The 144,179-nt window shown below is 45.4% G+C and overlaps 5 protein-coding genes, 1 long non-coding RNA gene and 1 pseudogene across 7 annotated transcripts; 1 reads left to right on the top strand and 6 right to left on the bottom strand.

Moving 5' to 3' along the window:
- The first annotated feature begins 9,447 nt into the window (after positions 1-9,447).
- On the top strand, positions 9,448-11,738 carry LOC136505489 (cyclin-D5-2-like). Its single transcript, XM_066500648.1, has 5 exons — positions 9,448-9,935; positions 10,018-10,104; positions 10,228-10,531; positions 10,655-10,791; positions 10,935-11,738. Exons 1-5 carry the CDS (start codon positions 9,615-9,617, stop codon positions 11,148-11,150), a joined length of 1,065 nt encoding a protein of 354 aa, XP_066356745.1. The 5' UTR covers positions 9,448-9,614; the 3' UTR covers positions 11,151-11,738.
- A 22,608-nt stretch (positions 11,739-34,346) lies between these two features.
- LOC136503647 (uncharacterized) lies at positions 34,347-37,511 on the bottom strand (annotated as a pseudogene).
- Positions 37,512-45,237: 7,726 nt separating this feature from the next.
- LOC136503646 (uncharacterized) lies at positions 45,238-60,108 on the bottom strand. The gene is made up of 3 exons (XM_066498654.1): positions 59,836-60,108; positions 59,102-59,766; positions 45,238-45,372 (listed from the first exon to the last, which is right to left on the bottom strand). Exons 2-3 carry the CDS (start codon positions 59,735-59,737, stop codon positions 45,238-45,240), a joined length of 771 nt encoding a protein of 256 aa, XP_066354751.1. The 5' UTR covers positions 59,738-59,766; positions 59,836-60,108.
- A 365-nt stretch (positions 60,109-60,473) lies between these two features.
- LOC136506183 (calcium-transporting ATPase 10, plasma membrane-type-like) lies at positions 60,474-65,976 on the bottom strand. The gene is made up of 7 exons (XM_066501305.1): positions 65,523-65,976; positions 64,648-64,702; positions 62,572-64,523; positions 62,323-62,481; positions 61,950-62,121; positions 61,568-61,866; positions 60,474-61,101 (listed from the first exon to the last, which is right to left on the bottom strand). Exons 1-7 carry the CDS (start codon positions 65,697-65,699, stop codon positions 60,853-60,855), a joined length of 3,063 nt encoding a protein of 1,020 aa, XP_066357402.1. The 5' UTR covers positions 65,700-65,976; the 3' UTR covers positions 60,474-60,852.
- A 4,209-nt stretch (positions 65,977-70,185) lies between these two features.
- On the bottom strand, positions 70,186-74,464 carry LOC136504264 (uncharacterized). The gene is made up of 9 exons (XM_066499126.1): positions 73,967-74,464; positions 73,754-73,855; positions 73,637-73,682; positions 73,425-73,503; positions 72,347-72,695; positions 71,935-72,178; positions 71,245-71,487; positions 71,040-71,159; positions 70,186-70,876 (listed from the first exon to the last, which is right to left on the bottom strand). Exons 1-9 carry the CDS (start codon positions 74,300-74,302, stop codon positions 70,422-70,424), a joined length of 1,974 nt encoding a protein of 657 aa, XP_066355223.1. The 5' UTR covers positions 74,303-74,464; the 3' UTR covers positions 70,186-70,421.
- A 7,551-nt stretch (positions 74,465-82,015) lies between these two features.
- Positions 82,016-85,817, bottom strand: LOC136504194 (uncharacterized). The gene is made up of 3 exons (XR_010770806.1): positions 85,713-85,817; positions 82,361-82,433; positions 82,016-82,245 (listed from the first exon to the last, which is right to left on the bottom strand). It is a non-coding gene; the product is annotated as an uncharacterized lncRNA (long non-coding RNA).
- Positions 85,818-86,332: 515 nt separating this feature from the next.
- LOC136504443 (transcription factor HHO3-like) lies at positions 86,333-89,161 on the bottom strand. 2 transcript variants are annotated; one of them, XM_066499385.1, is made up of 6 exons: positions 88,705-89,161; positions 88,364-88,599; positions 87,461-87,634; positions 87,309-87,426; positions 87,114-87,190; positions 86,333-87,020 (listed from the first exon to the last, which is right to left on the bottom strand). In XM_066499385.1, the coding sequence occupies exons 1-6, from the start codon at positions 88,913-88,915 to the stop codon at positions 86,706-86,708; spliced, it is 1,131 nt and encodes a 376-aa protein (XP_066355482.1). In that variant the 5' UTR covers positions 88,916-89,161; the 3' UTR covers positions 86,333-86,705. The 2 variants fall into 2 exon arrangements, with proteins under 2 accessions (XP_066355482.1, XP_066355481.1); XM_066499384.1 differs by having other exon boundaries at positions 87,309-87,634; positions 88,705-89,155.
- Between the last annotated feature and the right edge of the window lie 55,018 nt (positions 89,162-144,179).

Raw genomic sequence — 144,179 nt, 5'->3', positions numbered from 1 at the left:
GCTTTCCTTAGGCCTTTGGCGCCCCTCGCTCCCTCCCTCCCGCTCGGAGCAGTTTCGTTTCGTTTGGTCGGTTCCGCCCGAGCCCGCTCACGCGCGCATGCCGGATTGGTTTGGCACCTGCTTGTCTTTTGGATATCCTAATGTATGTTTAACTATAACTATATGTATGTTTCACCACAAAGATTCTTGACCTAGTATTTTTTAGCCTGCGTGATAGGTTGTTCCTAAAGCCTAATATTTGGCTTGTATAACACCATACATTTCTAATTTATAATATGTAGCAAATATAGAACACATATTTGAGCATGATTTCATACATTCATAGAATTTATGCATAAATTGAAATTGTTTAACAATTAACATAAATAAGTGTCAATAATTCAACATATCAAAGTGGCAACATCCGTATTAGTTGAATTTACGGACCGTGTTCATCTCGACGAGCATGTTCTTTGCCGAGCGGTAACGAACGTCAAGGAGGAGCTTTGATTGTACGAGGGAGAGCGGCAACGGTCATGGAAGACCGTGTTCCCTTCCTCGTAGAATCGGAGCTCTTCCTTGGCCAAGTACGGTGCCGTCCAGTGGAGAAATACCCGCCGAGATGATCACGTAAGCAAGGTAAACTAGTACGGATGGTTATTTATTGAAACATGTTTTATTTTTTATAGATATATCTAGTGGAGTAAAAGCTAGATGGCTGCCCCGAGAGACAACATGGATGAAGAAATGATGAATATTATCATCACCGGCACTCAATTTGCCGATGGTGACCAGCAGGATGTAGATGACGGGAGTCAATACCTGGCTCTTGAAGAAAACCAAGAAAATATTGTGCAAGAAAATACTAGCGAGGTATATATATTTATATATATATTTGAATATTGTATATATATATTTGAATATCTATCATCTATTATGTGTACACATGATATTTATTTATTATTTTTTATACGTAGCCCTCTGGATCGACGACCACAATGGCGAAAAGCAAAAATATTCGAGGCCCAAAAAAGCCATTGGAGGGGCGCTACATAATATTGGAATTCAATATCGAGACAGACAAACCACTTGGTCCACATGCAAGGAAATTCGTGCAACACTGTGGGTACCTTGTAAGGGACAGACTTCCGATCAGTGCTCATGAATGAAAGCAAAAGATCAACGATAATGTTAGTTTTGTCTCAGATCTTGATAAGAATTTAATTTGGGATGATATCCTTCAATATTTCACGTTGCAAGCGGATGATTATGATGATATCAATGATAATGAATTGAATGAGCTAGTTCGAAAGTGGGCTATGAAGAAGATGGTCACACAATTCCAGACTTAGAAGAAATCCCTATACACGAAATACGTCAAGAAGAACCTAACGCTGAATTTCAATACTAGTGGTTCGCTCGCAAAGTTGAGGCCCTACTGGAATGATTTTGTACAGTACAAGACATCGGAAGAGGGTGAGGACGGGTGAGAAGGAACCAAGAGAATGCCCGACAGAAGGTATACCACCATGGCATGGGATCAGGTGGCTACACGACTACCATTCCCAAGTGGGAAAAAATGGAAGCGAACATTCTTGCCAAGAGTATCATACCAGAATCACTCAATTGGCCTAAACGCGCGAAGAATTAGTTTTTCGCTCATGGGAGAAGACTGGACCTAGAGACCGAGAAGCTGGTTCATGGCCCAAAACTCGAAAGAGCAACACAAAGATTATCTTATGCTCTACAAGCTAAAGCTATTGGTGCGTTCAGGCCCAATAGAGAGAAGGATGAACTGACGTATGCCATCGAGACTGCTGAACACAGTGGCTGAACAAGAGGTTTAGGACGGAACATTTCTTGGGAGCATGGTTTCCCTAACGACAGAGATACCTACAGAAGCCGGCAGAGAAGGAAGGATGAGGAAGCAACGCGTATTAGCAGGTTGGAGGAATATATTCGTGAGTCACGGGAGGCGTTGCTTCAAGCACAAGAGCACGAAAAAAACATGCAAGCTAGAATGCAAGACGAAATCATAAAGCAAGTGCAAATAGCAATGAGTGCCCAAAGGCAGGCATCAGATGCAGGAATCAACATTAATATTAGCCCCCTGATTAGTTGAAAAGCAGCTGCGCTTCCACGGAGTTGCCAAATCAAGATGACGCAATGCTACGTTTCCCTATGGATGACATCACTGCACCGTTTACATCATGTGAGCTACATATTCCAAAAGAGAATACCACAATCATGGTGGCTCTCGGTGTTTTTTCTCCTCCAGATCCTACCAAGACACCAAGAATCCATGGGGCAATAATACCACCTGGATATGTTAGCGTCTCAGTGGATAGAGTTAACAAATGTTTTAGTGATCTAGCTCTTGACATTCCAGGAGGTGATGGGGAGAATACTCTAGGAGAAGCAGAGAAGACATTCATACTATGGCGCAAGCGCTACATCATTATTCTCGGAGTCTCTAGTCCACCGCCGCTTCCTCAATTGCCAGACAATAGGTGCGGACAAAAGTGAACAAAAAATTTTCACTAATTTTCTATTGACATGCATGATTAAAAATAATAATTTCTTATACCTAATTATTCCTTTTTGTACTCGCACAACAGGGTCTCCGCCAACCTAAGTCCAATTATCCAATCTCCAGATCATCATAGTGCTCCGGGAAATCAGGTGGCAACGCCACCACCGCCGCCACCTCCAAGGAGGTCTCCAACGCCTCCAAGGAGGTCTCCAACACCTCCAAGGAGGTCTCCAATGCCTCCAAAGAGGTCTCCAACGCCTTTCCCGCCTCCCTTGATGACTAAGAAGAAGCCAGCTCCTAAGAGGTCCGCCCTGCAAACAAAGCCGTTGGCCCACCAGCCGGCAAAGAAGAAAGCCACATCTAATCCAGTTATTCCCCAAAAACTGTCTTATGAAAAAAGTGAAAAGGAATTAAATGCTGCAGTACAAAAAGATGTGGATAGTTTCTTCGAAAAAGTGAAAAAGCAACGAGAAGCGAGGGAGAACCCGGAGAAACCATACTTCTACCTACCTCCAGATCTTCTAAGAAAGAAGGTGGACCAGAAAAAGCGGGAATCTAAAAAGACCCTGCCAAAATCGGACTACGACCGCTCTCTCACCAAGTCATTTGAGGCGGCGCAGAAAAAGACTAGACCAGGGAAAGGTGTTGCACAACTCGGATAACAATCACAACAATCAGTCCCCCCTCTTGTCATTCGTAATGAATATGGTTCGAACTTAGACTTAGACGTCGATTTTGAGGAGCTGGCTCGGTTTTACGAGAAAACTGGTTTGGACCTTGCCCAAGTGCTCGCTGAAGGACCATCTGCTCCGAAAGTGGATCCTTAGAAAAAATTTGAACATGGAAAGAGTCTATACAACCCTGAGGCCTTAGGTTAACTGGGTACGCAAATGTACCTGCTAAACAAGTGGTATATGGCAGCGTGTGAACGGGGAGAGGCCTTTGTTCCTGTCAGAGTTAGAAACCAATATTATTTCTGTGGCGATGACGTTATATATGTCAAGTTTGTAGAATTACACCAACTATGCCACCTGAACTCTCTCGACAAAAGTCTCATTAGCTGCTATTGTCTGTAAGTGTGATTATTTTCTACTATTAAAGTATATATATATAAAGCTACATGTATATATATAAATTATATATCCTCACACTATATTTTTATATATGCAGATATGAGATGACAGAACTCAGAAAGAGAAATGATAATGATGTTGGTTTCATTGATCCAAATGTCGTATTCAAACACCCTAACCCCCCGCCTCAATGGAAAGCTGAACTCGAGAAAAATCTCATGAGGTTCTTAGTGAACCAACAAAACAAGAACATACTCTTCCCCTACAACTTCAAGTGAGTATTAAATAATTAATGTCGATCATATAGACATTTGTTCAATTATTTGTTTACTAGCTAAGCTATCTCCCATATATATATATATGTTGACTCTAGTTAATGTCGATCATATTTGTGTATAAAAACATATGCAGCAATCACTGGATATTGATGGTCATCGATATGGCCAATAGTCGGTTGAGCATCTTAGACTCGTTAAGAAAAGAGCAAACAGAGTACCAAGACATGATAGATATTATCCAAGGGTAATTTGGTCTCTCTAGCAACTATATATACCTCGATCTCTTAACTGCAACAATTATTAAAGGCCAAATTAATTTTTTATTTTATTGGGCACAGTGTTTAGAAAAGTTTCATTGAGGAACACCACATGAAACATTGCAAAGCGCCACTGGATGTAATCGCACACAAAGTAAGTACTATATATATATATATATATATATATATATATATATATATATATATATATATATATATATATATATATATATATATATATATATATATATATATAATTCAATTAACACCATGCATGCTTTCAATTCACCGGATCTTTTTTCTCGTAAAAGTGGGTTCTGAGGCAAGAACAGGGGAACAACTACTGCGGATACTATGTTTGCGAGCTCATCATGGCGTACGCAAAATGAACTCCTGAAGAGATCCTCAAAGTACGTTATATAAATATATGCATATATTCACAATTTCTTTTGTTGCTCATATATATATATATAAGTAATCACGTGACCAACACATATATATATTAATATTTTTTCTTTAACTTTTATTGAAGACTCTATGGTTGAAGAAAAAAGTCATACGACGTGACCAACTGAAAGCAATTCAAGAGACCATAGCAGAATTTCTTAATGACCAGGTCCTCAACCCCGCCGGTGAGTTCTACAATGACGTCAACGAAACATGGAAGCCAAACCAGATGGAGTGAATTTGTTATCTCAAGAATATGATAGAATATACAATGCAAGCTTTATTTGTAATATATATATATATATATATATTATATGTACATAAAACAACATACAATATATGTATATGCATGTAATATATACGTTAGTTTCATACTTTAATTTGTACAAAATGTTCGAACATTATAAACGTGTAGAATACGTATATTACTAGCAGCGTAGAATGCGTATTCGAAAACATATTTGAAAACCAAAACGAATCATCAATTGAAAATAGAAACAAAAAAAAGAAAAAAGGAAACCTTTAGTCCCGGTTGGTAATACCAACCGGGACTAAAGGGCCACCCCACGTCGCCAGGCCGACCAACCGGGACTAAAGGTGGTCCCGGGCTTCCAACCGGGACTAAAGGTGTGCACCTTTAGTCCCGGACGAGAAGCCAGGACTAAAGGAGGAGCCCTTTAGTCCTGGATTCGTGCTCTCGGTTGGGAAACCAGGACTGAAGGGGTTTCTCAACTGGGAGTAAAACCCGTTTCTGTACTAGTGTAGTGAAATAGTTGTTAGTTAAGTATTCAGTTAACAATTAGCTAGACCTGTTTGGATTCAAAGATCCATCATTAGCAGCTAACTATTAGTCCCTTCGATCAAAGAGGGCCTTACATTATGCCAGAGCAGCTCTACCTCGGGCTGGGCATTTTTTAACCGCAAACCGTAAACCGAACCGAACCGCACCGAACCGAACCGAAGTGTCGGTTTTTTCGGTTTTCGGTTTGCGGTTCGGTTTTTAGTTTTGCACTGTTCGGTGTTCGGCTTCGGCTTCGGTTTTATTCTCAAACTGAACCGATTAACCGAACAAACCGAATTCTGTAATTGTGTACTATTGTCTTGAGGCTTGTTGATTTGTGTACTGTGAGATGCCGACACTACTTTGTGTAATTATGTGCTGCTGGTTGTTGCTTTGCTTGACAGCTTAAGACTTGATATATCATATATGCTGTAATCTGTTGTTGCTTGTGTTCATTTTCTGTAATTTGGCGTTGCTGTCGCTGCTGGCAGAATATCTCGGTTAATTCGGTTAAAACCGAAAACCGAATTAAAAAAACCGAAACCGAATTCTGCGGTTTTTAGTTTTCTGCAGAACCGAACGGGTGATGTAGGCTGGAAACCGAAGTTTTTTATAACCGAATAAACCGAACCGAATTAACGGTTAAAACCGAACGCCCAGGCTGAGCTCTACCAGCAACGACGGAGAGGACAATATTTTTGAGAGATTGAGATTTAAGAGAACGTGGATTGGAAAGAAGATATGCTAGAGCTTATGCAAGAATATAGTGAAGGGGGGCTCCTTTCTTAATCCGGTGAAGTTGCTCGATTACCTTTCGATTATTTTTCAATGCATCAAATATCCGAAGGCATGCAGAGCACAAGGATGCGTTTATGATGACGCTGAGGGGTGTTTACATATCATAGTTTTGACTTTTGAGAGAAACTCTAAAAATCGTATAGAATTGAGTTTCTGAATCTTAAAAAATACTATAGTTTTAGCAATATCATGGTTCTGGAAACTATAAGATTTGTTACATCAAAACAACTCAAAGCTTTCTAAAACCACGACACTAAAACTCCAATATAATACTCTGCATCGTTGAGCACTTCTCTTCTTCCTTCTTCGAAATGGTGTCGCAAACTCAAACATGGATGCCCAATTAAGCCCTGTGGATAGTTACAAATCCTATTGGGTAATAATGCTCAGCCACGACCTTCCATCCAGACGCGGCTCCCAAGCCTGCAAAGCGGACCGGCCCCATCTCTCTAAAAAAACACCACATCGCCTTGCCCCGTCGCGGTGTCACCGCTCATCTGCTCGCCCCACACCCCACCGACGCACCCCCTTCCCCCCACCGCGCCCCGTTCCCTGCCGCGCGGTGTCCATCCCACCACCACGCCGCACCCCATCGCCGGCTGCGCCGTATCTCGTCCCCCGCGAGCGGACGACGCTGGATGACTACGACGAGCGAGCAGCGGGGCCGCGTGGATCGGCGCAAGCCTGGACCGTGAGTAGGCATGGGAGAATCGCAGGAGGAGCGACAAGCTACGCCGACGGCGTGAGCGAGCGGAGTGACGTCCCTCTGATCCGAGCTTGCTGGCTATCGCAATTCCCCACCAGGTAGGCCATGGCCGCCGGTGACGCCATGTTTCAAGTGTTTCAGGCATTTCAGACTTATATTTCAAATGTTTCAGCTGGATGTTGCAGAAGTATATTTGAGATGTTGCATATGTTGCAATGACAATAAACACATGTTGCAAGTGTACGTTTTCAAGTGTTTTGGACGTATGTTTCAAGCGTTTCATCTGGATGTTGCACATGTTGTTATGGCTATACACGCATGTGTTCAAGCGTATGTTTCAAGTGTTTCGGATGTTTCAAAATTATGTTGCAAGTGTTTCATCTGGATGTTGCAAAAGTAGATCTGGATGTTGCATATGTATTACTATGGCTATACATGCACGTTTTAAGTATTTTATTTGTTTCAGATGTATGTTGCAAATGTTTCATCTGGATGTTTCAAAAGTAAATCAGGTATTGTACATGTTTGCAATGGCGCCGGTGACTGGCGGACAGCGGCCTGTCGCAGAGCTTTGGCTCCTACCTCGCGCCTTCCTCGCACATTGCGGCTCGCCCTCTCCTCTCCTCTCCATTACCTTCCCTCCATCTCGCCACGGTAGTTCGAGCTCGGTGGGGAAACCCTACCCGACAAGCACGAGGACGTTGCGGAGGTGGTGGCCTCGGGTAGGCCGACGGCGGCGCGATGCCCGCGTGGTGGCCCCGTAGCAAGTTGAGGTCCAGGTCAAGATGAAGCTTACACACGGTAAAAGAGCAGTTGCGGGCGTCCGTCCGTCCGGGGCTAGTCCTGCAGAATCCTATTAGGCATTTTTCTTCTTTCTTCTTTTAGAGTGTGTGGCAAACTCAAACATCTTGGCATCATGCCAAATCAAGCCCTATGGCGGGTTACAAATCCTATATATCTGATATTACATAATGTTAATTTCTCTACGTCTCTCGGCTTGCTGTCCTCACTCTCACCTAGGGGTGGGCATAAAACCCAATGTTTAATTCCCGAACTCGAATTATCTAGACCCCAACCTAAAATCTGGATTACAGTTTCTGATAGTAACTCTAGATACCCAAACTTAATTAAGGTAGTTTGGGTATTGATCCCACTACTTGAATTACCCATAATACCCAAAATTTATGTACCGTGTGATGTGTATGAGTGCATATGCTTATCTGCTTGAACAACATTTGTGCAGTTGTCGAAGACATATGCTGTTCGCTACTTTGTTATTTGCTAGCCGTGTGATTGCTTATAAATTTCTCTCTTTTAATGCTGGTCAAAATTGTTGTTTACTGCTTTAAAATGTCACTAAAGTTTTATCTATTTTGCTGGTTTTATCAAATTCGGTTACTTTGGGCATACCCGAACCTGAATGTTTGGGTACCTTAAATCATCGGGTAGTGTTTTCATGAGACGAAAATCAAGTATCAGTTTCTATTTTTCTTTTTCTTCTCCCCATCGCTGACTAGAGCTGCTCAACCCTGCCTTGCCACACACTGAGCTCCGTCGCCCGTGCCGTCGTAGCCGGACCTCCGCCGCAGGTGAAAGGCGTCGCGTCCGGCCTCGCCGCCTTCCCTCTAACACCGCAACACGAGCCCACTCCTCGTCGACTCCACGTCCGAAGCAGGCACTAACGCCGCCGCACTAGCTCCAGCTGCACCGGGAGGCAGGCTGCACCTCATGCCCTGCCTCCCGGTGCAGCTACCTCGCCGACGAAGACAAACCCATGCCTATGTTGGCGTTTTCCATTTTAGCCCATGGTTAATTTCTTTATATTTACATATGAATCCATATTGGAGGAGGCGGATCTCCTAGACAGGTTTGTGGGAGCTCAGATGCACAATAGAGCCGCTCCATCATGGATCTGGATTAATCTAATGCTTCAAATTTATTTTTCAAAGCTAGAGCAGCACTCCAAATAGGTCCTTAGAGTAGTGTATCCTGATTATTACATGGATCTCTAAGCCTTTTGTACCCATACACCAGGCATGTTATGGACCTGATTGTAAAATGAATTGGAACGCATGATGTGGTCATGGAATATATGTCTCATCGGCTATGTTATAGTGTAACAAGTTGTATACCCTGTTACAACTTACAACGTAAGGGCATATTTGATAATAAAAATAAAAAAGTGTAACGAGTATTGACGCACTTAGAGTTCCAAATGCAAGGTCATAATAATGATTAGGCTCACCCTTTAGAGTAAATGACCAGTAAATTAAGGTGACAGATGCACAAATACATGAATGCACCTCACATACATCGTTCCGTAGTCCGTACTAGTACAGTACTCTTAGCCCAAGGTGAATTTTTTTTTACCAAAACTGTCATAGTTTATACCATCTCAAAGCAAGGTTTTACTTGCGCTAAAAAAAAAGGCAAGGTTTTACCAAAACTGTCAATGTCCAGAAATGCAGAGGGGTAACATTGGAACTCACACACAATTGTTTGTTTTTTTTTAAAAAAAAAGAGCGGTTAAAAAGCTAGAGCTAGTTAAATAGAGGGAGGAGGCTTCGGTTGCCAATTTGCCATCTCACTCTCGCCATCACTCCGGCCTCTTCCAAACTTCCACGGCCGCCTCCGCCGCCGCCACCTCGCCGCCGACCACCATAGCTAAGATATTTCAGAGCTCGCGCCCCTCGCGCGTGGTTCTTGCTTTGCTCGACGTGCACTGTAACTAATCAACTATAAGCGTGGTTACGACTGACGAGATGACGCCGGTGGAGGCGGCGGCGGCGGTGGATGACTGGTCGGAGTGCGCCTTCTCGCTGACCTGCGAGGAGGACTGCGCCGACCTCGGCGACGGCGTCGTAGACGACGGCGAGTTCTTCCCGCTCTACAATGCCGGCGACGAGGAGGAAGAGGAGTACTTGGAGCAGTTGGTGTTCAAGGAGACCAGCTTCTGCTCCTCCTCCTCCGACTCAGCCGCCGACTGCGACGGCGACGGCGACGGAGACGAAGAATACCCTTCGCTCGCCTCCGAGGAGTGGTTCCGGCAAGCTCGCCTCGCCGCCGTCAAGTGGATTCTTGAAGTGAGTCCCGATTAGCTCAGCTCTAGCTCCTTGACGCCGTCAGGTTGGCATGGCATCTGATTGCATCGTTCGCCCATTGCAGACCCGCGGGTGCTTCGGCTTCGGCCACCGGACGGCGTACCTCGCCATCGCCTACTTTGATAGCTTCCTCCTCCGGCGACGCGTCGATGTAATCTATCTGCGCCGCCGTTAAAAAAAAAAAACTTTTGTTTTTTTTCAAAAAAAGCCTCTGCTTTTGGGGACCAACGCGCGAATGAATGACTGACGCCGGGCATTGCATTGGTGACTGCAGAGGGAGGCGAAGCCGTGGGCGGCGCAGCTGCTGTCCGTGGCGTGCGTGTCCGTGGCCGCCAAGATGGAGGAGTGCCAGGTGCCGGCGCTGTCGGAGTTCCACGCCGTCGGCTACGATTTCGACTCGGCGTCCATCCGCCGGATGGAGCTGCTGGTGCTGTCCACGCTCGGGTGGCGCATGGGCGCCGTCACGCCCTTCGACTTCCTCCCCTGCTTCTCCTCCCGGGTCCACCCGCACGGCGGCGCCGGCGCCGGCGGCCACGTCGCCCTCAAGGCCATCGGTTTCATCTTTGCCACGGTTGAAGGTTCATACACATCAAGATCGAATCTTTTTTTTCTCTCTCTCTCTCGTTTCTAACATCCAGTGATCTGTCTTGCGTGCATTACTCTGACTGTCTGGTCTGCTCGGTGTTCGGCTGTTCGTGCAGCTGGTAGTGTGCTTGATCACAGGCCGTCCACTGTGGCTGCAGCTGCAATCTTGGCTGCAACCTATGGACCTCTGCTGACCAAAGAAGCACTGGGTTCCAAGATGAGCTACCTTTCTCCATCTTGTCTTATTGAGAAGGTGAGTCACTTGCTTCCATCCACTAGTACCTACTTGTGTAGCATTTTGATCATATGAGTGTTCTCTCTGGATGAACCTTGGATTAGATGAGCTTCACTTTACCATTTCTCTGTTTAATTAGATGTGTTTGTTTCTCTGATCAGGAGCATGTACATGCCTGCTACAGTATGATGGTTGGGGACATGAACAGGAGAGGTAGCAAGAGATCATTGCCATGTTCAGGCTCCAACGAGATTGCCACTAGTACATATCATTCTGTTCTTGTTGATGATGATGTTAAGGACACCGCCACCGCCTTTGCGACGGTGGTGGCGGCGAGGAACAAGCGGATCAGGCTGGAGCTGACGGGCATCCGTTGAGAAAGCTAGCACCACCGGGGACACAATTTTTAGCCAGATGTCTAGGGGGGCTTGGTTTGATCTTCCCTTTCATTTTTCTTTCCTTTTTTTTTAACTTATATGTTTGCAAAGAAGAAGAGATTTTTTAGGTTCTTTGAGCCACTGCCATGGGTTGGCATTGGCCGTAGTCAGATTGGATTGGTTTGGTTTGTGAGAGGTGGAAGAGATGAACAAAGCAGAGGGCTGAGCTTTCCTATGGAGAGGAGAGCTTAGGTTAATAAGCCCAATGCTGGTGCCCAAAAGGGCACATTTCACAGTGAACTTTACTTCAAAGTTGCACTGTTTGATAAACCATTGCTGATGCAATGTTGCATTGCATATGGTGAGATGCTGCTGCTTTAGAGAAGATGCAAAACAACTGGTAACAACACTTGAGAGGTTGAGGGTTTTGCCATTGTTTATAGAGAGAGAGAGAGCTGTTTCCTTTTTTCACTTGTGCAAGTGGATGTGAGAGTGGTGTTTCACTCTGCACTTGCAAGGGTTACATTGGTTTGTAACAAACCCTGTGTACTTGTGTAACCCCTCTTGTTCCTGAGGAATGGAATCAGATTGCATCAAGCTGTGCCTGCCTGTGTATATGTGACAGCATCCCTGTAGGTTTCTTGATCAGTTCTGCTGACTGCTGCAAATTTCCAGTACCATTCATTCAGTTCTGGCTGGACCATGCCAGTGCTTCTTGTTCTGCTTTTCTTCAGGAAGGAGGATCCAATGCAACCCTTTCCCTGTTACATTGCAACCAGTTTAGCACATGCTCGATGAATCTTGGCCAAACCCCACTGTTGCACCGCACTTGCACAATCCACAGTGATGCAAAGGAAGAGATGGCCGGTGCGAAAAGAAAGGCATTGTCAACCATGATTAGTAGTAAGTACAGTGTGGCCTTTTGGTCATTATTGTGCATGCTGAGCAAAGTATGCAACAGCACATTACAATGTGCACTTGTGTTGGAAAGAAGACAAGTGTTGCATATGAATGGGAGTATTAATATACCAGAAAGATACTAAGGTTAGCACTTCATGCCAATAATTGCCCAAATATTAGCAATGGTGATGTGCAACTTGCAAGTTGTTTGGAAGCTGTGGCATGTGACATTTTTTGAGAAATGGTATAGTTAATCCGTCCTATATAATACCAATTAATTCAAACTATATGATGTATATGGATTACATAGGCAACTACCAAGTTGGCGCAAAGGAATGGACAAGTAACCATGTGTTTATTGTAATTCTTCAATTCAAAGAAGAAAACTCTTTCAAACACAAACTCCCATACGTTAGTCAAATGGAAGAACAAGGTTACCAATGTGGCAGCATGCACATGCAGAGAAAGATGAACACACACATGCCCAGAATATTACAACTTTCATTCATGGACGCTTATGTTGTCTCAACGTAGCAGGTTTCAAGCCCTGGTAAAAGAGGAGGGTTGTGATAGGCGTGGCGAGCCAACGTTAAATCTAGCCATTCTAATGGAGATGAAACCCGAAAGAAAACCGTTGGGGCGTAACCCTCTTAGCGACGCGCCATATCGGAACCCGGGTACGGTGTTAAATGGGCAAGGGCCGGGTCGACACCCCCTTGGTGACGCGCCGTGTAGCGATCTGGACATGGTGTCAAGTGAGCAAGGATCGGGTCGTCGCTTCCTTAGTGGCGGGCTACATCGGCGTCCGGGTGTAGTGAAAAATGAGCAAGGGTCTTCACATCTGAGTCGACGGGTGCGAAGGGTAAGGAAGCTAGTCGAACCAACTAGGATCCGTTTAGGTAGTTGGAATGTAGGGTCGCTCATAGGTAACTTAAGAGAATTAGTTGATACCACGACTAGAAGACGTGTAAATATATTATGCGTTCAAGAGACTAAATGGAAGGGTCAGAAGGCGAAGGAGGTGAACAATACAGGTTTCAAGCTTTGGTACACAGGGACAGTCGCGAATAGAAATGGAGTAGGAGTTTTGATTGATAAGAGCCTCAAGAATGGTGTGGTGGGAGTGAGAAGGCAAGGAGATAGGATTATCTTAGTCAAGCTTGTTGTTGGTGATATGGTCTTGAACGTAATTAGTGTGTATGCCCCCCAAGTAGGCCTCGACGAGAGTGCTAAGAGACAGTTCTGGGAAGACCTAGATGGCCTGATTAGAGCTGTACCTAGTAGTGAGAAGCTTTTTATAGGAGGAGATCTTAATTGGCATGTAGGTACTACAAGCACAGGTTTCGAGGCAGTTTATGAAGGTTTTGGGTATGGTAGTAGGAATCAGGAGGGGGAGGAAGTTCTAGACTTCACGGTAGCTTTTGACCTGATGATAGCCAACACTTTCTTTAGAAAGAGATAATCTCATCTAGTGACCTTCAGTAGCTGACAACACTCTAGCTAGATTGATTTTGTCCTCGCAAGAAGAAAGGACAAACGAGCATGCTTGGGTTGCAAGGTGATACCAGGGGAGTGTGTTGTTTCTCAACATAAGCTTTTGGTGGTAGACTTTCATTTTCAGGTGCATGCCCGTAGGGATAAACAAGCTAAGATTGAAAGAACAAAGTGGTGGAAACTGAAAGGGGAGACATCAGAGGTATTCAGGGAAAGGGTTATCAAAGATGGCTCTTGAAAGGAAGAAGAGGACATAAACAACATGTGGGAGAAGATGGCAACCAACATTCGGAAGGTGGCCTCAAAGGTGTGTGGAGTAACCAAAGGAAGTGGAGGCGATGCTAAAGATACTTGGTGGTGGAACGGGGAAGTCCAAAGGACTATTAAGGAGAAGAAAGAATGCTATAGACGCTTGTACCATGACAGGAGTGTGGACAACATAGAGAAGTACACGGTGGCAAAGAAGACTGCAAAGCGAGCTGTAAGTGTGGCAAAGGGTAGAGCGCACGAGGATCTTTACCAATATTTGAGTACGAAGGAAGGAGAGAAGGACATTTATAGGATGGCTAGGGTTCATGAGAGAAAGACAAGGAACTTCAATCAAGTTAAGTGCATTAAGGATGAAATGGAGCATCTCTTGGTGAAGGAGGATGAGATCCGACATTGATGGCAAGAGTATTTTGACAAATTGTTCAATGGTGAGAATACGGACACAACCTTTTAGTTGGACGACTCTTTTGATGACACCAATAGGCGCTTTGTGCGGAGAATCCAAGAATCTGATGTCAGAGAGGCGTTGAAAAGGATGAAAGGAGGTAAGATGATGGGACCGGATGGTATCCCAATCGAGGTGTGGAGATGCCTCGGGGATATAGCTATAGTATGGCTAACCAAGTTGTTCAACCATATTTTTCGATCGAACAAGACGCCTGACGAGTGGAGGAGAAGTATATTGGTACCGATCTACAAGAATAAAGGGGATATTTAAAGTTGTACTAATTACCGGGGAATTAAGTTGATGAGCCATACTATGAAGCTATGGGAGAGAGTTATCGAGCATCGCTTGAGAGCAATAACGCTGGTCTCTATGAACCAATTTGGTTTCATGCCTGGAAGGTCAACCATGGAAGTCATTTTCTTAATAAGACAAGTTATGGAGCGATATAGGGAGAAGAAGAAGGACCTACACATGGTTTTTATTGACTTGGAGAAGGCTTATGATAAAATACCAAGGAATATTATGTGGTGGGCTTTGGACAAACATAAAGTCCCAACGAAGTATGTCGGGCTCATTAAGGACATGTACAACAATGTTGTGACTAGTGTTCGAACAAGTGATGGAGACACGAATGACTTCCCAATTAGGATATGACTGCATCAAGGGTCAGCTTTGAGCCATTATCTATTTGCCTTAGTGATGGATGAGGTCACAAGGGACATACAGGGAGACATCCCTTGGTGTATGCTTTTCACGGACGATGTAGTGCTAGTTGATGAAAGCCGGACATGAGTGAATCAGAAACTGGAGTTATGGCGGGAGACTTTGGAGTCCAAATGTTTTAGACTCAGTAGAACTAAAACTGAGTATATGAGATGTGACTTCGGCACTACTACTCGGGAGGAGGAAGATATTAGTTTGGAAGGTCAAGTAGTGCCTAGAAAGGATACCTTTCGTTATTTAGGATCAATGCTACAGAGAGACGGGGATATTGATGAAGATGTTAGCCATAGAATCAAAGCAGAGTGAATGAAGTGGCGCCAAGCATCTTATGTCCTATGTGATAAAAGGGTACCACAGAAGCTAAAAGGCAAGTTTTATAGGACGGCGATTAGACCTGCTATGTTGTATGGTGCAGAATGTTGGCCTACGAAAAGACGACATGTTCAACAGATAAGTGTCGCGGAAATGCTTATGTTGCGTTGGATTTGCGGTCATACAAGAAGGGATCGAGTTCGGAACGATGATATACGTGATAGATTAGGGGTAGCACTAATTGAAAAAAAGCTTGTACAACACCGGTTGAGATGGTTTAGACATGTGCAATGGAGACCTCTAGAAGCACCGGTGCGTAGTGAAATCCTAAGCCAGGATAGTAACGTGAAGAGAGGCAGAGGAAGACCGAAGTTAACTTGGGTAGAGGCAATAAAAGGAGACTTGAAAGGATGGAATATACCAAAGACTTAGCCTTAGATAGGAGTGCTTGGAAAACAGCTATTCACGTGCCTGAACCTTGATTGCTTCTGCTGGGTTTCAACTCTAGCCTACCCCAACTTGTTTGGGACTTAAAGGCTTTATTGTTGTTGTTGTTGTATACAATAATGATGATATCTTTACATCCACTGCCTTTAATTTTTTTTTCTCACCCTTCCCATGATAAAACCCTAAGGCCGAAATCCGATGCACTGTAGCAACACTGTTGCGCACTGTAGCGTTTTGTTTTTATTGGGTAATAATTGTCCCATCGCTGACTAATTAGACTCAAAACGTTCGTCTCGCAGAGTACAACCAAACTGTGTAATTAGTTTTTGATTTCGTCAACATTTAGTACTCCATACATATACCGCAAGTTTGATGTGACAGGGAATCTTCTTTTTGCATAGTGCCAAAATCTGTAAAATGAGGGAACTAAACAAGGCCTAAACCCTAAAGTTGGTCTTCTGGCCTCATCCACTATCTAATGCAGGTCTTACATTGCACCCTGCCTTACAGCTGGTAAAAAGAGCTTTTGCCCTGCACTCTGGCAATGAAAATGCCTGCCCTGCCCCCATGGGCAATGGAGTGGCTTTCTTTCTGTGCTGAGAGCACAGCCACAAGTCCACCACCACCATCTCTGCAGTCTGCAAGCATGCATGCTACCTGCAGGCTGCTGCAGACATGGCATCGCCAAACCTTCTCTCTTTCTCTCTCATTCATGTGCCTTCCATGGCTTTGTTTTGTTTCTCCAATGTTGCTATATAAAGGAAAGGGGGTTCCTTGCATTGAAGCCTGGACAGTTGGTCACAAATGCTTCTGTGCTATTCTCAAACAGTGTTTCCATGACATGAAGGTAGGCCAGCTGGTACTTGGGGTTGTCGGGGTTGGGGGGATGGAGATTGAACTTGAAAATGTTAGCCTAGATCAGTCAGATAAACAAATGCAACATGTGCTTTACAGAATAATTCAGTTGTAGATCAAGAGTGCCCAAGGGAGATAAGATTTTGAACATCTTGATTCCATTTTGTAGGCCTGATCGAAGTACATGTACATAAGCTGCTGCGACTAAAAAGGAAGAAAGGGAATATATGAGCATGGATTTTGTCATTTCCCTATGCATTTTTCCCCAGAAGAGAGAAGCAAAAAAAATATTGAAATAAACTAGGTGTCTCTGTAGGCACCCAAATAAATTTGAGGAAATGCTTCCCTTACCTATACCATATAGGAGTAAGAGTAACATTGGTTTTCATTCAAACTGATCTACAGTACTTATCATGTATGATACCTCGGAGATCGAGCTGGTCAAGATGAATGGACCACTAAAAATTTGTAGGTCCGTCACAAAGCAGATCAAATCAAACATGTTTAGGGGATTTTCTTGGACTAATCAACTGTACAATGTTAAGATGAGCATTGGGCAACTAAAGATAACCTACAATAATGCATGTGTCAACCAATGGCAGCACATCTGATAGCTTGTATCTAAAGTGTGGAGAGGATATAGTATGCCTGCCTGCCTTCTGAGTTCTGAATCTGGACTGCCCAAACCTAGAGCTGCATATGCATATGCATATGGTTGTTGGGTGAATAAACATGAGGATGATCCAGAAAGGGTTAACAAGCCTGCACAGCTTCTCAGCCACCAATGCAGTCAAAAACAGGCTTATCAGCCATTATAAGCCGGCTTATCAGCCATGGTACAGTATTTTTCTCTCCCAACAAATCAGCCGTACAAATCAGCACAAGCAGCTTACAGACTAGCCGAACAGAGCCAAAGCTTTGGTTAAATTTTGTTGGTTCAAAGGAGTAGCACAGCTGCCACCTAGAAGTGAGTGGCCACCTCATTGGATGGCCGGCTGCCCTGGTCCTAGCAAAGCACCGATAGTTTTTGTTTTCTGGTGGAACACTTGACTATGTTGTGATCATCAGTAGTAAAACAAAACCTCAGATCATACAAGATTTTTGTATGAATGAATATCGATCTAATTCATGTGTCCAATGCCATGTAAATGGATGCCTAGAATTGTTTGGTACACGGGTTTCGTCACGATCGATCCGGGCAGGTCGCTTGTGAAATTTCTGCGCTAAAAAGGAAATCCCTGAAGTTTGAAAAAAAGAATCTTAAAGTTTCTGAAACATTTCTAGTTTCCAGTTAAGTTTATGCCTGTATGATTGCAATATGAAATGCACTACATGTAACTTAAATGCCATACATGAAATTGAAGGGGAAATTAAGGGCGCGTTTAGTTCCGAAAATTTTTGGCTTTTGGCTACTGTAGCACTTTCGTTTGTAGTTGGCAAAAATTGTCCAATTATGGACTATTTAGGCTTAAAAGATTCGTCTCGCTAATTACAGGCAAACTGTGCAATTAGTTATTCTTTTTACCTATATTTAATGCTCCATGCATGTGCCGCAAGATTTGATGTGACGAAGAATCTTGAAAATTTTTGGTTTTTGGGTGTGATCTAAACGGGGCCTAAAAAGTAGCGAATTGAAGGGATACAGTATGAGGTATGGCAGCTGGAGCTTGTATAGCTGTACCTGTGAGTCTCTGTAAACCGAAAGCCTGGAGGCAAACGGCCTGTTCGCTGGTTGGTTTCTGGGCTGGTTTAGGCTGGCTGGTGCTGGTTTATTGTGAGAGGAAAACACTGTTGGCTGGCTGGTTTGGGCTGGCTGAAACCAACAAGCGAACAGGCTGAAAGATGGCGCTGCTTGTGCTTGCACCAACAGCAGGGCGTGGGGGGTTGTTCACTGTGCTGCTGTGCATGAGGAGCAGGGCGAGCACTTGGGGGATGTGGTCTAAAGGCTAGAAACAAGCCTGCACAAAGACAAAGAGGCCAGCACAAAGACGTCTTCCAGGCATTGCATGACACAAGAGAGGGCATGAGATGAGAGCAGCTTGTAGCAGAGTCACACACACACAAATCCTGATCTGGTCAAGGAAACACATGCTTTGTTTTGTATCGCTTGTTTTGGTTTTTGCGTGGAGGCAGAGGCGCTGCTTGTGAATGTGGTGAACTGTCGTCTCCTTGCATTGGGTCGCAATGGCAATGGCGTGCGGTCCCAGTTCTTGCCTTGTCAAGTACTCTGTTTACTAGAGAGCCGTAACAGTGCTCACGAGAAGGGAAAACAATTTGACCGTGCCCATCACAAGTTCTTTAACTTGAATTTGTTAAATGAGATACTATTATTGGCGGTATTGGCAGCATTTTGTCTGCCCTTTGATAGTATTATGATCCTAGATCACATAAAACCACTGCATTCTTGCGAGAATGAAGTAGTGAAGAATAACCTAGCAATATAATTAGCATGAATGCCTAATAACGAAGCGTCGAAACTAAGGGCTTGTTTCGTGGAGTTTCCAGAGCAGCTTCTAGGCTGAATGTAGGAGTTGTGTCGATTGGTTCTTTTTTCTTATTCGAGAAGTATTTCTCTGAAATAAACTAGAAAACTGAGATCAGGAAAATATAGCTCCCGGTCACTCCACGCTTAGAATCAGTTTATGCATAGAGTTTATACTAGAGAACCCGATAGAATTATTCTCAATCATAGCATCACTCATCTTAGAGAATCATGATCAGAAAAAGCTCTACCAAATAAGTCCTAAATTCGTGGCATTATTAGGAGAAAATGGCTTCATCTGAACCAAAACCAACCGCAGGTGATTAGACTGACTGAGCATTGTTCCAGCAAGGCAGCATCCATACACTAATCACCTCCCCACACCGCGGAAAAGAAAAGAGAGAGAGAGAGAGAGAGAGAGAGGGAGAGAAAGGTGAGGTGGACAAGAGCATAATATTGGGGCATTTGTAATAAATCACGTTGCGTGGCGTGTAGGGAGGCCCAGTCTGCTGCTGGTGATGGGTGTTGGGGAGCGGGCGAACGGAAACGCATTATGAGGAGGCCGTGCCGTTGCCGGGCTGCGTGCTGCAGTGCAGGGCGGGGCGACCTCAGCTGGTCTGCTCTGGTCTGGTCAACCTCGAGATCGGGGACTGCAGCCCGGCCTACCCTACAACCTCTCCTTCTTGCCATCCCCAAGCATGAGAAGGCATGGTGGCGGTCTGGGCTCTCTGCACACGCACCGCCCTCTTCTGCATCGGTTTCTGCGCCGGCTGGGGGTCACCTGACCCTGACCGGCTCCGGCTGACCGACCGGTGTTCCGACTGCTGAGCAGCTCGTATCCGTACGTGAGAACTCGGTACAGTGAAAACTGAAAACTCACTGCTAATTTATCGCGAATCGATGTGTGCCGTGCCGTCGTGTTCCATGCCGGCAGCCGGCCGCGGCGTACTGCTGTTGCTACGGAACGGGTGCGGGACGTCATGGGCAGCCGGGTCCTCGAGTCCTGGGCCCTAGAGCCGGAGCTAAACTAAGGCCCTCTTTGGCGCACCTCCTGGAGGCTCCGGCTCCTTCGCGCGTGGCACTGTAGTAATTCTGTATTGATACTGTAGCAGGAGTCGTTTCAAAAACTGAGGCAGAAAATGAACTGGGAAGAGCCGGAGCCGGTGAAGCCACGATTTCGGGCTCCTCCGGCTCCGCGCTACAGTAGCGGAGCCGGAGCGGACAGGAGCTGTGTCAAAGAAGCCCTAAAACTCACGAACGTAGTGTATTATAAGCACCGACAATCGCAGTTTGTAGTAACTAATAATAGACCAAGGACTAGTCTTTAGGCTAATGGGACGATACGATGCACACAATTCACAAAGTCACAATTTTGATCAACAATCTGCGGTGGAGTATTCTCTAACCGATGAATCCTCAGTTAAGAATTTAAAAATCAGCGTGGCTATTAGCTAGCGTTCGGATGTCCGGGCTGACACGTGCGTCCGGATGCCCATGCAGCCCGCATCCGTCTGTTTCGCTCCGACTCGCACTTGCACCCCGCCCTCGACACTGTGCCCGCCGCTCCTTGCGCCCAGATGGGCGGCTGCGCAGCCCGTCCTCATCTCGCACGCGCACCTTGTCACCCGTTGTACCCTGTTCCTTCCCCTAAGCCCCTCCTCTCTCTCACTCTCTCCATGTGGGGCGGGACCTAGGAGCTGGACCTAGCTCGCTGTGCCCCCATTCGCCGGTCCCTAGCTCTGCCGTGCTCCATCCCCCGGCGCTCGGGCCGTGCGCCCATCACTCAATCTGCCCGCGTGAAACACTTACAACATGAAACATTTGGTTGCAACATATGTCGGACATAGATGAATCATTTTAAATATATTGTTGCAACATATGTGTGAAACATATGTAATATCTAAATAAAACACTTGCAACATGTGTGTGAAACATATGGAACATCTAGATAAACACTTGCTGCAACGTACGTCTGAAATAGATGAAACATTTTTTTCAAAACGCTTGCGACGTACCACTGAAAACATTTGCAAAAATATACAACATGTGCACCATCGCGATCTATTTTTGCAACTTCTATATGTAACAATTGCAACATGTCTCTGAAACATCTGAAACACTTAACATACATTTGCAACATAGAGGAGGAAAAGACCAGGGCCGATCGATTCCGGTCGTCGGGGTGGAATCTAGCGGCGAGCAGCGGCGCGCGAGCGCCACCGGCATCGGCCACGCTCGTGAGCGCCACCGGCATCGGCCACGCTCGTGGGTGTCCTTGGTTGGGCTGGGGAAGGCCTAAGGCACCATATGGCACGTGCACCCCCTACGGCCATGGCAGGGTCAGCGCGGTGCGCCCAACGACGATGGGCGATGGACGGACGGCAAGGGAGCGAGCCGCGCAGGTTTACATGACCTCCGGCCGATCCCATTACCAACACGGCTTGTAGCCCAGTAGATAAACACCTACTATACCTATTGTGCTCGATCATGTCTTCATTCCTGACATGCCTCTTAACACTTGCTTGCTACATACAGTTTGGGAGGGTGTCTCGTCAAAAACGGCTCCATTTTTACAAAACCTTATGCACTATAGCAGAGCATCGTCTTTTATCTATTTTTTTTCAAAATAAAAAAATAAATGAAGCCAGAAAAACTAACCTCCAGCCTGTTCGCTCGTTGATTTCAGTCAAGGCTTATCAGTCAGTCAACAGTATTTTTCTTTCGCAACAAATCAGCACCAGCCAGACTTATCAACCCAGAAACCAACCAAAGAATGACTGCTCATCGGTTCCGTCTCTTCGAGTCTTCTAGGTATCGTAGCACGAAGTCAGAGCTAGGTGAAGCGTTCCACAACAAACCTTAACAGCATCCATCACTTCTCAGGCGTCTGCAAATTTCATGGTGCCCTGAACAAAAGGATGCTTCGTTAACTCAGTTGCCGTGGCCCATGGGCCGTGGGGCGATATGCTGCCATCGACTTGGAAGCACTTCTCCAAGAAAATCTTTCCCTTCCTCCGAAAGATGCTCTCGCATTTTAGGCGTCTCTTTACCTCTTCCAATTCTAAAGTGGAGTGCTGCCTGCAAGGTAAGAAAGAGTGTCAAAACAACGAGTTTAAGTATGTCTTTCAATCAAAGTTAGGTTCGAATTGTATTGAAACTCATCTTTTGTTCGAAATTTGAATGTTTCCTCGTGTTGGTTTTGTTTCACAAGAACTTCTAAAAATAGTTTAGACGGAAAATCCAATTTATGCATTCTAAAAGTAAGGAAGGATTAGTTTGTATTTGAGTGCATGCTCAAATTCAACTAATATTTTGAATATTTGTTTTAGGAAACCAAGATTTAAACATGGTTTGAAATTTGTTAAAAAACAGTTACTTTCAAGTTTTCCAAGATGCTAGCTCTTGTGGATCAATTTTTCTGTTCTCTACGTACCAAAAAGTTTAGTAAAGACCTTGTATAGAGCATCTCCAAGAGTACCCTATAATCCTTTTCAAACCATGATTTTCTAGAATAATAGAAAAAAATCTATCTCCAACAACTCCCAAACTCTCCCAATCTTTTGGCATTTGGAAAAAAAGCCTCTTTGCACGTAAAGTTGCGCGGACTTCCCTACGCGCGTATCGACTTTTCTCCGCTTGTTCTCCTCCTTCCCCGTCGCTGACCTAGGACTAGGTAACCATGATATCAACAAAATGCTATTTGGATTTATCAGAAAACAAATTGGTATTACTACTACTAAAAATCATTTTCAAAGAAGGTCATTTTTTTTGTTAATATTAATGGAGACGGTCACCTCGGTTAATCATGCTTTCTGAAGGCAGACGCCGTGCAAAAAAAACCTGACTTTTGCGAGTTGATCTAGTGACCTAACATTCATTCAACAACACCTCCTCTCTATCACTGCACCACACACTTATTTATATCCTTATATAATATGCTATTATTTATATCAACATTTTGTAATCTTATATTGGATATTTTAGCTACTAAATAAACTCAAATGAAAGAACTATTAACAACACAGTTTTAAATCTTGTCAAATACTACAACTTTGGTATAGGATGTATCTCTATCTGAGATTGTTTAAAAATTTCGAAAAATTGAATCTCAAAATATGTTAATTTAAAATAAATATTTGTGACTCTAAACGACTATAAGTATAAAAAACTTGTCATCAGCGAACATGTAGTTCAGGTCGGCCACTATAGCTTTCGTGTTAACTATGTGAACTAGGTTTAGGAATTCTAAATTTTGAATTTCAAAATATATAAAATTAGAACGCATATTTGGGACTCTAAATGGCTTGAAATAAAAAAAATCAACTACAAAGTTGTAGATTGTATTGAGAATTATAACTTTCATATAAACCATGTCAATATATGAGGTTATTCGATAATTTTAAATTTCAAAATTTAAAATTTGTGACCTTTCAACAATATTTTGGGATATTAAACTGTTTCTATTCAAAAACATTTTAGCTACAAAGTTGTAGATTCCGTCGAGTGCTACAATTGTGATATAAAGTTTGTCTTTATCCGAATTTATATGAAAACAAATATATGTAAATTATTTTTTGATGCAACTAGTTATTGGGGCGGACATCTTATCTGCCTCCGTAAATTGGTTTTAGGAGACAGACACTTAGAACGACCATCTCCAAAAATCATGATTAACGAAGATTGACGTCTTAAGATGCCCGTCTTCGAAAATCGGTTTACGGAGATGGACGTCCTAAAAGATGACCACCTCTGTTAATCGATGATTTTTAGAGACAGTCGTCTTAGGACGCTGATCTTCGTAAATGATTTTTGGAGGCGGATATCTTCCTGAAGCCCTCTTGACCATTTACGCGCTATGTGTGCCCGCCTGTGAAAATAATTTGACCAGTCTCCTAAAAATATTTTTTTATGAAAAATGTTCAATACTCCTAAACCCTTAATGGTTACACACATATAAACCTGGTTGTCCACTAGTATTCTCCATAAACCAAATTGGTATTCCGTCATTATATCTTAACGCCGCTGTATAACGACTTTACAGCTTGCTCGAATACATCAATTTCCCCGTGTTAATTAATTTATGATGGAGAAAAAAAAACAGAGAAGATGGCAGTGTGCAATACCTGGCAAGGTAAACTTTTCCAGACGATCCACTACCTATACATTCCCCTTTTTTCCACTGTGAGAGATTGGAAGGAGCGATGAGGCTTCTCTGGAGTTGGTTCCGCCGCAGTTGAGTGGTCCAGCCAGTGTGTCTGGGAACCAACTGTACAAGCGGAAAGCAGAATACGCAAGCTTAACAGGGGAGCTGGAACGAAGACGCATCGATCTGGGAATCCAGAGTAAGACAAGATTGCTGAACTGTTTGGGTGCCGAACACCCCCCCCCCCCCCCCCCCCCCCCTCCCCCCCCGACTAATCTAGGTACGGGCGAGCTCAATGCGGAGATACCCCATCTCCACAATAGATCCCGCGACAGGATGAAAACCAGGGTGGAACTGAAACTCACTTGTTCCATGACGAAGACGTTGAGGATGACCAACGCCAAGATACTCGCTTGATCCATCACGAGGGTGGCCTCCGTGAAGGACCGAAAACGGCGACAAGAGGGAGAGGGAATGGGAGCCGTAAAATTTCTCACGAAACTTTTGGCCGCTGTCCCAAAATCACCATCAAACACGCAAACCAAACACCGTGATGCCGACGACCCAAATAAGTGGGTGTATGTTCTCTAAAAACACAGCAGGACACCACGAAGTAAACGGACTGCGAATCACTCGCACCGAATCGAGGAACAGAAAATATGATACTCAACTCCTATTGAAAAGAAACGAGTTCCCGAATTTAAAATACCCAAGCCAACCGGTGACGAGAGTATCTGGATAAGTTTCCTGAATCGATAGAAAGTCAATGCAAAAGACGAAACTCTATTTGGAGCTTAAACGCGCAAGACGCGGACGAATCAGCAAGCCGGACCGGAAATTCTAAGGGCACGGACAGGAAATTCTTTGGACGTTGGACGAAGACAGCAGCACATACAAACTGACGAACTGAAATTGCTGCCAAAAATTCAGCCACGAGCAACAGTGTTGGAAGCACAAAATCAATTACGTGCACATGACTGAATTTAATTGCGCATGCAATGATTACCAATGTTTACTTGCAGTATTCACGTATGCAACAAGGCTCTTAACCATTCAGGCCATGTTTGTTTTCACGAGAATAGGGACTAGAGACTAAATTTTAGGCCTGGTTTATTTCCCATCTTTTGTCAAAACTTTAGCACTTTTAGTCCATCTTTTGGTAAAATGGATTTAAATAGCAAGGGCAAAAAAGAGCAAAACCTGAGCTACAAAACTTTTGCTATTTGGGACAAGAGGCCCAAAACTGAACAAAAACGTCTAGGGGCGCGAGCTGGACGCCCACTACCCCTGCACCCACCCACCCCGCCGCTCGGTACCCTATCCATTCCCCGCACTCACCCCCTGCCGCTCTCGCTCTCTCCCTCTGCGCGAACCCTAGCTCCGCCCGCCGCTCTCGCTCTCTACCGATCCACCAACCCTAGCTCCGCCCACCGCCGCCGTCCAGATCCAGCTCCTCCTCCCTGGCCCCCAGATCCAGATCCTCCTCCCGAGCGCATAGTTTTGGCGTGTCCTTCCTGCCGCCAGATCCAGATCCACGCGTTGCAGATGGACGACTATAACAATGACGGCTACAGCAACGGCAACCGCACCAGGGACTTCCTGTCGCAGCCTAATCCGTATTCCCCCGCGGGCGGCTACAACACCTTCTCCGACGCGGCATATCCCTTTCCGGGCTCGAGTAGCGTTGTTGGTATTTATTAACTTGTCACTTGTTTTAAGTAGTCACCTGTGATATGCCTACATCTCCTAGCATCACTTGTAGTAGTTGTCATCCTAATGATGGTGACAGAAATGCTTGTTGGTACTACGTAGCATTGCTACTAGAATAATACTAAGTAGTTCTTTATTTATTTATGTGACTATATATATATATAAGAAATCTGTAAGCGCACTGATAATTATACCATTGTAGCACTTCACCTAGAAGTATTCCAGGTATCGTTATTTATATTTTTTTACCACAGGAAAGGTCTGGCACGGACATGTATTGATAACTTATACTATTAATGGAGAAATAAACCATAACCAATGTCCTACTCATAACAGGGGTAAGTCATAGGATAAGATATATGATAAGTATTGATCAATGATAATGATAAATCACTCAAAGTACTCCTTTCTATGGCATTAGCATGGTCAGGTAGAATATTAGAGGAATAATTCCTAAGTCATTCTTAATTACAAGTCAAATCATATATTGATTAGTGCAATTATACCTATTAGTTATTGTTAAGATTATCTTCATATCTACACATAAGGGATATTACTAAGGAAGATTAAGAACAGAGCTTGTTCTCCTTCGTAACCGGACCCTATGTGCGCCTATATTCGGGGAGTGGACTACAAAGGACTCAACGGGAGTGTCACATCCGCGATCTACCACATGACCCATAATATAGAGTGTATCCATAGGTAAACAACGTATAAGCACCACGCTTACACAATGTCGACCACTCACCTATGGTACCTTAGAGTGAGCGCTATACGAAGTTATGCATAAACATGGTGATAATCTAACTATACTAAGCATATAATCAAAGTAGACGATGAACATTATAACAAAGAACATGCATAAGATGAATACTAATATTGCCATAACAATTGTAACTAGCATATAAAAATAATGGAGGTACAAAAGAGAGGGGGTACAAAGATTATACCAAACCACGCTCTTGACATGATCGGGAATTCAAGTGAAGCCTGCCTGTCTCCCTCTAGACCTAGCCTAACTAGCTATGCCCTAGAGTTGGTGGAGCTATGAGGATGATTAGGGTTTTTGTCTTCTCAAATGACTTATGCTTATTCCTCGGGGGGTGGCAGGGGCTGATATATATAGCCCAGAGCATCCAACGTGAGCCCTTGGATCAAACCGACTTTAAGTACGATGTGGATGCAACCTAGGAGGCGGTGGAGAACCGACATTCGAAGGAGGGGCTAACATGTGGGACTAGGGGACTGGGTGGCTTATAGGTGGGGTCGGCCTCTGCCCCTCTACCTTGGCACGGAGTCCTCTAGAGTCTTCTAGAACCGTCTGGTGTCCGTTTCGCTGCGGATAAACGTGATTAAATCTGATATTTATGTCTACCTTGATGGTTTTCTAGATAAACCCTGCAGAAAATACAAAATCACCAAAACTCGTAGAATTTGTTAGTTTAAACCCCTAGACATTCGTTGGTGATTATATTTATGCCCTTATACATGTTATATTGATGGTTTATATTGGTTGTTAACTACCATCAACAAGCTTCAATGCTCCCTGGATGGGCATGGCGGCACTCAATCTCAACTCCCCTGGCGAAGGGTGGCCTAGAATGGCGGGCTATGAGGCCTCCTTCGCTCTGGCTCGTAGGATGGAGGCATCAGCGACAGCATGGGCCTACCTCCCATTCGCATCCGTAGTGGCAGTCAAACCCTCGGCTTACATGTGGCTCATAGTGGCGGTGGAGGAGGCGCCATGGCCACACGCACCGTGTTGTGATCCTAGGGTGGTGGATGTGGCCCTCCCTTGCCTCATGTGACCGCCGATGTGCGCGGCTCGTGTGGATCTACATCCAGCGTGCCTGCTGGATCCAGGAACCGCGGTGGATGTTGATGACCCACGACGACAACTTTTGCGGAAGACAACTTCAACATCAACCACCAGAATGATGCTGAAGACGACGAGATCCAAGAGATCCTTCCGAACGCTCAAGTCCCGGTATATTCTCAAACCTAGACAAATATGATTGATGTTGTAATTTACCGTTTTCGTAATGTATGTATGTACTCTTGTTATGCATGGATTAAGCTAGAGTGGATAGGGAAAATTGATCAGAACCAAATACTGGGACACTGTGTGATATTTGGGTTGTCCAAATTAATAAGGGTAACTGCATGAAAGGAACCATGAACAAGACAGGGATGAGAGAGGTCATAGGAAGGTATTTTGCATCAACCAATTTGGTCCATGATAGAGTACATATCGCTAATAGGATTAGGCAACTGAAGGGACTATGGCAATTCATACAAAGACTGCGCAATGACACTGGCTTAGGCCGTAGAGATGATGGCACTATTGATGCCACTAATCAATGGTGGGAAGACAACACTAAGGTACTTGCCAAACTACTTGTTTGTTGTTTCACATCTACTTAGCTGTACACTTACTCACATTGATAAGTTGTGCAGGGCCACCCAGACTAGAAGAAATGCAAGTGGGGGTGGCTAGATTACATGGATCAATTGGACCAAATGTTCCATGATGTAGCTGTTGATGGCTCCACCTCATTTGTTGCTGGAGAAAGTGTCACTGTGGATGAAGAAGAGGAGGAGGCAGTTGAGGACCTTGATGTGCGCACTCTAGTTAGCATCACTAGCCACAAGAGAGCAAGCAGCACAAGCACCACTGGCTCTAGTCCGCGCAAGCAGCCTAAGAGCCCAACAGTTCGGACCATGAACAAGTACATAAGCGAGAACGCTAAGATTCAAGCTCAAAGGAATGAGTACTTCAAGCAACATTTGGCAGCGAAGCAACAAAAGGAGGCTACCAAATATGACAAGATTATGCATGTGCAGCAGTTGGCTAGAGAGTGTGGTGTAGAGGAGACAAACCAAAAGATGTGGTATGTTGTGCACAGGATCTGAAGTGAAGAAAGCAATATGACGTTCTTCATTAGAACAACTACAGTGGAAGGAAGACTGGCCTTCATTGAGGAACATGCAAGGGTTAACAACCTGATCTAGATCCTATTATCTTAACTTCAGTCTGTCTTTTGAACTTAGCATATCATTTGAACTAAATGTGTCATTTGAACTATGTCTGTCATTTGAACTGTGTGTCATTTGAACTATGTTTGGCATTTGCACTATGTCTGTTATGAATTCAATGTTGTACGGTGTGATGAATTTGAATTATGATTGTGATGTGAGCATGTGCACTTTTTACTAGCATATGTAACTGAGTTTGTGATGCATTTATGCGTCAGGATAGTGTGTCAGCAAGAGCTAGGGACACTTATGATGAATCAAGTGATGAGGAAATCTTTAGACTTCTTGTTGAGGATGATGCCAGTGAATTTATGGATGGTATGCTTTTGTTTGCTATTCACTATGACAAATACTGTAATAGGGCTAAGAGGAGGAAACCAATGCTAACTGGACTGCAATGGGTAGAGAGAACTCTAGAAGATAGAAACAGATGCTACAACATGTTTAGAATAGGCCCAACTGTGTTTCATTGACTTCATGATATGTTGGTTGAGTCATATGGCCTCAAATCAAGTACCAAGATTACCTCGGTTGAGGCTTTAGGATTATTCCTCTGGATGCTTGGAGCACCACTGTCAGTTAGGCAAGGCGAGGATAGATTTGAGAGATAACTAGGCATAGTTCGCAACAACTTTGAGAAAGTTTTGCAATGTGTGGTTAAGCTAGCTGTAGACATCAGTAAGCCAGTTGACCTAGAATTCAGAACAATTCAACCTAGATTGTCAAATCCTAAGTTCCCTCCCTTCTTCAACAATTGTATAGAAGCACTAGATGGCACTCACATACCATGTGTGGTGCCAAGTGATAAGCTGGTTTAGCACATGTGCCGTAAGGGCATGACAACACAGAATGTGCTAGCTCTTTATGACTTTGACATGAGGTTCACATTTATTCTTGTTGGATGGTATGGTTCTATACATGACATGAGAGTGTTCACTAATGCTATGACCAAGTATAGCCACATCTTTCCACATCCACCTACAGGTAAACACCTTCTAATGTTGCATTTGGAGCTTCTAGTTCAAGTAGCTGAAACTTACAAAAATGTTGCATTGTGTAAGAAAATTTTACCTGGTGGACTCGGGCTACCCAAACCGTCTGGGTTATCTTGCGTCCTACAAGGGAACCGAGTACCATCTTCGGGAGTATTGCGACGGCCCAGAGCCATAAGGTAAAAAAGAGATCTTCAACTATGCACATTCATCTCTTAGAAATATCATTGAGAGGTTGTTTGGAGTTTTGAAGATGAAGTGGGGGATTTTGTTGCATATGCCAAGTTATGCACCTCATAAGCAAAGCCAAATTATCATTGCATGCATGGCACTCCATAACTTCATTAGACCGAGTGGAATAGTGGATATGGACTTTGATCATTGTGATCGTGATGAGAACTATGTTCCACTGGAGGCATCGGTCTCTCAGCCACGTACTCATCAACCGTCGGCAAGGGATGAATCCGCAATCATGAATGGTTTCCGTGACCAAATAGCCCTTGGTTTGTTAAATAGAACATGCCAATTTGAATGGTGTACTTCTATTGTGACGTGTGTGATTGATTTGTATGGATGGTGACAATTGAATTGTGAACTTAAACTATTGAATAATTATGCAATAAAGTGTAATTTTTTATTGTTTCTAAACACCGCCGGGCATGGCAACACCGCCAGCGTGCAGCGTCTTGGCGAGCAGCACCACCAGGGAGCAGCAGCTAGGCGCCGAACAGCAACAAGGCCAGCATGCAGCATGCATGGCTGCCAATTAATGAAGCAAATAGGTCATTAAATGAGGACAAATCAGTCTTTGTTTGGTAAGTGCTAAAGTTTTGCCATGCATCTAAATACCAAGATATAAAGTTTGAATGTCTAAAGATTTGCAGCAAAAGATTAGGGCTAAAAGTTTTGCCATTCCAAATGCATCTAAACAGGCAATTAGTCCATTTTAACCAAATATGAGGGACTAAAATATGGACTAGAGACTAAAAGACAGAAGTCCCTTAGGGTGAGGTTTATTAGGATTTATGGGCCAAATTGACACTCCATGACTCTTTCCGGTCCCCACCCCTCCCGATCTCCCACTCTACATGGAGGATATTTTAGTCTTTGTTCAGCAGCTTTAATATCATTTAATATCCTCTAATCCATTCAAACAAACACCATTAGAGATTACTATTTAGTTTCTGTTTTAGTCTCTGTTCCTGTTACTCGGAAACAAACGGGCCCTCAAAATCAGAGGCAAGCACTGGCTGCTGCACTTGCCGCTCAAAAGCCATCAACGAGCTGCTCTGCTGAGAGAGCACGGTCGGAGCGCTTGGCCCAAGGAAGAGCACCGGCCTGGTGCCTGATGCACGCGGCGCCTAGAGCCCACGCGTGCGTCCCTCTGAAGGAGAGCAGCACCCCTGCAAAGAACGAACATACAGAGATAGAGAGTCGCGGACGGACGCACTGGGAAACGACGCCGGCGGCAGAAGAACAGCACACTCCGGTGCACTCTGAGCAAAATGCGGCTACACTCTGAGGTAGGCAGGTGCTGCACTGCTCGACCCTACACCCAGGGACGAAAACGATACAGATATTTTTCGACTGTATTCGAAACCGAATCCGTTTAGAGGGGTTGAGATCTGTCCGTATCCGAGTCCGGATATCCAACATCCGATACCATATCCGTATCCGAATACTCAAATCGCATATTTATGATGTCGATATCCAATCGTATCATATCCGACATAGTTGACACTATTCATATTCGAATCCGAATCCGGACAAAAATATAAAAACAAATGTAATATCGGTGATATCCGTCCGTATCCGATCCGTTTTCATCCCTACCTACACCGCACCGGTGGCCAACCGACTCCTGACGGTCAGGAACAGAGACCGACTCCAGAACGAACAGAGAAAAGGGACGACCACAAAATCGAAGGAAACTCGATCAAATCACCATGATTGGATCCCAAACTTCGCACAGAGGATCACAAGTGAGTGAGTGAGCTATCTCTGAAAGAATCATGGCCCAATTTCTACCCAATCTCCGGAAAATTTCAGATTGAGCCAACAACACGAAAAAGTCCCAAAAAATGAAAATCGTCGATTTCTCGCAGCTCGAGTCGATTCAATCAAATGAACTCCTAGGAAAACTTCAACTCATGTCATAGCACGAATCGATACAAAAAGAACGAACCGATTTGGACTCAAATCGATGAAACGAAAAATCCCCCAAAATAGCTTCAACTCAAGACAAGATTGCTGCACCGTTGGGTGCTGAACAGACAGTGAAACCCCGCTTAGCCCAACCCTAAAAAAAAGAGTAAAATTCACTGTATGTCCTTGAACTTGTTCTGCAATGTCATCTAGGTCTATGTACTTAGAAAACCAGGTTTACAGATCATTTAACTCGCTAAATGTATCATTTACATCCAAAACCGGGTTTGGAAGGCTGTTTTGTCTAGGCCTAGACTGCCACGTAGGCCTACAGGTAGAAAGGACGGGAAATCTCCTGCCATTTTGTTGGTTGTTTTGCAGTCTCCCCCCTGGCCATATTGCTCTCTCCCTCCTTTATGTATGTGTTCCTCATTTCCTCAGCCCCACTTTCTTTCCCCATTCTCATTCTTCTCCATCAGGCACCAGATGCCATGGCTACCCCTTCGACCTCGAGCTCCAAGAAGCAGCTGCCACGGTTGAGGCCAGACCTCCCCCTGATCTGGTGCAACGAGTGTGGGAAGGCTGAGGTGGTCAAGCGCCTATCAACAACGATATTGAATCCAAACCGCATCTTCTTCGTATGCCCCTATCATCAGGTATTGCTTCAATCTTGATTTGCCAACAGTTTAGTCGGCTTGGAGTTTAATGCCTTATATTGTTCGTTCTTGTCAGAGGGAAGGACGTGGTTGCCCGTTTTTCTACTGGAAGGCAGACTACGTGTGGATCTGTTGGGCAGGCTAAAACGTGCACAAGAAAAAGGAGAGCAGATTCAAGATGTACAAGATGAGGCCGAGGTTGAAGGCTTGCTGAAACCCGAGGAGGAAGATGGAGATGTCAAGAATGTGCTTTTTGTGTTAGTGGGCACAGCTAAGGTTGTAGTAGCATTACAGAAGGTCTTGGTACTTCTGTGTGGTTGTGGTGTTGTGGCTTTATTGTGCATTATCTTTGTTCTGTTGAAGATATGAACAACATTAGAATGTAGGCTGACAACCTTAGTGCCTACGAAATGAATGTAGTCAATCCCAGTGCTATGTATGAACTCAATCCTTTGTTATGCATCAATAAGATTTCTTATAATTCATATGTATGTATGCACAGATCAGATAAAAACATACAATTATTCAAATAAGTCAAGCAACAAGAGTGAAAATGTCACTGTTCATTACTTCCAAATAATAGTCTGCATCCATACGGAGGTTTGGTGCTACCATAGCATAGAAGCCAGACATGTCAATGAGCTCCATCTTAGACTTGACACTATCTTCAGTAAACTAACACATCCAACACACAGACCTCATAGCAGGTTTGTAACTGTGTGTGTGTGTGCCATCTATCTGTCCCAAAAGGTGTACCAAAAGCTATACCCAAAAGTTGTACCAAAAGGTGTACCCAAAATCTATTAACAAAATGGTTAATGGCTGCACCATGCCCATCAGTTCAGGTTTGGTGCTGCAGTAGAACCAAGATTTGTTGCAGGACTTTTGTTCTTTGGTGGATTTTTCTTCTTCTTTGCAGGTTTCTCTCCAGCGGAAGTGCCATTCTTCTTCTTTGGCTGATTCTTGCGCTTGGACCTTCCTTGTTTTGTTGCTGTGGTGAGGACAAGTGGCCTTGTAGTGGGCTGGTTGTTGTCGATGAATGATGAGGAAGGGAGAGACCCATGATCAAGTGACACATTCACAGGACCTGCTACCTGCAAGAAGATGAAGACAAGTGGCCATGAATTGTGCTGCATTAATCACAATGGAATTGTGCTACAAGTAGTTCACCTATGCTAACATCTGGGACAACATGGTTTCTTGGACCTCCAATGGTTGCACTATGGGCTGCAGGTGCTGTTCTGGCATCACTTCCTCTGTGCCTTGCTGTGTATAGGTTGCATTCTCTTCTTCCTCATCTCCTGTTGTTGCTGTAAAAGATGATGGATGCCTTCTCACTTGTTGTTTCGGCATGATGACTACCTTCTTCAGTGGACATCCCTTGGAATTGTGGTTAGGCTCATGGCACCAGGAACAGTGAATGATGATGCCATGCCTGGACATTGAAGGTCCATTTTTGCCCTGAATCTCATGGGGTTGCTTCCTCCTAGATTTGGGTGGCCTTCCTATCTTCTTCTCATATATTGGAGGCTCAATATTAGGACCATTCATCTTCATCTAGTTGGTCTTGTCAGAACATGGCATCACATTGAATCATACACAGCACTATAAGTTTCAGTAGTGTTGCATTGAGGTATGACATCTTCAGCAGGGATCCTTTCATGTCTCAGGCAAGAGATGGCATGACTATAGGGAATGCCAGTCAAGTTCCACCTCTTGCAGTCATAGTGCTTGTCATAGATGTTAACTGTGTACTGGTAGTCTCTATCTTTCACTTCAAAAACACCTCTGCCAGTAGGAGAAACATAACAAGTGTTGGCCCACTCTGAGTTTTGGAGAATTTTCTTCCTAATCTTGGGATAGATAGGGCCTGACCACTTGTCATGAACATCCTGCTGCTTGTTGTACACCCTGTTCATTAGTTGGTCTTTGATCTTCATAATCATGCTGAGGATGGGCATTTCTCTTGCATCTAGTATGTACTTGTTGAATACCTCACATGAATTATTGAGCAACATATCACACTTAGGAAACTCACTAAAAAAGCTCTAACCCAAGTGTTGGGAGGCATCTGTTCTAACCATCTATGTGCATATGCATCTAATGTCTTCATTTTCTCCATGTTCTTATCCTAGGCAGCCACGATTGTGGACCTAGCACAAGCCCAGAGTTGGTTTTTGAGGTTCTCACCTTGGAAATGACCTTGAAAGTTGGAGTACAAGTGTCTGACACAGAACTTGTGTTCTGACTCTAGGAAAACATCTTAGACAGCAGGTATAAGTCCCTCTAGATGCATTGAAACAGTTAGTATACAATACAGAATAAGTTTTAAAAAATGGATAAGTCATCAAGCAGACAAAGTATATAACCTTTTGCTTGTCAGACATTATAGTCCATGGATAAGTATTTTGAATCCCAAGGTCTTGCTTGAGGGTCTCAAGGAACCATTTCCATGTACTCTTTGACTCCACCTCCACATAGCCCATTGATATAGGAAATATGCAATTGTTTGGGTCTATACCAACTGCAGTCAGCAAACATCCTCCAAACTTGGTCTTAATGTGACATCTATCCAAGCAAATGATAGGCCTGCAGCCAGCTAGGAACCCCCTTTTGCATGCATCAAGTGAGAAATACATGTGACTGAAATGGCCATCATTGAGACCAACATAGAAAGTGCTTCCTGGGTTTGACCTCCTCAGTTCATTACCAAAATCCCACAACAGGTTGAACTGCTCAAGCTCATCACCTTATATCCTATCCACAGACATTCTCCTTGCCCTAGCTAACTTGCTCCTAGAGGGTGTCAGGTTCTAGTCCTTCTGTAGAATCCTTGCAAAATTGCCTAGTGTCATCTTGCTATCTGCTCTAAAGGTCTTAGTGTACTTCTTTGATAGCCACTTGGCTGTGCACCTCTTGAGAACCAATTCCTTCCTGCAGTTGTGCTCTCCCACATAAGTTTTGACCATGAATGCCTTATTTCTGTTGTCTAATGAAGCATACAATGTTCAGGGGCAGCCAACAGCACAATGAGCCCCAACCCTGCTCCTGTCATTCCTGGGCATCCTAATGTCAACTCTGTGCTTTAGGCTGTACTTTGTGATGGCTTTTCTTAGGAGCTCCACATTAGAGAATATCATGCCTACCTTAAAGGTTGGATTGACTAGATCCTCAAGGTTGAATGATTTGAACTTCAGCTTCACTTGGCCTTCTTTAGCTTCACGAAGAAGATGCGGCTTGGATTCAATATCGTGGTTGACAGGCGATCGACCACCTCAGCCTTCCCACACTCGTTGCACCAGATCAGGGGGAGGTCTGGCCTCAACCTTGGCCGCTGCTTCCTAGAGCTCAAGGTCGAAAGGGCAGCCATGGCGTCCTGGTGCCTGGTGGAGAAGAATGAGAATGGGGAAAGAGAGTGGGGCTGAGGAAATAGGGAAGACATACATAAAGGAGGGAGAGAGCAATATGGATAGGGGAATACTACAAAACAACAAACAAAGTGGCGGGAGATTTCCCGCCCTTTCTACCTGCATGCCAACGTGGTAGTTCAGGCTAGACAAAACAGCCTCCCAAACCCGATTTTGGATGTAAATGATACATTTAGCGAGTTAAAGGACCTATAAACCTAGTTTCCTAAGTACGTAGACCTGGATGACATTGCAGAACAAGTTTAAGGACCTACAGTGCATTTTACTCAAAAAAACTCGAAGGAATCGAGTGATCGACTAATCTAGGTACGGGCGAGCTGAATGCAGAGATCGCTGCCGGAAGTGATATTCTGCTGGGTTGAACTGCGCGCGGTGCAAGCTTACCCCAACTGCAGAATAGATCCCGCGATAGGATAAAAACCAAGGTGGAACTGAAACTCACTTGCTCCATGATGAAGACGCTGAGGATGACCAACGCCAAGGTACCCGCTCGATCCATCATGAGGGTGGCCACCGCCTCGGGCATCACCTCGAACCCGCAATGACAATGAACGTTGAATGGATCCCGTTCCTCGCTCCCTGCTAAGGGCAAAGGCCTTTAGCTCAAGGGCTCAGTTGGCGAGGTAAAAAAAGGCCAGAGGGTTAAGAGAGCCTACAAGTCATCAGTCACTTCCCTCCATTTTCTAAATTGATTGGAACTTTTTTTATTATGGATGGGGAGGCGTCAGAAAGTGTTAGATGTGTCTATGATTGGTGGACCCATATGAGGGAAGGCATTGAGAGGTGTCAACGAGGGAGGCGTTAGATGTGTCTATGGTCGGTGGGCCCATATGCGCCGTAATGCCTCCCAAGTTGAGAGGATTATGACTTCAAATAAAAGAGTGGCAATTCCTTTTCCATAGTTATTTTTTTAATCAAGGGTAAAATGGTAAATCCACAATTATAAAAATAATGTTTTGAGTAGTATAGTTGGGACATATGATTTAAGTACTATAGTTAGATGAATATTTGCTTTTAAAAAAGTTGAATATTTTTGTCTTGTTAGGGTTCATTCGTCGTCGTCTCTGTATTCTCCGTCTCTGTGCCGCCGCTGTCCGCCACCATTGATCCATCCATGGGAGGACCTCGACACGCTGCATGGCTCCTGCATCATCTCCATTGAGATCCGGGTCCGACCCCTTCTCACCAGCCCTTAGCTCCCCAGCCGAGCACGTGGAGGCCACGGTGGTGACTGCGCTCCCAGTCACAGCTTGTGGTCGTCCCCGCTGCCTGTGGGGTGCGGGTGGCATGGTGCGCGTGTCCACGGACGCGGCGGTCCATGGTGGTGAAGCTGGAGGGTGGGCTCGGCAAGCCGGTGCCCACCACCAATTACCGCACCTGCTACGAGTACGAGCGCCGTGAGGGCTGCTCACGTGTGGCGGGCGACGAGGAGGACGACGACGTCGATGACCTGGAGGGCAAGTTCAGCTTGTAGGATGGCGGCATGGGGCATGACGATGACCCGCAGTATGTCACCGAGTCCATGCTCAGGGCGTAGATGAGCTACGACCACGGCAGGGACGCACATCCTGGCTTTAGCCCCATCCCCAATGTGTCGCTCGTCACCAACGGCGAGATGGTACACGCCTACTGCTCTCCTCTTCCTCTGCTGCTTGCATTGCTTGCTTTCGGTTGAAGTTTGCAGGCTAAGACATACAAGCAAACGAAGGCATCATTGCTATAAAGCAACAAATAGTGATACTTAAGTGAATAAGAATTGCTATAGCTCGTTTGTCCTCTGCCTGAAACTCTATTGTCTAAAGGTCCATGATTGCATAGATAAGTCACCGAATTGTTGTATAGAAATATGAATATGCCAATATGACACCCAAGTGTTTTTTCTGCTAATTAAACATTGTCATGTACTGAGTATGTCCCTTTTCATGTTTGTTGTTCCACGTGGGATGATTTGAACAGTTGATTCAGTTACCTATCTGAATAATATCGCTTAAACTTATCTTGCCTGTTACCTTAGCATTTTACATGTCTCAGTTCTGAGCTCTGAATATTTGCCAGCTCTTTTGGTTCTGATGATACTCTATTTATTTTCAATTCCATTGGTGTCATCACCCCTGCATCTTAGCATGGATGGGATCAAACCTATAACATCATGATCTGTATGGTGTACATTCATTTCACTTGTTTGATAGGAATTGCATGTTGTTTTTCTTCCAAAGGAAGCAGCTCATCTTCTAATGTTTGTTTATTTTTCATGTCATCTGAACCAACAGGTATTGGTGCCACTTTCAAGGCCTTGAGGGCATGGCCGCCAACAACATGGCTACTAGCCTGAACCAGCAAGTGATAGCAGATGAAGGGAACGCTGAACGCTCACAGAACGAAGTCTTCTAAATCATTGCCTAGTAGTTGAGGCATGTTTAGGATTGCAACATCTTCTTGATCTTGGATATGTGCAACTGCATGTCGACTTACTTTATTTAAACTAGTTGTAAGGCTGCTAGGTGCTTTGCTTAAACTTCTGTATTCTTCATAGCTCATATTGTTCTAGGCTTATAAGCATTTGAAATCACTTGGATATATCGTTGGAAGATTTGGTGTTAGTTGGACAATGAAACATAGTTGTACTTGTGACACTGATCAGAGCTTAAATAGAGCAGCATAACATAGGATAGGGTAGAGCATAGCATAGCATATTGGCACTTTTGGATCTTACAGCAGCCTAGACTTGTACAACAAAATAGTTTATTTGTCAAAAACTTGAATGCCGGTTATTTTTCCCACCTAATTGGGCTTTACAGTTGTGTCGATCCAATTAGATTTGTGCAGCATTTTCCATGTCATTTATAGTGTCTGTTGAAAAGATAAAGTATATGTTGGCACCCTGTATATTGAGTTGTTCACTGCATCTCCATGTTGCATTTTGAGATTTCAACTTATTATCTTGGAATTTAAAGTCAAACCTTCCCTTGTGTGCTCAAACCAGTACTTTTTGAGGATGATCTGTAGGACTTCAAAAGTTGTATTTCGAATTTGGTTGCTAAAAATACTGAGCTAAAGTTTTGTTATCTAGTTACCTATCTATCTAGTTAATCTCTGAGTTTGTTAAAGTTATATCCAGCTTCTATCTTACCTATGTATCTAGTTAGCACTGGCAGTTTTAGTCTGATGTGCTGACAATTGAAGTTGTCCCAACACGCCCTGCACTGACAGTAGGTGAGGCTAAGCTTATCAGTTGCCTCCGTAGGTTTGACTTAATTGCAAAGCAGCATTGTATAGTCGATTAATTAACTTTGTTTGCAACATATTTCTTCTCTCATCTGTGTGTTGGAGTGCTTGCAACATATATGTTGGGGTGCTGTGTAAATTCATACAGTGATTGGATAGTGAACAACAACAGCAACCAAGATGGAGCAGCAGCAGCACAACAGCATTAGTGACCCATACATATGCACAGAAACACAGCAGCAACAGCATCACCACCATACAAACGGCTCATCAAGAAGAGTTCAATAAATTGAAGAGACCAAGCTGTTGCAATGAACGCAGGAGAACATGGCAAGCTGTTGTACCAATGATGAGTACAAAAAGTTCTCTGAACTACCTATATACTGAAACCACAAGAACGTAGCCACAAGGAAATTAATTTAAATTAAACTAGGCATGGCTTCTAAATCTTGGCTTGGCATCAACCTCCCTTTGAGGTCCACGATCTGCCTAGGCATGGCGACCACCTTCTTTTGGAGGTCCTCGATCTGCCTAGCCATGGCTTCGACATTCTCTTACAACTCCTGGATCTCCAGTTCCTGAATGAGTGGGCACGACGGTAACTGTGGAAGATAAAGTTCATTAATTAGATAAAGTTCATGAATGAGTAACACCAGATTTTCAATCATATTAATTTAATTTTCAAGGCTATATGTTTATAGCAACCTCAATATAATGAATGTCAAGGTGTAGGCTCAAATGAATTTTTTATGCCATTGTCGTAACTAAAAGTGTAGTACCTAGGACACTCTTACTACAGATCAGCAATATAGACAAACATACCATGCTTGACAGAAACAAATTCACAAGAGATTAGCGAATCATGTGATCTAAAATAGCAATTTCTCAAAGATTTCATTTATCTAGCCAATTACCAAACCAATAAGATACCTTGTAGGTTGACTCGGCGTCGGTGCTCGTATCCGAGGACATACATCCGTTCATGCAGTTGCGCCACTCTAGATTCAAGCAGTTGCAGCACATCTTGACGGAGTCGCTCCCCAGGGACAGACACGGAGCATGTCCGTTCCTGCAGTTGCGGCACGAATAGTGCTTCTTGACGCCCCCGACGATCTTAAAGTGCTTCTTGATCACCACAATATCAGCTTTCTGCTCATTGCTAATTCTTCTATGTGAACATAGAAGACAAGCAAGGTCTCGTTCTGCTATTGGATGGTTGTGTTCATAGATGAAATCCTTCACATATCACTGCCCTGTGTTCTGATCCCGTGCAATCACAAATTTAGTAGGGCAGCCAACACGAGTAATATTCCACGGCTTCCGCTTCTTAATCTCCCTCTTCAGCTTCTTCTCTTCACGGAAACCTTCACAACGGCAAACAAACTTCCGAAGGGTCATCTCATTGTGTCCGTTGTCCCACTCACAATAGCTTTTCCTCACACTAAATCCTTTTCCCTTAGTGTATTTGTTATAAAACTGATATCCTTCTTTTTCACTACCAAACATCTTTCTAACAATTTCATTGTACTCCAACAAAGAATCAAGACCCAGCATTTCCTCCTGCATCAATAAAAAAATAGAGTACATTAGTATGCCACGACCAAATAGTTGCATCATCCTACAAGATATCTTATGCATAACAGGTTCTTTGCCTACAAGCAATCATCAGTAAAGAAAAAGAAATGACCAACCCCAGTTAACAACTCCATCACAAAGAGCGTCATGACAGCAGCAAGTTCGAAATTAGATTGCTCAAATCACGTGTGCAGTTATAAGTACCACTTAACCCACCAAAAATAAATAAACCTATATGAGGAATACAATATATGCCAAGAATCAAATTCACAAACAAACATTGTTTACCATGTGCATCAAAGCCATATAGCACATGTTCAAAACTATGGCACCAACAGATTGCAGATAGATAGTCACACATCAAAAACAAGTTCAGTAGCAGAGCATGCAGCTGAAACCAGATTTCACCGGATTATATTATCACTGCTATAAAGGACCTGACACATTTTTGTGATTTTTCAGTTTAGATGCTTACTAACTGTGCTTTATCTCAGTAATAACCAAACTACAGTTTACATAATCCTCCAAGCAAAGTTTGTTTGTTTAAGATGACCATGTCCTAGCAACTAGCAATGGTTTATCTTGAAATTAGAATATCATTACGTTGACACTGTCCGCAAGTGAGATGAATGAAATTTAGAATTTATGAATCCATCGTTAAGTGCAAAACAAGTGCCTGGATCATACACTGGAAACAAATGCATTGCTGCATTCCCAATTCATGCTATATTTGATAAATCAAATGCAAAACAAGTGCCGAGGACGGGAACCTTGGCCTTCTACGATTGGAGCACGATCGGATCCAGATCAGAGAGTTCTCCATGGCAAGCGCTGTCGACGGAGGGCACGGGGCGACCGGTGGGGGCCAAGCACGTCTCCTCGGCAGCTACGATGGTGGCACCGACGGGGGCACGGGTCACAAAGCGCTAGGCGTGGGCGTAGGTGCCGCTCGCATCAGGCGGCGGCGACAGGGAGGAGGGAGGAGCGATGGCGACTGGTCCACGCGGACCGATGGAAGACTGAAGGCGGCAATCCCAAAGACGGCGTGAGCGACGTCGTTACAACAGTTGTTGGCAGGAGCACGTGAGGTTACCGCTATGCCCCCACATGCGTGTAGACGAGTTGCCCTGGTCGGTGGACCGCTATGTAATTTCGCGTTGCCTCCAGGTACGGTCTATAGATACCTAGCGGGCGTCACTGTTTGAGATGATGAATTAATGACCATTCATTCCAAAATTTATTGTTGTGTTTGCGTAACTTCCTAGCTCCGACCCTTGCCTTCTTGTACCTATGAAAAACCCTCGTCCTCCCCATGCTAGTTCTTAGCGAGGTTGGGAGGCCAGGTGTGACCCCACAATCAACCATCCCAAAGCATACATAGTTTCTTATAGGAGTTTATATAGAGAATACAATTTAATTAACACTTGCATGAACTACAAACAAAGAGGATCAGATGTGACAAAATAATTTTGTTACATAATCTTATCTTACTATTACTAATTAGAGGCTCCAATGGAGGGAATTCCCAATGGAGGCCCCACATTAATTCTCACCAAACATGCTAGAAAAATGATAAATCTTAGAAATTCTCACAATAATAAAAATATCTGGCCTTTAATTTGTAAGCTCCAATAATAACCATTAGATCTATTGTAATTAATAAAAATTACCCACCTCTACCACTATGAAAAATACATAAAGCAACCCCTAATTTTGCATCTAAATTACTCACCTATGTCATTACAGAAGATAGTTCAAAATAACACCTTAAATTTTTATATTGATTGCTCACATCTACCATTACCAAATAACTCAAAATAACCCCCTAAATTTGCATCTAATTAAATCACCCATCTTCGCCATTATGATAAATAATTCAAAATAATCCCAATTACCCACCATTTTGTCATTATGAAAGATGATTCCAAATAATTCTCTAACTTTGTATCTAAATTACCCACTCAACCATTATGAAAGATAATTTAAAACAACCCCTAATTATTTTACTGTCCCAACAGAGACACCACAATTCTCACTAGCCACGCTAGGAAAAAAGACAAACATATGGCCTTAAATTTGGTAGACTCGAATCATCATCGTCGATAATAGCCATTGGATCTATTATAATTAATTAAAAAATTACTCATCTCCACCACTATGAAAAATACATAAAGTTACCCCTAATTTTACATCTAAATTACCCACCTATGCCATTAGGACAGATAGTTCAAAATGACCCCTTAAACTTGTATATAGATTACTCACATTTACAATTATGAAAAAATAATTCAAAATAACCTCCCGAAATTTGCATCTAAATTACGCACCTAAAAATAATTCAAAATAACCCCCTAACATTGCATCTAAATTACCTAGTTTTGTCATTATGAAAGATGATTCAAAATAATTCTCTAACTTTGTATCTAAATTATCCACATCTATATTATGAAAGATAATTTAAAAAATCCTCTAATAATTTTATAAATTACCAACCTTTATCATTGTGAAAGATAATGCAAAGGAACATCCTAAGTTTGCATTCAACCTACCGATATATCTAAATTACCCACATCTACCATTATGAAAGATACTTTAAAATACCCCCTAATGGTTTTATAAATTACCCACCTTTATCATTATGAAAGATACTGTAAAGTAACATCCTAAGTTTGCATTTAGCCCATCCATATAGCCGTTGTGAAAGATAATATAAAGTATTACCGTTATATTTGTATGTACATCTTTATCATTATGAAAGATAATGCAAAGTAACATCCTAAGTTTTCATTCAGCCTATCCATATATGCCATTGTGAAAGATAATATAAAGTATTACCTTTATATTTGTATGTACCTCACTGTTATAAAAAAATAAAAATATCTCTCAAATCTACATGTAAATACTAATATATATTATTACAAAAAGTGAATCAATGTTCATAAAGTAATTTCTAAATTACAGACTTCTATAATTGTGAAATTAAATAACCATAGTGCTATGTTTCACCATGTATATTAAATAAAAATGTATATATTAGGATAAGTATTTATTTTATGAAGCATAGAAAAATTCACTTAATAAACCAAGTAGACGTAACACTAACAATTCACTTTAATGCGCTATCCTCGACATCGAGGTCATTCTCTAGGATGCGCTATCCTCGGAGTAGTGCTGGTGCATCTGCCTGCCTTCCTCCACTCCTCTCTCTCTCTCCCATAAATCTCGCTGGTAGTCCGCGGCGCGGTCAAGCGCGTGCGATGGCGTGGTCAGGCGCCAGCGAGATGTATGGGAGAGACAGAGGAGTGGAGGAAGGCAGGCAGATGCACCAGCACTGCTTGGCCAGCCAGTTTTGTGACGAGCACGGGAACCGAGGCAACGCGGCCGCCCAGTCTACCGGTCGTGAGCGTCTCCGACCTCGGCGCCAAGATCTGTGGCACCGACCTCGGTGTCATGTATTATGGCGCCGAGGTACCGGACACGTAGGATTTTCTTCTGTGTACGGCCAAGTAGCTCAGCGCCAAGATCTATGGAGCCGAGACGTGTTACCTCGGCGCCAGAACTTATGGCACCGACCCCCAGGGTCTAAAGATGAGTTTAAGTTTTTCAGGGGGCCAAATGTAAATTTTATTTAAAAAAAGGGTTAAATAGTAAAAAAATTAGGTCCCTCCTGCATGTTCTGTTGCCCAGCTTGGTGTATCTGCATGTTCTCTTCCATATGCAGCTCATCTGCAATTGCCATGAGATTGTCTTCATTAGGGTTTGCCTGTAGCTGGAGGCCACCACCAATGTTCATGTTAGGGAATCCATCTTCCCCAGGTCCAACCAGCTGGTCAGGGACAAAGTCTTCCTCTTCTACCTCCTCTTCTGCCTCTTCTGGCTCATTCTCTATTCCAATAAGCTGTTCAACATGAATTTCTTCCCCAATCAGATCAACTATAGGTGGGATAGGAAATCCCTCAATGTGTGGCACAACCTCATTCTGCACTTCAATCCCTACTTGCACCACATTCTGCATTGGTGGCTCTGGGTTTATCTGTTGTGGAATATTTTCTACCACTTCCTCAATGAAGTCATTTAGCTCCAAGAAACCATCTACAGCTAGTGGATTTGTTGGATTAATGATAACCTCTAGAGGGTCAACCTGTCCTGGTAAGTTTAGATCAATTTTCATCCCATCCTCCACTACCGGCTCAATGTTCAGGTCTTGGGCCAGTTGCTGGGCTGGAAGTTCGTTAGGCCGGGGGGCCTAGGGATCCCATGGGTTGAGTTGTTGCAGCGGCTGTAAATCCTGCCCCTCATTGGCCTGCTCTTGCTGCATGTTGGCATTCTCTTCCTGCTCATTCTGGTCTTGCTGATCATCTTGATCCTGCTGTATCACCGGCTGTCCCAGACCAAAAAATTCAAATGGAACAACATGCTCTTAACTCAAGCTCATCAGGTACTGGGTCTTCAAGAGGAGGCCCCTGCCCAAGCTGATGATGTTGCACTACCTCACACTGAATGATCCATGAATCCCCATTTAAATATCCATGGAATCTGACTAAACCATAAACTGCGGAACAACCTGAATGCTCTTGACTCTAGCCCTGACCATGATCCTCCCTGGGAAACTATCACAAAATGACTTTACCAAAGTCACTAATAGCATTTTGAATGTGACGTTCAGACTAATGATCCTCAGGGAACCCCAGCAACATCATTCAACAATCATCATTAAACAGTACCCTTCTCCAGTTTCTGCCTTTGTTGTGTTTAGCAAAAGAAAGTTGAATGTTCCCAAACGGCCAAGGACTATGTCTAACCAGATTATCACGATCATAAGCATGCGTGCAGTGAACATAAGCCTGACCCAAATGACATGGCATGACAGCACGTTGTCATATCCTTTGCACAGCCAAAAACTCTAATGATGTTCCGAACTGCAGCGAAGTTGATCTCATTACCGGGCAAAGGGTTGATGGTGACGATGGCCAGGTCCTCATTGGTCGCCGGTGGTCTCATCGGAGCCACCGTCCTGCTCATGAAAGCCCTATCCGGTATGTCCTCCTAGTTGAAGCCTTCCGGGATGAAAGGTCTCGGGTCGGCGCGTTGGTACGCCATTGTCGACGCCGATGAGGCGCGCTCATGGTGGCCGTGTGGTGGGTACTGTAGCTCGGGAGTGGGGTTTTCAGAGGGGTTCGCTTGGGGGGCAGAGGAAGGGACGAAGGAAGGCGAGGGGTCAAGTGAGAGTGAGAGGGTGGTTGAGGGCCGTCTTAAAGGGAACAGTATTGGGCTTAGTGAGCTGAGGCGCATTAACCGTGGGCGCATTTCCCCTGGCGGCCCAAGACGAGGAGAGGGAGAGAGATTGAGCCAATTCATGAAAGGAGTTGAAGACGGGTGGCTTTAACGAAGATGGCCCGGCAGCCACAGTGTTGAACCAACCAAAGGGAGCCGTCCAACTTTGAAAGTTTTCCCAGAACAGCAATTTACTGCAGTATGACCCCATTTAAGGCAAGACCGGCACCTGATAGGCCAACGGCAAGCGGCTTTGTGATGATTATTGGATCTTTGGCAAAAAGATGGTGTCGGGGCTCTGTCCCCAACATGATCTTTCGAAGATTGGCTTGCCGGGACGCCATGAACACGCCCACCGAGCTGAGGTTGAAAACGACAGAAAACAGAGGGACGACCAAGAATGGAGCTTTGCATGGGAGCTCCAATTGGAACATTGTTAGCTCCAGAGAGGGGCAGAGCAGGGGCAGATCCAATAGGAACACTATTGGCTCTAGAAAGGGGCGGAGCAGGGGCTGATCTAACAACATCAGCAAACAATTTGCCCAAGCGATGAAACACAGAAACATGAGGGGCATCAGCCGTGGCATCATGGCGCTTGGCAGTAGGTTTCCAAGAACAGCATTGTTGGCGGTGCTTAACTCACATAATTAACCGCCAACACTTGCATAAAATCCTAGCATACAGAGACCAAACTTAGACATAGGGCTTTGAACTAATGATTTCCATGAGTTTTGGTGTTTTACCATTTATAGAGGACATGTCGGAATAATGAGAAAAATGCGCCAAGGACAAGGCGTAATATCACTCGACATGAGCCCAGGGGGAGAATGCCCACTTATCAGGCAATTCAGAGCCCTGTCTCATGGAGAAAAAGGCTCAAACCTGAAGCAAACATGCTCCAAATATCACCAAACTTTGCAAGAGTGGCCCATGCAGTCCTAGAGGCCTACACAACAAAGATTGGGCCGAGACAGCACCTCTAGGGTACGGCCACACCCCTGGTGCGCCCGCACCCCTATGGGCATGTCTCGGGGCCCATCTTTGGTGGGCTACCTCTCACCGCCTTGCCAACGTCAATTGTCAGGGTATTGGCCAGGTTCAACGCACCTAGATGACGGTTTGAGGTCGGTTTGGTGCATTAATGAGGGGATCAAAGCATACAACAACGTGGGTGGATCGTGGAGTGGGAACGGCTATGCGAGATGGTGATGGCCAAATATGACAAGGATCAGTATGAGATTCTCCTTTGACAATTGGACTCCCTCAAGCAATCGGCCTCGGTGCTGGAGTACCAAGCGAAGTTCGAGAAGCTGGCGCATGGAGTGCTGCTCTACAATCCTGCGTTCGACGACACCTTCTTCGTCACATGATTTGTGAGTGGCCTTCGAGATGAAATCAGATCTACTCTCTTGCTGCATCGGCCAAAGGATGTTGATACAACGAGTGCCCTAGCGTTAATCCAAGAGCAAGAACTCGAGCAGGGGAATGCCAAGTCATCTAGGCGGGATTTCACCAGATTGACTAGGCCAAAGAACACGGCGGTGGAACCAATTAAGTCAATAATCAAGACGGCGAAAACTGAAGCTGAAAACAAATTGGCTAGCCTCAAGTCATTCAGACGCCGCAACAGTTTGTGCTTCAAATGCGGTGAGAAATGGAGCCCCGCTCATGTATCTTTACATGTTTTAGAAGAAATCTTGGATGCATTGGATATTGCTCAGTCTCATGATGATGAGGACAGTGATGGTGATAGTGCTGAAACACCTCAAGAAGTACTGACAGTTCAGTCTATTCCTGTTCCTCAACAAAAGTCTAGACAAACCTTGAAACTGTTAGCTCAGATTGGAAAGCATAAGGTATTGATCCTGGTAGCTTGGGCAGTGTAGGGACTTTTGTTAGTGAGCAGCTTGTTCAACATCTAAAAATCCCAATAGAAGCTTGTGAGCCCAGCACTTTCAGGGCTGCTGATGGGGGAGTGATGCTATGTGAGCAGAGAGTGCCTCAATTGAAATGGTTTATTCAGGGTCACTGTTTTGTTTCTGATGCCAAGGTGCTGCCCCTGAAATGTTATGACCTCATCCTTGGAGAGGATTGGCTTGAGGATTACAGTCCTATGCTGGTAGACTATAAATTGAAAACTCTTCAGTTCATTGTTGAGGGTAATACAGTTCACTTACAGGGAGTCTAGGATAACCCAAATGTGTGTACACCTATGAGTGCTAGTAAATTGAAAGGCCTACTCAAACATGGAGTTGTCTCTCACTGCATTCAGATGATAGTGCCCTCTGTGTCACAACATTGTTCTGATCAGGACTACACTGTAAAGCAACATAACATTCCAGCAAGTGTGGATGAAGTTCTGTCCAAGCATGCTCATCTATTCTCTGAACCAATTAGCCTGCCTCCATCTAGAAGTGCGGATCACAGAATTCCTTTGATCCCTGGGGCATAACCTGTGAAAGTCAGACCATATAGGTATTCACCTATATAGAAGTCAGAGATTGAAAAACAATTGAAGCAAATGTTGGCTCAAGGGGTGATTAGACCCAGTAACAGTCCTTTTGCTTCCCCTGTGTTGTTGGTTAGAAAAAAGGATGGCACTTGTATTTCCGCATTGATTATAGGCATTTGAATGCTATCATTGTGAAGCATAAGCATCCTATGCCAGTAGTAGATGAGCTATTAGATGAGTTGGCTGGTTCCAAATGGTTCACCAAACTAGATTTTAGATCTGTCTATCATCAAATTTGCATGGCTGCTGGAGAAGAATACAAAACAGTATTTAGGACACATAATGGACTTTTTGAGTTCCTGGTAATGCTTTTTGGCCTCACCAATGCACCTGCAACCTTTCAGAGCTTTATGAATATCATCTTTGCTGAATTGCTCAGGAAAGGGGTATTAGTCTTCATGTATGATATCTTGATCTATTCTAAAACCTTGGAGGAGCATGTGTCCTTGCTGCAGCAGGTGTTTGAAATTTTGGAACAACACCAGTTTCTGATTAAAAAACCAAATTCTCATTTGCTACTAACACAGTGGAGTATCTAGGCCATGTGATCTCTGAAGCAGGAGTGGCTGCTGATCAATCCAAAATTCAGGCAGTCAAGGTTTGGCCAACACCAAAAACAGTCAAACAATTGAGAGGATTTCTAGGTTTGATTGGGTACTATAGAAAGTTTATAAGGCACTATGGCTTAATAAGCAGACCTCTCACTGATCTTCTGAAGAAAAATGTTCAGTTTCAGTGGACTCCAATAGCTGAGCAAGCATTTCAAACTTTGAATCAGTTGATGACTACACCTGTCTTGGCTGTCCTAGACTTTTCAAAGCAGTTTGTCCTAGAGACGGATGCAAGTGACTTAGGCATTGGAGCTGTACTGATGCAAGATCAACATCCTATTGCATATTTGAGTAAAGCTTTGGGTCCAAGAAATCAGGCATTATCTGTGTATGAGAGTGCATGGCAATTTTATTGGTAATTGAGAAATGGAGGTCATACTTACAGCATCAGCCTTTTGTCATCAGGACAGATCACAGGAGCCTGCAACATCTTACTGAACAAAGATCTAAGTTGCAACAGAAGGCCCTGATAAAGCTAATGGATCTGCAATACACTATTCAGTATAAGAGAGGAGCCACCAATGCAACTACAGATGCATTGCCCAGATTTGAGCATCACCAAGAGGTGCAAGCTATCTCTGAATGTATTCCTACTTGGGTTCAGAAACTGGTGGAAGGCTATGAAGATGATGAACAAGCCAAGCGGCTCATGACTGAACTGGCTATTTTTGCTGACAGTCACCCTAGCTATAAGCTATAGAATGGTGTGCTCAGGTATAAAGGAAGGGTTTGGGTTGGAAATAATAAAACTGCCCAACATCACATTTTGATTGCCTTGCATGATAGTGGCATTGGAGGCCATTCTGGAGTTAGTGCAACCTATGCTCGAGTTAAGCAGCTCTTTGCCTGGCCAAGTATGAAACAGTCAGTTCAGGAATTTGTTAAGCAATGTGAAATTTGCCAACAAGCTAAGACTGAAAGAATCAAGTCACCAGGTCTTTTAAACCCACTGCCAGTTCCTAAACAAGCTTAGGAAATCATCAGCCTTGACTTTGTGGAAGGGCTGCCACAATCTGGTAATTACAATGCCTTATTAGTGGTGATCGACAAGTTTACTAAATATGGGCATTTCATTCCAATTAAGCATCCATTCACGGCTGTGCAAGTGGCTCAGATTTTCATGAACAACGTGTATAAGCTGCACGGCCTTCCAAAGACAATCATCTCTGACAGGGATCGAGTGTTCACCAGCACAGTTTGGCAGCAATTGCTTCGACTATCAGATACAAAGTTCATGATGAGCTCCTCATACCATCCACAAACAGATGGGCAAACAGAGAGACTGAATCAGTGTGTTGAAGGCTTTCTACGTTGCACTTTACATTCCTGCCCCAAACAATGGAGCAAGGGGACCTCGGTTGCTGAATTTTGGTATAACACTTCAACTCATTCGGTTTTGGGCAAGTCACCCTTTGAAGTATTGTACGGTTATCCACCAAGGCAATTAGGGATAGCGAACTTACAGCTGTGCATGGTGCCAGATCTTGAACAGTGGCTCACTGGTAGGGAGTTATTGTCACAATTGGTGAAGCAGCAGTTACTTCGAAGCACAACAAAGAATGAAATCCCAGGCAGATAAGAATCGTTCGGAGCGTGAGTTTGCAATTGGCGATTCAGTCTTTTTGAGATTACAGCCATATGTTTAGTCTTCTGTTGCTAACAGGACTAGTCAAAAGCTATCTTTTCGATACTATAGCCCCTTCAAGATTCTGCAGAGGGTTGTCCTGTTAAGAACTTCTAAACACTAGGTGTAGATCTAGCGGGTAAAGAACATAAATATGTTGGTGTACCTTAGCTAGTGCGCCTGGTCCAGTTGAAAGCTCTAGTTTGGTTTTGGTTAATTGATGAAACCCTAAGTGCTAACCTAGTTTATCAAGATGATTATGAGATAGGCAGCACTACTCCAAGTGATGAAGCAATGGCGAAGATCATGACAATAGTGATGGCATGGTGATGGTCAAATGCTTAAACTTGGAAAAGAAGAAAGAGAAAAACAAAAGGCTCAAGGCAAAGGTATAAAATGTAGGAGCCATTTTGTTTTAGTGATCAAGACACTTAGTGAGTGTGATCACATTTAGGATAGATAGCTGTACTATTAAGAGGAGTGAAACTCGTATCGGAATGCGGTTATCAAAGTGCCACTAGATGCTCTAACTCATTGCATATGCATTTAGGATCTAGTGGAGTGCTAACACCCTTGAAAATGTTTGTGAAAATATGCTAACACATGTGCACAAGGTGTTTGCAGGGTTGAGATGGGTTTGGGGATTCGGCGCTTTCGGGAAAATGAAATGTCTATTTTCTATTGCGCCGGATGCAAAATTCTTGGTGGTTGGCACATTTGAGCAAGGGTGAAGAAGTTAGAGTTGAAATGGAGTTGGTCGAAATGATGCTGGCGTCGGTCTACTGACCGGACGCTGGGTCACTCAGCGACCGGACGCTGAAAGGCTGCGTCCGGTCGAGCTGTCAGACGGCACAGTGGCTAGGGTTGAGCACCGGACGCTGGGTCACTCAGCGACCGGACGCTGAAAGGCTGCGTCCGGTCGAGCTGTCAGACGGCACAGTGGCTAGGGTTGAGCACCGGACGCTGGTCTGCGTCCGGTCAAGGTGGACCGGACACGTCCGGTCGAAAAAATATGCCTCGGGGAGCTTACTGGAAACGACCGGACGCTGGGGCTTCAGCGTCCGATCAGTTTTACCGAAGCGTCCGGTCAGCTTCGTAGCCGTTGAAATCTGACGAACAGCGTTTGAAGCTAGTGACGCGTGGCGTCCATCGGGTGACCGGACGCTGAGGGCCAGCGTCCGGTTAGTATGACCGGAGCGTCCGGTCAGAGCGCGTTTTGCCCAGTGAAGGGGTATAACTGCTCTAATTGATGGGGGCTCTATTTATAGCCCCATGGCCGGCTCAAGGGAGCTCTCTTGCACATTTTCATTGACATAGCATCCTTGTGAGCTTAGCCAAAGTCCTCCCACTCATCTCCATCATTGATTCATCATCTTTGTGAGATTGGGAGAGAATCCAAGTGCATTGCTTGAGTGATTGCATCTAGAGGCACTTGGCATTCGTGTTGCGCTACGGGTTTTGCTTGTTTCTCTTGGTGGTTGCCACCACCTAGACGGTTGGAGCAGCGGTGGAGGATCGGCACAAGTTGGTGATTGTTCATGGCCGTCTCCGGTGATTGTAAGGGGAGTTGTACCTTCCCCGGCGGAGCACCAAAAGGTAACTCTAGTAAATTGCTCGTGTCATTGAGTTACCTCACTTGTGGGTCGGTTCTTGTGGTGTCCTATCGTGTGGACGAGGTTTGTGAAACACCTCTTAGCCGTCGAACCACCAAGTGTTGGTCGACACAACGGGGACGTAGCGTGTTGGCAAACACGTGAACCTCGGGAGAAAATCGATTGTCTCTTGTATTTGGCATTCTCCTGGTGATTGGCTATATATTCATCTTGTGATTGGTTCATCCCCTACATGGTGGTATAATCACCCTACTCACTTATTTACATTCTTGCAAACTAGTTGATACAAGCTCTTTAGTGTAATTAGAATTGAGAGCTTGCTTTATCATTTACATTCATCTAGTTAAGCTCTTTAGAGTAGCATAATTGAGAGCTCTTAGTGGGTAGTCATATAGCTAATTTGTGTGTCTAAGTAATCATTGCAACTAGAATTGTTGGATAGGTGGCTTGCAACCCTTGTAGAGCTAGAGCAAGTTTGCATTACGCTATTTATCATACTAATCAAATTGCTCTAGTTGATTTGTAGATTTTAAATAGGCTATTCACCCCCCTCTAGCCATATTAGGACCTTTCACCAGTGCTGACGATGACGCTGGTGGCACTAAGGAGGTGGAGACGATGTCCAGTGGCGACGGCGGTGATCGCAGGGGCGATGCAGAGGTGACGGCGGTGCGGTGGGGCATCCCATCGCTGGCAACACTCCTTTAGATCGGGTTAGGTTTACTGTGGGTGGGATTATGGCGGCTCTGGTCAACCTCGTTAGTCGAGCCCAGTTCCCCACTCCTCTATTTATAGTGCTGTGCGACAGGGGCCCACCAACCACATTAGGGTTGGGCGCCCCCGATCAGGGCGCAGATCCAAGGGCCCAATAGGCCGTTGGGCCTATTGGTGGAGATCAACTAACATCTCCCCCTTAATCTCATTACTATCTTTCAATTTTATATCATTTACTTTTGTTCATTCCATTACAGATTAGTGCATAGAGCATGTCTCATCGTCACAGTCCATTGCCGATGGATTTAATAGCTACAACACACTACTCTGTTCTGAAATAGATACTTATCTTTGGGCCTTCTTTTGTCTAGGAATTTTAGGCTTTCCCTTAAACCCATGCTAGCTACATGTTCTCTAAACATGTTGGGTGGTAAGCCTTTTGTAAGCGGATCCGTGAGCATCTTTTCTGTACTTATATGCTCAAGACTTATGACTTGATCCCAGACTTTATCTTTCACAACATAATGCTCTATGTCAATGTGTTTGGCAGCACCACTTGACTTATGTTGTGAGCATACTATACTATCGGATTATTATCGTAGTATAACTTAAGTGGTTTATAGATGTCGTCAACCACCTTCAAACTGGATATGAACTTCTTTAGCCAGTTCACCTACCCCGTTGCCTCATAACACGCTACAAACTATCATACATTGTGGACGATGTAGTGACGGTTTGCTTTGAGCTTTTCCATGAAATAGCTCCCCTTTGCAAGAGTGAATACATATCCCGACGTGAATTTTCTATCATCTCCCGCATAATCAGAATCTGAATATCCCACTATATGGAGTAAATCAGATCTTCTATACGTCATCATGAGGCCTTTCGTTACTTGCAAATAATGCAAGACTTTTTTTACCAAATTTCAGTGTTCTGTTCCAGGATTGCTCTAGAATCTGCCAAGTAACCCGGTAACAAATGCCAAGTCAGGGCGTGTATATACTTAAGCATATTGCAAGCTTCCGACAACTGAAGCATATGGAACCACTTTCATTTGATCGATCTCATATTGGTTCCTGGGGCATTTAAAATCCCCATATCTATCGCCCTTGACTATAGGAGCAGGTGAGGGACTATATTTGTGTATACATAATTTCTTTAAGATCTTTCTATGTATGTCTTTTGTGACAGTCCTAATACCCCTTTACTTCTATCTCGGTGAATTTTGATCCCTAGAACAAACGAAGCTTCACCAAGATCTTTCATATCAAATTTTGAGGACAAAAACTTCTTTGTCTCTAGTAGTAGACTGACATCACTACTAGCAAGTAAGATATCATCCACATATAAGACAAGGAAGATAAACTTCCCATTCTTAAACTTTGTATAGGCATAATTGTCCCCTACATTCTCTTTAAACCCAAAATTCCTTATTGTCTGATCAAACTAAGTGCCACTGTCTTGAAGCTTGTTTTAATCCATAAATGGATTTCTTTAGGTGGCATCCTATTCGTTCTTTTCCTTTCATGACAAAACCTTTTGGTTGTGCTATGTAAACATTTTCCTCCAAGTCCCCGTTGAGAAATGTCGTCTTTACATCCATCTGATGTAATTCTAAATCGTAATGTGCCACTAATGCCATTATGATTCTGAAGGAATCCATACATGAGACTGAAAAAAATATCTCATTGTAATCAATTCCTTCTCTTTGCGTAAAGTCTTTTGCCATAAGTCTCGCTTTATATCTCTCTATATTCCTTTGAGAGTCAAGTATTATTTTATAGACCCATTTACAGCCTACTGCTTTGGCTCCTTTAAGAATTATTTCTAAGTCCCAAACTTTATTGACATTCATTGATTTCATTTCATCTTCCATGGCCTCAAGCCACTTTGATGAATGATCACTTCTCATGGTTTCTTCAAATGAGGTGGGATCATCCTCCATTTGAAATTCCTCAGTGTTGTACACTTCATAATCAACAGGAATAGCTAATTTTCTAACTTTCTGAGACCTTCTAGGGGCCTCCACATTTGGCATATCTTCTATTTGAGGCTGTTGTTGCTCCCCCTCATGTGTGGCAATAGGTTCTATAGGATCCTGAAGAATAGGTTCCTCATGGTCATTCATTGTTGCCACATGTGGAATAACAACAGGTGTTGACACCATAGTATCTTGCACTGCCGGTGCAGCGACAGCAGGTAGTGAGAAAATTGGCTCATGAATCATTGGAGTGGGCGCATACACTCATTTCTCTTCAAGGTCAATTTCTCAAGCTACAATGCTCCCCCTCATCAATTCATCCTCTAGGAAGACAGCGTGTCTCGTTTCCACAAACTTTGTATGTCTCTCTTGACAGTAGAAACGAAAACATTTTGACTTTTCTGGGTAGCCAATGAAATGGCAACTTAATGTTTTGGGATCTAGCTTCCCAATGTCTGGGTTAAATACTTTAGCCTCAGCAGGGCTCCCCCCACACGCAAGTGGTTTAGTGAGGATACTCTTTCTGTCCACAACTCATAAGGTGTTTTGGGCACTGACTTACTTGGTACTTTATTGATATAAATGGTGGTTTTTAACATCTCCATCCATAGGCTCAACTGTAAGGTGAAGTAACTTATCATACTGCGCACCATATCCATCAGGGTATGATTGCTTCTTTCAGCTACTCCATTCTGCTGAGGTTCGCCCGGTATAGAATACTGGGCTACTATGCCATTCTCCTGTAAAAACCTTGCAAAAGGTCCAGGAACTTGGCCATATGGGGTATGCCGACCATAGTACTCCCCCACAGTCAGACCTGACTATCTTAATCTTTAAATTGTGTTGGCTTTCAACTTTTACCTTAAACATCGTAAATTTATCCAATGATTCTTTTGTTTCTTTGATTGGATAAATTTAGCCATAACGGGAGTAATCATCTGTGAATGTTATGAATGAATCATTACCATCCACACTCTTTACAGAAAACTAACCACAGATATCTGTGTGAATAATCTGTAAAATTCCTACGCTTCGTTTGGCATCTTTCTTAATTTTCTTTACACACTTTTTTTATGCATTCTCTACATTGTTCTAAATATGAGAGCTCTAATGGAGGAAGAATATTATTCTTAACTAGTTTTTTATTCTTCCCCTCAAAATATGGCCTAAACGATAGTGCCATAATTTCGATGACGCATCGTGAGCTCTCTTATACCATAATTTCTAGATTAACTTTCTGTCACCAACTGCTTTATCAGCCGGGTAGCATATGTCTTTAAAAAGCCAGTGAACTGACTCTTTATTCTATCGTGGTACTCGGTGACCGTGTCATACTCTGGGATTGAGCCCATAATTGCAGACTCAATCATGTTCTTTATCACAGCCAAACATTTCTTGTTGGCAGTGACCCACTTCCTATACACAAGGGCATAGAACATCTTTCGGGATTTCAAAATCCCTCTCTTTAGTTGTCCAAACGGCATCATCCTCGTTTGTCTCCCTTACCGGTGCCACAGACTCTGTGGAATATGGCGAGGTGACTACCCAGTCCACCTTAGACAAGATGAAAACCAGGTCAAATCTTTTCTTAACATAAAAATAACATCATTTGCATGCCTTGATTCTAACGTTGGTCAAAATCAAAACATACAACTGTTCGTATACACTAATTCTACATCACCGTTGGGCCAATTACTTTTCTAATTTTCTTTGAGCTATTTTTCATTTTCCAGAAATTAGCAATTCCTGGAAAAGAAAAAAAAACTAATCTTGATTCTTTCACTGTTTTCGGCCCAACCGGCAAAAACGGCCGACGGCCCACAGCCGTGCGCGCGCTCTTCTTCGCGCTCCCCCGCGCCCAGGCCGCAACCTGGGCCTGGGCCAGGAAAGTGGCCTCACGCCCTCGCCCGCCTAGGCCGAAAGGCGGCCCGGTTGATCTGCGTCGTTCGTTCTGATCGGACGGTCGTGCGCGCGGATAGGGAGAACAAAACCCTACCCGCGGTCGCGCCCTCCAAACCCTAACTCATTCTCTGCCTCTCTCTCTCTTCGCTCTCTCACGCCGAGTCGACACCGAGCGAGATTGAGCGAGGACGGTAGAGCCATGGCGCCGTCGCCGGCCCCCTCGCCGGCATGCGCGCTCCCCAGCGGGTGAGCATGCCGTCGTCGAGCGGCCTGGCCGCAGCGCCCCCTTGGCCGAGCCCGGGCGAAACATCTCCCCTGGCTCGGCCCTCTTCTCCCGCGCCGGCGAAAGGTTAGCCCGGTGCACGGCGAGGTAGACCCCTTCCCCTCTTCCCCTTCTTCTCCGATTTGGATCTTGTTTCTCTTTTGGGTTTCCATAGCTTCTTCTCGGATTCAACCGATTTGGGCATCTAGGGTTAGGGTTTCCCTTCCCGATTCGATTCGTTCGATTCGGTTCATCTTTTCATTTGATTTCTTTCTTTTCTAGGGTTAGGGTTTGACTCGGAGTGCCGAGACCCCTTTTTATTCACTTCTTAGATCCGAAACCGATGTTCTTTTCTTGCCGCACACCGGCGAAGACGGCGGTGTGGCATCTTTGCCCGCTCGGTTGCGGTGATGACCGGGAGTTCAGTGACATCCGCCACACCCCCGGTCTCTTTTCTTTTTCTTTTACCCGATTAGGGTTAGGGTTTCAATCCTAAACTGATTGAACCCTTGTTTTTGATTTCTTTTCAATTTTCAATGCTCTACCCCATACTATCTACACATTAGGCAACCTTGGCTCTGGTACCATTGTTAAGAACTTCTAAACACTAGGTGTAGATCTAGCGGGTAAAGAACATAAATCTGTTGGTGTACCTTAGCTAGTGCGCCCGGTCCAGTGCCTAGTGCGCCCGGTCCAGTGCTGACGGTGACGCTGGTGGCACTGCGGAGGTGGAGACGATGTCCAGTGGCGACGGCGGTGATCGCAGGGGCGATGCAGAGGTGACGGCGGTGCGGTGGGGCATCCCGTCGCTGGCAGCACTCCTTTAGATCGGGTTAGGTTTACTGTGGGTGGGATTATGGCGGCTCCGGCCAACCTCGTTAGTCGAGCCCAGTTCCCCACTCCTCTATTTATAGTGCTGTGCGACAGGGGCCCACCAACCATATTAGGGTTGGGCGCCCCCGATCAGGGCGCAGATCCAAAGGCCCAATAGGCCGTTGGACCTATTAGTGGAGATAACTAACATGGCCAAGTTGCTTACAAGCTGGACTTACCTGACGATGCTAAAATACACCCGGTGGTGCGCGTGTCCCAGTTGAAGCAACATGTTCCGGTTATGACTTATGTAAGTTCAGATTTATCTTGTGTGCTCTGATCCAGCCCAGATTATGAAGCCAAGTTCTCAGTCGTCGTTCGATTCTGAGAGGAGCCACGGTGATTCCACAGTTGCTGATCCATTGGAGTGAGCCGTCACCAGAGTTCGCTACTTAGGAAGATGAGAACAAGATATCAAAAGCTCTGCGGCTGGGCGAGTAGTCATATGTAGATAAAAGCTTGACGACAAGTTTTTTTTTTTTTTTTTTTGAGCCTGGACCCCTAAGCTTTTGCTAAGCAAGGAGGAGTGTTACGTAAGTGGGCCGTGGGCCGTCATTTGTAGCGGGCCCAGGTGTGAGTCAGCGCCGGTGTGAGTTGGATGCACGGCCAGCGTCTGTTATAAGCTGAGCCCCGCCTTTGTACCCCAATCTAATGAACTCCTCCTCTCGGGATTCAGCCGAGCTCCATCTCCGTTCGTTCCTAAATTCTTGTTACTCCATTTAGTTATCCAGGATCGTAACACACCGCATGGGAGCATATGGGGGTGCACGGGCCCAGCGGCGGCGCCGGGAGAGGGTCCCAGCACCAGGCCTTCCGGCGGAGGTCGATGGTGTCGTCAGGGTGGCGGTCGCGGAAGCGGAGGACGCCGAAGCAGCAGGTGTCCCAATCCGTACTGGCGTCGGAGTGCATGACGTAGAGGTCCTGCAGCTCGGGGGCGTCGGGGCGGGCGAGGGAGATGGTGATGGAGTGGCCCCCCAGCTGGCCGGCGAGGACGGGCATGGCGGTGACGCAGTTGGCGTCGGCGTCGTAGAGGATGGAAGGGCCCAGCTTGTTGCGGAAGATGATCCGGCCCTCGCTGTCGCGGGGGCTGCGCAGCGCGAAGAACCGCACGTCGGCGTCGACCTGGAGAGCCCTGGACGCCGCCTGGAATGTCATGGTCGGCGCGGGCAGCTGCCTCAGCATCTGTATCGCCAGTGGCCAGCTGGCTGCTCCTTCATCCTCCTTGTTCGCCGCTTCTGCTTTCGCCTTCTCGGCGTCGGCCGTGGAGGGGTAGAAGAGGTGGTCGGCGACGTCGAGGCGGTGCAGCGAGTAGATGCTGCTGCTGCTGTCCACGCGGCCGCACCACTTGTGCGACACGAGGTTCACAAACCGCCGCATCATCCTCTCCGCACTATCGATCTGCGGTCTGCCTGAACAAACGAGATAAAAAAAGGATGAACTTTGGGGAGAGAGAGAGAGCGAGAAGAAATCGAGCCTACCTGATGCATGCTGGGGAGATACGGCTTAAAGATCGATCAGCTTACGGATCTTGAGAGCCGCCGCCGTGGACCGAGAACGAACAACGAGATTGGATGAAGGAGACGAGCGGTGGCGGCGCAGCGCAGACGAGCTAGGTTATCTGTTTGGACGGCGTCGGAGACGGTGCCTGGAGGACGGCGGCGGACGGATCGACAGCAGTGCGGATGGACGGAGGCGAATGAACTCGAATGGACCCTAGGTTGAAAATATTTATCTAACTATACTACTTGAATTATCCACCCCACGGATGCGACGTCCAGTGATGACCTTGTGAATTTCGAGATCTGCCGGCTCTACCTTGTGAATTTCGAGATCTGCCGGCTCAGTTCTTCGGAAGTGCTCATGAGATAAAATTTACGTGCATATGATCATAGGGTGAGTGTGCGTACATGTCGTGGACGTCTGCGTTGTACTATGTAATTCTTAAAAAAAAAATATTCAGCTAACTTGAATTATCTACCTAACTATACTACTCAATACATTATTTTACAATTATAGATTTACTATTTTTACCCTTGATTACATAAAAAAAATTCAAAAAAGAAATTGTCACTCCTTTTTTTAAAGATATAGCCATAGTAAAAAATTTCTTAAGATATAGCCAAATCACAAATTTAATAAACAAGAATAAAAATAAAGAACGAACCACGTTTCGATTCATTCATCCACATAAATATCCTGCAGCCTAAATTCCATTTCAATGTCTAAGCACCAATCTTACAATTCTGCTGCACCACCAAAGCTGGCCTGAACCCCAGTGCCAAACACGATGCTTCTTACAATACGATGCAATCTAGCCACATTTGCAGGCTACAAAACTTTTCAAATGCAGCAGCTGTTCCATTTCGCAAGCCTGCTAGCTCTCCATGCATTCCAAAAGTTTGAGCACAGAGAGCTCTCAGCTCCACCGAATATCATGCAACTTGGTCGTCTGACTGTATTATGCCGTGCTTCGCAGACAGCGATCTTCAATGATATCATGACGAGCCGACTGGAATCAGCTTGACGGCGGCAGCAATGGGCATCCCAGCCAGACCGAGGAGCACGCTGGCTAGCCACTGGTGTATGGTCAGGGGCGTGGTGTTGGCAAACTCGCCTAGAAACTGCACCATGATGAACTGGAAGATGACCGTGCTGGTGAGGACAGCCATGAAGACATAGTTCCTTGTCATGCCCTTGAGCACGTTGATCTTCTCCATCTCCCGAGAGCTTATCTCATTGAACACCTGAAGCGGCATGTAGGGTCAGCATAGTCTAAGATAGCTTCTGAAGGAAAGTAATGTTATTTTGCCTAAAATTGATGGTACCCTCAATCTCTCTTGTTTCTTTTTTATTCTCGACTAGGGTGGAGATGCCCCACCCTAGCATATTAATAGGTAGAAGGTGATAACCGAGCCCTGGTTGGCTGGGTGGCTGACATCCACCCGCACTAGCTAATTCATCTCAGGGGGGCTTCTCAACTCTTGTTTATTTGAGCTACTTGTGTTAGGTCATCGTATTATACTCAAAGTTCTGACAGCAAGTTTCTTATTTTCCAGTAATGACAAAATTGCTGGACAAAAGAATGAACATTCCCATGATCATTAAGTTGACCTGATTCTAACCAAACCAAAGATGCTGGCACCAATGCTGCCATAGGTACTTAGCGAGCCAATCACGTGGAAAAGAAATGATCTGCAATAATAGTCATACCTGACAGAAGACGAATGAGTTGAAAATGATTGTATTTAGCACAATATCAGTACCAGAGTCTTCAAGCCCAAAGAAGTTTTTCCCTTGCGTTTGGAGATACCACATCACAAACAACTGGTAGAAAGACTGACCCAGAATGTTCCTCCACATCACATTTGTAATGAATTTCCCTGTCCTTCCTACTGGCTCTCTGTTCATCAAGTCATCATTAGGTGGCTCCGTGGCTAATGCAAGCGCGCCAAGGGTGTCCATGATCATGTTAACCCAAAGAAGCTGAACAGCTGTCAGTGGTGCATTTCCTGGCATTACAAGTACATATGATTAGACAGAGAGACATCTGAAAACTCTGAGGTTAACAGAATCGCGAGGCAAGGAGACATACCTGTAAAGCAGGCTGAGGAGAAGTTAACTAGAAGTGCCACTACATTGACAGTCAGCTGAAACTGCACAAACTTTTGAATATTGATGTAAACAGATCGTCCCCACTTGGCAACAGTTACAATCGTAGAGAAGTTGTCGTCCAGAATTATAACATCAGCGCTCTCTTTTGCCACCTGAAAAAGATTATATCAGCTCCACTGGTGACATGACTAAGATAGCAGGATATGATATAAATTGGCAATACTCAGGTTCAATAAGGATGGACATATCCTAATTGTATGTACTGTTTAGAGCAATAGGACATGCCACCATGGCATATCTGCCCTTTACTGAATAAAACTTGATTTGGTCTCCTTAACAATAAGCGTTCGCACCTCAGTCCCAGCAATGCCCATTGCAAGTCCAATATCTGCTTCATGCAAGGCAGGAGCATCATTTGTGCCGTCACCAGTAACAGCAACAACATCATTGAATGTTGTGCGCAAATGCTTTACAAGTGTATGCTTGTCAAGTGGTGATGATCGGGCCATTACCTTCAATAAACACAATCAGCAGTAGGTGAGACTTGTGGATCGATGGTTAAAATGTTTGAAAGTCAATAAGATATCTTGTACATAGCAAACCTGGATTTTTGGAACCAGCTTAAGGAGTTCATCTAGGCTTTTCTCTCTGAACTCTGGTCCTTCAATAGCTATGCCATCTTCAGTAAGTATACCACATTCACGAGCAATTGCCTTTGCTGTATTTATGTTGTCTCCTGTGACCATTCTCACCATAATTCCAGCAGCCCGGCAAGTAGCAACAGACTCCTTCACCCCTGGACGGACAGGATCTTTGATACCTATAATTCCAATGCATGTGTACCCTTGTAGTGGTATATGCTCTGTGACGGAAAAACCTTCTTCCATTTCCCTATAAGCAAGGCATAATGTCCTAAGAGATTCACCAGCAAAACTATCAATAATACCATTGAGCTTGTCAGTAGTTATTTTATCCAGAGAATGAACACCACCTGTCTCATCTAGGAATTTGTCACAGGCAGCCAAGACTATCTCTGAAGCACCTTTACAGTGTGCACGGCACCCTCCTCCAGGAAGCTCAAGAATGACACTCATCCTCTTTTTTGTTGAATTAAAAGGCTCCATTTTCACAATCTTAGTTTCATCACGTTTTGCCTTAAAATCTCCACCTAGTGACAACGCAAACTCTAGTAAAGCTGTCTCTGTGGGGCTACCCAGGATTTGATATTTACCATCCTGGTTAATTACAACCTCACCACCTGTATTGTTAAATATAGACTCCAGAAGAGTTTTAACAACAATCTCTGGAAGTTCAGAGCGTAACTTGGATGCATTCTCAGAACCATTAACTTCCTTGATGTTTCCGCAGATGCCGGCCTTAACAACAGTCATATGATTGGTTGTCAGTGTTCCTGTCTTGTCGCTGCAGATGGTAGTAGCTGAACCCATAGTCTCACATGCAGATAAGTGGCGAACCAGTGCTTTGTCATTCATCATTTTCTTCATGGCAAATGCAAGACTCAGCGTGACGGCTAATGGCAATCCCTCAGGAACAGCGACAACAACAATGGTAACTGCAATAGCAAAATGCTCCAGCAGCTCCAATGCATCATCTCCTGACCAGCTTAAAAGCATCCGTTCATGGTATTTCTTACTGAAAAGCCCTTGGGACAGGACGATGAAAGTTATAACAGCAAAAAATAGTCCAATCTGACCAATAATAGTTGCAACTCCATTAAGTTTGACCTGCAGTGGGGTTTCATCATCGCCGCCTTCACTGAGAGTGTCCATCAGTTTTCCCCATTGGGTGCGCATGCCAACAGTTGTGACCAGCATCTTGCAGGAGCCATCTTGTACTTTGGTCCCCGACAAGAGGAAAGGGTTGTCTTCACTTACAGCGACAGGTTCACTTTCACCAGTTAGGCTGGATTCATTGATCAATAGAGAGAATCCAGAAATGAAGAGCCCATCTGCAGGGACCTGATCTCCAATTGCTAAATAGACAACATCACCAGGAAGAAGATCATATATCGATAGCCTTTGCCTGAAACCATTCCTTGTAACCTGTACTTGGATTTTCTTTTTCTCCTTGTCCAGGTCCTTGAACTGCAGCGACTGCCGATAGTCACTTGTCGCAGTCACAAACACAACCAAGAGGATACTTGCAACAATTCCAAGACCATCATGAGCGCCTTTTGGCCACCCTTCCATCACAATGCCAACAACCAGCGACACGAGCGCGCAGACAGCGAGAATTATAAGAGTGGTGTCTTGAAGCGCCTCCCATACAAACACCCAGAAACTGCGGAGCTCACTTTCTGTGAACTTGTTTACTCCATATATGTCTTTCCTGCGCTTAATGCTATCATCGGCTGTGCTTAGCCCGTCCATCTTCGAAGTCGCAAGTTTTTCTGCAATCCCATCAACTCCACCATAGGTGATGAGCTTCTTACTATCATGGCCCTCGACAATGGACCCCAGCTCATCAGCACAGATCTGAAAACCTGCAGCCTTGACTTCCTCAGGGACAACGTACTCGCTTCGCAGGGAGAGGCCTGAACATTTGTGATTCAGAAACATGGTTTTAGATGTTAGTAACGTTAGGAAATGGAAGAGATGGAGTCAAAATTACAAAAGAATGACAATTTCTGGCAGTACTATCTGTCGGCATGCAATTACCATGTAGAAACTGCAGTGCAGCCTTCGAGACGAGCACAGCGACGCGCAGCTTCTCCTGTCACACAGCAGTAGTGTTAACTTGAGTAACCTCGCAAAGCAAGCCAAGAGTTAAGACAGCAAGGCTACCACCAAGTTGGATTGCGAGGTTAACTGCTCAAATCAGAAAACGGGAGTGCAAAACTAGGTACGTTGCTGCACTGGTTCAGGATCTGCTAGCAGAGTAATGGAAAGTGGTTTGAATTTATGGGTGCTGCAGCTGCAGTGGTACTAATCTTAACTAAGAGTGGAGTTGATAGCAGCCAGTTGCAACACCCTACTGAAAATGGGAGGTAATTAATAATAACTGGTGAAAAAGACTGAGATTTCCGGAACTGGCAGCACTGAAACAGAGCAAATCCAAAGGCACGTTGTCGCAGCAGTGTGAAATGGTGCGAGAAGCAAAATGGTCCCTCGTACATAGTCGTAGCTGAAGAACAACCATCATGGAATTTTTTTTGGGTGGCATTAAGGGCTTGATTGATTGATCCCACAATTCCTGAGTGGGTCTCGAAACAAAAATGAAGACCCCTCAAAATGCGCAAACAAACAGGCGGACACAAAACACACACCCGGGTTTTTTTTTCAGTTAGAGAAGTAACTAGCTTGACCGTGAATCATGGCCACAGCCGCCGCGACACCCCAGCGCCGCTGAGCTCACTCAGATCAGATGCGGCGAGGACTCGCTACTAGCCTCAGGCGCCGGCAAGCAAGCAGTGGCCCCAGGTCCAGATCCCACGGGCTGCCCTGCCGCGGATCCCGGCGGCCAGCGGCAGCGGAGGACGGAGGACGGAGGAAGAGAGGAAGGGGGAGTGGGAATTGGGAGGGGGGAGACGCACGTGGTTGGCATGCTTGATGGCCTCAGCCTCGCCGCGCTTCTCGAGGTTGGCGGTGAAGCGGAAGCGGCGCTTGGGGTTCTTGACGACGCTGCAGAGGCGGCGCCAGCGGCGGAGCGCCTCCTCGGAGGAGTTCTTGGCCTGCACGCCGCCGAACCGCTCCTCCAGGTAGCTCTCCATCGCCCTCCTCCTCCTACTACTCCCTGCCCCCTGGGCAACGGCAAGGAAGCAGCTTCTCCGGGTCCTCCCTCCGCCTTGCTCGGGTGGGTCAGCCGGCCGGTCAAGCGCCAATCAGGCGCGCGCGTGCGGGGTACGGCTGGCTGGCTTGTTGGCTCGGTGGGGGCCGGCGTCGCGATGGCCGTTGGTTCCCGCGAACCGCGGCCAACAGACAGGGAGAGGGAGGGGGAGGGCGAGGCCGGAGGGGTGCAGACTGACTGCAGAGTGGTGAAACTGGAAGGAAGGAAGCTGCGAGGAAACCGGGGTGGGGAGAGTGACGGCACGAGTCGGAATCGTGGGTGGCAGCAGCAGCGCCAGTGAAGCGCGAGCGCGACCGGTCGATGTCGCGGCGCCGGCGAGACTCGTCAGTCCGTCGCTTCAGTTGAGCGGAAGCCAAAAGGAACGGCGGCCATCTGACCGACCATGGCCTCGCCCGACCAGTCAAAGGAAACTGCCCTGACCCAACCCGACAATTAGGGATGCATACGATCCGGTATTCCGGTACAAACAGATATAGCTGAAATTATATTTGTTTTCATATTTATATTCTAATTTAAATATAGATAATATTTAATATGTCGGATAGGAGAGGAGGATATTGACATCATAAATATATGGTTTTAGTATGTGTGTCTGTGTTTGTTTGATGACCAATCATCCAATAACAAAAAGGAGTTAAAGGCACCTCCATGAGATCTAGATGATCCAATCGCTAGCTTGTATAAACAAACATTAAATCCCAATCGCTAGTATAAACAAACATAAATCCATGTCTCTGCTCGTGTCAACTTCTTCTTCTGTTTTTAGCTACTAGGCCTGTCGCGGTCGCATCGGACGCGTTTTCTGGGCACATGGAATATGTTGTCAAGTAACCGATCATTATGTTGTCAAGTACACGGCCAAGCGCCGACCTTTAATAGGCCAGGCGAGCCTCATCATTCAACCAACCGACCGGCCGTATTATTTCATGTTATTCTGATAACTAAGTGGAATATGTTGTCATTCTCCACTTTGTAAGTCGTGCAACATAAACAGTTGGAAGATTCGGTTTAAGGAAGAGATTGGCTCGATTTGTATCAAGGCCAAACCGAACCTTGCTGGTTCCCTTAATATGTATTTGGCGAATTTACATTAGTTTTTCTTTCGCTTTTCTGTTTGAGCTTGCAAGCTCCTTTTTGCACATCTTGTGCGCTTGTAACTTTATTCCACCAATGATTAATACAAAAAAAAAAGGTGGGGGAATTCCCCCACTGAGTCCTAAAAAATAGTTCTTGGGGGACGACATGTAGGAGATTGCCCTTATGTAAGTTATCTTGTTAGTTAATATTTTAGGTTTAAATAGGCCTAATCTCTTGGCAAGGCTATGCTTGATGCATTAGCTGCTAATAGTTAGCAGATACTAGGAGAAAAAAATCAGCTAATAACTTTTTATCATGAAAATTAGCTAAATGGTTTTTTTTCTCTTTTTGAGAATTAAATAGTACAAGGCACCCACACTCACCCCCTATGAACTCAAGCACGTAAACCCTATCCCTACGAGCTTCATCGAAGATTGGGCCGGCAAATACTCGAGATTGACGAAGACACCATAGGCGTCTCGCTGTCGTCGTCTACCACTAAAAGCACAAATACCATTAAATCGTAAAAATATTCGCTTCCACAGGAAGTCGAACCCAGATTATGAGATGCTACTAATACTCTTGTAACCACTAGCCTATAAAGTCCTTTCGCAACTAACTTAATTATTATTTGAGCTCTGTTTGGACCCTCCATCTCATATTTACTAGTAGTACTACTTTAAATCTAAAAAAATAGTTAGTAACACTTAGCTTTGGGAAGCCGGGTAATAATATTTTACTAGCCAGCTAGTTAATATATTTTGAACTATTAGTTCTACTATTAGTTAGGGTGTTTGGATCCACTATTACTAATTTTATAGCTACTAACAATTAGCACTGATGGACCCAACAGGGCCTAAGTTAGAGTGCTCGGAGACCTGAGCTACTGCACACTCTAACGACAATTCCAACCTTGTATAGATATAAAAAAAAGTTGCTCTTGCACATATATCATAAATTTTGAACTTTATTATGAAGCAAAAAAAAAAACACAAAAAAAAACACAATCTCTTATCAAGATTCCAAAACAATGAGCTACCGGTTTATTGATCTACGGCCCATCCACACCCCCATCTAATAATTCCGCGTCGAAATTTCTTCTAGCGGGACGAAGCCCTATATTGTACTCCCTCCATTTCAAATTAGACGTTCTCTTATGAACTTAGATATGTACTTTGTCTAGATACATATTAAAAACAATGTATATCTAGAAAAGCCAAAATGTCTTGTAATTGAAACATGAGGGTATCCATGTTAGTTTTTTTTTTTAAGCTAGGCTTAATCTCTTAGTAAGTTGTGGCCTACGGTGGGTACTTATGGGACTAGACTACATGTGCTCTAACGAAAACCAAGAGCATCTCCATCACATATCCTATTCGATCTTCTATAGCTAAAAAGTAGCATCTCCATGAGATATCCTACCCAATCTTATATAGCTAAAAAGTAGCATTTTAGGATATTGAGGATCTGTAGAAGATCTCCTATCCCATCTTCTATATGGCTATATCTATAATTTGTAAGAGATTTCTTAAAGAAAGCATTATTTCTCCTAAATAAAGGAGACAACCCTCTCTCCTCTGTTCCTAAAGAAATAAAATATAGTCCCTCCATCCCCAAATAAATCAAGTCCTAGAATCCGTGCCACATAAAATGAGCACCTTATGAAAATATATTTTATGATAAATCTAATGATATTAATTTGGTACCATAAATCTTGATGATTTTTTCTAGAAATTTGGTCAAAGTCTAAAAGTTTGACTTAAGACACTCTAAAAATCTATTTATTCAGGGACAAAGGGAATAAGAGATAGACAAGTTTTAGGTAACCCGCTACATCTTATATCCTAAATTGATTTTAAGTTACTTTCCTAAAACAACTTATAAAGAGATCTAGTGGAGATGCTCTATATTTGGACGATATCTAGTAATCTTTCAAAAAATGTTGCTATCCATAACTTGAAAGTATTGAACTTCAAAAAAAAATGAAAAGTCAGAATTGTCTTCAAGATACTTTGATAATAATCTCGTAAGTTCATTACTCAGTTTTACAGAATTGTTATAACAGAAAATAGTGGTCCAACCAACGCACATTCGGCGGGGGTACCTTTATATCTCCAACTAATTAACTCGTAGATTCCACGCCGTTGAGCAGAGCAAACAGAAATACAGAATGGCGACTGCCATGCTCATAACCTTTGGCTAAAAAGCTATGGAAATGTTGCTACCGTGATTGAGGAGGAGGTGGATCATTGGCCTCAGGCGGCGTACGGCCACCTAGCCGCGCTGTGGGTGTCCAGGGACTTTGGTTGATCTTCGCCGGTCGGAAAAGTCGCAAAATTTGTTCTTATGTAATATCAAGTTAGCGCCACCGCTTTTCGGTTGCAAGGTTAACTTTGTTCGGCCGCAGTGCCGCTCGCATTCTAGGCCGACCGACGTTTACCTATGTAACAACTCATTTTCCTTCTTAATGATATACATGCAAAGCATGGTCGTGAAAAAAATAGCTATGAAAAAGGCGAAAGAAATGTTTCATGAAAGGACAAAAAGCACGGGGAAAAGGATAACAAAAAGGGCCCGTCCATTGAGACCATACCGATAATGTACATGAGAGGAACAGTGATGGAGAGTTCATGCTTTTTTTCAGGACAATAATGGAAATGGAAAAGGAGACCCGGCTGGGTATCTGATCTGGATCTTGCTTGTCTGAAACATCAGATCGCAGAATGTTGCGACCATGTGCATGTGTGCACGCGATGCACACTGACTGAAGAAATTCATGCGCACGACAACAGCAGAGAGGGTTACATATTCAAGAGATCAATTATGGTGCCACTACCATACAAAATTTCAGGGAACCCCAACATGCAAGAATGTTGCGGCATTTGCCCTCTTGTTCTGGTCGATCCAACTTTAGCGCTTGCAACACGTTTGTTTCTGGATGTGATGATATGAAGATCCAATTGAACAATGCGCCTTGTCGAGTTAACTAGTGTCGTTTTTTAGATGGACTGGACAGAACTTTTGTTCGCATAAACTGCTGATGGATGACCGGTAAGTATTTATTTGGTGAAAAACAGCCAAATACACAGTTCAGACCGATGTTTGCCAAGTTAAAAACGAACAAAGGAAATATTTCAGACTAGACTAGAAACGCCTGACTCTTCAGTTTCCTCTGCTGCGGTTTGCAGGTACAGCACAGATCTGAACCTCTGCATCAGAATTCAGAGCTGAAACAGCGCAGAATGTTAGTACTACTCCACAACAACCGCACGTTGCGACGGACGTCCGCGTCGCCCAAATGCACATGCGGAGCACTGGTTGACACGGTCACACGCCCAGGCTCTCAGATCTCATTTCCAGTTTGCTCAAAAGATACATACATACATGGTCATATTTCAGAGCTACTCTACTCCCAGTGTTCTGCAACCCTTTAACACAGGACAGATGAATTCATCGCAGCATGGCATCTCACGCCAGCTGCATCACATGACAGTTTCTACTAGTTTCCACAGACCTAAACTTGAACTTACCTTCCTGTGACACGGTACACTCACAAAGACAGTGAAACCTAGTCATCAGAATCCGACGTCAGATCCATTTCGGGGTAAAACGGGCGCAGCATCTTCGCCAGGTGCTCGCCCATGTCCTCGACCTCCTCCTTCCCGAAGCCCCAGTCACGGAGGACCTGCGAGCCCAGCGAACCCCTGGCGACGCCGAGCCTCTGGAGGCTCGTCGACCTCCTCTCAATGAAGGGCACTATGGCGCAGCTCGACCTCAGGCGTGCTGCCATCGGCACTGAGACGACGTCGAGCGAACCCTTTGGCCGGGTTCCTTCTGGGTGGCTGTTGCTGAGGATCTCGCCCTGCTGGCCTACGCTGCTGCTGAAGATCGACGGGAATGGGAGTGGGATTGGGAGGGGGCACGGCGATAGTGAGAGGTGGGAGAACTTTGGTTTTGTCGCCCTGCCTTCCAGAGCAGAACAGACGGAGTCCTTCACCTGAGATATGGAAGCTCTTTTCCCGCCTGTATTATCAACAGAATGTAGATCAGCCAACTTCACTTTACTTTGTACAGCCTACAGTTAGCCAGTTGCAAAATGTCTGCTAATAAAGTATTTACAAAGCAAAATCTAGCAGAGTAATAAATGGTACAAATAAAACTGATACTATGGAATAAGATAGCAAACCTGCATCTAGAGCTCCATGAACCACCAAAGATTCAACAGCATAAGGATCTTCATCCTCATCGCTGATTTCAGGAGTCAGAGAATGCAAGCTCCTCTGTATGTTCCTCAGATCTTTTCTATCTGGAAATCAAGAATATACGATCAGCAAACAATATCATTTTTTATTCACATCCGACCAAACAGGACATTCCTTGTGTCTGTGTACCTGTCAAAGAAGGGGCAGGCATTGCTACATCCAGCGCTGTGATCATGTTCTGCCTGCCTTGATCAGATAATATGTGCACAAGCTCACCGATATCAAGCTTACCAGATGAATGTGCTGAGTCTGAGGCCGGGCCCACGTGTCGTAGCCTAAATGGAACAGATAATGAATGTATTGCTGCTGCACAAATGGCACTGGAGTGGAAGCGTTTCTCATCTTTTATAGAAAGCAAAGGTGACAAGTAACCTGAAAAAACAAAGTCAAAAGGAAACACTGTTAGAGGGACACACATCAACAAGCTTTCACAAAACCTACAAATAATTCTGTATAAACAATGTGACAGTGATAGGCATGCTGACAATAGATGTATGTGAGTTATAACAGAATGAGCATTGCATTCACCAACAGTAGGTGCGTGTGAGTTGATTGAGGTGAAGGATGCAACATCTGATTGTTTATTTGGCTTATGATCAAAGATCAGGAAACAAAACATTTGCAAAACTAAGGTCCAAGCACTGCTGAAAGAAGCCTCAAATTACTGAAAAGGATCACAAGTCCAATTATGAGTTTACTGTAGATTTAGTAGAATTATAAGGATTTGCAAATACAAACATGCTACAATGGAGAAGGGATAAGAGAATCACAAGTTATATGACAGTCTATGTAATAGATTATAAGCAATCGGAACCATACTTAGAGAAGGCAGTCCTACTGGTACCATCAGATTGCAGGAGTATGAAAGTTTCGACAATGACACAGCATCATGCAAAGATCTTATGATGGTTTCGCGCTGATTTCTGGAAGACCCATAGGAGTCTGGATTCCGCACACAATATAGCATTACAGGGGTATTTGTGTAATCATCAGCAATACTCTCCAAAAACTGTGCAGCTACACTGGCAAAGCCTCCAGAATCATCCACAAGAAACTGGATGCCCTGTAATAAATCAAGATAAACAATTTAAAAGGTCGAGTGAAATCAACAAAAAGGAGAGATAAAAAATTTCTGCAAATTCACTAAATATGTAAGTGAACACAGCCCATAGTTTAAATGACTAACTGTAAATAGAGTGTTTATTGATAGTTTGCTGTAAAAAGACAAGACCTGGATATGGTCGCATTCTTCAACAAAGAACCTTAGCCTCTCATTCATCTCCTCCATTTGAGACCATTCTGAAACCACCTCCTTTGCAGTCCCATAGTTATCAAACTTGTCAAAGTCTGTCCATGATCCATACAACTCATACAAGCTCTGAGGGTGATACTGAACTTTTGAATAATCAGTCCAAAAATTGACTCCATTCTCTAGACTTTCAACCAGGTCCTTATCTTCAATATTTTCTCTGGCATTGTTTCGGCCATTGCTAGAGCTTGGGTTCTGTTCTTCAGATAAACTTTGTAGGAACAAACTCCGCTCATGAGGTTTTGCTACTGATTTTGTTACATTTCCGGACCTGCAACAAATGGGATCAGTTATCACAAGATTCCATGATCCTATCATACTGTGTTACAGATTTGTGCTCTCTCATCTCTCAGAGTCAAATTCACCACTATACTAGCATACATCTCATAGCACCAATAGTACAAAAGCAACACTTTCAACAACAGGCAATGATAAGCCAAAAGTTGGACGATGTTCCAAGTAAAGGCAGATGTCATGAAGCAATTCTCAAGCTGCTGGATGGGTGTATGCAATGCATCATTAGAGAACTCAAGAATTATAGTACTAAGAGGCTAATACTGGTAAATTGTGTCTTCTGGCACTGGCAGCAACAGTATTCTACTCCCCCCTTCCAAATTGTAAACCGTTTTGGTTTTTTTAGATAATAGTCATAATGTATATATTTAGGTATATAGCAAAAGTTATGTACATAGAAAAGTCAAGACGACTTACAATTTAGAATGGAGAGAGTACAATTTTATGCAACTGGTTTTGTCTATTTATCTGAACTATAAGCAGCTAGACATACACATGTAAATTTTAGTCTGCAGCTAATGCATTTTCAGCCTCACTCATTGCTCAGACAACCCAAACTACACCGAACAACTGCCTAACCATCTTCAGCTCATAAAGGTGGAACGCCAAGGATGGATGATACATGATGAATTTAGTAAGGAGAAAAATGAAACATAGAAACAAATTGTACAAGTGATAGAAGTTAGAACAATAGAACATCACTTGCCATGTGAAGATGTTGGGCTGATCTGCAGCAGCACTGCTCGAACCTAGAGTACCAGAGGAACTTAACGAGCCAAGAGACCCTGCAAATTGTCACCACCACGTTATTTACACTGCCAGAAACAAAACTACAAGTATGCAGCACTCGTCCACGATTGAGAAATCCTAATGGGCACGCAAAGTGAGAAATGAAAACATGGCCAATCAATCAATTACCTCGAGAGCCTACTGACACCAAGCGAGGGCAGTAGGTGGCAACGCCCTGAACAAGTCGAGCAGTGTCAGTGAACGAACACGGAAATGGCGTCCAAGGGAGTGAAAGCCTCTGTCTACCTGCTGTGTCTCGCCGGCGCGGTACAGGACGTCCATGTCCAGCGCGGCGGTGCTGAATACCGGGTCGGCGCCGGGGTCGTCGGCGAGCCCGAGCAGCTCATCCTGCGAAGCAGAACAACAAGGTAAATTGCAGAGGCGTCATCGAGCTCTGGCACAGCGACTGCAAGGACCCGGGGAAGGAAGGATCTCCCGGGGAACTGATCAACTAATCACCTGGAAGTTCCAGAAGTGGGAACCGACGAAGTTCGCGAAGCCGCCGACCTGCACCGTCACCACCTCCCTCATCCCTGCCTGCCCTCGTTGCTCCCACGGCGGAGGGCTCTGGATGCCTCTAGGCCCAAGTTGCTCCCACAGTGGACGGCGGGTGACTACGCGGCCGAGCGGGATAGCGAGCAGTGCCGCGGCAGAGCACTGGCGGGCGTCAGGCGTCGGGCGGCGGCTATGGACGGCGGCGGCGCGAGCGCCATAGAGCGAGAGAGGAGCGTCTAGGCGAGACTGCGAGACAGACAGGGCATGGATGCTTACTAGGCTTGGGCTGCTGGGTGGCATGACTGCTGTTGGGCTAAATGAATTTGGGCCAAAAGTCCTTGGGGTGTATGTGGGCTACTTGGGCCACGACTAGGGCCATGGCCCTAGTGGGCCCTAGGCCTGGGGCCGCCGCCCCTTGCAAGGATGGATTAGGTGCCAAAAAAAATGAAAGTTCCTCCAAGAGTGTTTAGCTACTAGTTTGCAGGATCAGGAATCTAGAAACACACAATTTTCCCCTCAAAAAAAAAAAAAGAAGCACACAAATTTTCAACTGATGTTTTTTTTAAAAAAAGGTTTCAAAACTTCACTAGCCATGGTATTAGACAATTTGCCTTGAAGATATAGCCCCGTTCGCGTGCTCTTAAACCCGGCTTGATCCGTTTCTTTTTTCACCCGGAACGGTGTTTTTCTCTCACAAATTCCTCTAGTATTCCTCCAAACCATCCAAATTCCTCCAGAATTCCTCCAAGCGAACAAAATTAAAAAAATAATCTAGAATTTCTTCTTTGTGACGATAATAATGCCAAAATATCTCATGTTTTCCCTATTTTTTAGTAGTAAAAATAATTAAAATAAATATTATGGTAGTTTTCTGATATAAATTATCTTGAAGTCAAAGCTAAAACCAGGCTTAGGGATTTCTTTTTTAAAATTGCTGGAGAGTGGGGATGGTTGGAAATTGGAATAGTCCCGACGTGAAGAGAAATGTACTGTAGAAGAATGGCGTGAAGAGAAATCGAGAAGAATTGAAGCGAGCCATAGCTGGCGACTGGACCCCGGTTCCCTGACTGAGATAAAACTGTACGGCCTGCACGGCAATCGGGAAGCCACGAATCCGATCTCATCATCACTATCAGTATCAATGTCTATCTGCTGGCCCGTATAAAACACGCAAGATCAAATTGAAGTTGAGCAGCTCAAGAAAACCTCAAAGGATGCTTTCAGTTCTTCGAATCAGAACACAGTCAAGGAGGAACAATATCAGATGACCAATGAAAGAACACAATCAAGAAGGCAGGAACAATATCAGATGACCAATGAACCGTGAGTGAAATTTTCGTATTTTGGTCTCTTTTGAAAACAATTTTTAGAAAAATACCAACGCCAAAATATTTTCTGAAAATAGACCATTTTTAGGCGTCTTAGCACATGACGCCGAGATATGAGGCTCGGCGTCGTGTCACTCGACGCCGAGGTATTGCCACGTCACGGACGACTGGGGTCGTCGTCGACACGTTGGCGCGTGGGTCCAAGACGTCGGCGTCGTGTCAGCCAACGCCAAGTCCCCAACCTCGGCGCAGTTGGACTGCGCGCCGAGCTACTGGCCCCATCCGGAGCGCGGCCCAGGCGGCCCAACAAAGCACGGTGGCCCAGAAGCTCGGCGTTGGGTCACTTAACGCCGAGCCTCCAGACCTCGGCGTGGCCCGACTCAACGCCGAGGTCTGGACCCTTTAGGCCGAGGCCCCCTTCTTCTTCTTCCCTCCCCTCCTCCATTCCCCCGCCGGCTCCCAAATCTCCCACGGCCCCCACGAAACTCTAACCTCTAAAATCGACCCCCGGTGTCCGGATCTTGTCTCCCGAAGCTTCCTCGAGGTAATGGTCCCTCCCCTCCTCCATTCTATCCGCGTAGATGTGCTTACATTGTTCCTAATCATGTGGAATCATGGTTGTTTGGTGATTTGTTATATTTGTGTTTGCATTTGCAAAATGTATGGCTTAGGATGATTGAGTGCATTGTTGTTTAACTGTTTTATGTGATGAACATGTTAGGTTAGTTTGGTTTCTAGTTATTTTGGTTATTAGGGTTATTTGTTTATTGTAGGTGTCATTAGGGTTAGTTATTTGTTGGTCATTAGGGTTACTATGTATTTTATTTATTTGTTGGTCATTACATTTCAATTTGTTATGACCAAGGCGTTTTGCCAAGGTACTCCTCTTTCCCCTCTTTCAATTCATCCATTTAGATTCGTTTGTTTTTGAACTTGGCATTATAGGTTTGGTTCATGTTCATGTCATTCGTGCAATGTATGGTGGTTCAAATGATTGAATGACCCAAATGTATGGTTGTTGGTGTTGTTGTTGTTGTATATGTTATGGTTTATAATCATTGAGTTAAATTTTGTGTTTGTTGGGATTCAAATTTGTTTAGGGTTTGTAATGAAAAGCTTATTTGGGAGGTATGGTGATTTAGTGTTAGTACCTTTACATTCGTTGCAAGGTACTTTGGATTGATTTTTTTTCTACGTAATGTTAGGATGCCAAGGCGTGGTAAAGCTCGTATTCCAAGGTAATCCCAATGTTTATTCATTATCTGTGCAACAAATAGAAAACCCTAGGTTTAGGTTTAGTTCTCCGTTAATATGACTAAATTCTTTCAATTGTAGCTATGGTCGCCAGAGGGCAAATCCCTACGACCTAAAGCCTCTCCCTAAAGGTGTTCCTCGACCAATGTGCTTTTGTGGTGATCCTTGCAAGGTAGACATCTCTGAAGATGAGGAAACATATAGACAGAGGTACTGGATGTGTCTCAATTATGCATGGGAACCTACAAAGCAACAGCGCCGTGCATCGTTTGTGAGGAATTTTTATTGTGTTAATTAATTTTCTTGTGATATTAAGTATTGCTTATTTATTTGTTTTGTAACAATTTGTTTTTCTTGCAGACCGTTCCACCACTGTGTGACTTTGAGCAGTGGATTGACACTGAGATCAAGGAGTCGGACAAGCAGCGTCTAGAAGGCCTGAAGGAGTGGGATGCGGAGGTTAAGGAGAGGTTTGAGCAGAGACGTAGACTGGAGGCTATAGAAAAGGAGCATAAGGAAGAGGAGGAAAGGAGGCGTGTTGCTGCGTACAGGGCGGAGAGGGAGAAGAAACTTGAGCGTGTGCGCCGAGCGAAGGCAGCGATGGAGGATAATCCTGATGCCGAGAGGAAGGGAAAGTGGCCTCGTTGCACTCAGTAGGTATTTGGTTCATTCACGAGCGATGTCGTGTAGCCCTGGACTTTTTTTACTATGTTGTAATGCACTCTGCTTTGATTTCAGATGAACTTATTCCCTGGACTTTTTTTATTATGTTGTAATGCACTATGATTTTATTTCAGATGGTCTTATGCCCTGTACTTCGTTAACTATCCTAAGACTGTAGTGGTACTGTTTGTATCACTGAAAAGACTACTTGTGTTGTTGCAGTCACTGAAAGGGCTACAAGTACTGTTGCAGTCACTGAAAGGGCTACAAGTCTATTTGAAAACTCACTGAAAAGCCTAGATTCGTTTACTATTGTATCCGTATACGCAATGAATTAATATTAGAGTAATGTACTGCATTTAGATGAAGTGACAAAACACAGGTATAGCCTTTTCAGATGAAATGACCAGTCATGGTTGTAGGCTTTTCAGATGAAGCATCTAGCCTTTGCAGATTCAATAAATGAGTACGCACACATGCTTTTTGTCAAGTAGCATTCATGGTGACCCTGCCTTCATCTCTATATATAGTGCTCCATGTCTTGCTCCATATCCACACAACTTGTTTTCTGGTTTAGTTTTAGCAAATGTCGAGCGGAGGTTCCTCGAGTGGAAAGGGTTTCGGCGGAGGGAGAGGAAAGGGGGTGAGGAAGGGACCTCCGATTGTGTGGGAGGGTTCTCTGGGTCCTAATTCTTTTGAAGAACCAATAGAGGAATTTCCTTTGGAGAGGAAGAGTGACTTCACCCGTGAGAGACCTCTTAGATCATACGAGAAGCGCATTGAAGATTGGCCAAAATGCCGCCACGGTTTGGATTGTGTTGTGCAGATGTACAACGACTGTGACGGTGGAGGCCGTCGTTTCTTCAGATGCCCGCGAGGATTTGTATTGCCTTTGAACTCTCTCCTTTTTTAGATTTGCATTTGGTTTCTAGTAGTACTTATTGGTAGATGGGTTTTCAGGATTCAAGCTGTCCAGATAACTGTGGCTTCACTAGATGGGTCGACCCTCCTCCTATCTATCCCCATCAACAGTACATCACATATCTACAGGGACGCATCTTTGACCTAGAGTATGGCCCTAGAAGTGGTAACAGGGACAAGTCGGACGACGACAACAGCAATGATGCAGAGGAGGCACTATGCAATAATCCGTACTGCGAGTGCCCGTACCATAAGAAGGACGGACCTCCTTCTCCACCGCCACCGCCACCACCACCGCCTCCGTCAACTGGAGGATACTATGGGGAAGGCGCAACTCAATTCAATATGTGGGAGCATTATTAGGACCAACCTTTGTTAGTCAATCCGAATGTGGAATGCTTGTATGAGTTTTTATGTGAGTGTGTACCCTTTGCAATGTCTGTATCACTTGTTTCTTTCAATCCCCTAAGGCATGCTAGGTTTAGTTTGCGACATGCCATTGTTACTTTTGATGTGAGTATAATCGTTGTGCATTCACTATTTCATAAATTGCAGTTTACCTACCTCTAAGTTTCATGTACTATGGTTGATTCCCAAACTGAAAAAAAGATTTGAGTCTCTCTAAAAATAGGGGATTGAAATCGAACCAACATTCGGTTTTTCCTGTAGGAACAAACATACAAACATAAATATAGCATGTCTACTCTTATTAGTATAACTCATGTTAGTCGAAGAGGAATCGTTGAGAAAGATTTTTCATTTGAATCATGCAAATAGGATCGCAACATAAACCAAATGGTTTGGGTCGGCGTTTACGTGTTGGGAGGCTCAGCGTTGAGTCGGCCCACGCCGACCCTAGGGTTTGGCTTGGCCGTGTGTGAGGTGGGCTGAGGCTCGGCGTTGAGTCGTCCCATGCCGACCCTAGGGTTTGGCTTGGCCGTTTGCGAGTTGGGCTGAGGCTCGGCGTCGAGTCGGCCCACGCCAACCCTAGGGTTTGGCAACGGCCGTGGCTCGGTTTGGGCCTAACCTTGGCGCTTAGTCGTCCCACACCGAGGTTAATGGCTCGGCATCAATTTACCTCACGCCGAGCTTAGGCACCTCGGTGCTTCGATGTAAGGGTTTCCAGTATGTACCAGGGGTCGGCGTCAAATGACTAAACGCCGAGGTTGGGCACCTCGGCGCTTCGATGCAATGGTTTCCAGTATGGACCAGGGGTCGGTGTCAAATGACTAAACGCTGAGCTCCTGGGTTCACCAAAATATATCATCCGACGATTTGCTTTGATTTGCTTCACTATTGCCCACTACTCTAATCAGCCGACAATGACCTTGTGCCAACAACGGACCTGAGCTCGCTAGCTCCCCGACTCTCCTAAGCCGCTTCGTCCCCTTTGCGTGCTTGCCATGTCACCGTGGATCCAACAGAGGTTGATCGTAACATGGAGGATGGGGATGATGACACCCCTTCTTCCTTGTGAGTTGCGACGGAGGCCCTTAATAGCTGGAAACATGAAACATGGCGACGTTCCACACATTCACATAACACATGACCACACTGACATACACATTCATTCAACATCCGTACATACATAAGGTCCAACACATTCAACATCCAACATAGTCCAACACATTCAACATCCAACATAGTTCATACATATGCTTCATCAATCAACAAACATAGTCCAAACATAGTACAAGGTCCAATGCATACATAGTCCATGCACAAAATAAAGCATATGAAGTCTTTGGATCTTTTATCGCTCCTTGTACCTTAACGTGGACGGCGAGCGTAACGCTTTCCCCTCCCAAATGGATAGGTACCTGGAGTGTACCTGTCCACTGGTCTGAGCGTCCTCTGTGGACGTCTAGAACCGGAGGGGCCTTGAGTTCCTTGGGGTGCATCTCCAAGCTGGGACATGTCAATCTCATCATACTCATGATCATAGTACTCTCCATGTCCTTCATCATCTTCATCATCATAATGACCATGTCCTTGACCACCCTCTGCAGTAGTTGCTGCACCATGTGAAGAAGAAGTCCTGCCACCATGTGCACCATGTGAAGATGAAGTCCCTCCAACATGTGCAGTAGAAGGTCCAGCACCAAGCTGTTGTGGGACTGCCACATCCGAGGAACGTCTACATCCAAGGCGTGCAGCTACCTTTCGTAGGCGATGCATGGCACGCTGCATTTTGAAAGCACTATTAGTAAGTGGGGTTGGTCGCAAAACTATATAAAGATGTAACATCAACTGAATGAGAGGAGACTACCTGAATGTGCTATCGTAACATGGAGGCCTCATCAGGATCGCCCACAGGAATCATCAATGCCCTTCCTTAGTCGGCCACTGTCCTCATTATCTCCATGCTCTATGCAACAAAAACAATAATTTAAGTCTCCATCACAGTAAAGACCTCAGAGATGGAAATAGTTGTATCACTTACAGCTCTGGCTAACGCAGGGGCGATCTCAACTTGCCTGCCTTCTCGGGTAGCTTGGTCATATGGGTTGTTGCCCTCATCCTCGCTCGCAATGTCAGCAATGTCTTGCTCCGTCCAAGCGGGCCTCAATTGAAGCCTTGTTCGTTGACCAAACCAAACAAGGTAATCATGGAATGCCTTGTCACGATGGACGGCATGGATGCCCATGTTGTTCTGCTCCATCAACATCCACTCATCAATGTAGCGCTGGTGCTCCAGCTGCCAGTTGGTGATCTTATTTTTTTGTCTGTTGAACCTGCAAATTTTACACCAAATCGGCAATATGAAGGCCTACTCAATGATTCTTTCATGTGAAATGAACAAAATATTGCATGTTACGTACTTGTGGAGCTGCCAACCGGTGGAGAAATCATCGGGCGGAGAAGGCTGCAGCCTACCAAACTACCGTGCTATACGGTGAGGGAGATGGTACTCCACTGCATAGAAACAAATAAGGGGGGTCCTCATCGTCCAGACGTCCTCGTCTGCCATGCACAAGGCGCTCAAGTTGAGATCCGTTACTTGCCTCCGCCGATATGGGCGCCATTGAACCTGTACACAACGTCGTCATCAACTAGTCGACGCTCAATTTGTGCACATATCCTCGATTAGGACAAAAGGGTGGGAAACTTACATGCTGTGGCAAAAGGGTGTCCAGCTCGTTGGTGAAGCTGATGTACGCGTGGCGTGACACGTGGTATGTTCCGTGGGCTCGCTCATAGAGGTGTGCCACGGTAGGGGCGACAACTACGTCTCCTTGAGGAAACCAAGGTTGTGGGGGATCAAGCTGATGCGGTCTCCCAACTAGAAGCCTCTCCCACATCCAAATCTGCAAAAAAAGAGTGGAAACATGAATGTTAATCACTTTTGTTAAGAAAAAACATTGAATTGTAGTGGAAACTTGTACAACTTTGCTTTATTACCTGCAACAGTGTGATGCACCCTAACATTGTAGCGTGCGCACCTCCAGGACGGCGGCAAGCCTCACAAAGCTGACGGTACAGGAAGGCAAGTATAGCCGAGCCCCAACTCCTATTGCCGGCATCCTCCCAGTTCAAAAGGCACGGGATGTATATCCAGGACGCCGTGTCTCCAGTGCCGTCAGGGAAGAGAACCGTACCTAACATGTGGAGGACATAGGCCCGACAGTAGTATGTCACGGTCTCAGCGTCTACGTTGGGTGGGCACTCCCAAAACTGCTGACGAAGCCACCTCAGGGACACCCCACTGCTGCGCCGTTTCTTGCCAGCCTCAACTGCCGCTAGGGGCCGTCCCAAGAAGTGCTCAACCTGCTGCTGCCATCCTTCAAACTCCGTGTCTCCTGTCACTAGGAATCCTTGGATTTTGACTCCAAGGATCATGGCAACGTCCTCGAGAGTGACCGTCATCTCCCCGCATGGTAGGTGAAAGCTGTGTGTCTTCGGACGCCACCGATCTATCAATGCCGTCAGCGTCGCTGGGTTGAAAGGTGGCGTGCCTCGACGACATACACGAGCAACGGTAGCAAGGTTCGCCAGCTTCAGGAGGGGCGTGTACCTCTCATCGTAGACCATGGTCGTAGAGGCCTCATGTGTCATTGGCCTCAGCACATTCAAAACCTGCAAAAAAAAGACAAGCATGAAAAAGTATTAGTTCATGTCACTTTATAAAGAGCATGGACTATAGAGCAAAACATGAACAATGCAATGTTTTCATACGAATTGTTGAATATACCTCTCCGTTCTCGATCCTCCGAGCCCGGTGGTGCTCATCGAACCTTGGATCAAGAAGGGGGAACCGATCCATCCTGCAACAAAAGCAATGCCAAACCATTAGTATAAGTTAAAGCATGTGTATGTGGTACGAAGTAACATAAAAATAAAAAAACAAAAGTAAACCAATATACCATTACACAAAGCAATTCTAGTAGCTAGCTTGGTGGATACCTGTTGTCTAAGTAGTTCAGGACATTTTCTCTTATTGTGGCCCGGCTTATGGCAACCAGAGCAACGACTCTTTTGGGTGTCCTCTACAAAATGTCTCCCAACCTTACTCGTGGTTGATCTACCTTTCGTAGCTCGGTCCATGTCCATCCTGAACCGCTTCCGCCGCCTAGGTCCTCTACTCTTCCAGAGTAAACCAAGATCAGCCACATACTTGGGGCCATCATAAGTAGGCCATTGACTCTCGTCAAGAAATGGCTCGAACTGAGGATTCCAGGTGCTCATTAGGTTCCTCAAAGAGAACTCCGCGGCCATACGGGGAGGGACCTCAGGGTCAACACGTCTAAGGCGACAGGCTGTAATCATGTGGGAGCAAGGCCTATGGTATATGATCGGTTTTCCACACATACACTTGTTCTCATTGATCACTACTTTATGTTTTTGAGCACCCCGGTCTTCACCACCAATGTTAGTTCCGCCACCCTCTAGAATCTCATATCCATGGTTGATCGAATCGAAACATGAACCCTTCTGTCGTTTAGACTTTTTCTTTGAGAAAGCTAGTTCCTGAGATGCTAAAAGTGGCCAAGCTTTGCCTGTTGTCCATAGAGACCTCGCATGCTTCTTCCTCGAAACGAACCAAGAATTCAACTTGTAGAAGGTGAATGAGGCAATAGCAGTCACAGGTAGACCACGACAACCTCTTAGAAGGTTGTTAAACATCTCTGCCATGTTACTAGTCATGAAGCCCCATCTCCAACCACCCGTGTCATATGCAAGTGATCACTTATCCTTCGACGCCATCAACTCGCTCAAGAATTGCCTGCCATCAACATTTGTGGCTAACTTCAGAGCATCTAACTTGTCTTTGAATAATTGAACCTCTTGCTGCCTGCAAACCTCCTCAAATAATTTGAAGTTGTCCTTTGTGTGATCACGCCTTATAAGATTCTGAGCAAGGTGTCTGGTGCACCACCGGTGATGTATTTAGCCGTAACCAAGAATCTCTTGTTCTACAGCATTCAGAATGCTAGCATGCCTATCGGATATCACACAAACATCACGTCCTAGACCAATTACCACTTGTCTTACTAGCCTAAGAAACCAACACCAACTATCCGTGTCCTCCTTCCGAACAATCGCAAAGGCCAATGGCACAAGCTGGTCCTCTGCATCTGTCCCAATACAAATAAGCATTGTGCCTTCAAATTTCCCTGTAAGAAAGGTCCCGTCAATTGAGACGACGGACCTTCAATGCTTGAATGCTTCGATGCTCTGCCCGAACGCCCAAAATGCCCTTCTAAATACCTGGCTACCATTCCTTGTTTCACCCTCCTTAGGTAAATACTCGAAGTGCATCCCAGGATTTACAGCCCTCATTGCGTTCAACATTACAGGGAGGCGCTCATAAGCTTCTTCCCAATTTCCAAATATTATTTCCAGTGCACGCTGCTTTGCCCTCCATGCTTTCTCATACTTGATATAGTAATTGTACCGTTGGAAGATGATCTCAACCAACGCAGACACCGTAATGGTTGGCATATGCTTCACCACGGGGCATAATTGCCTTGCAATGAACCTAGAATTGAGCTGTAGATGGTTCTCTTCTGCCTCAGCAGTGGCACAAACATGTGGTTGCTTCACTGAGGTAATCTTCCATTTGCCTGCCTTCGTCTTCCTAGCACATACTCTCCAACCACACTGTTGTTCTTCATAAGCAACAGTGTACCTCTTCTCCTTGAAAGAATTGATGACCCTAAAAGGTCGGTTGTGTACAATGGAGTACTCTTGCAACCATGATTTCAACCCATCCATGGTAGCAAACAATATGCCCTTCCGTATGATGAGGCAACCGCTAACATCAGGCACAGTTGTATCACTTGGCCCACCATCAGCTACTGCCCTATGACCATGGCTAAGGTCCTCGAAATCACCAACTAGTGGATCTCTCCAAGGCAAGACCCTAGACAATATCTCTATTTCCCTAAAATTCAGACGACCAACAGGGCGATCGTCATCAGAGTCTTCGGCTATCTCCTCTACGAAGGACTCATCATCTCCAGCTATCTCCATGTCAAAACGGTTCGTAGCCCTAGCATCACCAAAGTCTTCTTTACTACTAAGATCATCTTCGTCGCTAAGCTCATCCTCAATAGAAAAGTCTCCGCTAGCGTCGTCCAAACCTTCTTCTGCATCAACAATTACATAATCATCATCCTCTTCATCACTATCATGATTGCCCTCACCATCGGCAACCGAATTCTCTTCCTCATCTCCACCGTAGCCTAGTTGTGTGACAAGTATTTCTTCTTCAGGCAAAGGATCATAACCTATGTGAGCGGGGGAAGATGGCCATGCTTCGAAGTTATCATTTCCTAAGCCGGACTCCTTACTTACTACTAAATCCAAAGATCGCACTTCTGAGGCCAATACAACTGCCTTGTAATCATTCCATTCAGTCTCGCTTGTAATTTTGAGCAACTGCTTGATCTGAGGACCCTTCGATGACCCAACATCTATGACACCTTCAAACTGAACATGCACGTCTCATTCATTCCAACCTAACTTAACCTTCACTCGCTCCACTAACTGGGTCAAAGATGGTGTTTCAGAAAAAATCAACAACTCCTCACACATGTCCAGAAATTCCAAACTATCATCTCTTGTCCTAACAATACGGCCTCCATGATGCAACCTCACTAATTTATCCATCTACAGCCATCACACAACAAGTAGTGTCACATATGAATATATTTCAATCCAATAAGTAGAAACTAAAATATATCATTTCATCGTTTTTCAACCCCAACAACATAATCATTTCTAGTCATAACAAATTGAAATGTAATGACCAACAAATAAATAAAATACATAGTAACCCTAATGACCAACAAATAACTAACCCTAATGACACCTATAATAAACAAATAACCCTAATAACCAAAATAACTAGAAACCAAACTAACCTAACATGTTCATCACATAAAACAGTTAAACAATAATGCACTCAATCATCCTAAGCCATACATTTTGCAAATGCAAACACAAATATAACAAATCACCAAACAACCATGATTCCACATGATTAGAGACAATGTAAGCACATCTATGCGGATAGAATTGAGGAGGGGATGGACCATTACCTCGAGGAAGCTTCGGGAGCCGAGATCGTGGCACCGGGGGTCGATTTTGGAGGTTAGGGTTTGCTGGCGGCGCGGGGGAGAAGAGAAAGAGAGGGAGGCCGGCGGTTTCAGAATGAAGGGAGGAAGAAGAAGGGGCCTCGGCGCGGCCTAAAGGGTCCAGACCTCGGCGTTGAGTCGGGCCACGCCGAGGTCTGGAGGCTCGGCGTTAAGTGACCCAACGCCGAGCTTCTGGGCCACCGTGCTTTGTTGGGGCGCCTGGGCCGCGCTCCGGATGGGGCCAGTAGCTCGGCGCGCAGTCCAACCGCGCCGAGGTTGGGGACTTGGCGTTGGCTGACACGACGCCGACGTCTCGGACCCACGCGCCAACGTGTCGACGACGACCCCGGTCGTCCGTGACGTGGCAATACCTCGGCGTCGAGTGACACGACGCCGAGCCTCATATCTCGGCGTCATGTGCTAAGACGCCTAAAAATGGTCTATTTTCAGAAAATATTTTGACGTTGGTATTTTTCTAAAAATTGTTTTCAAAAGAGAACAAAATACGAAAATTTCACGAACCGTGACTGGAATCCACGATGGATGAATCTGCATCAGATTGCCAAAAAAAAAAACAGCAGAGATGACAGATGTATGTATTTCCGAGTCAGGTAGCAACGCTAGCAATCCCCATCCTCCTTTCGTAGATACAAAAACCGATCGATCTCCATGAAGGCGATGCGATACAGCCTCAATATTGTACAATGGGATGTAAAAATAACAACACATCTCATCTCATATGCCATACTCTTGATCAACCCCTAGAACAACACGCAGCGAACACTCACTAAGATCAGTTCATCACATCCTCCTCTCTCTGCCAAACAAAAAGAATCCTCTCAACGGCTGTACAAAAAATGCCTCATCCGCAGTGTCCTCGTCATCACCAACGCTGCACCATCCCTTCTATACTGCTGTAAATTGTGATCCCGTCCAAGGACACGGATCATCATTTCATCAAGACGACGATGCCTTTGTCCCGTGCGGCTGCTGCACCTGCATCTCCCAGCCGTAGCTCTCCGACCTGCCGCCGCCCTCGGCCTCGTCGCCGCCGTCGCAGCTGTCCCCGGCGGTGGCCGACATGGCCCTGCTCGACACCGTCAGCTGCAGGGGCCCCTGCGGCGACCCGGACTGCGACTGCGACGTGCTGTGCTGCGACGTCGCGTACTGCTGCTCCGGCGCCGACGACCACAGCCCGCCCGCGGCGGCCGCCACGTGCTGGTCGACGCCGCCGACGTCCGACGACGTGCGCCGCGTGTGCAGCCTGTATTTCTGCAGCAGCGTGACAAAAGAAATATTTGTGAGACACTGAGTGATTAGATAATTGGAATTGCCTAAGAGGAAGAAGAAGTTGCGTTCCATTACCTGCAGGTGGCTCTTGACCTCGTCGTTGGTGAGCCCGTCCACCTTCATCAGCTCCCCGATCTGCTTCGGCGTCGCAACTGCAGCACGCAAACACAATCGCGAATTCAGCACGAGGAATCGATCGAGATCAAGAAACATATGCACTGCACAGACAGCGCAGGCAGAGCAGGGCTGGCAACCGATGCTATTCCTGACCTTGCGCGCCGCCGAGCCGCTGCAGGGCGGCGACGAACCGGCGGTGCAGCTCGGGCGACCAGCACCTCCTGGCCTTCCTCTGCTGCTGCGCCTGCGCCTGCTGGTGCTGGTGCTGGCGCTGCGCCCCGGCGGCGCCCGTGACGGCGCTGCGCCCCGGCGGCGCCCGTGACGGCGCTGCTGGTGGCGCTCGGAGCGGCGGCGGCCGACGGCGGGGACGAGAGGGACAGGTCCGGGACCGGCATGGCGCCGGGCTTACCGGCCGCGTCGTCGGATGACCTCGCGAGCGTCGGCACGCTGGCCAGTGTTGGCTTGAACGCGGTGGACACCTGGTGTTTGGGAATTTGGCAGAACAGGTTTTTAGCAGAAAGGCATGTGGTGTACATTCCTTGTAGTACTAATTAACAACATGTGTGCATGTATATAAACTAGCTACACGTTATTAGCTAGCTAATGTGATTAAACTTGGGTGAAGCAAAAAGATTAGGTGAAGCTAGATTAGGCTCTTTCTTCTTGTGTGGGGCAGGAGATTTCTGAACTTGAATTCACCCTGTTCGCTTATCGTTTCTGTGGCTTATAAGCCGGCCGATGCTGTTTTGTTGTGAGAGAACGATCAAGCGAACATGGTGCTGGCATGCTGTGCTTAATAAGAATAATTAAAAGAGGTTGCAGGAAAAAGAGGTCCTCAAAACAAACCAAACCCATTTTTAGGTTTGTCTCGCTGTGAATATCACATGCTCTGTCTGAAACAAACAAAGATTATTTCCTTGTACCTAGCTGTACCATAAAATTCGCCTCTTTTTACTGGGACCAGAAAGGTTCCTCTGTTTTTTCCACCAGTAGGAGCTTATCAGATGCTCTCTCTCCGTACAATTAAATTTGCAATGATCTTGGTTGAAACAAATTCGCAAGTACCAGTGTTGTTTGTTAAAAGAAAAACTAAAATGAAGGAGTTTCCCAATAAGAATTTAGCTGCAAATTGTGCAAGGCACGCTAACAATTTCAGCACCAGAACGAACGGCACGTCTCCCTGACGAGTGACGCCCGCGTTACCGTACCTTGTTGTGGGCGGCGGCGACGCCATTGGTGTTGGCGGTGCTGTCGTCGTGGCTGCCGCAGCTCCAGAGCTGCGCGGAGCTCATCCAGCTGCGCTTGTCGTTGGCGTCCGCCTCGTCCTCCGCCTTGACGGCGGCTCCGTCCTTCGCCGCCGCCGCCGCCTCGGCAGCAGGCGCGAAGAGGTCGTGCGGCCGCTGACGGCGGTGCTGCGCGAGCTCCTCCTTGAGCCACTCGATCACTGCACGGAAGTAGGCGACGGGGAACAGGGGATCAGGAACAGCACGGGATCACCGCACGGTGCACGCAAGCACGCGTTGGCAGGGCAGCAGAGGAGCACACGTACCGTCGGCGACGAGGTGGACGCTGATGGGGAGCTCCCGGTGGAAGACCTCCATCTTGGCCTTCTCGGCCTCGAGGCTGCGGACGCAGTCCCGGAAGCGCGCGGCGCGGTCGGCGGCCGAGGACCGGGACGCGGCGGCGCGGAGCGAGTCGGTGACGGCCCGCGCCGCCAGCGCCCGCAGCTGCTGGTGGTTGTCCTCCTTCCGCGACATCATCGCCGGCACCCGGCAGGCGAGGCGATCCACCGTGCGTACGTTCTCCTCCCTGGACTGACCGGTTGCTCGCTTCGGGACGAGAGGTGGGCGCGGGCTGCTGCTGGTTGCGTGCTGTTGGGAGAGGGAGGGAGGGGGAGTTCGATCGCCTCGTCGGCCGGTTTATACCGGCAGGGCGGCAGGGGGGGGAAGAAGATCCCATGAGGGCAGAAGGGTCATTTGGTGCGTGGGAGGTGGAGAAAAGATGCCGCTCGGCTTCTGCGGTTTCTCTTTATCCCATGTCATTTTTTGCTCGCTCGTAACAAAACAAGGTTGGGGTTTTCCATTTCTAATTTAACAACCCGAGACCACCTGCGCTCATCACACAATATTTTCTTTTCTTTTGTGTGTGTGTGTGGACGGAGGGCCGCCACGCAAAATGGCGAAACTTTGAGGTGGCGGCATGCATGATGCATGGCATACGGGTTTGATGCCGAGGGCTCCGCCAGAGTGGTGATTTCGTGCCGTTAGTCTACGCCGCCGGCGCTTCGGATCCATGGCTCGATGCGAGCGACGGACGGGAGCACGGAGCATTGGGAGATGTCGATCATTTCTGCCTTTCTTTTTTGATAAATTCTGGAGTACGTGGCTTCGTGGGTGGCTAACGCTGATTGTTCTACTGGGCTAATAGGCCATATTTGCAGCATCCAATATGCCAACATGATGCTACCATTATATACATGTATATTATATACATGATTTCTTTAGCTGATTTTTTTGTGGAGTCGGCTTTAAAGCTAGGCAAACGGATGGATCGGATTTATTATCAATCCATTCGGCCATACCTTTGCAATTGCTTACAGGAAGCTTTAGCTTTGACGAATTACTACTATCGGCCTTGCCATATGGAACAATGTCTTGGCCGATATAATCGGAATTTATTTTATCATCAACAAATAAATTGTTATTCTCAATCGGTCTATTACAATAATTAGCAAGGATATCTCTAATAGATGCAGAAATTAAAATAGTATGACCAGATTGGAATTTGAGCAAAATATTTGTGTTTTCTACCTTGTTGATCATGTTGGAAAAGTGCACGTCCTTGATTTGCATGATGTTGCTCTTCATCTCTAGAAAATTATCAACAATAGGTGCAGAATCGTCCGAAGATGCATTGACGGCTGCCGGAACCGAGATAGTTGGCTTAGCCGACTGGAAGTCGGCTAGGCCGACTTGGGCACTAGCAGGGGCATTGGCTTGGACGACTGGGAAGTCGACCTAGCCGACTCAGGGAAGGCGGCAGAGGCAGTTGGCCTAGCCGACTCAATCAGCTCAGCTGACTTTGAAGTCGGCTCAGCTGATTCTGAACAGGCAGGCAACCCTCCTTTGTTGCTTGTAGGGGCTTGATCTCCATCAATGATGCGGTAATTACTAGACAAGTGTACAACCCCTTTAACTCCTGAAAAATAAGTCTAGCTGGTTTCTGGCGTTTTCCATACTTTTCTATAGCAAGACTTGTTTTTTGAGATGTGATTGATTCGGAAAGGATATTGTATTGTTCGGCTTTTGTAGCCGAACCTTTGCTTATATCCGAATCAATTATTTCTTTTATGCCCACTAGCAATCCTCTTTTAGCCGATGACTCAACTGTGATCGGCCTTTTCTCATTAGTCTTTCTAAAATATTCATAGAATTGCTCCTCTAATTGAGACTATGAACCAATAGTACATCGCGGCAAAGATATAAACCATGCAAAGGCAATACCGGTGAGAGATAAAGGAAAATTTCGCACTATCATATAGTCTTCTTTACCTGCAAAACTCAGCTGTGAGAGATATATACTAATATGTTCCATAGTGGTTTTATCATCTTCACCACTAAATTCATAAAAATCAGGTACCCACCAACCATTAGGAGTTTTCAAATAATCATAGCATAATGGGTACGGTCTATGATAAGTGGACACCTTCCATTTAGAGGAACCATATGGATTCCTAGCATGGGCTAAATCTTTATCGATTCGGCTTGATTTGAGAGCAACAAATAAAGCCGAATCATGATTGTTTGCAAGTGCACACATTGCTGAATTTTCATTGATTCGGCTATAAATATTAGCAATATGTGGAGCCGAATCATGAGTTTTAGCACTCGAATATCTTGCTGAAATTTCACTAATTCGGCTATGGTCATGAGCGAAATACAAAGCCGAATTATGAGCATTGATCTTTGCATAAGGTGCTGAATTTTTATTGATTCGGCTATGGTTACTAGTAGCACGTGAAGCCGAATCATAAGTATTAGCACTTAAACACCTTGCTGAATTTTCATTAATTCGGCTCGAGTTGTGAGTAACAAATGGAGCCGAATTATGAATAGGAGCATTGGCATATGGTGCTGAATTTTCAGAGCAATTGGCTAAATAATTAGCATTGTTATAGCCAATTCTCTCATTCATCGGCATGTCTTGTTGTGGAACCACATATTGTGAACTTATAGCCGATGAATAACAATTTACGTGTTGTATGTTGCTAGTAGCATCAGAAGTCGAAGAATTTACAACATGCATCGGCTCTTGACCATAATATTCATAATTATGATGTGTATGATGAGGAGCATTAACAAAAGTATTAGTCGATGTAACATATCTAGTATCATTACAGCTAGCAACACCAACATGAGAGCTCATAGAACTTGCAAAATAACTATTAGGATCATAAGATGCATTTGCAAGTTGTACCTCAGGGTGATTGTAGTAATATTGTGATGCAACACCTTGGTACTTCATGATTTATAACTTGACCGCCTTGCTGAATTTTTCGATAAGCAGCGCAATTTGTTGCAAAATCGCAAACAAGATCATAAGGGGTCAAAACCAGATACGATCGGCCTTTTAGGCCAGATGCAACGGTAATGGCGAGCTCAAGAAGATAGATCAACGAGGAGTAAGGCCAGGTCAGAGAGATCGGCTATAAGAGATAGCCGAACCAATCGTTCCCAGCGGAGTCGTCAAAAAGTATGTTGACGTCAGAAGTGATCCGAATCAAACACCAACCGAGCCTTGGACGCCCAAGCCGCTACAGATCGAAGAATGCAGCGAGGATGTCACTCTTTCATGGTGAAGAACAGAGAGGTTTACAAGAAAACCACCAAAGGATAGCCAACGTGCTTACGTGACGATGAACCGGCTAGTTTTTAGGCAAACTAGCAAAGAAACCGTCGAAGCTCTCGCCCGGGAGGGACCCATCAGGGCAATGACGTCGTCGGGTTGCCCTAGGTCGATCGGCAAGCCTAGGGCGCCATCCTTGGTCGTCGGATGAAGAGATGAACAGCATGGGGGTTGGAGAAATGGGCAAAAGGGTTGGAGTAGAGGTAATAGATTGATTTGTTTGACGATTGGATAGATTGGAACTCAATCAACCATGATCCTATCATATATATAGAAGGGGATAGTCTTATCCCAGTAGGAAACATCTTCAAACCTTATTTTCCAAGTTTTCTACGAGTTTGGAACAGTTCGGATCGGAATCCAAAAAGCTAGATCCGAACAGGATTTTCTGTTAGGTATGTTGGAAGTCCCGACTTGGGCCGGAACTTCCGACTTTTGTCGGAACTCCCGACGTAGGGATAACCTCAGACACCTGAGCATGTTTCTTCAGGCTTCCCGGAAGTCCCGACACCCGTCGGAACTTCCGACAGTCGAAAGTCCTGACTTGGGTCGGAACTCCCAACAACGAGGCATCTTTCCGAGGGCATAAGTTCTTCATCCGGACTTCGAATTAGACGTTCCATTTTTTTTACCGTCTCGACGAGAGGAACACAATGGTGAAGTCCGTTTCACATTTTGACAACTTCACAAAATAAACATTTTTGGTTGTCAACACCCATCTCTCGTGGTTTCAAACGGTTTGGATCGACTCATAGCGAATCAGTACATTCTAACCATACCCTACAGTTGGATGCTAATGTTGATGTAGCTCTCTTCTAGCTCGGGTGTTTCTTTTACAAGTTTTAACTCTGATTTAGAGTCTGTTTGGTATGCCTCTGGCACCAGAATCGTGTAGATCAAAGCACACGATCAGAATCCACACCAAACAATGCCTTAAACAGCACATCTCCTGATTAATCAGTCGTTTCAATTAGGTCTAAAAATATGATACATACGATTTATCCCATCCTTCTAGAACTATTCATTAAAAAAACAAAAAGGACTATCCATTTTTTTTAGCAGACAAAAGCACTGATATGCACATTATCTATGCACAAGTAAGCGTCAACGTAGTACAAGATAGATTGTGGATATCTTCATGTCATCATACCTGTGAAAATTGAGAGGTTTGCTCTCGTACTCGTTCCCTCTTGGCCCAACAATTAAGCAGCAAATGCAATTCAGACCTCACACTCTACCATCTCTGTCCGACCATGCTAACAAAGCTAGGACATCGAGTGACATACACTACACAAAATTAAATAGCACTTAATGTTGAATTACTCTCACAAAGTACTCATGTGTATTAAGTAGTACTACTATATTAATCACAAGGACGACCAAGTGTTACTCCAAGAGAGTGAGGTGTCGAGTAGACAAGGCAGCAAAACTAGATCTCGTTTGACATAACTCTGGATCTTTGCTATAGCACACGGAGAAGCCCGAATATTGACTTTGTTGGCTTCTAATTTATTTTACAAGAGACATAGAAACTTTTTTTTAGAACAACTCGAGAGACTCTTTATATCCTTTCTAATTTATAGGAATGAAGATTTTGGTAAAAAAAAAACTCTCCAATATTCTCTTTAATTAGATATCTAAATATACATTCTCTATTCTGGATTTTTCGCTGGAGAAAGATGGAGAATGAGGATGACTCTCTAGAGTGGATACAAAATACAGAAAAATTGGTGGAAGATAAAAGACATATTGAAAGCGATTTTTACTTAAATAACTCTCTCCTTCTGAGTAATTCATCTAGAGTGCATATAGAATATAGAAAAATTATTGGAGTAAATAAGAAAAGGAATTAGAGGATAAAAAAATGAAGATTTAGAGAGCAAATTTTAGAAAGATATATGTGGCCACGTGAAGAAGTCTCCCGAGTGATTCATCGACAAGTAAACTCAGTCGTCCATGTGGCAGTGGATCAAGCATCGGATAATTGTGGCAGAACCGTCTGAAATAACACACTTTCGGAGACGCTCGTCTTCCACTAGACACTAAGCACCTCGAAAGCAAGTTATATCGGACGGTTCCGTCGAGCACACCCAAAGGGAGAACTCAAGCAATCCATATTTTTCCTCCAGGATCCAATAATGAGAACGAGTTTACAATACTTATTCCATTTCATACAACAAGAGTTCTTAGAAAATACATTATTATAATACCAAGTTCAGAGTGCATAATTTAAACAGCCGAATTACAATAAACATCTAACGATAAGATACAAGTATCCATTTGTGCCCACTAGAAGAATCCTCCACACAACAGCTACTCCTCAAGCTGCACCTGCAATAGGGGTAAATAAACCCAGGGTACACAATGTACTCGCAAGACTTACCCGACTAGTGGAAATAATTTTCTGACTCCAAAGGATATGATAAGCTTTATGGTTTGTTGGGTTTCCTTTTTGCGAAAAGCAATACTAGTAGTGAATCCTTATGTATGTTTCTTATTAGCAGTCATGATTAGTTTATTATCTAACCATTCTATGTAAGCATCTGTTCTACTTTTAAGCAAGAGTTGAGCAATTAGATCCATTTCACCATCTTTCATCTTCTAGTTCTTACTACGGTGCTAGATCGTAGACAAGTCGTACCGTATTACACGGCAATTCACGAACCAATGTAGCTCAGCTGGGTACCCTAAAACACACGCCCTGCTTATACCCTAGGCACAAGCAAGGCCAAACCACCACTCTCCTATCAAGGGGTCTAGGTCCCCGTTCAAACTTGGACTCCAAGCCCCCACTCCTGAGTCCCGGACTCAGTGTGGTGCTTAGACCTCCACCATCCCTGCCTCCAATCAGTTGATCCAAAAAGAGCCCGAACCCATGACAAGAGAGCAACGAGCCTTTCCCGCTCCCATAAACAAGTATGTGCTCAGGATAATAAGTCTGTGACTTGACTAGAATCTAATGCAATGGCCAGTCCTTAACCGACACGGATAGGGAAAACAGTGTAACCAAGCTATGCCCCATTAGCCACGGGACATAGCCTATTACACCCACCAATACCCATACCATATCCCTGCCTAGTCTTTATTTCCTTTTACTATTTTATCATGGGAGTAATAATAATAATCACCTATTGTGAGTAACGGCAGGTTACTCACGCTACCGATAGCCTAAGCATAGCAACTACTCGACCTATGCTAGTAGAACTCATAGGTAGGTTTATCTATGCATGTAATTTCAATATAAATCTTGTAACGTAAATGCACATCACATATATATCCAGTGATCATTCAAAATAAGGGTTATGCACCAGGGCTTGCCTTGGGTAGGCGGGGTGTTAGCTCAATCAGTTAGTGGTGACTCTAGGACCTCCTCCTACATGAGGATCTCCTCCTTGTACTCCTTGATCACCTCCTCGAACTCGTGATCTCCGATGGCCACGATCTCCGTCAATTCGTTCTCTACATGCATGCGATGATGCAACACGTTAATATTAAGGCAACAACAATTCTTAAAATAAGAATACATCTACTAAGCCACTAAGCTAGCTCTAATGGTTAAGATACTAACCACTTATCATTTCCACAAAAACAGGTATGGATTCATTTAACGGTTATTAACTTAGCAACTAAAATGTAATCTTACTCTTATTAGCGATTTAACTTATATTACAACAAGGAGCACCTAACTATGCTAGTATTTAGCCTATTCTAAGGCTACAAAAATTACAGGGAGAACATAATAATATCATGAAGCTATTGTAAAATTTTCAAAGCTAAAGCTATCACCAATTTACCATAAAAATTCCTACAATATTTAACCTAATACTATTAAGCACTCTCAAATGATTTAATAGCTCCTAATATCAACAAACACATATATGAACTGAATACACTAACATATAGAGCACAATTTTAGGAACTTAACAAAATTTGTTTCACAATTTTTGGATACCTACATGATTTTATATTAATTACTAAAGTTTAAATCAGAATTAAAATGAAAAGCTATTTCTATTCTCCACGAAAAAGCTAAACTGATTTTGGCTCAACGCGGTCCACGCAAGGCACCGCCCACGCGCGGAGGCGGCCCGAGGTGGGGAGCCCCCGCGCGTGCTGGCATTCTTGCAAAAATACCCTCGCGTTACCAGAAAATCGCGCGAACACTACACGTACTATTTCTATAGACAACGACTTTGCAACGAAACCCTCGGATATTTTCACCTTTGCATCGGAGAGATCCTCGGGACGCCCCGCGCTCGCCGGCGCGGCGGGCGGAGGCACTAAGCGGTACGCCGATGTAATACCCTGAAAATTTTGCACTTTTCTAAAATAGATAAAATTATTTATTAAGCATTTTTGTGAGCATTGAACCTAGGGGAATAAATTTTTTTATGGAATTAAAAATCAAACATAAGGTTAAAAACTTCTTGATGCATACATGCTACTGTATATTTATTTCTGTGATGATTGGTCTTGATTCAAAGTTCAAATGAATTCAAATTCAATTTGAAAATCATTTGGAAAATTTATTTAGAAAAAAAGATAAAGGAAATATTTTTCCTCCCTTTCTCTTCCTCACTTCCGACCCAATTGGCCTTTTTCATTCCCGTGGCCCGCTCGCCCTCCCCCACTTCCCTTCCTAGGCCGGCCCACTCGGGCGGCAACCGCAGCCGCGCTGCCTTCCACAACTGACGTTGCGTCTCAGCCGCTGACGGCTCGGGCCCACGCGTCAGCGTCGTCCCCCTCCTCCCGCAACCGCGCATCCCGCGCCAGTCAAGGCGCAACCACCGCCGCGTCCACGTCTTCGATCGTGGGAGCGCCCCTCCCCGCGCTCGGCCTCCATAAAACGGCGCCGAGCCCTTCCCCGCTCCCTCTATTGTCTCCTTGCTCCCTCTCGCGTCGCCCGTACCCGAGGTAACCGCCGCACCGCAGCGTCAGGATCTGCCGTCCGCCCTCCGCGCGGTCAGCCATCCCCGAGCCGCCGTCTCCGCCCGTTTTCCCCACGGTGAGAACCCCCTTTCTTCCCTCTACCTCCCCATGCTGTTATTTTCAATTTTCATGCCTTGTATGCCCGTTTTTGGGTGCGCCGACGACCTCCACCTCGCCGGCCATGGCGACCGCCGTCTCAGCCCTCCCCTCCGGTTGCCTTCTCGGCCTAGACGAGTTCGCGAGAACCCCCGCTACTCCTCGGTGCTCTCGGTTCTTCGAACCGTGGACCGTAGCCCCCGAACCGAGCACACCGGCGAGGTTCTTGCCGTCGGCCATGGCAGCGCCGCCGTCGGGCCACTGTTCCGGCCGGTGCTCCCTTCTCTCTCTTTCCCTCACTAATCCGAGCCCTCCATCGTTTGATCAACGGCTCACAGAAGCCGATACCCCTTCGCGTGTAAATTTGCTAAAGAGACCCCCAGGTTTCGTTTTATTGAACCCACAGTCCATAGCACAATTCCCGAGTATGCTTTCTCCTTTTGAAAACGTAAAATGTATTGTTTAGTTCAGAATACGTTTTCAGTATTTACAGAAATGCCACTTGATTTGTTTTGCTCATAAAAACTTCGTTTTAGCTCCGAATTGACCCGTTCAAATTGCGTTAGCTTCGTAATTTCATAATCTACGTGTTAGTACCACTGTTAATCAAGTTTGCAACTTTTAAATTTCATGGTTAGGTTTAATTAAATAAAGTGCTATAGGAAACCCTGTTTAATTCATAACTTTCGCGTTTTAGCTCTGATTTTCGTGAACTTCGCGTTGACGTGATCGTAGCGAGACGTATATTCTTTTCATAAACATTTTATCTTGTTTTCTATACTATTGGTGTACTGTTCTAACTGTAGGATTGTTTGCTTTGCATGAATGTTCCTAGAATGTTGTGTGTTGCCGTGTTGGTCGTGTTCAAACGGTGAGGAGAACGTTGGAGATCAAGAGTTCTTCGACGACCAGCAGGACCAGCAGGAGTTTGTGAACCAAGGCAAGTATAGCATGGGATTTACCTTGATGTCCTATTCACTTTAATCATTCACTCATGCGCATGTGTCTAAATTTGATAACCTTAAGGACATCCTAGTTATTGGATGACATGTTTCCTTGACTCCTATGGGTTAATTGCATATGGGTAGATTGCTAGCGCTCTAACTGAACATGATCTATACAATGGGTAATGGTTCTATGGAACTAAAAGTAAAACATGCTTTATAACAACTGATCCATAGGGCGAAGGAGCAAATGACTTTCGATTATGTTGCTCTCGGCCCTCCATAAGGACTTATCTGTCGGTAAAAGCTGGGACTGACAGTGCAACCGTGAGAGTCATATGGCTCTAACTTTAGCTCAGTAATAGGACCTTTTCTAGCTTGTTAGAGGTAACCTTTATGGCGCAAAAGGGGCTTGCCACATTGGGTATAGGGCTACCTCTGTTCCTATGTGTATAGGCGCGATGGATATGTGCCATAGGAAAGGGGGGTTCCTACATCTGCCTACCGAGGAAACCTAGCGGCCCTAACCTGTTAGAGAAACCTAAGAAATGGCTTCATAGTGTACCCTGCCCGCTCACCTTGGCAGTGACATGGGAGTAATTAACCCGGGCATATGGGAATCACGACTCGCGGTGAATATGCACCACCTCTGTAGAGGGTTACAAACTGTTATAACAGCTGTGCTCACGGTCACGAGAGGCCTGAAAAACTCATAGAATAAATGGTTACTCATTGTGGTTCATTTATGATGGTATACAGTGATAATATGATGCAAATGATTCTGATATCTGCTTATGTGGGATTAAATGGGAGCTTAAGCATAACTTGATTAAACTTGATAATAAAATCTTGACTCACTAAAAGTGCTAACTGCAGTAAACCAGTGTCATCCTTTTTTAGCTTTATAACCCCATGTTATCTTGTTAAGTACGGAAAGTACTTACGCTTGTTTACTTTCTATATTTGGATAAAAATCCCGGATGGGTAACAGGTGACAACGGGTATGAGGAGTTTCCTGAGGATTATTAGGCTTGTGGTCAACCAGTTGACCTTCCCTGTGATGGAGTTCCACGAGAGAGTTGTCATTTTATTTTCCGCTGTGTTGTGTAAGACTATGTGTTGTTATTAATCGTGATGTAAGATACACCGTGATGATACTTTATATGATTTGTCAACTTATGTGTGTGACTGATCCCTGGGCACATATGAGTTTAGTGCATTCAATTTTATCCTTAAAATTGGGTGTGACAGCCGGCCACCCGAGACCCTTGCAGACCTATCTAGGGGGACCGATGCTCACTTATGGGTCGATGCGCAATGATGGGCGGTGGCTGCATGAACGGGGGTGAAGCAGAGCGGGCTCTCCCCAGCGGCGGACGACCTGCAGCGGCGGCAACCACGTTCCGATGAGCCACAGCACTAACAGAACGGTAGAGATAGGAGATAAGCACTAGGGGCACACCACGAACCCGCCCGAAGTGGTGGCTCAGTCGGTGACTACCTGAGCTGTGCTGGCCACGTGCGCACGACGAGCACGGCGACGAGCCACGGTGGACACGGCCGCGTCAGCGGTAGCGGGGAGGCAGTAGTGCTCCCACTGGCGTGCACACGATGGAGAGGGAGCCAAGGCGAGCTAGTGGTGTAGAGGACTTTGTGCGAGGTGAAGTGGTGGAGGCTGGCCATGGCGCGGGCGGTGACGGGTCTTAACAGCACGGCGGCAGGCAAAGCATCCAAATTTGGAGCTTGGCTAAGTCGCAATCAAAGCAAGGTGGGGCGGCTGGATAGGGGACGTGAAGGCGGAGACGCGAGCATGAGGAATTAATGAGAGGTGCTCGTTCTCTGGCTTCACCATGACGCGACGGCTATGAAAAATGGAGGGAGAAGGGCTAAAGAGAGACACAACGCGGCAGGTGGGCTCGGCTCGTCCTTGCCTTGGCGGGACGCAAGCGGCGAGATCCAGAAGCCCACGCGCTGGCGCTACGGACAACGCGTGCACGTGTTCGACCGGCGTGGCCCACGTGCCACAGTGTCATAAATGACATGGCGACGGCGGCACGGCCACATGCGCGCAGCATCAAAGTTGGCCAGCGACGCAGCGTGGTGCAGCGGTTACAGCGTACAAGCGCGGACGCGATGACGATGCGACGACAGCGGCAGCTGCAGCGTCACGACGCGAGCCAGCAGCGGCGGATGCGATGATAGCACAGCATGGGATGGGGCAGGCGGCAGCAGCGGCGGCTCCGCGCGGTGGGCCAGCAGCAGCCGAGCCATGGCCAGGCCAGAGGCGGCCACGGCCGGCCACGCATGGCTACGCGCGACGCCGAGCGCCCGAGCGCGGTGATCGCGGCCACACTGCCAACCAGCCCGAGACAAGTATGCGCATGAATTTTAAAGCGCTCAACACGACCAAACGGTTGCTTTAGGACCTAAACCATCTTCACCATGCTCAAGATGGCACATGAGACTACCGAATCGAGCTATAACACTACACCACTCCTTAACTCAATCTCTCACAATAAATTGCTAAACATAGCAATGTCTAATTGTTGACATAATTGAGAAATTCTAAGTTTTTGAGCTAGATTTATTTTCAAGTTCCGTTTCTAGACTATTAGAAATACTAGTAACATTATTTTTCTACCGTAAGTATTTTATTTTCATCTACAAAGTTTGCAATTCCAACTTTATTAAGGTGACACATAGATGTTCTATAGTATTTTTGCTTAATAAAAATTGGTTTTCAACCTTAAGTGATATAGCATGACTATCGAATCAACTTTCGTTTCGCATTTTTGTTGATCGTTTTGAGTTACGGAAATTGATCTACACACTTAATTACATGCATTAACACATAAACATGATGCTCATAACATGTTTTAGTAGATGATTTATAGTGTAACACCGAGGGTGTTACAATAATGAAAAGATTCCATCGGTTGCCATAGAGCCGTTGGAGGAATAATCGCCCTGTTCGTTTGGACTTGTTTGGCTGATAAGCCATGACTGAAAGTACCGTTGGCTGATTTAGTGTGAGAGAAAAGTACTATCCATTGACTAAAAAAGTCTGACTTATAAGCCAAACAAGCCGAAACGAACAGGTTGAATAAGGGCCTGTTTAGTTTCCAAAATTTTTTGCGCAGTACCCATCACATCGAATCTTGCGGCACATGCATGGAGTACTAGATGTAGACGAAAAAAAACTAATTGCACAGTTGGGTGAGAAATTGCGAGACGAAACTTTTGAACCTAATTAGTCCATAATTAGACACTAATTACCAAATACAAACGAAAGTGCTACCGTAGCCAAAACCCAAAATTTTGCATCGAAACGCGCCCTAATTGGCAAAGGGATGAGGATTCTACGGAGGAGTATGAGTGGGCCAGGGGAGAGAGAGAAAAGAGAGGAGCAGGTGCAGTCCGGGTCAGAAACGAGATCTCCATGGGATTCTGTTTTCGCCATTGCTGAAAGGACGCGGCACGGAGAGAGATGTAGATTCTCCCTTCCCCTCTCAAACAAAGCCCAGAGGGGGCAACGCGACAAGCCAGACGTCACATTTGCCCAAGCTACAAAGATTCCCCGTCCCCGGTCATGTAGAACAGTAGAAGAGGAGGAAGATTCTAAAGCCACCAAATGGAAATGTGCTTGTTCTTTTGGCTGATTATTATAGTCGTTGATGGCTTCTGGAATATGGATACAGATCAAAATCGACCTGATTTGGACCTAATATATTGGTTGCAAGTAATAACTTTACTAAAGTTTCAGCCGAAAAATGCACGCTTTGTTGTAAAAATAATTTCATCAATATATGAATATCTAAAGTACTTAAAATCAATATGATCTATATTAATTATACTTAATGTTTCCGTAGCATTGATAGTATTAAATTTAATATAATTTTATTAGCCTTAGAGATAACTTTTAAATAGTTTAAATGATACATACCATCTAATTATATTAAAACAAATATTATTGACACTGTTAGTTAGTCGTGGGTCCCAAAATCTAGTGTCACTCTAACTTTCCGAGAAATAAAATTTTTTTAACTTTGACCAAATATATAAGAAAATATTAATATTTATGGTGCATAATTAGTATCATTAGATAAATCATAGAACATATTTTCATATTAAACTTATTTGGAGATATAAATGTTACTAATAATTTCTACAAATCTAGTTAAACTTAAGAAAGTTTGATGAATATGTATCTTATAGTGACACTTATTTTGGGAGGGACGGAGTAGGTTTAAATGGTTTTACTGAGTATCTTGTTCTTCACGGATACAGATAATATCGGATATTTTATATTTTTTCCGAATACGAATCTGGAATCGAATAGACAAAAGTAGTGGTAAAACGTACCCTGGTACATTCACTTAGTATCCATATTAGAATAGATACGAATAAGGATACCCATATTGGCGCTAAAACGAAACGGATATCTGATCATTCAAACATTTTAGTATTCGGATTCATCCCTAGAAAAAAGTATGCTAAGAGAAGGGTTAAAATGCAATATAATTATGGCAAACAACAATATTATCCAATAAAAAAAGGAAACAAGAGTGAAATGACAGTGATGATGGTGGAATGGTAGTCTCATCATGTTCAAAGATTCATTTTTAGTAACAGTATAACACATGTTTAAATTAAAATTTCTATGATTTTATATTGCTCTCGGTGACTATTAATTTCACGAAGTTTACTTTTTGGATTAAATGTTACTTTAATGTTAGTATTTAATTTTATAGTATTATTATCTTATCGTGCGATCCATATCTTTTTTTAACAAAAATTTAGTTACCCCGTAGCAACGTATGGGCACGCTACCTAGTCCAATAAAAAAAGGAAACAAAATCAGAGTTACGCAGAGATGGTTTTGATTGTACTAAACACGGAAAGAAATCATAAGAAAATAGAAATATCAGTCCCCAGCTACCCCTGTTACATTTTGTTGTCTCTACCTTCACAAGGGCTTTGTCTCATTCCCTAATTAATGAGATGTTAACATTTTACGAGCACATGCTAGAATTCTGTAATATTCTATTATTATAGTTTTCCAATTTGTACAAAGTGCCTAATACCCTCTCGGACAATGGAAAAGTGGATAACAATGGTCCCATATATTGTTCCCTATCCAGAATAAATACACAAGCCAAAGACAGTGACTGAAAAAGATCCATTTGCTAGTACGATTTTTTTAATAATCTATCCTTTCCGATCCTTCCAATATTCTGTTTATCACGCTCGTACCTCTGCACGTATTTTATTTAGACGGAAGCAAAGTATTACACAGACGGTAAAAGCCAGCATTTACCAGAGACGAAGGATAAAAAAACAGAGGAAACATGAAAAAAAATCATAGAAAACACTGACAAAAATAAGAACAAAAGTAGCGCGGAGTTATATTACAAACATGACTTGCGACCGAAACAAGAAGCCCACCCAAGCACCATGGAATGGTGCTCCTTTATATATCATCACAATTGCAAAACCACATATTGACAACAATTCTTGTGTTTTGAATGGCATCCATGTTTGAGATCCACAAATCCTTTGTTTTGCTGTTTTTCGTGTTTAAAATGATCCTCCTATCGGAAATGGTTAATTCAAATTTATTAATTCGACGAAGATGTTTATTCAGTTCATGTCGAATAAGGTTTTGCACCTCATATTTTCAATAACTTCCTCTTCACTAACCAATTTTAGAGGTCAATAGGTTAAATGAATTTGCATTTTGTAATCTGCGCCTGCTTTTTGAACGGAATTTTGGTTCCGTGGAAAGAAGGCGCCAGAAGCGCATAGCAAAGAGACCAAACCTACCCCCAAAAAGCAAAGCAAATAAAACAAAGGATGCTATGGTAGGTATGATGAGCCTTGGATCTGAGGAGATTCTGGTATGAGCCCCCACGTGGCTGCCTTTGCCGGTTCGTTTTGCTGTGACTTGTCGTAAACGATCGTAAATTTTCAGTTAATATAGTATTTTTCTCTCACACAAACCAGCCAGTAGTACTTCCTCACAAACCAGCAACAATACGAACCAGCCAACCAACCCAACAGGCCGGACGGCATCGTGTTCACATGCCTGTGTTTTGACGGATCGGCTCAGGTTTTTATTCTCCTTGGATTCTTTGCTCTGGTTTCAAGGGAGTGTATCTTGCCGTACAAACGAACCTAAAAGGATCAGTTGAAAGAGAACGAATCTTTTTTTTTTCCTGTGGAAGTGAAAGAGAGAAAATACAGTTTTTTTTTACATGTGATCGATATACTCCTAGATGATCGAAAAATTGACTACTTTATGGCATCAAGAACGTTTTTTTTGTTACTATAGTTGTTTTCAGATACTTCAACTTCCTAACATCACTTAAAATTAGGATGCATTAAATTTTGTCCAAATTGCTGCTCTCTATAATTGTTTTTGACAGAGATTCTGGATTCCTTGTCGCGTTACGCCAAAAAGAAGACTTCAACACGATTGGCTATTCTGCAAGATGTATGCATGTGGCGGCGTTACTAATAGTACTATATGTAAGGGCATGCCATATATAAACGATCGCTTACATTAGTTTACAAAATGGTGGTCCTGCCGTCTAATTAGGGGTTGGACATCACTCTAAACTACTCCTAAGAGCAACTCCAAGAGATTAGCCAAAAATAGATTTCAATATCCATGATTTAGCCATCTTCTAAAATAAAATCTCCTAAAAGAAACATGGATTCTCCAACAGCCGTGGTAAATTTCCTGTTTCATAGTCAAAACTTGCCACGTCATCTACTGTTTGTTTTGGCTCCACCAATCTCATCAACTAAATGTTCACCGGAGCCCCATGAAATCAAGGCGAGAGAGCCGATGGCAAGCGCCCCAGGCTTGCTATTTCTAGCTAGCAAAAAAGATGGGATAGCCTACTTGGTATTTTGGAAACCCGGATAGCATAGTTGTTGGAGACTATTTTATATCATAGATTGTCTAAAATGGGCTCAAAATAAAAAATAGCATCTCTCTTGGAGTTGCTCTAAGTCTTTATAAAATCAAACACCCCAAAGTGGATTAGTGCAAACAATTGAGCACACAATAATTGACCCTAAAGCCAGTGGTTTTAACAAGTTCGATTCGGCAAATCCACTAGAATCCAAAATGATATATAAACATGACGCGTTAACGAGAGACCTGCTGGTGTGGTTTGGGAAACGCATGACGACCCTTCCTTTGCTGCCACCGTCCTCATACTTCCACCGGCAGCGGCCGATGGTTCCCACACCGCCTCCCGCCTCCCGTCACAGCCACTTCAACCTAGCCCTCCTAATAACGGGACGCCCTGCTACTCACCCCATTACACCTTCGCATGCTTGAGTTTGTGATATAATTAACAGAAATACTCAACACACAGACGTCTGAGAACTCGCTTATCCGTCAGTCGACAGGCTGGTGCGTCCGATCGAGAATCAACGGCCACAGATTCATCTTCCTCCCCCGTCTCCTCTTCCAACTCCGGCGGCCACAGAATCGAGGCGAGCTCTTCCTCGGCGGCTGCGCCCGTGCTTGACGGCCACCCCACCCCCTCTCCTTCCCAACTTCGGTGGGCATAGAAGGGCCCGGCCGAGGGGAGGCAGGCCGACTAGGCGGTGGGGAAGGAGATCGGGCGGCTTAGGAGCCCTGGCGGTGGCGATGGCGGCCGGGCCACGGAGGGCAGGGGTGCCATGGCCGGAGGGAGGTTGCCGCTGCTGGAACTCACGTGGCCAGAGGGAAAGGGGAAGAAGGCGGCCACCACAGGCGAGGATGAGGAGAAGGAGGACGCAGCTACTGGCGAGGCAGGCGGGGGCGAGGACGAGGAGGAGGCGGTGGGGGCGAGGTCGAGGAGTCGGCGCGAGGAATAAGAGACGAAGATTGAAGACGACTGAGAGAAAAATGAATAGTCGTCTGCGATTGCGACAGACCCTATAATTAAACACGCTCAAAATAACCCTCTAGTATCTCCATCCCAAAATAAGTATAGTTCTTAGCTCTGTCCTAAGTCAAACCAACTTAAGTTTGGCATAGTTTATATATAAAAAGGTACCCTATTTACTATACCAAATATGTTTCATTAATTTCATCATGAAATATATTCTTATATTGCGGTTGATCTTTTTCTCTTAACTGTCCATACATTTCTGTAGAAATTTGAATGAAACTTAAAATAACTTAACTTAGGATAAAACTAAAACTACACTAATTTTGGGGACGTAACTAGTATCCACCTACGAAATGCCTTATTTTTCATGCATCAAAATTTATAATCGGACGACTGCAGTCAAACACCGGAGCACCGTTCCAAGGGTCTATTTGGGTCACCTAGAACTAATAAAGTCTAGTTTAACTAAAGGTGGTGTCTGGATACCAACTAAGGGGTGTTTGGCCCATGGACTAAAGTATTTTGGACTAAAATCTGCACTTTAGTTGGACTAAACAACCAAACACTTGGACTAAAAGTGGACTAAAATCCTTTAGTCCTTTAGTCCACAAAACTGTACTAAAATAGACTAAAAGGTATTGGGAACACACATGCCTCTCATTTATTGTCCTCTCTCTCCACTTTAGTCCATTTTAGTTCAAGAAATCAAACACCACTTTAGTCCACTTTTAGTTCATGGACTAAGGCCCTGTTTGGTTTCGAGCTCCTAAAACTTTAGTTCCTAAAAGTTTTAGGCAGCCTTCTAAAACCTTCTAAAAGAGTGTTTGGTTGCACCTCATAAAACTGACTAAAAGTAATAAATGTTGTTGAACAAAGACACTTTTACCCTTCTTTAGGAGAGAGAGAGGGGGAGGGGACAATAAATGAGGGGTAGTGGGGGTCCAGGAAGAACTTTAGGAGGTTTTAGGAGGGGGTGGAGCTCCTAAAGAAAAACCAGCCTCCTAAAACTTTTAGGAGGTTTTAGAAGGGGGTGTTTGGTTCTTTAGACAGATTCTATCCAGATTTTAGCTCCTAAAGCTTTTAGGAGGGGTAACCAAACAGGGCCTAAAACTTTTAGTCCATGGACCAGAGAACCAAACAGGGCCTAAAGTTTTTTTTTTTTGCAAACGGATACCAACTAAAGTTTAGATGAGCCCTAACTACAGTACCCTTCACGCAGGGGAGAGAGGAGAGAGAAAGATGTAGGTGAGAGGGTATTTATGGAGTTGTTCAGCTGATAGGTTCTGTGGTTGATAAGCTGGTTGATACTGATTTGTTGTGAGAGAAAAATATTGTACCATGTCTGATTAGTCAGGCTGATATGTCTTTCACATTCTGTGTCAGTTTTTAGTCCAATTTAGCCCACCTTTTCCCAATTAGTGAACTAACAATTGGTTAGAGTTGAAAAATTCAAATGGATGGATTAGGACTAAATTTAGATGACAGACAATTACTAGTTTATTGTATCCAAACAGCGGCAGCCCCGAGTCTCCTCGTCGGCTAGCTTCATGCCCTGGTACCGGCCTAGCCTTGGAAAGTTGAAATGCCTGATGGACCATGGAATAATTGAGGAGATGAGAGGATAAGGTGGTGGATGGCATTGTTGAAGGGCCACAGCAACTAGATGCTGCCGCCCTTTACACGGACCGTGTCTTTTGGTAGAAAGGCACGCATGCCGTGGCCTGCGCACTCGCAGAGTCAAATTTAAGGGGGTGTTTGGTTTCTTAGTCTAGATTTTAGTCCCTGTCCTATCGAATGTTTGGACATATGCATGGAGTATTAAATATAGATTAAAAAATAACTAATTACACAGATTGCGACTAATTTGCGAGACGAATTTTTTAAGCCTATTTAGTCCATGATTTGATAATGTTGTGCTACAGTAAATATATGCTAATGATGGCTTAATTAGACTTAATAGATTCATCTTGTAAATTAGTCTACTCCTGTGTAATTAGTTTTTTAATTAGCTCATATTTAGTCCTCCTAATTAGCATCCGAACGTTCGATGTGACACGGACTAAACTTTAGTCCCTAGAACCAAACACCCCCTAACATGCTGCTCCCTGTTGCCGGTGCGGTGATAAGGCAGGCATGCATGAGATGAGACGAGATGAGGCCGGCCGATTCCTTGGGACCAAGTAAAAGCAGATGCTCAGGGCACTTTCACCCTCGCCATAGCTTATAAGCCATACTTTTTTTAAGGAGACATGACTTATCAGCCAAACGAATAAAACACTTGTCTGCCTTTTGTTTAGAATTCGCTGGTTGGTTTAAGCCAGAACTTATCAGTCAGTCAACAGTATTTTTCTTTCACCACAAACTAGTACCAACCGGACTTATTAGTGCAGAAACCAACAAGCGAACAAACCGCATCTCGTCCTTGTTTGTTGCGACCCGTTTTTTTTGCATTGTCAACGCACAAAAGGTGGCTAGACTTACCGACCCTGAAACATTAGGTACAAGTAGAATCTGGGCAGCACGCGCAAACTGATAATACAAGACGTTGGATTTTTTTTTCTTTTGTTGATGCATGCCAAATCCAGCAACCACAACCAAACTTTTAACTGAATCAGACCAAATGAACCAAACATTACTCACAACCTGTGATGATGCTTGTAAAGAAAAGAAAGAACAAAATACTTTACTGCAGCACCAATGCAAGCAGAAATGGGGATGTTCATCATTGTACTAGGTTATCACAAACCGTACAGTTCATGAGGCTTGCATTGCAGCTATATATCTATCGAGATCCATATCGTATCTGCAGAGATCATCGATCCATGCCATGGTGGGTTAGTTGCAGCCCCAGCTAGGCCACTACTACTAGACGATCACCCATCTCTCCTTTCCTGGTGCCGTTGGGCGTTGGTGCTGCTGCTACTGCAAATAAAACTTGTGAGAGAGCCAGATTTCAAGACTGCCTTTTGCTGTCCCCCTAAAGCTGCCCTCTCCTATCCTGATTCCTGCCTGCCCATCTTATCTCTTGCTTGCCACCACCACTACTAGAGTTGCAGCAGGTTTGTCTCCTCTCCTGGGTCCTGGCCATATTTTTATAACCTCTGGAATGAATCTGCCAGGGGTGCACATCTGTAAAGAAATAAAAATACATATATCTCTCTCTCTCTCAACTTTTCTCACAAGTTAACAAACTGGTGGGTTTGGTTCCTAGCAGATGTTGTAGATACCTACTAAATCTGTTACTGCCAGTGGATGTATTCAAAGCATTGTTCTGAAAGATAAACTTGCACCAAAAACTTCCAAGCATGAACAGTGCTTTCTCTTGCTGCCGGTGGGTGTATTCAAAGCTGGTGCCAATTACCAGAGTCCAACCAGGACAGGATACAATAGACGTTCAGGCTTTGGGGTGTCACCTCTGGGTGTTACATGGGGTGTCACATGGGTTGTTCATATGCTAATAAAAAATAAATTACAGAGTCCGTCAGTAACCCACGAGACGAATTTAGTAAGCTTAATTAATCTATTATTAGCATATGTGTTAGTGTAGCACCACATTGTCAAATCATAGACTAATTAGGCTTAAAAGATTCATCTCGCAAATTAGTCATAAACTATGTAATTAATTATTTTCGTAATCTATATTTAATACTCCATGTATGTGTCTAAATATTCGATGAGACAGGGAGTAAACTTTAGGTGATAAACAAAAAAGGCCTCAATGGTTCAAAACTCTAAACAGCACATTCAGTAGTTTAAAGAAAAGCTGGAAGAGCAAGGACCGGGAAGCTGATCGGCCAGTTGCCCCTTCAGAGATCCCAAGAGCCACATCTTGACCTGGTTGCAATAAATAAAAATCTTAACATGACATGAGAACACATATCTTGCAGGACAAACTCGAAGGAGGCAGGCGGAAGAATCTTTATTTCAGATCCCCGGAGATTACTCCGAAGACTTGTTCATCCTGTCCACATTGTTGCATTATGCAAGGGGTTAGTATATCTTATCCTATCATATCTTAACCCCTGCAGATTTTTTTAATAATGGGTAGTAGTACTAGTAGTGAGGTGAGATCATCATATCCTAATCCCCAATCACCTCCTTTTGGTTGGGCCATGGAAGCTTGGAGATCAATCAGATACATGCAGTTCAAGTATTAATTCCCCTTTTTGCATTGTGTGAGGGTGTTGCCATGGGGCACTCACTCCAGATTCTCATTAGATTGTGACAGGGCACCAGCTGACTACTAAGTAAGTAAGTAGTAGTACTAGTACAAACTTAGTGATGAGTTTATGCTCAAAGTCATGTCTTGTTTATATTAGTAGGTTGCAGTTGGCAATTGGCAGGCAGGGTCTAGCAGGATAGGATCAAGATCAAGCATGGATCAGCACCAGCCAACCAACCAACCAACTACAGGTACCTCAAAAGCAAAGCTGTAGTAGTTGCACCCCTGCCAAGAGCCCAATCTCTGGATCTCAAACTACCAGGCGACTTCGTCTGAACTAGATTTTTGTTTACTCATAAAAGCATGCATCAAGAGCAAAATCTATGTTTTTTTTGGGGCGAAGTTTACACATGCTTATATTTGAGACCCAAACTCACCAATCATGCAGGAGCAGTAGTACCTTGCTTTGCAGTTTTCTTTAATTGAAAAAAAGCAAAGATGAGGCTTTCAAAAGAAAAAAAGCAAAGATGTGGAGAATCGAATGAGGCGGCTGGTAGAGTGGAGTAGCAGTACTACGTACAAAAAGCAAAAAAAAAAAAAATTGTGTGGCAAATAAATAAAGCGCCAAATTACGCCGTCCTTGGAAGATTCTGCAGGACTGATAAATTTATATGGTTGCCCTCGGAAAAAGGAGAGGAATCAGAATCTTGGGGTGGCGGGAGTGGCACGCTGCTGGTGTCGGTCTCCATCCGACGCGTTTAAAGATGGCAACAGGAATTCCCCGTTGGTGGACGGCTCCCCGTCCCCATGGGCACCAAAATTCCCCGTCCCAAATTCCTCGTCCCCGTCCCTGTTAACACCGTCGGGGCTTGAGTTCGCCCCATCCCCGTTGAAAGGATCAAGATGCCCAAGAGGGGGGGTGAATTGAGCTAATTCTAAATTTTCTTGCAATAAACAAATCCTACGGATAGCCCAATTAACCCCTTGTGCCTAGAAAAGTGTTTCTATCAAACTAACGCACAAAAGACTTGCAACCTATGTTCCAAACTTACTCTAGCATGGCAATTCTATGAATATAAAGACAAGTATTGAATTGCACAAAGTAAATACTTAAAGTAAATGCTCAAAGTAAAGAGAGAGAGGAACGCGGCGATGTTTTGCCGAGGTATCGGAGAGTCGCCACTCCCCACTAGTCCTCGTTGGAGCACCCGCGCAAGGGTGTAGCCCCCCTTGATCCGCGCAAGGATCAAGTGCTCTCTACGGGTTGATTCTTCGACACTCCATCGCGGCGAATCACCCAAAGCCGCTCACAACTTGAGTTGGGTCACCCACAAGCTCCGCCGGGTGATCACCAAGCTCCCAATCACCACCAAGCCGTCTAGGTGATGGCGATCACCAAGAGTAACAAGCACAAACTCTCACTTGACCACGCGAAGCCTAATGAGAAGATGGATGCATACTTGGCTACTCTTGATTCACTAATGAGACTACTCTCTTGGATTCTCAAATCTCAATCATCTCACTAGGACCTTGCTCTTCGTGGCACTCACAAACATGTTTCTTAGCTATTGGAATGAGCAAAAGTGACTCCACACACGAGTGGAGCTTCTATTTATAAGTCAGCCTGAAAAACGAACCGTTATGAGCTTCTACGGGGTGACCGGACGCTCCGGTCGTGTTGACCGGACGCTCCGGTCAGTTCAACCCGCGAACCAGTAAAAATGTGTTGACCGGACGCTGGCAGGGTCCGGTCAGCACTGACCGGACACGTCCGGTCGCATAAAACCCTTATTGGAACCTTACTGGACTCGACCGGACGCTGAACCCTCAGGGTCCGGTCAGTACTGACCGGACACGTCCGGTCGTAGATTCCCTTCTCTGGAACCTTACTGGAGTCGACCGGACGCTGCCTTTCAGCGTCCGGTCACTTGACCTCTCTAGCGTCCGGTCGCACCGAACGCAGACTGCTGATCAAATGAACTGACCGGACCCTGCGGCCAGCGTCCGGTCGCACCGGGGCTAGCGTCCGGTCAGCATTTGACCCTCCATTCACTTCCAACTCTCGAACATATGGAATAAAGTTTGCTCCAAAGGATCTTAGGCATTCATAGGAGCTACCTAGAGCTAGTTTTAACAAGTGTGCACCACACCTAACTCACTAGACTCACTTAGGTCAAGCTACCCATCCATACCCCCCTTAATAGTACGGCCAAAGGAAAAACAAAGTCCTAAACTACTCCAAGTATCTCTCCAACTCCAATCGACACTTAGAACTAGTCATCCTTAACCTTGTCGTCCATTCTTTGAAAACCGAAACGATTTCCATCGTAGGGGCATGACCTCTTTGATTGCTCAATTGATCTCCATTACCATGACCTAACTTAATTGCATCTATAAAACACACGTTAGTCATAGTAATCTTGTATTGTCATTAATCACCGAAACCCAACTAGGGGCCTAGATGCTTTCAATCTCCCCCTTTTTGGTGATTGATGACAATACCACCTCGAGTATGTGAAAGAGTGAGGTTTTTGACGGGCTTGGTTCATATAAGCTTTTGTCGATAAGAACAAAAGTGTTAGTCAAGCTTATATGACACAAGCCAACACAATGTACTCAAAGAATATGAATTAGGCATGAGTACAAGTAACAAAGCTCATTTGCAACGGAGTATAAACGCGGAAGCAAAGGCAAATGAGCATAACACAAGTGATATGACATATACATAATGTAAAGTAGAGAGCACGTATGTCATTTATCACAATCACGTAGATAGCACTATCACATAGATATAATAAAGTGCATGAAAGTAAACACATGAATGCATAAGTAATAGTGTATCACACAAATAAAACTCCAAATGAATATAATAGGCTAATACTATATAACTAGCTCCCCCTAGATCATGCTCTCCCTGAGTCTACATACTCGAACCCTCTCCCCCTTTGGTGTCAAACACCAAAACCTAAGGGTCGGTCGGCGGGGCTGCAGCGGATGAGTCGGGCGCTGAAGTACGTGGGGCAAGCTGGAACTGGGCACCATCATCATCTGACCCTGAGCTCTGTACTGACTGACCCTCTGTGGCAGGAAGTGTCGCTGAAGCAGTCTGGGTCTGAGCTGGGGCTGGTGCTGCCTGTGAAGCTGCTAGTATATTTGTCGTAGGATCTGAAGAGGCGACAGACGAGGGGAGCCTCTGAGTAGTCACTGCGACTGGAGTTGCTGTAGAAGGACCGGCGGTATGCATATGAGGCGGTGTAGGCATGCCGGTCAACTCACTGAAAGATGCTCCAAGACTCCTGGAGACTGACGTGTTAGGCACAAACAGCGAGGGTGACTGCTCTAGTGAGAAACCCGTGTGATATGGAGTGAACTACGGGGCAACCACCGGTGAGGACAACCACTAGGACACCTAAACTGTGGGTGAAGCAAACTGAGCTAGAGGCTATCCCTGACTCTGAAGCCCGCTGGGCTGTATAGCTGGAGTCGTCGTGGTGGAGGAAGGCTGAGCAAGCTGGGGCGAAGGCTGTGGCAGTGGGGCCCCAAGTGCTGTCACAACATGCTGCATAAATCCCATAAGCTGCTGCTGCATGTGTAACTGCTGCTATTGCCTCTAGAACTCATCCTGACGAGCCTGGAACTGTGTAAAGTTGGCAGCTGTCTCCTGTGCCTGTCGTGCCTAGTCCTGCTGCATCCGCTCAAGAATGACAATCAATGCGGGGTCCGTATGTGGTGCTGGTGGAGCTGAGATGGAACTGTCGGCCTCTGCATCATGTCTGTGTGGAGGCATCTGAGGAATCGGCAGATAGTCATCATCTGAGCTATCACTGGACTCGGTCATCTCCTACTGTGCCTCAAGCTGCTCCTCCTCAGTGGCGGCAATGCCTCTAATGATCTCGTCCTGCTGAGCTGCTGACTCTAGAATATCTAGACGACGACTAGGACGAGCTGGTGCCTGTGGAGTGCTGTGCCTAATCCTCTGTGCCATGTTATATGCGGGAAACTCTATGGTGACAGCCCTGTACTCTGTAACCAACTCAGGGGTCCTGACGTGCACACACTGTAGCATCAAGAATGTGACCCAATGTGCATAAGGAAGCTATCGGCGACCCTTGAAGCCCTCAGCAATAGTATCCTCCATCTATGATAGAAAGAGGTCCTAAATGTCGAACACGGTCTGCTGCATCAGGGCATTAAGGAGCCAGAGCTGTAGGCGAGTCAGACCCTCTCTGTAACCCAACCTAGGAAGTAGAGTCCTCCTGATAATGGCCTCAAGCACATGAGCTGTAGGAGTCAGGTCACCGGGGTTCCTGCTCGACCCCTCACCAAAGGGCTCCTTGAAGCAATGTCGCACCAGATCTGTAGGGGGCACTAACCCTCCATGAGGATGCCTGGGAGGCTCCTGCTGTCCATAGCATACCTCATGCAACTTGACAGGCTGATTCTGTAACCTCAGTATCTCCCAGGCCCTAAAGCTCATCACTCTGTAATCTCTGCCGTTGAATGCAAAGTGAATAAAGTTGTGATGCGGATCAACGTAGAGTGAAGCATAAAACTGCCGAACCCAAGATGGTACATATACTCCTGTTCGGCCAATCAGATCTGTGAGCCCCGGCAAATATGACGAGTAGGGGCGGATGTGCTCTCCAACTGCTGCCACAATAGACTCCAAACTGCAGACTCTCTGTGATCTGAACACTACCCCACTGTTGATATAGGCATTATAGAAATCCTCCTGGAGCGGCGTGTAGAACCCCTCGGCTGCTCTCTCATCCCTCCTCGGAGGGAACCACACATCAAACTCAACAAACCTCAGCTGGTGAACCTGTCTGGCTGTGGCGACCCTCAAGTCGAGGTGTACCACTGGAGGCGGGCCCTGTGGTCTGGGCGGTGGGCGTGAACCTCTGTGCTGTGTAGCGGGCCTCGGTGGAACTATGGCACTGGTACGACCAGAGCGGCATAGCTGGGGTGCCGGCATAGTCTCCTCGGCCTGCTGACCCTCCTGAGTCTCCTGAGCTGGCTGAGGGTCTACTGGTGGGGGCTGCTGCTGTGCCTCCTGCTAGGACTCCCCCTAAGGTCGAGCCTCCTCAATAGCCAGTCGATGTCCTGCCATCATGACAGTCCTAGGTGGACCACCATGAAGACGTTCAGCCTCCTCAACTGCTGCCCTCTGTGCTGGTGTGAGCTGTGGATCTGCTATGACAACACCACTGCGAGCGTCTCCTCTCTTGGCACGCTCTGTGGCCTCTACAACTGCTGCTGCTCTCGCTGTCTCTGTGTTGGGGTACTTGCGCTTCTTGGATGTCACCTGCTTCATTGCCTTGCCTTTCGATCCTGTTGGCTGGCGAGGTGGGGGCCTCCGATCATCATCACCCGGACCACCACCAACGTTCTTGGTGCGAGCCATCTGATCTTACAAGAGGATGAACTGCCGCTGATGAAGATCAACTGTCAAACTGACACTCCCGAGGCTTGGCCTCGATCCTTACTCGCGAGCTTGGCTCCAAGTTGACTGCCAACTGCCACGAGAACCTCAACAACACCAACTCGCTGCACGATAGAATAGATGGATATACAAATAAATACAATATATCTAATAGATACGAGAACCTAGGAAGCAAGCAATGTAGGTATGAAATTGAGACGATGGGCAAGCTACCTGATGAATCGGCGATCCAAGAAAAGGAAAGACATCACGCGGGGGAACCCTCAGAACCGGCTGGGGTTAGGGTTTTCGAAGCTCTGCGAAGAGTTGGCCATGGATCAGTGACAATGACGAAATTAGGGTTGCTGCGCAAAGGATGAGTAACCTGATGAATCGGCAGAAAAGAGCCTTACCAAACAAGGAGGTAGGGTTAGGGCTAGTATGGCACTTGCTTGAGCAGCAGGAAGACTAGAGGCACCGGATCCATGGGCTTGACTTCGGCGTGGCTGCGCGGCGAGGCTCGGCAGCAGGCTCCTCTGCGGCGGCGCGGTGGTGAGCAAGGCAGGGGTGAGAGCAGGCAGGGGAGGTGTGGTGGCATGCGTGGCTGGCGCAAGGAGCTCGGCTGTGGGGCGGTGGCGGCGCGGCGAGCTGCGGTTATATGAGGATCCCAAACACGACAGATAAGGAAACAGAGAAGGAGTCCCGATGTCGCACGAAAACCATTGACCGGACACTCCGGTGGTAGCGACCGGACGCTACCACCCAGCGTCTGGTCGATTCCAGAGAGGTCCAATTCCTCTAGAATCAGGACCGGACGTGTCCGGTGGTCCATGACCGGACGCAGGCAGGGTCCGGTCAGTACAACTTGTTCTTCTTTCGAACGACCGGACGCTGGATCCCCTCCTGACCGGACGCACAAACACAGCGTCTGGTCACTCCTTCAGCAGTAGTTCACCTCCTGTGAACTGACCGAACGCTGGACAGCAGCATCCGGTGCAGCGTCCGGTGCACCTTTTCCAGCAAATCTTCAAAGTTCCTTCACGCTGCCTGTTCCCAATCAAGTCCCAACTTGAATAAGATCTAAATAAACACCAATTGGGACTGATGTGAGTGACCTCTCTCAAACCCTCATATTTTTCAAAATATTTTGCCTTAGGCTATAGTTCTTTTTAAGAAAATAGGCAATAAGAGGGCAAAAGGAACAAAACGACAAACCAACATTCATGCATATGCAATACTTGTAAGTAAATCTAGTTGCTTGTCAAGTTTGATCTAAGGTTAAGCTTCTTCACACGCTTTTCAGCGGTTATCTTAACCATGTTAGACAAGCCCTATATGCATTGCCAAAAATTAAACATGTTGTATATTACAATGAATGCAAGGGACAACACAAGCTCATTTTTTGGAAGTTACTAAAATCAAGCACATTGAGCTCATTCTGCAATCTACAAAATGTAGCCTCATCTAGCGGTTTAGTGAAGATATCCGCTAATTGATCTTCGGTTATTACACCTTCTAATGATATATCATTTTTAGCAACATGATCTCTTAGAAAGTGATGGCGGATATCTATGTGCTTGGTGCGAGAGTGTTGAACCGGATTATTTGTAAGTTTTACCGCACTTTCATTGTCGCACAAAAGAGGTACCTTTTCTAGAACTACACCATAGTCTAGCAAAGTTTGTTTCATGTATAAAATTTGTGCACAACAAGCACCCGCGGCAATGTATTCTGCTTCGGCGGTGGACAAAGCCACACTATTTTGTTTCTTGGAGGACCAAGACACAAGTGATCTAGCAAGCAAATGGCACCCTCCGGATGTGCTCTTTCTATCAACTTTGTATCCGGCGTAATCCGAATCGGAATAACCAATTAATTCAAATATAGCTCCTTTGGGATACCAAAGGCCAATGCTTGGTGTGTGCTTAAGATACCTAAGGATTCTTTTTACGGCAATTAAATGTGTTTCCTTAGGACTAGCTTGAAATCTAGCACACATACACACACTAAACATGATGTCGGGCCTAGATGCGGTTAAATATAACAAGCTACCAATCATAGAACGGTAGAGAGTTTGATCAACCGGGTTACCTCCCTCATCTAGGTCGAGATGTCCATTGGTAGGCATTGGTGTCTTGATTGGCTTACATTCATCCATCTTGAATCTCTTGAGAAGATCTTTTGTGTATTTCTCTTGAGAGATGAAGATGCCTTCTTTCATTTGCTTGACTTGAAAACCAAGAAAGAATGTAAGCTCACCAATTATGGACATCTCGAACTCCTTCGACATCAATTCACCAAATTCTTTGCATGAGTCTTCATTTGATGATCCAAAGATGATATCATCAACATATACTTGACAAATGAAGATATGCCCATCAAGCTTCTTGGTGAATAGTGTGGTGTCGACCTTCCCAATGGTGAAGCCCTTCTCAATGAGGAAGTCCCGAAGGCGCTCATCCAAGCTCTTGGGGCTTGCTTAAGCCCATATAGTGCCTTGGACAACCTATAAACATGATTAGGATATCTAGGGTCTTCAAACCCGGGAGGTTGATCAACATAGACTAGTTCATTAATAAAGCCATTTAAAATGCACTTTTCACATCCATTTGATATAGTTTCATTTCATGATGTGATGCATATGCAAGAAGGATACGGATGGCTTCTAATCTTACAACCGGTGCAAAGGTCTCTCCAAAATCCAAACCTTCAACTTGAGAGAACCCCTTTGCAACTAGTCTTGCCTTGTTCCTCACAACAACAACTTGATCATCTTGCTTGTTGCAGAACACCCACTTTGTTCCAATGACTTTTGCACCTCTTGGTCGCTCTTTAAGAGTCCAAACTTCATTGCGAGTGAAGTTGTTCAACTCTTCATGCATTGTATTTATCCAATCCGGATCTTTAAGAGCTTCTTCTACCTTGGTAGGCTCATAGCAAGAGACAAAGGAGTGATGAGCAATAAATAAAGTAAGTTTTTGAGATCGAGTCATTACTCCCTTTGATGGACTCCCTATGATGAGATCTTGTGGATGATCTTGTAGGAGAGGTGTATTTCTTCTATTGACCACTTGGGGAGGAGGTTGTGGAGCATCAACATCTTGTGCTTGTACCACCATTTGCTCATGGGAGATATGAGTATCTTCATTTTCTACTCTCCCATCTTTTTCACCATCTTGTGGCGCACTTGATGAAGAGGGTTGGTTAATGACTTGTACATCATCTTCATCATCTTTTGGCTTGATGTCTCCCATCGGAATATTCTTCATAGCCTCCCTCAATGGTTCATCACCTACATCATCAAGATTCTCATGTGCTCCTTGGGAGCCGTTAGATTCATCAAATTCCACATCATATGTTTCTTCAACCAAGCCGGTGGCATGATTAAATACTCTATATGCTTTGGACTTTGATGAGTAACCAACAAGAAAACCAATATCATGTCTTTGGAACTTCCCTAGGTATTGCCGCTTCTTATAGATGTAGCATTTGCAACTAAACACCCTAAAGAAGGAGACGTCCGGCTTCTTCCCATTGAGGAACTCATAAGGTGTCTTGCCAAGGAACTTTTGAAGGAATAGGCGGTTGGATGCATAACATGCGGTGTTGATTGCTTCCGCCCATAGAGCTTTGGGGGTGTTGTACTCATCTAGCATTGTCCTTGCAAGAGTGGTCAAAGTCTGGTTCTTCCTCTCAACTACATCATTTTGTTGAGGAGTATAAGTTACGGAGACTTCATGCTTGATCCCAACTTCATCACAACAAGCTTCAATATTTGTGTTGTCAAATTCTTTTCTATTGTCACTTCTTATCTTCTTGAGCTTCACTTCAAATTCATTTTGAGCTCTCTTGGCAAACTTCTTGAAGCAAGATGCAACTTCGGATTTGTCATGAAGGAAGAATACCCATATATACCTTGAATAGTCATCAACAATCACAAGATAATAGAGATTCCCTCCCAAACTCTTGTATGTTGTTGGTCTAAATAAATCCATGTGTAGGAGTTCTAGCACTCTTGTGGTTGACATGAAAGCTTTGGTTGGATGAGTATTTGCAACTTGCTTGCCGGCTTGACATGCACTTCAAAGCTTGTCCTTTTCAAACTTCACATCCTTCAACCCTCTCACCAAATCATTCTTCATAAGCTTCTTAAGTGAGCTCATACCAACATGAGCAAGTCTTCTATGCCATAGCCACCCAAGTGTTGTTTTCGTGAATAGGCAAGTCTTCAAATTTGCATCTTCGGAGGTGAAGTCCACTAGATATAAGTTGTTATATCTAAATCCATTGAATATCACTTGATTGTCATCTACCTTGGATACAACAACCTCCTTCTCAGTGAACAAGCATTGGAAGCCAAGATCACATAATTGTCCAATGGATAGCAAGTTGAAGCTCAATGAAGCAACATAGAGCACATTGGAGATGGAATGATCATTTGATATTGCCACTTTGCTCAATCCTTTAACCTTGCCCTTTGAATTATCTCCAAATGTTATTTTCTCTTGCCCATCTACCTCTTCATCTAGTGAGGTGAATATACGAGGATCACCGATCATATATTGAGTGCAACCACTATCAATAACCCAATGACTTCCACCGGTCTTGTAGTTCACCTACACACATGAGATTCAAACTTTAGGAATCCAAACTTGTTGAGGGCCCTTCACCTTCTCAACAAGTGACTTAGCCACCCAAATCTTCTTAGGCCTACTCTTGTTGGGAGGGGGGACCTAAGAACATGACTTTCATCTTTCCACTAGAATCTTTTCTAAGCATGTAGTGAGCATTGAAAGCAAAGGGTCTAACATGCTTGGGCAAGGGTTGTGGCAGTGGAGTTTGACACTCATGAGCAAAGTGGCCTTCTTGTCCACACTCAAAACATCTCTTAGGCTTTGGCTTTGGCTTTGATTGTTGTTGTTGAGCTTGAGCCTTCTTCTTCTCTACACTTGCCATATATCCAATGCCACTTCTATCCATCTTCATGACGGTGTTCATGAGTAGCTCACTTTGGAGATGCTTGCCTCTAGCAAACTTGCTCAATCCAATCTTGAGATGCTCTTTCTCCAACTTGAGCTTCTTATTTTCTTCTTTTAGAGCATCATCTTTCTTTTCTTCCTTGAGCTTCTTGTTTTCTTCTTTGAGCTTCTCATTCTCAAGGATCAACTCTTTGTCATGATCAAGAGTTTCTAGCACAATGGTGTTGTGGCTTTTTATCTCTCCAAGATCTTTCATGAGCTTCTCATTATCACTCTTGAGCTTGACATACTCATCATAGTCATTGCACTCAACCACTTGCTTGCCTTTGCTACTAGATCCATGCTCAATGCTCTCATCAATTAAATCATCACATGAAGTAGCTATATCAATCTTGACAACATGGTTAGTAGCATCATGTGTCTCATTTGGTAAAAATTCTTGAGCAATAACAAGAGTATCATGATTAATCTTAAGAGTAGTGTATTCATCTTTTAGCTTGTTGTGGCTAGTGATGAGTTCATTGTGCACCCACTCAAGTTTATCATGTTTATCTTTAAGCTCTTTCTTGGAAGATTTGAGCTCCTTGAGTTTGGATGATATAGCATCATTAGTTTCTCTAAGCTCATCATTAGCCTTTTCTAATGTATCACACTTAGCTAAGAGTGAATCATTTTTAGCATCAAGCTTTTCATTTGTAGCTCTACTCTTTCTAATGATCTTAGTGTATTTTCTTAGTATTTTGACAAGATCATCATATGTAGGTGAATCATCATCATCGCTATCGCTATCATCATAACTAGCATGCTCATCATCACTACTATCATCACTCTTAGTTACCTTGCATTCATCCTTGGCCATAAGGCATAGATGAGTAAAGGATGATGGCGGTGAAGATGCAAGATCAATAGCAATGGCGGCCACCTTCTCATTGTCACTATCATCATCGGATGATCCACTTGATGAATCAATGTCCGTGAGCCAATCACCGACAATGTAGGTCTTTCCACTCTTCTTCTTCTTGTGAAAGTCCCTCTTCTTGCCATCTCTCTTCTTGTATGACTTGTTCTTTTTCTTCTCATCTTTATCTTCATTGCTTGAGTCATCTTTCTTGCACTTGTTCTTGTTCTTGAACTTGTCTTTCTTGGGCTTTGTGCATTGATGAGCTATATGGCCAAGTTCACCACAATTGTAGCAATCCATCTCGGAGATTGGCTTTCTTCTTGAGCTAGTGAAGAACTTCTTCTTGCCGTCAAACTTGATGCCACTCTTGTTTAGCTTCTTTAGCATCTTGGCGGTCTTCTTTACCATGAGCGCAAGACTTTCTTCATCATCTTCATCACTTGAGCTCTCATACTCAAGTCTTGCTTTGCCCTTATCTTGGCTAGCTTTGAATGCTAAGTCCTTCTCTTTCTTCTTTGTAGAGGATGAGCCATCTTGTGGCGTGATGTGCATGTACATCTCATGAGCATTGATCTTTCCCAAGATTTGTGTCGGTATAGCGGCAGAAAGATCACCTTGATGTAGCACGGTCACAATGTGCCCATATTTGTCAATGGAGAGGACACTCAAGATCTTTCTCACAATGTCGGATGGTGACATTTGAGTAAGTCCAAGCCCATTGACTTCCTCTGCAAGAACATTTAAACGAGAATACATCTCATTAGCACTTTCTTTGGGAAGCATTTCAAATGAATTTAGCTTTTTAATCACAAGATGATAGCGTTCCTCACGCTCACTCTTGGTTCCCTCATGGAGCGCACAAACATCCGACCATAGTGCATGGGCGTCTTTGTGGTTCCTTACACGGTTAAACACATCTTTATGAAGGCCTCTAAAGATGGTGTTTCGAGCCTTTGCATTCCATTTTTCATAGTTAACCTCATCGCCTTGTAGGTTTGTACCATCCCGAGGTTTTGGGAAGCCTTGTGAGGCGGCTCTAAGAATACCAACGTCTAGAGCTTCTAAGTACGCCTACATGCGAATTTTCCAATATGGAAAGTCATCTCCCTCAAAGATAGGAGGAGGTCTATCCCCGTGAGACATCTTGCTCTAAGCGGTTAGGCTTAAAAACATGAGCACGAGGCTCCGATACCAATTGAAAGGATCAAGATGCCCAAGAGGGGGGGGGGTGAATTGGGCTAATTCTAAATTTTTTTGCAATAAACAAATCCTACGGATAGCCTAATTAACCCCTTGTGCCTAGAAAAAGTGTTTCTATCAAACTAACGCACAAAGGACTTGCAACCTATGTTCCAAACTTACTCTAGCATGGCAATTCTATGGATATAAAGACAAGTATTGAATTGCACAAAGTAAATACTTAAAGTAAATGCTCAAAGTAAAAAGAGAGAGGAACGCGGCGATGTTTTGCCGAGGTATCGGAGAGTCGCCACTCCCCACTAGTCCTCGTTGGAGCACCCGCGCAAGGGTGTAGCTCCCCCTTGATCCGCGCAAGGATCAAGTGCTCTCTACGGGTTGATTCTTTGACACTCCGTCATGGCGAATCACCCAAAGCCGCTCACAACTTGAGTTGGGTAACCCACAAGCTCCGCCGGGTGATCACTAAGCTCCCAATCACCACCAAGCCGTCTAGGTGATGGCGATCACCAAGAGTAACAAGCATAAACTCTCACTTGACCACGCGAAGCCTAATGAGAAGATGGATGCACACTTGGCTACTCTTGATTCACTAATGAGGCTACTCTCTTGGATTCTCAAATCTCAATCACCTCACTAGGACCTTGCTCTTCGTGGCACTCACAAACGTGTTTCTCAGCTGTTGGAATGAGCAAAAGTGACTCCACACACGAGTGGAGCTTCTATTTATAAGGCAGCCTGAAAAACGAACCGTTATGAGCTTCTACGGGGTGACTGGACGCTCCGGTCGTGTTGACCGGACGCTCCGGTCAGTTCAACCCATGAACCAGTAAAAATGTGTTGACCGGACGCTGGCAGGGTCCTGTCAGCACTGACCGGACGCGTCCGGTCGCATAAAACCCTTACTGGAACCTTAATGGACTCGACCGGACGATGAACCCTCAGGGTCCGGTCAGTACTGACCGGACGCGTCCGGTCGTAGATTCCCTTCTCTGGAACCTTACTGGAGTCGACCGGACGCTGCCTTTCAGCGTCCGGTCACTTGACCTCTCCAGCGTCCAGTCGCACCAAACGCAGACTGCTGATCAAATGAACTGACCGGACCCTGTGGCCAGCGTCCGGTCGCACCGGGGCCAGCGTCCGGTCAGCATTTGACCCTCCATTCACTTCCAACTCTCGAACATATGTGAATGAAGTTTGCTCCAAAGGATCTTAGGCATTCATAGGAGCTACCTAGAGCTAGTTTTAACAAGTGTGCACCACACCTAACTCACTAGACTCACTTAGGTCAAGCTACCCGTCCATACCCCCCTTAATAGTATGGCCAAAGGAAAAACAAAGTCCTAAACTACTCCAAGTGTCTCTCCAACTCCAATCGACACTTAGAATTAGTCATCCTTAACCTTGTCATCCATCCTTTGAAAACCGAAACGATTTCCATCATAGGGGCATGACCTCTTTGATTGCCTAATTGATCTCCATTACCATGATCTAACTTAATTGCATCTGCAAAACACACGTTAGTCATAGTAATCTTGTATTGTCATTAATCACCGAAACCCAACTAGGGGCCTAGATGCTTTCACCCGTCCCTGAGCGGGGAATTTATCCCCGCGGGGATCCCATCCCCGTTTCAACGGCACAACCATAGCCTATGGAAGAGTATAGCCAAGAAAAGTGCAGGAGCAGAACAAATTGAACACCATGAAATTCCAATAGCTTCCAACATAAAAGCTAACCATTCCAACACATCTTACATATATCATCGAACTCACAAATGGATCTAGCAGCACACAGATCTAGACGGTAGAGCATCGTTATACATATATCATTGCACTTGATCTATTAACACACTCAATAGACCACGTGTTAGCAACAGGTATAGCAAGGGATTAAAGAAATGGAGCAAGGAATCGGAAGCGCAGAGTGGAGACCCATCCCTGTTGCTTGCTGGTTTTTGGCCGGATTTGAGCCACCAACTGCCCATAGTTCTCTCCTTGGAACGTGCAACATAGCAAGAGCAGGCTCCGGCTCGGTGGCATGCCCGGCGGCTCCGACTGTCCGATTCCATGCCCCAGGGCGCACAGTGGCCAAGCAGTAAGGGCCAGTGGAGGTGTGCCGTGTGTGGAAAGTAGTGTGGAGTAGAGGGGAGAGGCGAGGCAAGATACGGAGCAGCGGAGGCTGGCGGCGCTGTGTTGGCAGCTACTACCGGGAGGAATGAATGAAGGGATAGGATTATATATATATATATATATATATATATATATATATATATATATATATATATATATATATATATATATATATATATATATATATCCTGCAACTAAAAAGAATAAAGTCTGGACATTTTTTGGTGCGACATTTATTTTGGTTCGTCTGTCTGCCCACGTCTACGATCCCACGACATCTCCCGCATGCACCGCCCTCTTGCGACAGTCTTGACCCTGGTTTGCATGTGCTACAAATACAGAAAGTCTTGACCCTGATTTGCATGCACTACAAACACGGAGAGTCTTGACCCTAATTGCCTCAAACAAGGAAAGCGATCACCCACGTCTCACGCTCGATCATACCGCCCTCGTGCCACAAATATGAAATTCTTGACCCTAATTTGCATGCGCTACAAACACAGAAGACCATCGTCGTTCGTCGCTGCACGATCGAATGTGTCTTCTTGGTAGGACTCAAGCGCGTCACTGGTCGCTGCACGAAGACGATCGTCGCGCGCCCCATTCCTCAAGCTCCTGCACGATCGAGCCACCCCTACTTCTTCATCGTCGTGTAGTGGAGAAGCAACAGCAATGGATCATCCACCGTCTATCTACCGGTGGATGCACCTGTGGCTACATCATCGATTGCCGCAAGGTCACTGCAAGATCACCTCTCTATGCGATCTCCCTTCCCCATGCGATCTCCCCTCCACGACCTGCTCCATCATCTGGTCTGTGCGTCCGCACCGTCATCCTCCCCGCGAGCCACACTGTCGCCTCCACGACGTCGCGTCGTCGTCCTCGCCGTTCGCCCGCATCGTGCACCTGGAAACACCGCCGCCTCCATGACGTCCTCGCCGTTCGCCCGCGCCATGCACCTGAGCCATCATCCTCGGCTACCGTGCCGCTACCTCGACGCCACCTGAGTCGTGCACCCGAGCCGTCGTCTTCGCATATGTAGACCGATTGATGTCGTCCGTCCTCCATCGCTCGCCGTTCATGATGTTACACAACCATAGTTCATGATACTGCAGACGTTCTTGTTATATAGTTAATCATCTATTTTTTTGATATTATGTGCCTGCGCATTTGGATGCCATTGTTTTTTTAGCATAGTTAGCCCTTTGTTTGTACCAATCTCGTTTCAAGTAGCTCGAGCCTTATTTATTTACTGATAGTCTCAATTCATGAGCTTGGTGTACCAATATTAGATACTTTACTGGTAAAATATATTAGATACTTTTCTCTTGTCAACCTTTTTTATGGCTACTGAATTTTTGGCTTGCTAATTTTTTATTACACTAGATGGTATTCAGATGTTTGGCATCAGGCCTTTGCACCTCTAAACCTCGCTCGCTGAATTGGTGTTCCCATAACAGCAACACCAAGCCAGGTCACAAAGTTATCTCTGCACTGTAAAATGTCTGTGGATTGATCTTTGTTTATTTTTGAACAATCTGATGTAGGCAGGCAAGAAAAAGAATGATGATTTCTCACTGAAGTTAAACCTTGAAAAAGAGGAATTTCTCGCTGAACTTGCCCTAAATTGTTGCAATTTATTGCCATGGCTCACATTTGTAAACTCTAGAGGATGAGTCAATGGTTGGCATTGATACACTGATGCTTGATACAGAGCACAATCAACTGCCATGTTATTGAGCTTAATATAATGATATTGTAACTAAGGTAACTTTTTATATCTTGGCATGACCATGTTGAGTCCAGGTTATAAATACGAAGCTCAGATAATTTTACTAGCAAAAATAGAAAGATGACAAGTAGTTCAGTTTGCAGGTTATACATATAAAGCTCAGATAATTTTATTGGCAAAAATAGGAAGATGACAACCAGTTCAGTTTTCTGAGAATGTGACAATTCATAGACATTGTTTTCTTAAAAAAAATTATGGTCCTCTCTCTTCAATTGGATTAGTGATGATGTAAAAAAAAGTTAAAAACCAACAATGTCTCTCCATCACATGTTTTTTAAAAAAACACAGTGAATAGTCAACAAAAATATGGCGGGGCATTGCTTATTTGTTAATTATCTGAGTCAACAAAAAATTGGAAAGATCTATATAGTAGAGTCGGTGAGATTGCGACGCCGTGCTCTTCGTGACCGTGTTAATTTTACGAACTTTGCTTTTTGGATTGATGTCATTTTAATGTGGATATTTAATTTAACAGTATTGTTATCTTATCATACGATTTGTGTGTTTTTAGTATAAATTGTTAGTTATCCCGTAGGAGCGCACAGACACACTACCTAGTATATATATATATATATATATATATATATATATATATATATATATATATATATATATATATATATATATATATATATCAAGTCGTTTGGGCCTTTAGATGGGCCTTCTCTTCTGGGTCACGCTTGTTCCTTTGTTAGCGGCGCAGGGATACGCGGAACAGGGACAGGAGACATGCTACCATCCCCGTCCCCTTCAGTCCCGACAGGGAGCAAGTTTCTACCGTTTAAATCCCCGTGGAGATGAATTTACTACCATCCCCGTCCCTCTGATAGGGGGGATTCGGGGATTGGGTTTCCGCTGCCATCTTTAGGCACGCTGGCGTGGCCAGCTGTCAGTGAGACAGCGGGGCCCACCACGTCGGTGCCAAAAAAGAAGCAGCCGTGCGTAATAGTACAGCATCAAGTTCCACTGAAATTTACCAAAAGATGCTCCGTATACTTGGCAGCAGCTGTGATGTGGTGTGCATGACCAACACATTCAGATTCTCAGCTGAAACCGCACTGTAGTGCGTGTAGTATCTTCCAAAAGAGTTTCCACTGAATTCCAAGGGTCTGTTGAGTGAATTTGTCAATGCGGAGGTTTGCATGCACACAGACTTCGTACCACTGTCTAGACTAGCATAATGACGTACTGGTACAGTGGTACTAACGTTAGAATGGGAAGAGTTGGGCATGTTGGGACAGTGACAAGAGCTCAACAACATTCAGAAAGAAAGAAAGAACTACTAGAACTTGTGATGCGTTTCCTGCTTTGCAATCCAGACATTCATGCGTTTCCTGCTTTGCAATCCAGACATTCAGTGCGTGTGGGTCGAGGAGAAAATGGCTCCGTTCGTTTCGCTGAAAAACCATGGTTGTTGATTTATTGTGAGAGAAAAATAATGTTCCTTCGCTGAAACAGTACGGCTCTTAAGACAGGCGAACATGGCCAATATTCGAGTCGCCAAAGCTGATGGGCATGGACCAGCCATCCGTCTATTCTCTATGGACGACTATGGTGGTAGCTTTCCACCGGAGCAGGTGGTGAAATTCAGAACCAGGGAATTCAGATTTCAGAATGACCAAGCCAAGCCAAGCTAGCTAATGCCGTCGTTTCTCCACAAACTGTACCGTAGGCTTGCTGCTTTACAGCCTGTGGTTGTTTGTGGACTCTGACTTTGAGCGGTGCCCGTGAGTGAGGCGAGGAAGAAGATTCTCTCGCCCTTGTCGCCTTCACAGATCAGAAAAGAATCTCGCAGGTTAATAAAAAAGAAACACAATTTTAGGTTTAAAGCTAGAATTATATTTTTTTAAACAAAGGGGTATGTCCTAAAAAACTAGCACCTAGCTACACTATTTTACATGCATCTGCCACGTTGCCATAGCCACTCTCTCTCTCTCACACACACACACTACTCGATCTGTCTGCAAGTTGCATGGACCGGACCACGGTAGTAGGGCAGACTCGGGATGCATGTGGTAGGGCAGTAGCAGTGCGACCATTTCTCTGCAAACAAACGAAGAAAAGGCCGGTGGACGCATACACTGTGTGGAGCGGAGCGACGGAGCACAGAGAGGAATCTCGTGAAGTTTCATTCTCTGTTTCCTTTCCGAGGAAAACGACCCGAAAGAAGCAAAAGATAGCATGCTTAGGCTTGTTTATTTCCTCCTAAAGTTTACTTCATATCCTATCGAATGTTTGGACATATGTATGGAGTATTAAATATAGACTAAAAAATAACTAATTATACAATTTATGACTAATTTGCGAGACAAATCTTTTAAGCCTAATTAGTCCATGATTTGACAATGTGGTGCTACAGTAACATATTACTAACGGATTCTGTAAACTTTTTTATTAGTATCCAAACACCACATATGACATCCTCATGTGACACCCGACGTAATACCCTAAAACTTTATATTATGGATTTAAACAAGGCGTTAGGCATAGGATGCGTGAGATCAGATCCGATCCGATGGTGAGGTGATGTGAGGTGAGAAGTGAGATCTCCATTGGAGGCCACTACTACCACTACCGGTCCACCAGTCCACCACACCAGCTAGAGCTGATGCACCTAACAGCTTTCAGCCTGTTCGTTTCGTCGTAAACGATTGTGGATTATTTACTACTGACTGATTTGGTACGAGAGAAAAATACTGTTCCAGCTTATAATCCACAATACTATACGAGCAAGCGAACATGCCGTTTATCTCCGCATCTCATGCACCCTAGTGGACTCTTTGAATGGAAACGTGAAAAAACTTGTCTGGTCCTGCTGGAGTGCTGGTAACGTTCTCACAGAATCTGCAAGGGGCGATTGTGTTGTGTGAATAGGGAATTAATACAAAGAGAATTGCAACTGCAAATATCTATATATAGGAAGATGCAACCAACCAAATACAAGTAGCGGCAGAACTAGAACTTTTGATTAAGAGGGCCAAACAATACAACGACGCCTTGTAAACATAATAAATATATATGCAAAAAGTGTATGTCTAAATAGTTTTTCAATATTTTTACATATATATTTAATATTCATAACCCAAAGAGAACACAATGTTATCATAAAAATGGGGTGAAATAATATTTTATGTGCTATGTAATCGAATTTTTTATAGGATATTAAAAATTTTCGCTGTGTTTTTTTAGGGGGGGCGGGGGAAGACCCCTTGCTGGCCCTTGGTTCCTGCCAGTGAATACGAGTGAAGTGGCAACAAATAGCTACTACTGCTGCATATATTATCAATGGTACTCTAGCAAGAAAGGTAGTGATGTTTACTGACTGATTGACTTTGATTTTGTTAGAGAGTGATTGACGGATTCGAGGACCTTAAACAACATGGTAGCAGTGGTATAGGCTTTCATAAACTGAGTGCTGGGATTGAAGGATCAATTGAATGGTTAGTTTTATATGATACCTTCAAATGTGATAATGGATGGATGAATGGAGTTGACATACCGAGGACAGGACTGAGACCTGTCTGCTGCGTTCAGAATGTCTTGAATATACAGCCTATTCAGGAGGCCGTATCGTATCGTGGATTATTTACTGCTGGCTGGATTGGTGTGAGAGAAAAACACTGTTCCCGACTGGAAATTTACGATCGTTTACAAGCAAGCGAACATGCTGATAATGTGTATGGTATCTTTTACAGTAGGAGTTTTATTTCTTCAACATCTCTTCTATCGAGGCTCACCATATTGTTGTCCTCAAGCTTTTGCAGCAACGCGCCCTCTTTGGCAGGGTTCCCGCGGGCTCCGAGTCCCGCACTCTAGGCGGGTGTCGGCTGCCCAGCGGCCGACAGGTGCCTACAGGAGCCGGAGCCGCGGAGCCGGAGAAGGAGCCAGAAAAACGAGCTTCTCCGGCTCCGGTGGTGTCAGTGAGAGAGGAAAGGAAGAGAGAGAAAAACGGCTCCGGTGAACAGTAACCAGGTGTCGGCCGCCCAGCGGCCGACAGGTTGGAGCCGGAGCCGCCGGAGCCCTGCCAAAGAGGGCCTGCACGATGCCAAAGACAGCTGGAGAAAGGGTCGAAGTCATTTTTTATAAAAAAATTCTCTCCACTTATGAATGAATGCTCTTAATAGACCATTAAAAAAATCAACCAGCCACACCATGGGACAACCCCGCCAAGCTCAGCTCCTAGGAAGGCAAAAATTCACGTAAACCGCAAGTTGACTCCATTGTTGAGCGTATCCCTAGTGTGATGACTCTTTTCTTTCTTGTTGGCGTAGTGGTGTCCTTTCCTTTGTATTTTATAACTATTGTTTACTTCTTTTTAATTGATAGGTATTGCTCTTTTTTTTCAAAAAAAAAAGTTTAACACTACGGAAGAAATTTCATCTGTGCAGGGGTACGGAAATTATTGTGCCTCTCAGACGGAGCATGTTTTAATAAATAACAAACACATGATAATACAACATACTTTTGCCCAAATAGAACTTCTGGGAAGATCAATTTATAAACGTGACCTTTAATTTTGATCTAGAAACATTTCTCTGCAGTTTATGTGCGTTTGTTTTCCTCGCAGTTCTTTTCTTTAAGCAAAAAGAAGGAAAAAAAACTAGAAGAAGATAATATATTCACAGGCCTGCAAGTTAGGCCCAAACTTGACCTGCTACGAGGATATCATATAGTTTAGGCCAATTCAAAAGATATCAGCGATGCTCTACACTCGGCCGGGCCTGTACCATGATGGCCCGGAGCAGAAGCACCAGACACAAATTCCTCAACGAAACCTTCAGAACACCAGACACAAATAAAAGCAGTAAAAGATTCTTTTTCTGAAACAAAAACAAAAGGAACCACGGCATGTTTCAGTGTTTGGATCTCCTAACTGAAATTATGAGAATTTGGGTTCTAAACTATGATTGTAAAATTAGGATTCGGGACCAAAAAAAATACTTGATATATCTGATAGTTCTATGGTTTTTTTATGTCTACCTTTGACTACTAATTTATTCTAGAATACGTGCTTAAATTAAAAGTCAAGAAATTTTGTAAGTATTTTGAACATAAATACACAATAACACATATAATTTATTTTGAACATAAATACACATTAACACATATAATTTATATATCTTCAAACTAAATAATATAATACTTACTGATGTTTGGTAGTTGTAAGGCTTGCCAAATCTTGTCTTTTAAACAATAAGTTTTTATGACAGGAGGGAGTAGAGTGTGAAATATGATTTACGCTTGATAGTGAAGTGATTACAAAGAGCCAGAGAGACAGATCGACATAGTATGCTTGGTAGGTCGTAGGCCACAACATGTCATATACGTTATGGATTTGTCCCAATCCATATATGCCTATGTCCAAAAGAATTGATGATCGGATTCCACATCAGTCCTTTGTTTGTGCCAAGCCGCTAGCAATTGATTGACCTTACTCTTTGATTCCTCAACCAGCTCATCTTTGTGATTGTCCCACGGTCAAAATGTTGTACATGCACTTGACACGGAGTGAACCACATATATATTCCCACTAAAACTCGCTTATGTAGAAGAGTTAACTCAGGGTTGGTGGTATGGGCTTATAGAAACCTTATATATTGGTCTAACCTATCATCAATAACCAAGGTGGAACTAAACCCCATAAGCCCACAAATACACATGTGGCCATTATGGGCCCAATTCAAACTGGGCCAGGATGTTAGAACCAGTCTCATGGTTATCCTTCTAGCCTGTTCCATGTCTATACCTAATTATTACTGGGAATTTTTTACGACTGTTTATTGAATTACATATAAAAATTATGGTGCGGCATACACCCTTTGGCAAAATTCTAGGTCCACCACTACAAAGAGCCACTTTCATCTTACACTTGTGTTGGTGTTTCAAACAAACACCAACTAGTAAATTTATAATTGTTGCGCGTTAGGCTCGGATGGTGTACTAAAGGACACAAGGTTTATACTGGTTCGGGCAGAATGTCCCTACGTCCAGTTTGCTACTGCTCGTGTTATTAGTACCGAAAAAGGTTCGTAGTAGGGGGTACAAACGGCCGAGAGAGGGACAGGTCCCAAGTCTCTGATGAAAAGGTTGAAAGGACGTCAAGAGCTCGGTTGCTGCTTGGCTGTGTGTTGTGTGTTGAACTGATTCGTCGTCTTGCGTATCAAAACGATCGGTCCCCTTTTAGTGGGGTGCCCTGCCCTCCCTTTTATAGACCAAGGGGGAGCAGGGGTTACAGATGGAAGAAAGAGAAAAAAAAACCAAAGGTAGAGAAGGTCCTTCGAGGGAGCCAGGTCTTCCTTTTCCCCTGTGCCTGCCCTGCTAACATGGCAGACCATGTCAGGGATGGCGTGTTCGCTGATCCTTATAGGGCCATGCCCTGGCCTCTTTTCAGCAAGTGGGTGCGTCCCATCCTACACCGGTGGACCATGCGGCGTGCTAGAGAGCCGAGCTGTGACCCTTCGAGGAGTAGACGGGGAAGTGACCATACGACCGTCACTGTAGATGATGTGAGTTCTATCTTGGATCATAGTGGTTGTCGTATGCTTGTGTTAGTATCCACGTCTGAGGGCTGATGGCGGCGCCTACAACACTGTGGGACAAAAGTTGGTGCCTACAACACTGTTCGGGCTCTGTCAGGTCAAAAAGGGCTTAAAGCGCCCGTCCTGTCGTATCCTGATAGTACCTTCCTACAGGCATGCAGGGCATGGCCCTCGGTACTGTGGTTGACTCGAATGTCCTGTCGTACCCTGTGCTTGTCTTTATGAAGGATCAGGGTGCAGTCATTGCCCGAGGCGGAGCCAACTCTTAGACGTCGGGCGAGGTAGAGCCTGCTCTTAGACGTCGGGTGAGGCAGAGACAGCCCTCAGCCGTCGAGCGAGGCGGAGACAGCCCTCGGACGTCGGGCGAGGCGGGGCCTGCCCTCAGCCGTTGGGCGAGGCAGGGCCTACCCTAGGACATCGTGCGAGGCAGAGCTAGCCCTCAGCCGTCGGGCGAGGCAGAGTCTTAGCCCTTGGGGGTCGAGCGAGGCAGAACCAATCTTCCATCGTTCGGGCAAGAAGTGTAGTAGCATTCTTGTCTGACCAGAAGCGTCAACGTTCGATGGTTATTAATTCCACCTCATTGGATACTCGATATTAGGTCCCCGACAGTAGCCCCCGAGCCCTCGGGTGATTCGGATAGAATCGCCCGGGGGGTATTTTGACTTGCCAGAGGGTGCGCGCGAGCGCACCCGATGGGTGTAGCCCCCGAGTCCCCGGGTGATTCAGGCAGAATCGCCCGGGGGGGGGTATTTCGATTCGCCAAAGGGTGCGCGCGAGCACACCCATCGGGTGTAGCCCCCAAGCCCCCAGGTGATTCAGGCTGAATCGCCCAGGGGGTATTTCGATTCGCTAGAGGGTGCGCACGAGCACACCCGTCAGGTGTAGCCCCCGAGCCCCCGGGTGATTCGGATAGAATCGCCCGGGGGGTAATTTTGGACCCTTCGCGGGTATGGCTATGAGATTTGGTTTTTATCAACTGGACGGTTTAAAGGAAACCCTGGTATGCCGTTCATGGGATTCGTCCAGGGTTAGCCCGGTTGGGACTTGATTGCGCATCGAGGTTTCCTTGAGGCTTGTGTGCTTGAGTTCTGGCTGCTCGTGGGCCCATCCCTTGTTGGGACGGCTGTCGAGACTGTTGGGCTGACCCTTGAACTCCTGGGCCCAGGTGGGCTAGAGAAAAGCTTTTTGACCCGTATCCCCTCTATGGGAAAAGAGGTCTGGTCTGTCTGGGAAAGGCAAAACATCTGGCGTGATTTTAGAGGGAAAGGATAGGGATCGTGGGCGCATATCCCGCGACGTGACGCGGTGGTGTATCGTGGTAGGCTTGAAGACCTAGGCGGGCGGTTGCTCTTCTCGTATTCATCACCCCTATAAAACTGAGGGGTTTGCCCCCAAGGTTCCGTACTTTGCCTCCTCGCCTTCACATCAACAACCTCCGCCGCCAATCGCCTGAGCCTCCCATACTCGCATCGCAGCCGCCGTTAAGCTAGCATCCGCATCGCAACTGCCGTTAAACTCGCATCCACCCCCTCCCAATCATTTCAATGGAGCCATGGTGCAGATCCAACATCACCCCACAGCGCCTAGAGGGCCTCGTTTGCCGTGGCCTCCTTCACCCACTGACCGCCGCCGAGGAGTGGCGGTTGCCCAGCAATGAGGACGAGCCATCACCGCTCGAAGGGTATGTCATGTCCTTCGCTCACTTCCACGAGCGGGGATTTGCCATACCTGCTCACAAGTTCCTTCGAGGGCTATTGGATTACTACCAGGTGGAGTTGCAGTACCTTACTCCCAATGGGGTCCAGCACATTGCGGCGTTCGTCGCCCTATGTGAGGGGTTCGTGGGGATTAGTCCCCACTTCGACCTATGGCGGTATCTCTTCGCCGTCAACCTATCGAAGAAGCGAGTTGGGAAGCAAGAGCTGAGCGTGCCGGTGGGATGTGCCAGCATTCATCTCCACAACAACCGGGTGAACGAATACCCATGGATGCATCTATCGACCTCCAATAAGGGGTGGCATTCATAATGGTTTTATGTCAAGGACGACGTTGCCGCCCCCTTGCTAGCGTTCTCCGGGCGCATCATCGAAGAGGTCCCGAGGTCATGGAAGTGGGGTGTCCTGGACAAAGACAAGAAGAGGATCAAGGACCATCTCGCCGCCCTCTAAATTCTAAAGGAGAGGGGTGTGAAGGGATCGGGAATCATTGGCGCCTACCATACGTGGAGGGTGGCGCCACTGATGAGCCGCGTGCTTCCCCTGTACCTGATGGCACTAGGGGCATCGCTTGAAGGGATGATGCTTGTTGATGAAGCGCTCCCCCCACCGAAGTGGTGCAGTGCATCAAGGAGGCAATGGAGCCTTCGAAGGACAATGCCGGCGTTGTCCTTGATTTTGTGTATCCGGTGCCGGGGCATCCCCCAATGCGGCCAAAACTGGGGTTCATTGATTTCGTAAGTTCTCTTTCCCCATGCCTCCTTTTTTCTTGAATTCATGACCCCTTGATGCTAACCTCGAGATAGCGGGACTAGCCGAAGAGACTCGTCCTTGGGGATAGTCCGGCTCCGCTACCGAAGGACCGGATCCTAGTGACAGCGAATCACACCATGGCCGAGTGGGATAGGAAGACGAGGGAGCTCAAGAGGAAGAAGATGCTATGGAAGCAGCAAGCATGGGAGTGAGGAGAGGAGACATGCAGTGATGACGACGACGATGAGGAGTTTGACGAGGTAGTTGCTGATGTGGAGTGGGATGTCTTGGAGGGCAAGGATTTGCTGACAGGCACCCGCTTGTCCACGCAGGGACCCTTTCCGTTCCATGCGGGGGGAAGTGAGTCCGTGAGGCCGGCGGAGACGGGCCAAACCATCGGCCCATCCTCAGGACCGGTGGGAGCGGGTAGATCAACCGCCACACCCGGGGTGCCGGTGAAGGACCGGTGGATGGGGTGAGGCGGATCTGCCGCCACGCCCCACGAGCTGATAGGGGCGGGCGGATCTGCCGCCGCGCCCGAGAAACCGACAGAGGGGGTGGCCCCACCATCGTGCCCTCAGAGGCAAGGGAGACGAGCCCTTCTGCCTAGGAGCAGGGGGTAGTGAAAGGTGCTAATATGGCTAGAGGGGGTGAATAGCCTATTTAAAAATCTACAAATCAACTAGAGCAATTTGATTAGTATGACGAATAGCGAAATGCAAACTTGCTCTAGCTCTACAAGGGTTGCAAGCCACCTATCCAACAATTCTAGTTGCAATGATTACTAGGCACACAACTTGCAATGTTACTACTCACTAAGAGCTCTCAATCTTGCTACTCTAAAGAGCTCCACTAGATGAACTTAAAATAACAAAGCAAGCTCTCAATTCTAATTACACTAAAGAGCTTGCCACAACTGGTTTGCAAGAATATAAATGAGTGAGTAGGGTGATTATACCGCCGTGTAGAGGAGTAAACCAATCACAAGGTGAATATTAAATCATTCACTAGGAGAATACCAAATGGCAAGAGACAACCAATTTTCTCCTGAGGTTCACTTGCTTGCCAACACGCTACGTCCCCGTTGTGTCGACCAACACTTGGTGGTTCGGCGGCTAAGATGTGTTGCACAAACCTCGTCCACACAATTTGGACACCACAAGAACCTACCCACAAGTGAGGTAACTCAATGATATGAGCAATCCACTAGAGTTACCTTTCAGCGCTCCACCAGGGAAGGTACAAATCCCCTCACAATCACCGAAGATGGCCACGAACAATCACCAACTCGTGCCAATCCTCCTCCGCTGCACCAAGCCATCAAGATGGTGGCAACCACCAAGAGCAACAAGTGAATCCCACAGCAAAACACGAACACCAAGTGCCTCTAGATGCAATCACTCAAGCAATGCACTTGGATTCTCTCCCAATCTCACAATGATGATGAAACAATGATGGAGATGAGTGGGGCGGCTTTGGCTAAGCTCACAAGGTTGCTATGTCAATGCAAAATGGCCAAGAGAGTGAGCTTGAGCCGGCCATGGGGCTTAAATAGAAGCCCCCATGAAATAGAGCCATTGTACCCCTTCACTGGCACAACACGGGGTGACCGGACGCTCTGGTCAGTTTGACCAGACGCAGGACCCCAGCGTCCAGTCGCCCGATGCTTGCCATGTGTCATCGGCTTCAAACACCGATCGCCCAATCTCAACGGTCAAGTGATGACTAAACGTGTCAGTTAGAAAGTGATCGGACGCAGGACCCCAGCGTCCGGTCGTTTCCAGTAAGGTTCCAAATGCGAAATTTCATGACCGGACACATCTGGTCATGCTCGACCGGACTCACCCGGTGTCCGGTAACTCAATGTTTCCTCTGTGCGCCTCATGTCAGCGTATGTCAGCACTGATCGGATTCAGACCATGAGCGTCCGGTCAGTTTACACGTCAGTGTCCGGTCACAAGATCGAGACCGTGTGCTTACTGCTGTCACTGACCGAACTCTAAACCCAACGTCCGGTCACTGCACCATCAGCGTCCGGTCACTCTATGAACCCCTGTCTTTTCTGTATAGGGCGCTGGTGGCACTGTCGGACTGTCCGCCAGTGGCACCATCAGACACTCTGTCGGTGAAGTTTCTAACCCTTGCTCAAATGTGCCAACTACCAAGTGTATCACCTTGTGCACATGTGTTATCATATTTTCTCAAGCATTTTCAAGGGTGTTAGCACTCCACTAGATCATAAATGCATATGCAATGAGTTAGAGCATCTAGTGGCACTTTGATAACCGCATTTCAATACGAGTTTCACCCCTCTTAATAGTACGGCTATATAACCTAAATGTGATCACTCTCGCTAAGTGTCTTGATCACCGAAATAAAATGGCTCCTACTATTTTTACCTTTGCCTTAAGCCTTTTGTTTTTCTCTTTCTTCTTTTCAAGTTCAAGCATTTGATCATCACCATGCCATCACCATCGTCATGATCTTCGCCATTGCTTCATCACTTGGAGAAGTGCTACGTATCTCATAATCACTTTGATAAACTAGGTTAGCACTTAGGGTTTCATCAATTAACAAAAACCAAACTAGAGCTTTTAGGTAGGCTCAAAACGGTCCCACCCAGATGAGTGGGAGCAGGAATCTGGGGGTTCATCCCCAAAACGTTCCTACCACCCAACAGCGCCAGTGTAAGTCGCCGATTCCTCTGTTTTTCTATTTTGCAGTGTGACCTTATGCCTTTTAACTCTTGCAGAGTCTTGCGACGGGTACATTCTTTGGCGCTGGAGCCCAAGAAGAGTGTTGCTCTTCAGGCAGAACGGGTGTCGTTGCCTGACATCGCTCCTGTTTTGGGCAGGAGCAGAGCCGATGTTGCGACCTCGTCGGCCAGTCAGGCGCCGCCCTTGGTGGCGCCCGTGCCCTCGGTGGGTCAAGCAGGCGCCGGGGCTGAAGAAGCACCCTCGGGGGTTGCCGAGCAGACAACGGTGGAGGTGACTCCACCACCTATGTTGGAGCGGACAGAGCTGTCGCCCATGCTTGTGGTGTCCTCTGTAGTGGGCGCGGCACTGCAAGTCGAGGCCTCAGCATCGCAAGCGGAGGTGGCCGCAACCGCGCCAAGACAGGAGCAGCCACGGTGGTGTCCGAGGGGGCGGCACAATCCGCGCCTCCGGCGGCCTAGGCGACGGAGCCTAAGGTGGGCCGGACGGAGGGGGACACGGCCGGAGGGTCCTCGGGCGCTGTGGTGGTGGTGGAGAGGACCAGTGGGAGGTCACCCTCGGCCCTGATGTCGGGGGGCAGCTGGTCGCCCACGCGGGGCGAGCTGCCGCTCCAGTGGATGGATCCCCGAGATCCAACTTCGACTCTTTTCTCGCTCGACGATGCTACCGAGAGCATAGAGCGGGGGAGTCTCGACAAAGGGATCTCAGTGATGATGGGTGTCCTATACCAGGCCAGGGGCGTCCTGCATGACGTCATCGTTCCGAATGGCCGGGTATCCACTTGATCTTCTCGCTTTCCTCTTTCTTCATGTATTTTTGTATTTTTGACACTAGTCTTCTTTTCAGTCCCTCATTGCTCGTAGCCGAGAGAAGTCTCGATTCCTCCATGAGTAGAAGGTGGAATGGGACCACCTCACCGAGGAGGCTTGGCTGCACGGAGATGTGAGCGCCTAGCTTGCTGCCACCCAATAGCGGGAAGCCGAGGCGCGTCGGGACGCAGAGGAGGTCCATGGGATGTTCCAGGATCTGTCGGCGAGGGTGCAGCAGGACAAGGAGGCGGCCACCAGGGTCCAAAAGGAGTGGGATGAGCTACTCTAGAAGGATGCGGAGGCCAGCCTGTGGGCCATCGAGCTCTAGGAAGAGCTAGAGAGGAAGCGGAACCTAAAGATGGAAGCCGAGGAAAGGTCCACAACCCAGTAGCAGAGGGCGAATTAGGATGCTGAGGTGATCGCCCGGTTGCGTAGGGAGCGAGACGAGCTATGCCAGACCATAGAAAGACTCTGCTCAGAGTGTGGCATGGTCCGCGAGGAGCGTGACTAGGCTGTCCGAGAGCGTGACGAGGCGCGTCAGGTGGTCAACTCCCTCTAGGCGGATCTTGGAGCCGCGGTGACCCGAAGGCTGGAGGTTGAGAGCATCTCTGCCGGGCTAGGCACGGAGCTTGTTGAGGTGTGGGGGACTCTTTAGGCCGAGAGTGGCGAGCACGATCTTTTGCGCGCCACTGTCGGGGTGGTCTTCGATGACCTAGGGGTGGCACGGCGGAGGAAACCAGCTCACTTGCAGTCCGTGCCGTGGATATCATGGCATGGGTGGGCCAGCTTGAGGAGAATGCCTTTCACACCAGGATCACCCAAGCCTTTGCTGTTGCCCACTCTCGTTATGATCAGGAAGTTAACTTGGAGGTAATGAGCCTCGGCTTCGCGCCTGGCTACGAAAACTCTGAGCTAGATGAGATTGAGAACGCGGTGACTCCCATTGTGCGGAACCTGGTGAACAGGCTAAAAGACATAGTTCTCCCTCCAAGAAAGTAGTTAGTTGAATAAGTTTGATAAACATTTATCTATAATATGTGGACAAGTGTTGGTACTTTTATGTCCGAAAATAGATTCGTAATTTCATTTTGCAATTTTGTTTCGTTCATTTGAGCTTACTTTCTTCCCTTTTGCATTCGAGAAAAAAGGTTTATGCGATCCGATCTTTCCGTTCATTAAGACTGTAGGGCCCGAGGTGTATAAGGGGAAATTTCGATTGTGCTAGTGAGCAAAGTTACTATAGTCGTCGGGACATGGGCTTTTTGTAGTCTTACCAGGCGTGCGTGCTCGTTTATCTATTCCCACAAACCTTGCCGCTAGTCTCAATGCGAGGAAAAGGTCTGATGCAATGACTGTTTCGAAAAAAGGAGGTATTCGTACCTTTATCAGCCCCTGAGTGAGATCCGACCCCTTACGATGGCTGGGGCCAGATGTTTCTAGAGACCGGAGCAAGGGTAGCGAACTTACTCTTGTATTCGCATGTACCCCTTACTTAGGATTTTGGTGATCGTTCCGTGACCATGCATTTGGTCTTATTGCTGGCCCGGCCTTCCCCGAGCCCCCGCATGTGGTGGGGGTTCGGTCAAGGGTTGGCTTGTTTTGTGACTGTCGCCCCATCCGTGGTTTCCACAACTGGGGGGTTGAGGTGGTGTCACTTGCCTCGACGGCTCAAGTGACGTGCCTGATGAGCTCACTAACAGGGATGTTCGAACAGAATCTGATCCTTTTGCTTTGCTACAGGGTCAGCAAAGCCCTCGGGTGGCGTTCCGTTGCTCCTTGACCTGCCTTCCAACAGATCCCCCCTCAATGGGGATTCTATGGGTTCGGCTGAAGGCTGGATTGAACTAGAAAGTTGAGATGACCCTATCCTCCTCAATGCGGGTTGGGCAAAGGCCGCTAAGGCTCATCTGCGTTTTCTCCCCTAGCTATTGTTTGACGCGAGGTGGCCTTGGACCCTTTGCGGGTCAGCCTTCGAACCTCGATCCCTCGATCTCAGATCGAGTGGCTCGAGCCCTCGAGCCCCTTAGGGTCTGATAGGGGTCGATCGTGTTTCGCGCGTCACCCTATCCCTGGTTTCCACAACTGGAGGGGATGAGTTGATGACACTTGCCTCGACGGCTCTAGTGTCGCGCTCAATGAGCTCGCTAATGGGTATGTTTGTGTGGAATCCGGGTCCATCATTCGTTGATGGGATCGACAGAGCCCTCATGTGGCATTCCACTACTTCTTAACCCACCTCTCAGTAGATGCCCGAGCCGTTCGATAGGCTCAAGTGGCCCATTGCCCTCTCCTCGATGGATATTCTGTGGGTTTGGCTCGAGGTTAGAATCAAACGAGAAAGGTCGAGATATCCCTGTCCGCTTCTGAGCAGGGTTAGGCAAGGCCGCTGGGGCTCCTCTCGTTTTTTCTCCCCTAGCTCTATTTGATGTGAGGCGGCCTCGAGCCCTTTGCGGGCCAGCCATCGAACCTCGGTCAGTTGCCAATCATATCGAATGAGGTGGGTGCCGCTTCGTGGTGCAACATGAAGCGTTGAGATGCGACGATCGCATATGCAACGTTTGGATGTATGGGTTTAATGTACGATTTAATTGAAATGAGAGCAGGGGTTAGTAGTGTTACCTTGGTGGTATGAGTGATGAGAGGCTCTTACCAGACATGCTCGTGCAGGGTTTGAGTCCGACGTCCACGATGGGGCCGGCGTGACCTGCACGAGCATCGCAATTTTTTGTTTCCATCTCACGGTGGCGATTCGAGCCGTTCGATTGACTTTAAGCGACCTGATAGCTTCTCCTTAAAGGAGATTCTGCAGGCGAATCCCTCCGAACCCTTCTCAAGAAGGTGGATGCAAAAGCTTGGGGTACGGGGAACTATGAATTCAATTATGCTGGTGAACAAAAACACCATAGCCGCCAGGGCATAGGGTCTAGCAGTTCGTCCAGTTTTACTCAAAGTTTTACACCCGCACCCTGTGTCTCTAGTTTTTAAACGTAAGGAGGGGTTAGGCGATGAAGATGTCTAAACAAGCAGACACTCTCGGTAGCCCCTGGGCGATGTCCGTGAATAGAGGTGCTTATCTTTCAGCGGTGGTTCATTCATCGTTTTACCTGGGCCGTCCGATTGACCCAGGAGGCCCGTTGGGCCCCCCTAGACGGGGGTTCCGTTGTCAGGTCATTCCATGGTCCTACTTGGGGAAGCAGAGAGTCGCTTGCATGCGGATGCGCCCTGATTCTCACGCCCGGCGAGCGGTAGTGGTGGGCCATGCCAAGGCGATGTCCTGTTTGACTAGGTGACGTCTTGTCGACCAGAGCACATCCTGTTGGTCTAGGCACGTCGCCTCAAATTTCCATCAGCATTGATTTCCCATCTGCATTGAATAGGGGAAGGGAGAGAGTTTTTCATCCCAACCTTTCACCTTTCATCTACTGCTGTATCTCCTCTTAAAATAGGGGGAGGGAGGGGGTTCTCGTCCCCATTCCTTTGCCTATTCTTGAGCTGCAACCTCCTCTCCTTCTTCCTTCTCACCGAATGCGTTCGTGCATCGCAGCGGCTCCTAAGTGAGAGAGGGTAATGCCAGGAAGAGAAAAAACTCACTAATCCATTCGTGAATCCAAAGCGCAATGTCGAGCTAGAGGTCATCCAACATAGATGAGATGGTGTCGGCTGCCTTTGCCAAGAAGGGGTTGCTTCTGCCGAAGGAGGCGCACTAGAGGGTGCTGAGCGTCGTCGGTTTTGCCATCGTTCGTGAGGCCTCCATCGGGATGGAGCCGTACGGGAAGCTCTTCCGGCGAATCTTCTCCGGGTGAGTCTTGTCGGTGGGGAAGCCGCCTAGGACTGCGTCGGTGGGGGCTTCGCCCTTGTGGCCCCTCAGATCGGCCCGTTCATGAAGCTTGATGAGATGTCAGAGACATCCATCAGCCATGGCGGCCTTTCTTCGGTGGGAAACGCCCCCCGTCCAGACGTCGTTGTCAGGGTTGCGGCTGATCATGATGGCGTAGTCCCTGGATGCCCCGACGGAGGTGCCGTTGTTAGGGTTGCGGCTGATCACGATGGGGTAGTCCCTAGACACCCTGGCGAGGGCACCACAGTTGCCGATGTGGTGCTCAATGTTGTAGATGACGATGCCCTCAAGGATCCCACGGAGCAGTAGGACGTCGCCGATGGAGAGTGTGGCACAGCGACCGTAGTAGTGCTCATAGTAGAACTGGTCAGAAACTATAATCGAATAAGTTGTGGGGGAGCCCCCGAGTGAACAGTCTTTTGTATTTATGAATACATTTGTCCTTTTCGTGATGAAATCACTTTGTAAGTGATGAATTTGTGCAAAAAATGAACAAGTTTTCAACTTTCATTATGGCTAACAGCTTTTTAGCTCTTCTCCCTCTTTTTGTAAAAGAGGTTTGGTGCCTTCTGCCCCTTCCCATAGTTAAGGTCACAAAAAACTAGGAGTGCAGGCGAGCCAATTCTGATCACGCTGGTGAGCAAGGAGGCCGTAGCCGCTGGGGCATGGGTTTCCTGTAGTCCTACCAGTTATACTCAGATTTTGTTCCTGAAATCCTAGCCCTTAGGACTTGCCATGAGAAAAGAGGGAAGACTCAGAGAATGTTTGCAAAGATAACACATATAGTGTTTGCAAGATAAACGTACTTATATCAGCCCCCGAGTGAGGTCCGACCCCTCGCAATTTTTAGGGGTCGGATGTCATAAAGATTAGGGATTCTTGAAGACAAAAACTGATAAGGAAAACTATGCGTTTATTGAAGGGTAAAAATGAAGTAGCTGCTCAATGTTCCAGGCGTTGGTGAAGACCTCGTCGTCGATGGTTTTCAACTTGTAGGTGCCTGGCCGGAGTACTTCCGTGACGATGTATGGCCCTTCCAAGGGCGGGGAGAGCTTGTGACGGTCTTTGTTGCTCTACATGAGGCGGAGAACTAGGTCCCCCACATTGAAGGCTCAGTCCTGCACCCATCGGCTGTGGTACCATCGTAGCGTGTGCTGGTACTTGGCAGAACGGAGGAGGGTGATGTCACGGGCTTCGTCTAGCTGGTCCATGGCATCTTCGTGGGATGCCTCGGCTCCCTTTTCATCGTATGCTCTGATTCTTGGTGCTCCATAGTCGAGGTCGGTTGGGAGGACAGCCTCAGAA

This window comes from Miscanthus floridulus, chromosome 14 (genome assembly GCF_019320115.1).
Source record: "Miscanthus floridulus cultivar M001 chromosome 14, ASM1932011v1, whole genome shotgun sequence".
NCBI classification, from domain to species: domain Eukaryota; kingdom Viridiplantae; phylum Streptophyta; class Magnoliopsida; order Poales; family Poaceae; genus Miscanthus; species Miscanthus floridulus.
Note: the sequence above shows the minus strand (reverse complement) of the source record. Positions and strands in the feature narration are given on the sequence as shown.

Bases quoted from the DNA above. Each gene is read 5' to 3' on its own strand.
- LOC136503646 (XM_066498654.1), bottom strand. From the start codon at position 59,737: ATGATGCGGCGGTTTGTGAACCTCGTGTCGCACAAGTGGTGCGGCCGC. The intron at 45,373-59,101 runs GTGTGTTACGAT...GGTCTGGGACAG, and splicing joins CCCCCATATGCTCCCATGCG to CCGGTGATACAGCAGGATCA.
- LOC136504443 (XM_066499384.1), bottom strand. From the start codon at position 88,915: ATGATGTCGCGGAAGGAGGACAACCACCAGCAGCTGCGGGCGCTGGCG. The intron at 88,600-88,704 runs GTACGTGTGCTC...ACTTCCGTGCAG, and splicing joins CGTCCACCTCGTCGCCGACG to TGATCGAGTGGCTCAAGGAG. The intron at 87,191-87,308 runs GTCAGGAATAGC...TGCGTGCTGCAG, and splicing joins GCGGCTCGGCGGCGCGCAAG to TTGCGACGCCGAAGCAGATC.
- LOC136506183 (XM_066501305.1), bottom strand. From the start codon at position 65,699: ATGGAGAGCTACCTGGAGGAGCGGTTCGGCGGCGTGCAGGCCAAGAAC. The intron at 64,703-65,522 runs GTGCGTCTCCCC...GCTGTGTGACAG, and splicing joins CCATCAAGCATGCCAACCAC to GAGAAGCTGCGCGTCGCTGT. The intron at 61,102-61,567 runs GTATGACTATTA...ATGCCGCTTCAG, and splicing joins ACTCATTCGTCTTCTGTCAG to GTGTTCAATGAGATAAGCTC.
- LOC136504264 (XM_066499126.1), bottom strand. From the start codon at position 74,302: ATGCCACCCAGCAGCCCAAGCCTAGTAAGCATCCATGCCCTGTCTGTC. The intron at 73,856-73,966 runs GTGATTAGTTGA...TCTGCTTCGCAG, and splicing joins CCCACTTCTGGAACTTCCAG to GATGAGCTGCTCGGGCTCGC. The intron at 72,179-72,346 runs GTCTTGTCTTTT...GATTTATTACAG, and splicing joins AAGAATGCGACCATATCCAG to GGCATCCAGTTTCTTGTGGA.
- LOC136505489 (XM_066500648.1), top strand. From the start codon at position 9,615: ATGACGCCGGTGGAGGCGGCGGCGGCGGTGGATGACTGGTCGGAGTGC. The intron at 10,105-10,227 runs GTAATCTATCTG...TGGTGACTGCAG, and splicing joins TCCTCCGGCGACGCGTCGAT to AGGGAGGCGAAGCCGTGGGC. The intron at 10,792-10,934 runs GTGAGTCACTTG...TTCTCTGATCAG, and splicing joins CATCTTGTCTTATTGAGAAG to GAGCATGTACATGCCTGCTA.